This window comes from Biomphalaria glabrata, chromosome 3 (assembly GCF_947242115.1).
Source record: "Biomphalaria glabrata chromosome 3, xgBioGlab47.1, whole genome shotgun sequence".
Taxonomy (NCBI): Eukaryota; Metazoa; Mollusca; class Gastropoda; family Planorbidae; genus Biomphalaria; species Biomphalaria glabrata.
In genome coordinates, this window is record NC_074713.1 from 24,641,625 (window position 1) to 24,785,803 (window position 144,179).

A 144,179-nucleotide genomic window follows, 5' to 3' on the forward strand; every position below is an offset into this window, starting at 1 on the left:
TTGGTTTCGTCTTGAGACGGAGCAGAATCTGAAGTGACTGATCAAGCCAATTCTGGAGCGGCAGAGTTTGCCACAGTTCGTGCATGTATATGTATCTGTTATATAGCTATCTGATAGAGCAGCTTTCTTTTTCTTTCTCTTGACCAAGGCAGCTTCGTTTCTTTTGCTCTCAGCGAGGTTAGTCACCAGCACGTACAGTCTGTCTCCATGCTATACGGTCTTGGGCTAAATGTTGAATCGCATACAAATTAGAAATAAAAATATTCCAATACATTTTTTGTCAATTCCTATAATGTGTGTACTGTACACTATCATAATGGATGGACATAATGTATACGTTGGTCAAAAGTCGCAATTCTGGAAATTCCCGAAACCAGCGGCGAAGTTGAAAGAGCAACGCGTTAATAACGCAATTAACGACCCGATCCGATCATTTTCGAACCGATCGAGTCAGTTCGAATCCTGTCAGGTCAGATCTGAGCTGACCCTACCAGATCCAATCCGATTTTATTCGAACATAAAATATGACATGTTTTTTTTAAAGAATATTTTATTATATATTTAAGACGTTTACGCCGAAAGACAAGTTTATTACACAAGACTTGGGTTTATTAAATCTTTCCTGTTAACAAAAATGGTTTTCATGGCTGATTCATCAAACTTTTTCCACGCTGCACTGACGTTTAGAATGAAAAGATTTCTTTTTTTTTAAAGTCTTTTTCAAAGTAACAACTTCTAAATAACATTGCTTAGAACACACAATTGAATGTTGCCGGAAGTGTGGGTTGCCCGGAAGTGTGGGTTGCTCAAGTGGTCAGAGTCTTTTGTTTGTTTTTTATCACGGACAACAGAAAGTCATTGTATTCTCTACTCAGATTGGCGTTTTTCTGTTTGTTGATTTATTTTATTATTTGCAAGTTATGGTTTAGTGTTTTATTTGATGTATTATTGCTTTGTTTACTTTTAAATGTTCGCTCTTGAACTTGCCGAAAGAAGTGAAATCCTTTTTAAATGTCAATATTTTCACGTGATAACATCTCAGCTCTGGGTTAGTTCTCCTTGTTCAGTCTGTGTGCCAAGTCGGACAGCGACTGACTTTTCAACAGTTTCAGAATCCCCTCTCTACTGCGCACTTGTAATACAGCTTTAAACTTGGTCCGACTTTTGAACAAACTCCAGTACTTCTATAGTGCAAGTTTTTTTTGTCCGCCATTTCCATGACCTCCATTAGCCAACACCTTGACATGTTCAGCTATTTTTAAAGCTACGTCATTAATGGGAGTTAAAAAAAGAGTTTCTTCCTGACGACACCAGTCGCAGAACAACAAAGGGGAGCAATTACCAGAGGATCTTTTGATGAAAGTTTTTATATATCAACAGACAATATAAAGTATAAGTAAGATGAATTACTTGAGTTTATAAAGCACAGAAATCCCGTAGAAGGTTTAAGTCTTGGATATGCTAGGCCGGCCTTAGGCCACTACAGCCTACGAGGCCGCAGCCGGCCCCGCACTTTCGTAGGCTCCGCGGCTAATGATGGGTTTCTTCAGACTATTGTTACAGCAAATGAATTGGCTAAAAACAAAGAAGTTGTGATCTTTCCAGCCAAACGTCAAAGGAAAAGGCAGTAGGATAAATCTGTGGAAAACTTTGCACCTGGAAATGCTGAAGATGACTACAGGATAAATTGCTCAAACAGAATTGTGGTCACTGCAATTCAATCCTTGCAGCCGAGATTTGAACAGCTGAAATCAAACCACTATCTTTTTGGGTTTCGTGTCAGCTTCAAAAGCCTTCAGCTTGATGACATACGAACGTTTACAGCAAGCCTCGAGCAAGCATTGACGTCATCAACGGACCAGTCACCAGATATGTGTGGGCTAGAATTAGCAGTTGAAATGGAATCTTTAAAGTATATTCTACCAAATACCACCAAAACCCCGGTAGAAATTTTAGCTTATCTGTCCACTATTGAAAGACGCACTGCTTTCCCAAATTACTTTGTTGCACTCAGATTATTTTTAAACAATACCCGTAACTGTGGAATCTAGTGAAAGAAGCTTCACACGCCTCAAACTAATCAGGAATTACTGGAACAATAGGGCAACTCTTGTTATGAGAGTGATTTATGTGGGGAAACAGAATTTTGATGATATACTGTATGACTTCGCTTCACGCAAGGCTAGTAAAATAAAGCTAATTTGATCGTGATTTTGTACTTAGTAAAGAATGAATAGAACGCTAAGACCAATTTATTTTCTAATACAAAATCTTAATCCCTACCCAGACTGGGACCAGCGTAATCCATTTCGCATAGGGTCCAGCAATGGTTAACCCTAACCCTGTAGATCTATTAAAGGTTTTCATCAACGCTATATTATTCAAGGTTTTCATCTAAGCTATCTTATTACCTAAAAAAACAACTCTCTACTGTCATTCTCCACCAACTTGAAGTATGGAACCTTCAAAATAATACATTAGAAAATCGGAGCGCGAAAGGCATCTTCATCTCTCCCAACGAACAGGGGTGGACCTCTGAGTCCACCCAGCTCTAATGGGTACCTGACACTAGTTGGGGGAAAAGTAAAGGCGGTTGGTCGTTGTGCTGGCCACGTGACACCCTCGTTAACCGTAGGCCACAGAATCAGATGACCTTTACATCATCTGCCCTATTGACCACAAGGTCTGAGAGGTGAACTTTACTACTCCAGCTGACGGGACACGGCCCCCCCCTTGTGGAACGGTTTGCCGGACTTACTGGACTAGGTTGTCAGGTCTCTCTTCCAATCCTCACCCCGGATGCGATTTAAAAAAACAAACTGACACAAGGTAACACAACGGAGGCCAGGCTCACTACCATTAGTTCGTCTGCTTCCACTAGCAGACGTTTCCACCGAGGCGCCACTTTGAGCTGGACTCCTTTAAGTCTATGGAACCAGTGTAGTTAAGAATTAAAAAAAAAATCTTTCCCATGTTGACCTTGTTGGCTGCACGTCCGTAGTTTGTTTATGGGGGCCAGTGCAACACAAACAGACAGACTGTAAAGTCAGATTTAAATATAGACTTTTTAAAAGTCTCTACACATTTTTGGCGGGCTCTTTAAGAGAGCAACGTGACCTACTTTAGAGTGAACGTCTGCGCCAAGGTTTCATCCAATGTTTTTGTCTTATCCATCTGGACAAGATACCCTTAACACATGTAAATAGGTTGTTCTCCAAGGCTATAAATACTACTGATAAACAATGAAACAATGTAGCCATTTTATTTATTTTGATCCATGTTTATTAATGCAAGCACCCGTTTAACAATATATCTCTTTCAAATTGACGTAATCGTCTTCTTTTTTGAAGTAACGTCTGTATTTTATAAGATAAGATGTGATCAAATTAAACATAAATAGCTAGCCAGGAAAACCAGTGACTTGGCAGAATTTAAGTCATTGGTTAATATGCATGACTAAATCACTGGCGGATCCTGAACTTCGGAGTGGGGGGGGGGGCGATTTTTTTCAAAACCCTAACCCTAACCCCCAGTAAACCCTAACCCTAAGCATAAACGCGCTTACAGTAGGCCCCTATATATATAACTCTCAAAGTTATGCATATATTAGAATGTTTAAAAAAGCAGTGTTTCTCAACCTTCGGCGAAAAAAGCAGACAAAAACAGCAACGTTAAGGCCTTTCTCTTGACAGCTAGGGGGTCTGGGGGAGCGCTGTAAGCTCCTTCGCCCCGACGCCAAAATCGATTTTTTGCTTTCTTCACTGCAGAACCGCATTCTCCTGACATCCACAGCTCATTATTTATCCTATTCAATAAAAAGGATCTTTTGAATAATGTTTTACTTGAAAATATTCTAATATGACTTTATAGGCCCTTACTACCGAATACAACCGATTTGTTCCTTGAAAAAATAAGATACCTCACATATTATTTCGATTAAGGCTTTGAGGATCGCAGTCGAAAAAAAAAATTGAAAAAATAAAACAGCCATGTTGAGGCCTTTCCCTAGATAGCTAGGGGGCCTGGGGGTCTGAGGCCTTTCTCTTGACAGCTAAGGGATCTGGGGGAGCGCTGTAAGCTCCCCCATTGAGGATCGGGGCGAAGCCCAGACGCCAAAATCGTTTTCTTGCATTCTTCACTGCAGAAACTCATTTTCCTGACATCTACAGCTCAGTATTCATCCTATTAAGATGATACAAGATGAAACACAAAATATCCTGCTTTAAAACAGCTAGCTTGTCAACACTTTATACTGGACACCGGAGACACCAAAAACATAGTTCTGGAGAGTTCTTTTTGATCCCGCCTTCAATTTATTCTTTTCACTACCGTCTTCCTCGTGCACACACTATTTATTTATGATCTTCCGAAACTTACTCATTAGTTTTCATAATGAGTTACGCACATACATATAAACCATTTTTAAAACATAAAAAGCCGTTCTTGCTATTCCATTTGATATGTAAAATTATATAATACAAATTACTCCGTTATTTTTTCCACGTTTCGAAGGAATTTCTTCATTTTACTATTTCACTACCCTGTTATGATTAAGCTTCAATAGCTTTGTTGTTTGTTTTAAGAATATGTATTTGGTATAGAATTAAAGGAAAATGCATGATCTTTTTAAATAACGCAAAGTCAAGTTTCTAAAATTAATTATTAATTTAAGTTATCGAGGTCAAATCAACGATGGTATCGTCGATTAGAAGAGAAATATTTTAAAAGAGAAGAGCATTATGTTTCTCATGCAAATATTCCAACGCAAACTAGCTTATAAGGGTTAATTTGAGGAATTAACCCTGAATGCGTTTATGTGTGATGCTCAATGCGCCAATGGTAAGTTTACTTTCTCCAGCAAGAATTCACAGTCAGAAACTAGAATGAAAGGCCTCAAGGTGGTTAATACTATGCAACCTTAAATGATGCTGTGTCTATTCTAGTTCGAAACCTTAATTAGCACTGTTTTTAAATATACAATCTGGTTTGGATTATTCAAAATCTTTTGACAAACTCTTGTAAAAAAAAAAAAGAACAAAGAGAAAATCAAGTTTAAAAAATTTTATTATTTTCTAAAGGAGAAACCCGGTGTCAAACCAGAGTTGGTCACCTTTGTTTGTTTGTTTGTTTCATAGTACATAGACAGTCATTAGAATGAAGTCCAAGAGAAATAGAAACAAATCCAAGACATAACGGGGGGATGGGAAACGGCCGACATCAAAGTGTTTGAAGGATACAATAAACTCAAATATAGATGATCGTTGCAAAGAAATCAGAGATTGGGGGGGGGGGGGGGGGGGAGACAGAGAGAGAGAGAGAGAGAGAGAGCTAGCCATGATTTGTGCATTGTAGCTTCACATGATGATAGACGCGGGGCATAATGTTCTATGTAACAAAGGAGAGCCAAACAAAATGTCATAGATGATAATAAAGGGGGGGGGGGTAACAATAGAAGACATAGTGCATTCTTATATACACGTAGAATAAAGTGTGTTGTATTTTTTTTTTAATTTATGTACACTATACATACAATTGACAGGTTCAAATACTAGTGATGGGCGTGGATGACGTTGGGGGGTGGGGGGGGGGGGTTCAGTGTCAGCAAGGTGGGGAGGAGGCCAGGGAGTGTGACGACACTAAACCAGAACTGGAATTCGTGGTCATTCTCTTTGGCGAACGCCACGCGCCTTGATCACGCCATCGGATTTGCAGACGTGATGCTGAGGCGATGGGGACGTGCACAGGAAACGATGACGCCATTGGAAGTGCGTACAGCAAGAAGTGATGGCCTGATTAAACAACAGAACCAACATGAAGCAAACCTCAACAGAGTCGAGTAACAGAATGGCATGCAACACACACACACACACGTTCAATACATGTGTCACAAACACAATAAAAGGTAAAGTTCCTTAGTCAACAACACCAAACCCACATTTCAAAAAGAAACAATTCTTAATAGACCATCATGTTTCCAGCGGTACACACTATGTCAACAACAAAAAATGTATAATTTAACTTTTGTTTCGATCGGTGGATGCCTAGTCGAGCCTTGCACTTCATGTAACGAACTTTAAAAATACAGTGAAATAAAACCACTAAAAATCCATCAATACATTACAAGAAAATTTAAAACAAATAATCAATCAATCATAGAAAACAAATGACCCAATTGCTTCCCTTCCCTTGCTAATTCATGTCTCACAAACTTGCTGGCTAGGCTCTGGACTGACGACACAAGTTGTTGGGTTGTTTCTCTTTTCAAAAGCATTAAGTGAATTCTTCCCATAATTCATTCAGATCGCAGCCCAATGGACCTCAGTCACCAATCGTAAACAAACAACATTTCACCACGTGATCTCTTCTATACAAATTACGTAATCCATAAAGGCTGTCACGTGATACGTTTTTAAAATTGTTTTATCAATATTATCACGTGGCTAAATGTTGTTTGTTTACGATTGATGAATGAGGTCCATTAGTTATTGTGTGTGTGTAATTATTTCCTTTTCTACCTACAAAGAAATGCCAAGTGCCCGCAATTTCAAGAAACTAAATAAAGGTGGCAGAAAAATTCACCGATCCATGCACTGAACAAATATATTTATTTATTTATTTTAAGGTTAAAGTATTTTCTTGATTAACATCGGATCAACCTACTGATGGATGAACTAGAAGTCTTCAGTTAGTGAAAAGAATATGTTTAAAGTTCATGAATAAGAATGAAGATCTAAAAAGGAAAAAAAAAAACAACTCTCAAACTCCAAATAAATTCAGAACTAGAGGTTTCTATATGTAAAAACATTTCACTGTCTCATTATCTCAAACTATAAAGCTGTGTCTACAATAGCTGTCCTATTTAGTGTAGCTTGAATCTAGCAGACATACTGTAAAATCTAGTGGAAGAAGTGGTCTTTCTTGCTGACTGTTTCTTATTTTTACAAACTGGAACTGTCTACCAGAGGGGAATCTCAATAACATACTCCTTCCTCCTCCACAATGACTCCAAAAATCGTTGACAAAAAGACTTGTTAAGACTAAAAGTCCTAAGGCATTGTGCTGTCCACATAATCAACCAAATGATCAAAAAACAAAATTGATATGCAAAGTTCAGTTCACCAAACTAATAAACTCTAAGATGTGTTAAATAATCTTAAGAATTGAATTCTAGGCACCTACTTACAAAATTAATTGACATGAAGAGAGCTTTGAATTTAAGAAAAGATAGTTTAATTTAAAAAAAAAAGATATTAGTTTAGTCCAAACGCTATCACCCAAAACAAAATGAGTACAGTACTTCACAAAGGTTTCAAGTGAGTGTGTATCTATTACTGAAGCTGTGTTTTAGTCGAATCTCTATTGCACAAAGAATGCTGTGATCAAATGAAAAGTTGAGCTAGCCAAGAAAAACAAACAGTAGCTTTAAGAAGAAAAAAAAATAAAATTGACAGGCTACTTCTGGAGAAAGTGAACTGACAGGCTACTTGTGGGGAAAATAAATGGACAGGCTACTTTTGGGGAAAGTAAGATGTAGGCTACTTCTGGGGAAAATAAACGGACAAGCTACTTCTGTGAAACTAAGGCTATACAAACTGGATCAGCACAAAGACTTAGTGTCCAAGTTTGAGAGGAGGAAGACCCTAGACTTTGTCATTACATTTAGAGCATGTCCTAATGACCAGCACAAGCCCTCCAAGAAAGTCTATATTTGAATTGGTGTAAAAGTAAATGTTAACATATCAAGTGGCATTCCTCAAGTCTTCAACACTGCACTCTACTCACCAAAGCTAATACATAAAATGATGCTTTTTTTTTAATACCATTATTCAAAGTTTTGAAATGTTGGAACTGAAGAATTTATTTGTTTTTAAACATCATTTTTCTGTGACTGTTTCTTCCTAAACTAAGCAGTGAATCGTATTGATGTGCTCGTGAATAGAACAGCATTGATGGAAGTTGAACATTTTGTAATGTTGTATTATTAAAAGAAAAAGTTCTTTTCCTATCTCTACTAAGTAAAATAGTTCACCACCTGCCTCACCCCCCTAAGTAAAATAGTTCACCACCTGTCCCCCCCCCCCCTTGCTTTCAAAAGTGTTCCCATTGATTGAAGAGCTCCACGTTCGAGCAACAGAACCAAAAACATTCTACTCAAGAAGAAGATAAAAAAAAAGGTACAGCTATAAGTATGACAACAGAGCATGCCTTTTGTTTTGCCCTGTCCTCAACAAGAGATAGATGTAGGTCTTTGAAACCAATAGATAATCTTGTCATCATTCCTTCAATAAACTTTGAATAGAGTTATTCTGTCTCTAGCACATTTCTACCTTGGCAAATAAAATATATATGTATAGTGCCAATAACAAACACAAAATTGACATAGCCACACCCCACTGTTTGTTTTTCAAGAAATGGATCCTCCAAACTTGTTTCACTTATGACAAAAGACTTAAGATTGACTGAATCAGTTTGCTTAATGCTAGTGGTTGTAAGGGTGTTGTTCAGGTTTAAATCTAGGCTCAAATAAACACAATCACAGCATGGATATTAGAGTTGAACTCAACAATCAAATGGTTACAAAGTTCATGAGTTTTTTTTACAATCTTAAACAACTCTACAAGAGAAGGAGATCTGACACTGCAGTCACTAAGATGTAACTAGAGTTAAGTACAATATCTTCACAATCAGCCTGACTTACTTAGCCATCATGTAATGTGATTTTTACAAACAGACTGAATAGAAACTAGGACACTGATTCACTACAAAATGGACACATTTCAAACCTGTCTCCCACACAGCCAACAGAGCTATGCATTCACATTCACCAAGAAAGAGAATCACTTGTTAGAAATAAAACTTTAAAAGTATTCATTCACGTTGGCAGCTTGAAATCTCATTTGGTCCTTCAGTTTCACTTGGGTTCCCACACACTTCAAAAGACAGGTGTCATCCTAAGTCAAGCACTATTCACTGAAACAGGAGGCTGCAGCACCATATAAAGAACAAATCATGACATAATAGCTCTGCAGTAAGAATAATAGTCATTTAATGTCAGAGCATTGTTAACAAGCATACTGTCAACAAAGAAACAAAACCACAAAGTTTAGCTTATATTTTTCCTACTATGCTTTGAACAATTGGTCATCAGCTATATACATACTGTACACAAAAAAAAAAAGAAAAAAAAGAAAAAAACCACAATGAACATGCTTGCTGTTTGGTTTATATTTTTTGTTTTGATTTACAAGTGGCAAAAGAAACAAAAATGACATTGTAAAACATCTCTTTAGATGACGATAGTTTCAAATACAACAAATATAAAAAGAAAAAATGTTTCTCACTTCAGAAGTATGGCACAAGAACACTAGTCCACACACTAGTCTAGAAACATAGAATGTACATCAACTAGAAATCAAAGACTAGCCACTAACTTTGTGCAGCCTTTCAACTGCACTGCATCAAGCCTTCTCTCTTTCCACATGGCTCACCAAGTTGTTTCCTATCACTACAAAACATTTGGTCACACAGTTTACAACTGAGAACCATTCTGTGTGTTATGAAGTGGTGCCTTTTGGAGACATTTGGCACACTCTGGAAGTTGTTATGTGGTCAACCTATATACAGTTAACATGTCTAGCACACACACAATCACATAAGATGTCTACAGCTAAGTGATATGAAATTACAAGAAGACATGGCATTAACAGTAGCTGCCTTGGTTTGGGACAAAAACAGATCCAATAATGAGCCCAACTTTCAAGTGGACAACACAAACAATCTGAGTGACTCCCATGCAAACCATGTAGGCCAATGAGAGCTGAGTGTGCTACCAACACATTAGTGTTACAGAGCCGTAGAGAGACATTCACTTAGGAGACCCATTAGTTCACTAAAAGTATACACACTCTCTCCAGATCCATCCCAATACACAGGCCAATAAGTCAATGACAAAGAATCTATTTTTATGTTAGAATTAGAAGGGAACAAAATCATCACAGAATTAAAAGAGGATTGTAGGTATCTTCCTATTGAATGCATTACAACATAAAGATAGTGCATTCCTGGGTCATCAAGACCAACTGCAAGAGAGAGATGCTATCATATTAAAACAAAATGAATTCCCCCTAGGTTAATAATTTTACAATGCACATTTTCATCATTGACCTGACTCATTCGAAACACAATGCCCTGCGGTAAACATTTTTAGGCACATATGAACCAAATACTACAACAAAACTGGTGGCTGTAAACACTTAAACTTGCTTTGACAAAAAAATGTGATGCATTATTTTGTATTTACATATTTTTTTTAATAAACATAAAATTATACAAAAGATTTCCTGGTCTCTATTAATGGATCTGAGCATAAAAACAAAATTAAGTTCTTCCATACCATACAATTGAAGAAAAAAAACACTTTTAGATACAAAACTAACAAAAAATGTACAAAAAAATTGACACACACACACACACACAAAAATACCTCTGTCAATTGTAATTATTTGTGTCTATAATATGTCAAACATTGTGTTAAACAATCTTGATTTAAAAAAATAATAAAATGAATAATAGAGTTTTGAAAATAGTTAAATTATGATCTTAGAAATTTTAGCTCAGACATTCGTTCCCTGGTTGTCCAAAGACTTTTACAGCAAATTCACATAAATATGTCAATGTCAACAAAATAGGACAACACAATGTAGTGTTTTAAATATCACAAGACATGATGACAAGACAAAACTATGTACAAAAGTCATCACCATTTCAGACATGAGATTCTAAACTAGGGACAAAGCAATGAACTGTGGACATTCCACAGGGAGACCATAACAGAGAACAGGTTTGGCAAGCAGAGTTTTTTGGTAAATTTAGTTTTTTAGTAAAAGAAAAATGATTTAAATTTTTTTATATGATTTGCAAGTAACATAGCCAATGTCCAATCAAATGACCTAACCATATCTGCAAGTAACAAAGCCACTGTCCAATCAAATGACCTAACCAGATCTTCAAGTAACAAAGCCAATGTCCAATCCAATGATCTGACCAGATTTGTAAATACAACAAATTCAAAGCACATTTCAGTCAGCCAACAAGTTAGAAATGTGGACCCCTAACAACAACTACTTTTGGAACCAGAAGAAATAAGAGCCACTGTGTGGGGGCTTCATCCAAGAAAACCCTCTACTAGACTTTCATTGCAATCTGAAATATTGGCTTAGTCAAAGAGATCCAAATCATCCAGGTTCTGTGTGCACAACAAAAGTACCTGGGACTTTTTCCAACTGGATGACGCATTATTAGACACACAAAGTAACAGACATGCATACCACAATGTCAACATTAATTGGTCGAATTTTGTGAGCAACAGTTGACCCCCTTCATTGAGATAAATTAAACCAATAAACTAATACAGTTGACCCCTTTCATTGCGATAAATTAAACCAATAAACTAACAACTTTTTAAAGCAGGATCTTGGGACAAGACAGTGAGAAAGAAAGAATGTAATGTGGACATTAGCACGTACAGAAGTCTTAGCTTTGGGCCAAATTGACTGTTAAACTGAGAGAGAAAGAATGTAATGTGGACATTAGCACTACAGAAGTCTTAACAAAAAAACAAATCTAGCTTTTATGTCTCTACCATTTGAGTACCTTATGTACAAGAAAGACTGAAACCAAGCCAAACATCTGAGAGGCACTCACTCTAAACACAGAACAACATTTGAGCTGATTATTAGAACCAGTTTCAACTGGAGTAAAACAGAAATGCACAGACACACCAAAACAATGTTGTTAAAAAAAAATCTGTGCAGGTGTTCTAAAAAACAAACAGTTCATAATTGTATTTCCATGGTAAAATCTATAAAACAATCTTTCAACATTTTCCTTTAAGACTTAAAAAAAAAAAATATATTTAAAAATGAAATAATCACAGCTAAACTATGTATAAAACCAATAACTTTTATAGGCTTTAATAATTGCCTCTGGTAAACAAGGACTATAACTCTGTATTTAGAAAAAGAAATAGCTATTAAAAACTATGATTTCGCTCTCCAACACTAACTAAAGCATGGTTTCAAAACTCTATGGTATAAGGTCCATGAATACTTTTAAAAATATAGAGACCTCTTGGGGAAACACTTGAATTATAGTCAACTAATTATCTACAGTTAGTCCTCACTTAACGACTGGTTTGTTTAATGATGACTCAAAGTTACGACAAACTTTCACAAAAAATCATTAATTCCATTTCATTCAGATATACTACCCCAAATTTCAAAGATATGACAGATGGTGAAGTGATATTTTAAAATTGTGCACATTGGCAGCACAGTGTATGCTAAGCTGAGCTGAGACAATTCAGCAAGGTGATAGCTCTCTCTTCTCTCTTCACTGCACATACCCACAAGAACTTTGTCAGTTTTATTTTACAATCCAAATGTATCCCATCAACATGGCTGACAAAAGGAAGAGTACAACTCCTACAGGATCTTCCCCACTGAAGCCCTAAAAAACTATCAACCTAAGCACAAAGATCATACAGAATTGCAAAGTCTTAGCCATTGCTAGTAGCATGGGGATTTCTCATTTCTCTATTTCAACCATTACTTGAAGAGAAAGTGAAGGAGATGGTGAAGTGTATACAGTACTATACTGAAAGAAAAAAAGTTACTACATACTCTACTATTAAAAAAATGTCACACTTAAGGATAAAACATGCTTAACGACGGAGTGACTGGACCTTAGCCTCATCATCAAGGGGGGACTCACTGTACTTCAGAAACGTCAGCACGGCTGTAACATTTCATTTTCAACTGAATTAGAAGCTCTTTTAATTATTTCAAAGAGTGATTTCCCTTATGTACAAACTGCAACAAAGATGAATTAGGAAGAAGCTTGTGACATTGGGGGGGGGGGGGGGGGGGGGGGGGGAATGAGAGAAGCAGAACCTATACGTAAAACAGTTTTGAAAACCAAATAAAGTTGACATACAATTTCAATCAAGTGAAGTAACACTCATATAACAAATAGTATACAAGGATCAATTCAAAGTTAGAATTGTTATCCAACAATCTGAAACATTCACCCAACTATCAGTCAATTTTCATTGTGTCCTCATTCCCCCTCCAAAAACAAAATATTCACCCCAGGCCAATGGTCCTACAAAATGACAAAAACAAGGCTATGATGAACTTGGTCAGAAAGTTAAGAGGGAAAGTCTTTGAGTAAATCCCATGATTTGGGATGGTGGTAGAGACTTTTATTATGCATACAAGTAAAAGAGGTTACAAAAACATTATCTACAGTCAAGACAAGCCAGTGCACAACAAAACAGCAACAAACTGAAATGCAATTTGTGAAATGTCTCCATTTTGAGAAACGAAAGGGGTTTTAAATATACAATCACATTTCAATTGTAAAGTTTTATTTTAAATAAATATTTTTGTAACAAAGAAGCTTAAGAAAGATTTCAATTTTTTTTGTTTTTACTCTTTGTTATAGAAGTATAAAATGTTACCCCAGGATAAATATTGCAATATAAATTGTATATATGAAACTAATTTGTTTAGAAACATAAAAAACTAATTCCAAACTAATTTGTTTAGAAACATAAAAAACTAATTCCATTGCACAGCCACCAACCAAATTTTGATGGATAATGAATCTGATATAAATCCATGTTGAATAAGAACAACACTACATGAACTAAAGAAAGAAACCACTAGCCATGTTTACACTCAATAAAACACAAAGAAAAAAACAGTCACTAAGGACTAGGTTCAGATAATACAACAACAATAATATGTCAACTCTATGACAAGACTCCTGGCCAATCCTAATGTTGACATACCCATTTTGCAGTATACATGCACAACTACTCCTGCAGCTTCAGCGTGCTAAGGGGAGTCAACTAAATGGATTCATGAACTATCTTAAGAAAGCTGAAGTCAAGTCTGTGAACCAGTATGTGACCAGTCTGCTGCCCATTTACACAACAAAGAACTTATGACATCTTTTTGTGGTTACAATGCGTTAAAACTAGAGATATTCCACACGTTAGCAAAACATTTCCAACTAAAAATAAAAGTGGAATCCAGTGTTAATGTGCTCAAAGGTTCCAGTCCAAAGATGCCCTTCTGTCTGCTGCTACAAGAATGAGATGAAACAAGACATTCAGAAGTGATAGTCTGCACCCTGACAAGAGCTTAGCTCAACACAATTGAATCTCACATTGTAAGACTCAGCCTAGCAAGTTGGACCTAGCCAACACTTTGAAGGCTAGAGGTGTGTGGGATTTTTGAAACATAAATACGTCCAGCTACAGTTTTTGCACAGAAGTTAAATATGAAGACAAACAGTTGAAGACATTGAGCAAGAGAAAACAAATGAAAATCTTCTTTGACCTTTCACTTGAATAACCCCTAAGTAGTTTACAGATGTTGGTGAAAGCTGGCCATCTTGATAGATGTAACTAAAAATGTATCAATAGCAATGAAACAGATACAAGTATTTCCACTCAGTACATGTTTAGCTAAAATAAAAATGCATATGCGTTAATAAAGAGGGTTCATTTCATCCAAAACACATTGAACTGACATTTCAATCTTAGGGTCAACAAAAACCACTTGGATACAAAAAGCAACCTCCAGATCTGTGTGATGAAGAATCTTCTTTTTAAATCCCTGTCTTTCTGAGCTAAGCCTGTTACATCACTGGCAGCAACATTGCTAGCATGCATTTTCAATTTCTCTGCATCAGCGGTTATAGTGTAGGGGACATCACCATGGATGGCGACTATCTTTTGGATTTTTTCAATAAGCTTGTTTTGAAGTAAGCTAGCTATGTTTAAGTGGTACCAAAAGAAGGATTTGCTGCTGCTATTTCTGCGGCTTTTTTCTCTATCTGAGCCTGCTCCGCTATCTTGTGGCTCTTCATGTGAGCACTGCGACTTTTGACCTTAGCAAACACCCTGTTGGAGAGAAACACAAGGAAATAGTTAGAAACAGAGACTCTGCCAACTGTTCCTAACAAATAGATATGAGCCAATATCTTTAACATGAAACATTAGCTTCTGAACCTGGTGTCCTGGGTTCGAATCTCTGTGAAGACTCAGATTTTGAGCTTCTAGATTTTTAGGGCGCCCCTAAGTCCACCCAATTCTAATGGGTACCTGACTCGTTAACCGTTGGCCACAGAAACAGATGATCTTAACATCATCTGCCCCATAGATCGCAGATCTGATAGGGGAACTAATCGTTGCAATGAAAATGTTTCTAAACGACATATTGTAAAACGATTTTGCAAGAGAAAAACAAAATTGCAGGTCAATGCTACCGCACCAGGTAACACTGTATCCATCTGGTTAATGACTTACCTGCCACAGAGCCTGCAAGGAAATATTTCCTCCCCAAATTTGTCATAAACAGGGGAACGACTAGGTGTGCTTGGACGAGGCTTGCGGGGTGCACTAGGACTGGACTGTGCTTTGTCTAGATGTTTACGCATGTGTCTCTTGAGACTCTGCTTGGAGGAGCATGCCTGTTGAAGTCAATACAGCCTTTAATAAATTCTGACAATCTAAGAAATTGACAGAATTACCTTACATAAAATATATTTGTACAAGACGAAAAAAAAAGATGTTTATGATGGACAAACTTTAGGTGGCCCCAGTGGGACATTGATATTATATTACATACTAACTCATACAAAGAAGTGACCTCCAATAACAAAGCGTTGACATGTGCCTTTTTTTTTAACCTGTGAATAACCTCAGTTGTGAAAAGTCTGAACTGGGTTTCAATTTCCTCTCTCACCTGACCCACTTAAGTAGAAATCTCTGTGACTACCTGACCTATTGCTTTCGTCAAAATTCAGATAGCAAACTAATAGTTTTAATCAGAATACGTCTTAATAGCCAGGATACCAGACACTTTTTTTTTTGGGGTGGGGGGGAGCTAGTCTAACAAAATGAAACCTATTAGGGTAATATTTAGCTATAATTGAATATGATACTGATGGGAATATTCATGTTTCAACTGTAGGATAAGGAAATAATAATTGTTTTAAGTGACTTAAAGCCATTTGAGAACAATACCAATGATAGTGAAGAAAATAATACTATTATATAATATTATCCTTCAGAGACGCTGGAGATGGATAGGTCACACCCTTCACAAGCCTGCATCTAACATAACAAGGCAAGCCCTAACCTGGAACCCCCAAGGAAAGAGGAAGAGGGGAAAGCCCAGGAATACATGGCGCCACGATTTGGAAGCAGATGCCAAGCAGATGGGCAAGACATGGGGACAGTTGGAGAGACTCGCCCAGAACTGAGATGCCTGGAGAGAGCTGGTTGGTGGCCTATGTCCCAGAAGGGACCACAGGCAGAGGTGAGATAAGGTCTAATATTGATAATTTTAAGTCTAATCAAATTGAAGAGTAGAATGCAAGTATATCTGATGTGATTTTTGATTATTATAGAACTCTGTAATTGTTCTGAAGACTTCAACCTGATGCTAATCCCTATGACTAGTTTTCTCTATACTAAAAGGAAGATTTCTATGATTTTTATTTGCTTATTCTGTTTAATTAAATCTGTAAAAAGACTGATGCAAGCTTTACCCCTTCTATTAGAGATGTAGATAGTACCTGACAACTGCTTAAAAGGCAAAAGAGTTAACTACAGTAGTCACAGGATGAACTAAAACTTTTCAAAACAATACTCACCACATTACAGCCTTCAGCTGTACAGTGAAACTGGGGAGGTGGGAGTGGGTTGGGGGAGTCAACCAGGTGAGCAGGGGACGAGCTGGCTGTGTTAGTAGCCGTACTTTGTATACTCTGTAGAATACACATGCTGAATTAACATGGCGCACATTCTCTTCAACACTCGCACATTATCTTCAACACTCGCCTACTTTGTCAAAACAAGTATTTGGAAACAAGAAAAAAATTACCTGAAACTATAACCAAAAGCTTAAATTCCTTAGAATTATAAAAGCTTGAAGCAATTAAACTTAATTTTGAAGCAATAAAACTTCATTAAATACAAAACAGTGTAAAAGCTTAATGCCTCATGAACTAATTTTCAAGGAGCAACTTTTTAAAAAAATATTGATTCAGGAGCATGCCATGCAATTAGAAAACTATTTTTATTACATCACAATGCTATCGCTAACCAGATAAAAAAGTATATTTATGTTAAAACCAATTTTTTTTTCCTATTTATTTCTTTCCTTTTTTTTCTCTCTCCCTTATTGTAAGATGTTTTAACTAGGCTATATAAAATATTTACATCTGGAGCTATGCTGACGTCATCGTTGTCAGACAAGAAGCTGGTGTTATCAGAGTCAAAAGCCTCCATGTTCTCCTCACTTATTGTCTCTCTGGAGGCTGCAACCATGTTCTGATTCTGAGCTATAGCCTCGGCCACAACAGCTTTCTCCACAGATGCCTGTGCTGCAGCCCTCTCTGCCTGCTTGCGGGTATTGTACTCCCCCTGTTTGTTGCGTGAGTGCCGCAGGCGTTTATAATCATCTGGACAGACTTTCTTCCACACATAGTAAAACTGAATACACTGTTTGACATTCTTTGTTCCAACCTTAAAATAGTGGAGCCAAAAATTTTTTTTTTATTTTCTAACGAATAAAATAAAATTGAAAATTGATTTACATTTTTTTTCTAAGAAATGGTTAAAAAAAACTGTCATGTAAAAAAAAATGCAACATAGAAGTTTATTTAATTTTTGCATATTACTCAATGATGTTTATTATTATTACTCATATGATATGTTGATAGAAATGTGAGCATCTGATGAATGTTGTTTATAAAAAGAGCAAAATGAGCATTTTATGATTTATACTACTACAACAGGCCTTACATCTTTAGCTACTTTAAAAAAATCTTTATCATGAACCATAATGGACTTGTAGAACTTTTCCATCTCATTGGAATTCCATGAGTCAGATTCTGTAATGTCAAACAAATAGACAGTCAGGATACTATTGGGATTAAATGCAAATAGAGGCTACAAAAATCTATCATACTAGCATTACCTTGGTATTTATAATCTATCATTGGGTGGTCTATAGGTAACTCAGGCGGGTCAGCCATCAACATTAACATAGCATCCTGCAAAAACAGCAATGCAAGGTAAAAATTAAACATGTTCAACTCATTGAAAATATTTCTCTTACTTTAAGACATTGATATACTAGGATTACAAAAAAACACCAGAAACCAATAAAAGAACATTGCATTTTTCATTTATAATCTAAATGTCTAATTGTACATTTAATGGATACACTACAAGAATAAAAGCTTTTGGCAACCAAGGTGAGGTCCTGGGCTCATAAGGTGGAAAAAAAAGAGATTTTACTTAGATTTGATCCCAGCCCTGTTAGGTATCTGGAATCAGGAAGAGAACTTATGGCAATGGTACTTAGCCACAAAACACTTGTGAACCATTAACTGGGGCTTTAAAGAAATTTTACAAGGAAGCATTAAGACATTACTGCCACACAGTTTGATAATAATACTACTGGATATAGTCATAAAGCCACAGTCAAGTACTAAGGATCTTTTCTGGCCTTACTTTTTCATTTCAATCAAAATAACAAACTGATATAACTGAAACAATGAAGTCTTGTCTGGAACAATAAATTCTTGTCTTGAAGGCTAAAACAATCAATAGTAGTCTGGAAAACTCATTTTTTAAATTCAGAAACTAAATATATCAATGAAAGTTTCCAAGACTATTACCAACTCTATCAATGTATGCGTTAAAGATGAGCTTTCATCTCTTATAATTTATTTACGCTAGGCATCTAATGACTGAACAGTTTTCCTGGTAGCCCCACCAAAGGCTTCCTTCAAAGTCTCCAGTAAAAAGATATTTTCAACACATGAGGGGCTAATGGGATAAGTTCAATTCAGGATCCATTTTGAAGAAAAAAACAACTTACACTAATATTTCCATGAGCCAGATGTAACAAGTGAAGAGCATACTCCACATTACAACCATTGCCCTTAACAGCAGCACTGCAGGAAAAATCTTGGTAGCATTGCACTGAAATCAAGACACTTTCTTTTGAAAACATAGTCTACTACATATTGAAGTTAATCAGAGATCAATTCCAAAACTAAGAAAACAACTATATAATATATAATTCTGCTCCTTACACTGGGCATCTGTATTCTCTCCTTCAGAAGAAGGTTCCCAGAGAAGGTTCTTTTTGTCATCCACTGGGGTAAAAAAATAAGCTTTGCTTTTGTCTGAAAAATGAAAGGAACTGTTATAACAGTGGAAAAATAAAGAAAATAAAAATAAATAAATAAGAAGTTTTTATGAAACTACTTAGCAGCTCTGTGCCATGCCAAATAAATAAAGCAAATAATTGCAGGCATCAATTTCAATTGGGGAATAATAAGGTCACATTATTAAAACTTCTAGTTACAGATTATAACTTGATAATTGCACTCATTTTAACTCACCCCTTAGCACTGGAAGTACAGCTTGAAAATCTGCGCCCACATTAATATGGCTGGAAACACACATTGTATTAAGATATATTTGATTTTGTGTGCGGTTAGATTATAAATAGATTATAAAACCTGAATTACAAATTTGAACTCTATTATAACCAAGTAATATTTCTTTTTCTATTGGTATATAAATATTAAAATAAAATAGAAAAAATATTATTTAAAAATATCATACGCTTCAGTGTCAGTTTCTGGTACAGGCTCAACTTCCAATGTCTGCTCTGCAAATAATTCCAAACCAATGTCTGCTTTGCCACTGCCCAAGCTGCCTACAAAAAGAGAAAATAAAACAGCTAATTTCTCAAACTAATCAATACGAGTGTTGCATGTAAATGAAAAAGCATTAAAATTGTATGCATTATAAAATTACAAAAATTGCACACTGAAGTAAATATGGTTAAACGCACAAACTTAATAGTTCAATACCCAGGTCAATTTGTTTTAAGTAAAACATATCTATATATATATATATATATATCAGCTGTAACCTATTTTTTGTTTCATTTTATAACTGAACTACAGGCTGCCCATTGAAGCCTGCTCAAGTGTTGAAACTGCCTAACAGAAGTTTCTCTCAAAACATATTCATTATTTTTATTGCAAGCAGAGAGCTAAATATTGTCAAATAATTACTTTTTTTGTAGTTACATACTAACATACCCATAGTAAGTTGTACAAGTCTCCAGATAATCTACTGCTGCGGCTCCTAAAAGAATCTGGCATAAGAGATATCTACACATGATAAAGCTATCAGTTACACCAATGTGATTGCTCTATCTAGCCATCTAAAAATAGCAATCTCTATGATGTCAGCTGTCCCATATTGGAAATCTCCAATATTTCACTAGCTTAAGCAAGGTACTACCTGGAGTTAATATTGGACTTCCCTGTTGGTTTACAAACTAGGTCTTTTTACTCTTCTACAGATATGGTCCCAAGAAACTTTTTAGAAAGCTATATTTAGTCACTATAGGCTGAAGTTTTATACACAAATAGGTGATATGGTTCACTGCACACATGATGTCAAAATGACTCAAAACTTAATTATAAACCTTTTAATCAATAAATTTCCTTTTAACCCCAAAGTGCATTAAATAGCTATTTTTGATTCTTCAAAATTTTCTCAGAACTTTCTATTTCACAAAAAAATCCTCTGTCAGAACATGCCAAATGTGATATATATATGTTTTAAATAGGAGAGAACAAAAAATGAACTCAGATCTCTACCATCTATTAAGTCAGTAATATAAGTATATCTAGTCAATTTAATTTAATAAAGCTATACAAAAATTGATTTGAATAAATTCAAAAACAAGTTCAATATATAAAAAATTTTTAAATATAAAAACAAAGCTTGTATTACGTGAAACTGCATCATTTATTTTAATCAACCACGTAATTCATTTTTAATAGATCTAGACCAGTGATTTCCAAAATGGTCTAAATGGACCAAGAGGTCTATGTAAGTGAAAAAATGAACTAACTGGGCACCTATGAGATGTCAATAGGAGTCTACGATATTGGATATTATTTAAGCAGGTTGAGATTTTATATATTTCATTTCCCATTAATAGTCATTTATGAAATGAACTCTGCGCTCATATGATTTGAACATGGGGCTTGTTGAGAATAGAAGATATAGAGGAGTTTCTGCGGTGCAACTCCAAATCTGCTGACAGGCATCTTTTGTTGCCTTGGCCATTATAAGAAGTCTTTGCCCTCTTGGAGGGATGCAGGGGGAATGTAGAGAAGGGTTTCTGTGTTGCTTTGCTTTTTCAAAATCTATTTTTAACAAGTTGCTCGGGTCTGAATTTGAGCATGAGGTCTTAAGTCTCCATGATGGAAGGCAGACGATATTCAAGTACTTATAAAAATAGAGTCTACCCAGAGTCTCAGTGTGGATTCAGGAGTGGTAGATCCACTATAGACATGATATCTTCTCTACGACTACTGCAGGAGAAATTCAGAGAGAGAGACAGACCCCTTTACATCATTTTTGTTGATCTGACTAAAGCTTTTGACATGGTCAACAGAAGTGGGCTTTTCAAACTCCTGAGGAAAATAGGTTGCCCTCCCTAACTACTGAAGTTCATTGAGTGGTTCCACGAGGAAACTAAATGTACTGTCAAATTCAATGGAGCCCAATCAGCACCTTTTGAGGTTTGCAGTGGTGTCAAGCAGGGATGTGTGCTCGCACCTACTCTGTTTGGCATATTCTTCTCCTGTCTACTGCATTACGCGTACAACGACATAAACGAAGGTGTGTTTCTCCATACAAGATCCTCTGGAAAACTATTTAAAAAAATGTATCAAGGCTGTGGGCAAAAACCAAGGTTAGGAAGCTACTCATCAGGGAACTCCTGTATGCTCATGATGCAGCAATTGTGGCTGATTCTGATATTCAGCTACAGTCCCTGGTTGACAAACTATCTGCTGCTTGCCAGAAGTTCGGCTTAAACATCAGTCAAAGCAAGACTAAGATACTTGTCCAAAACACAAACACTGCACATCAAGTAAGCATTAATGGCCAACCACTAGAAATTGTTGATCACTTTTGTCACCTTGGCTCCATCATATCCAACAACACTCTATTGGATAAAGACATAAACAACAGGATAGCCAAGGCAATGGCCACCATGTCACGGTTGCAGAAAAGAGTCTGAGACAACATATTGCTGACTAGCAGTACTAAAGCCCTAGTCTACCAGACCTGTGTGTTGAGCACCTTGCTGTAAGGAAGTGAAACATGGTCAACCTACTCATAGCAGGAAAAAAAGCTGAATGTCTTCCACCTCCGATGCCTAAGGCGGATCTTTAAAATAAGGTGGCAAGAAAAGATAACCAATGAGGAAAAGCTACAAAGAGCAGGGTGCCAGGACATCCGCTCTGTTATCAGCAGCAGACGCCTTGGCTGGCTTGGCCACGTTCGTAGAATGCCAGTAGGTCGACTTCCACAGGACATCCTGTATGGCAATCTAATAGAAGGCAGGAGAGCCGCTGGTCGTCCACTTTTACGTTATATGGATGTATGCAAACGTGACATGAAGCTCTTCAAAATCGACATTGGCAACTGGGAAGAGGTGACACTGGACAGATCCACATGGAGAGAGAGCATAAAGGAAGGGTCACGGATTGCAGATGTCATACACAACAGAAGCAGAAAGAAGGGTGAAAATGCAACGGCGCCTGGTGATTATATATGCCCAACTTGCGATTGCAGCTGTGTATCAAAGATTGGCCTCTTTAGTCACACAAGAAGTTGCAAAGGGAAAAGATCGTCCCTCGAGACGTAAAATGCCACAGATAAAAATAGAAAGTTCTGTAACCTAAAAAAGTTAATAGCTAAAAATTGTTAGAGAATGACAAGGCTTATTATCTCAACTTATTTTAGTACTATTTAAACATAAATGAATTAATTATGACAAAGGGATTAACAAGTAGGTTAATTTTTTTATTGATTCATCTGTTGTCCTCGACAATTAATAATTGTGCCGTATCAACTTGATCCAAGAATGGGAAGAGAGAGAAATAATGTGTAAAAGATTCCACCCATAATGACAGGCAGAGTGAGTTAATTAGTAGAAATTTAAAATTTGCAAAAAAATACCTCATTGTGGCAATAACAGAACTAAATAATTTGAATTATCATGTTGCAATGTCAGAATTGTCTTCTATTTAACTGAGATGCCAAACTAGTGATTTTAATTATATTTCTATAAGTTCCTGTTTGTTTTTGTTTTTTTATTTATTAATTTGTTCTTAGTTAAATTGCGAATTATTAAATAAATTTCTTGTTATTATTTCTTTTAAACTCATTATTACTAGTAAACGTGTATTGTACTTCAGTTATCATTTTTGTTATTTTTATAGTTATTTCTGTAAGTAAGCTATTCAATTAGCTTCTTTTTTTTATTCCTTTTATTTTAAGATAGGACTGTAAATTGGCAATATAAAATAAATTGATAGTGCACTTACTTTAAAAATTATTTTATACTATTTTGGTTCATAGCTAAAGTGCCAATTGGTAATCATTTTAATATGAATTACATTTTAAAAACTTAAAGTATATACAATTTCAATCTTAACTATTTAGTAATTTTTTATTAAGGCCAAATTTTATCGCATGTGTGTTATAAATAAGAGATTTTTGATAGGCTTATGGTTGGTATAATATTTATAACCATTATTTGTTTTTTAAATTTTAGCATATGATAGCATTATAAATTATGGTTACTTTTAAGTTTAAATCGCTACTTTATATTATTACTTGTTTGTAGGGGTTTTATAAATTTATACATATCATCTTTGTCAATATCAATGTTGGAGGATTGGAAATTTCTTGTAATGACTTTATTTTATTACCTATAATCTGTAATGACATTTATAAAAGAAATGTTATCATTTCATCAATAATTGATATGTAATATAAAAGTTTATTCCATAATTCTTCATTTGTGTAGACTAAAAAAAAAAATAACTACAACATAACCTCACTATCACCTAATTCATGGGACACTGTGGCAGCAGTGAGAACTACTACTAATGAGCACTTAACAGCACTATGTCCCCACTAGATTCATCACTTTAATATTTGCTTCTTTTGATTCTATTATCAAGACTAATGTAAATTTACCTTCTTCAAAAGAAGACTCTAATGCCTCCTATATTATTAAAAAATAACTAAAAACAACATCTCTTGTAAAGCTCAACACAAACAGCAAGAAAACAGTTCTCCAGCACAAACAGAAGGAAAAGAAAAAGCTGACACACTGACCAAATATGGAAGACTGACAAAGAGAAAATTCTATTCTATAAAAGGAAGAAATGAAGAAAATAATAGAGAGTAGAATAAACCAAAAATGGACAAGTTATCCCCCAAATTTCAAGAAGGAAGATGCCTATTATAATCTATCCTGACACGACCAAGGTATAATTTTTAGCCTAAGAACCAGACAACTAAATGAAACAACACATGTTCCAGAAGCTGAAAATTGAAACTAGTGAATTTCGCCCTTGTCATGTCACGAGAGAATGCCGACCAGGTTTTTTAAAGCTGCATTCTCCACCGAGAGGTTTGAACAAGACAATGACCCCAAAATATCTCTATAATAAAAAAAAAAAATCTGGGGAGCTGCCTGACCTGGAAACTACAGCCCAGTTCATCTCAGACAATGAACTAGCCATCTGAAACTTCCAACATAATAATAAGAGTGCAGAAAAGAACTGACATTTTACATTAATATATTATTCCTAATTACTGTATCACAATACCTCATTCTAAAATACAGCAAAGATAATTGATCTGGTTTTTCTTTTATAATAGAACCCTGTTTACTCACCCCTGCGAATGAGCTGCACTTTGCCTGAAACTGGAGCAGATCTTGGGGTCTGAGGTTGAGCTGATTGTAGTGTACAAAATAATCCAGAGCCACTTCGAAATGGGCTTAACATTGGTGGTGGAGTATAAGGAGGAGGGGTGTGACCTTTGCCCCTCTCTGTGGAGATATGAGTCTCCTTGTGAATGACTCGGGGAGATCGAAGTCTGCTGTGGAACATACCAAACTGAGGAGGTATATACAAAGGTGCTGGCCTGTGCTTGCGCTTGATTTTGAAAGGACTAGGCAAGGAACCAGGATTTCGAAACACCCCAGCTCCATCAGAGCATGAAAACATGTTTTCTTGACCATGTGGTTTCCCACCCTTGATAAAGGTTTCATCCATGAGTTTATTTGACCTGTACAGAGATTCCTCTGTCAGACTGCGAGGACGCATGGGAGCCTGGTCAACGCTCTTTGACCGTACATATTTGTAGTGTATATCCCCTGACTTGCTGCGCATGCGGACTCTACCAGAATTTAGACTATCTGCCTCAAGTGGGCTAGACATGACTGTCTGCACATTTGACATAGACACATGGGGCTTGTTGAGAATAGAAGAAATAGAGGAGTTTCTGCGGTGTAACTCCAAATCTGCTGACAGGCGTCTTTTGTTGCCTTGGCCATTGTAAGAAGTCTTTGCCGTCTTGGAGGAATAAAGTGAAGTGTCCTTTGTCAAAAAGTCACTGGAGAAAGAGTGGTTATTCACATGATCGGTGGTGACGGTGGATGATAGCATAACATCCTGCTTAATTGAGTCTTTAAATGTTTTGGAAAAGGGGGAGTAACCACCTTCAAATGAGTTATATGAAGGGGGGCGCTCAAGAGTGTTATCCATGCCAGAATTGCCAAAGATACTACGGGAGCCGATGTCTGAGTTATCCGAAGAGGACAGCAACATATTTTCTGCTAAGCTGTTGTTGATGTTTTTGAGAATCTGGGCAACAGCAGCATCTGTGTTGCGAGACATGGCAGAGGAGGTAGTAGATGTTGCAGGAGTAAGCGTTGGGGGAGAGGGTGACGGTATCACACTGAGGAAGGAACTAGGATCCTGCTGAACACTCTCACTGCTGCCTTGAGTTAAACTGTCCCTGAGCTGGCTGTAGTCGGACTGAAACATACAACAAAACAGATTCAAAGGATGTAATATTATAGATATAATGACATTCTCCTAATCTACATATTGCACTAAATCACATTTATTCTTCAAAACAAGCTGTGAAACAAACATGTGAACTTCTAAGTAAAATGATAAACGAGGAATATTGAAGAGAAGCATTCCTTATTACACATATGAATATTATTGGAGAAACAATAGCAATCACATGAAAATATAGAGGTCAGAAAATAAGGTCACATGAAAAGAAATACTGAAATTAATAAATAAAACAACTTTCAACCAAATGTTGAACCAGGAAACACATCCAGCATCAACTGACTGATAACTAGTATGACAATGTTTAGAGGAAGTGGCGTTGCTGAAGTTTTTGTACTAGAGCTTTGAAATTGTTGTAAAAGAAAGAATATTAATGTTGGCTTAAGGAAAGCACTGGCTAAAAAGTTATATAGAGATCTAACATAGTTGGTTCAATGATTCCAATTCTTTCTGATCTGACTTTTTCTTGTTCCTAAACATTTTAGTTCATCATCATGAGATAAAGGTAAAAGTACAACAATGGTGTCAATGACAATATTCATGTTAAATAATGCACACAACATTGTGAAGTGATGTCAATTGTTTTTAGTTTTCAAGCCAAAATGAATGGAACAAAAAAAATAATTTTAGTTGTTATATTTATTATTCATAGAAAAAGAAAAATTCAGGGGGCTGACAAAGTTTATTTCATATTACAAATTAAAGTTAATTCTATATAACAACAAAACATAAAAATTACTTTTTTTTTAAACAAAGCTTATACTAAGCGTAGTTGTATCAATTTGTTTGGATCAGTCATGTAATTAAATTTGTTATAATAGATCGAGACTAACAATAATAAATCTGTGCCATCAGAAATATTTTTACCAATTGTTTTGTTTATCTCCATTTCATGCTTTTAGATTTCTCAATATGCTGTGATCCTATCACTTATCTACACCAGTTGGGAAAGGAATGGGTGGAGAAAGAAGGAGGTCTACGGATAAATGTTACCGTAATCGTTTTTTAAATTTTATGAATTTAAAAAAAATAAAAATATTTAAAAAAAAAAAAAAAAAGCTTATACAAAGTGTAATTGTATCAATTAGTTTGGATCAGTCATGTATTAAATGTGTAATAGATCTAGACCAACAACAATAAATCTGTGCATTTAGAAATATTTTTACCAATTGTTTTTGTTTAGTGCAATTTCATGCTTTTAGCTTTCTTAATATGCTATGATCCTATCACTTATCTGAATCAGTTTGGAAAATTTGAGGGGAGGGGTGGGGAGAAGAAAAAAAGAGATATATCTGTGTGGATTTTACCCCAATTGGTTTTTAAAAGCAATAACCAAAAAAAAAAGTGGGGAAATGATCTGAATTTGAACTTGGCCTCCTCAGGCCAATGTGCTAACCATTCTGCTAGTGAGGTACTTATGACCAGAGGAGATTATATAATTATATATTGTTTGTTACAATTTAGAGCGGCAACCCATAAAGGTGACTAATTCAGTTTTTACCAACACTTCAGTCAATTACAATTTCTTTCCCTTGTTCAAGATACCAAACAAAATAATTAATTACCTAAAGTTAACTAATTTTTTTTTATACATTCTTGTGGTGTCAGGCAAAAGAAATAATTGTGCTAAATTTCAGCTTGATTCAAGTTTTTCGAAGAAAGAACGTGTACAAACTATTTTAACACACAAACAGACAGAGTGAGTTGATATTAGCTTTGTAAAAAAAAGGGAAATGACCTGAATTCGAACTCAATGCTCAAAGCCTCCTCAAGCTGACTTACTAGCCTGGTGAAGTGCTTATGAAAATAGGTTTATAGTTATCTATTGTTTCTTTCCCTTGTTCAAAGTAATAAGTTATCAATAGTTAATTGACTCAATGGTTACTTGTTTTGTTTTGTTAGGTAAAAGAGATAATTGTGCAAAATTTCAGCTTGATCTGAGATTGGGTATTGAAGAAAAAACGTGTACAAACTTTTTACCAGACAAATAGAGTGAGTTGATATAAGCTTTGTAAAATAAAAAGACAAATAATTAAATTTTTATGGGGGGAATCAGTTTAAATTGATTAGTATAGCTGAAAAGAATTTTAGTTTATTAAAAGTTTCCAAAATTATTGCCTCAGTGTTTTCTAATATTTTATAAGAGATCATATTGTTTGAAGAAAATATATTATACTGTGCATTGATTTAGCTTTTTTGAAGCTTCCATTATAAAAAAAAATATCCATTTCTATTTAACTTTCTAAAATATGCATATTACCTGTGAGCTTAGTGGTACTTGAATATTAAGGAAGTTTGGTATAACTGTCTGATCTAAACTGGTAGACCCTAGAGAGCCAGAAGTCAATGACTGAACCATGCTGGGGTGGTTGAGTGCAGCCACCAATGATTCATGCTGCTGCTTTTCTACACTAGCCATCAGGCCATTCTGAATCCTCTTGATTTGTTCCTGTTCTGATTCCAGAGCACTGCCCTGCAAAACTGAGCCTGCATCACTACCCAGCACCACAGACTCTGGGATGGATAGAGTCGGCACCCCATTCATGTCATCTGAGTCAGGGGGCTGGAGCAGGATTTGTGGAATTTGGCTGATGTGCAGGCCAGTGATGATCCCTGATGTTTGGTTATTCATGGCTAGCCCACCAATGGGAGACTGAACCTGAAGACCCATCAGCTCCTGTGTTTGCTGCAACTGCTGCTGCTGTTTCTGAAGCTGAACAAGCAGGTGTTGATGGTTGATTCCTGCGGCGCAGACCACAGATGGGTCTAAGGTAGCCAGTATCTGTTGCACAGAGGTGTTCAAAGCAATCTGGGATGGCAGGTTCGTCCTTGAATCCTGGGGTTCCTGCCCAGGACTGCTGAGCTGCACTAAGGTCTGCTGGTTCATGGGGGGAGAGCTGATGGTCATGCTGACCGGTGTGGTTGTAATCTGGCTGCTGCCCAGCTGCTGCAGGAGCCCTTGTTGAGACAGTGAGGTTGGGGTCATAAGCATGTGACCCTGTAGTTGTTGCTCCTGCAGCTGCTGCTCTCTGATCTGTGCCTGCAAGAGCTGGTTCTGCTGCTCTTGCAGCTGATACTGGAGCTGCTGTGTGTTAAGAGGTGGAAGCCCTAAGAGTTGGTGCTCCTGTCTGATCTGTTCCAATTGCTCCGCACTTATCTGTGGTAACTCAGCCTGCTGTTGCTGCTGTCTCTGAAGCTCTTCCACCTGAAAAATATTTGAAAATGCAGGTAATAAAAGAGACTTAAAAACATAAAAAATATTACTCATAAACGTCGAGGAAAATAATTGGAAAAAAAGTGTGCATACTTGCTGAAAACTTTGCACTAGTTTCTGTATTCTCTCCCCTTGATGTGGTGAAGCTGTTCGTGATGGCATAGATTCCATTGCCAAAGATCCAGTTGAATCAGCAACAAGTTGTCCAGAAAGAAACTGAGGTCAAGAGAATATTAATTATAAAACTCATTTGATAGCATTCTAGCATAGTAAAATCTACAATATTTATTTTCTTAAATGTCTTTCATGGTATCACAATAAACAATAAAATTGATATTACAAAGATCTTGAAAACATTTAAAAGATGAACAGTGCCCAGTTGCAGGCACCAAAAAATCTTTTTTTTTTAATTAACCATGATTTTGAGAAAAGAGATTTGTATAAATATTACTGTGATTGTTTCAATCGCATTTTCACTGTCTCTTTGTAAGTCAGCCTTAATTCCCCTAAACTATATATGTGACATGAGATGAGGTGGCTGAATGGTAAAGCGATTGTCTTCTGAACCAGAGGGTTCAGGGTTTAAGTCCTGGGATTTTTAATTTTGGGATCTTTAGGGCGCCTCTGAGTCCACCAAGCTCTAATGGGTACCTAACATTAGTTGAGGACAAGTACAGGCAATAGGTCATTGTGCTTGCCACATGACACCCTCATTAACCATGGGCCACAGAAACACATGCCCTATAGACACAGATGCATATACATGCACAAACTGTGGCAGACTCTGAATTGGCTTGATCAGTCACGCCAGATTCTGCCCCATCTCAAGACGTAACCAAAGCCAGTGACTCATCAGGGCGCATCCATTGTCTTACGAGACAGAAGGAGCCATACATATATATATATATATATATATATATGATTATATGATATGATTTTTTAAAAATCCAACATTGATAGAAATGATCAAAATTGTAATGACTTAAAGGAAAGTTAAAAATTCCTATTTTTAAGAACTAAATCTAGCCTCTATTTCAATGGAATAGATAAAATATAATGAGAGAGAAACAAGTTGGAAAGTCATTGGTGATTGAATAAATTGTCTCTAGTTATCATAATATCACTGATCAGAAATAAAAAGACAAAGAATGGTATTAGGCCTGGCATCAAAAATTTACAAAGTGAAGAAAAGCCAGCAGGATTATGCAGATGAAATAAAAAAAAAAACGATGGAGTGACTTGTCAGACATACTATTAAAACCCTCCAGGCTGAAGGCAGAGACATACCCTAGAAATTTGTTTCGATGAATAAAAACAAATTCATCTCAGAAATCTAAACCTGTGCCCAAAGCTTAGAAACTGACAATACAGCTATGTATGTAATACTAATACCTGGGTTGGTTTATAAAGGGTCTTAAGCCAATAAGTAGATAAAAAATGTGCCAGCTGGCAACTAAGAGCTTGTGAATAGAGTAACCCAAAAAAATCAATATCACTGTCAGGGTAAAACAATAATTTAAAAGCTAATCAGCATCACTCAGCTTTTAAAAAGACATAGGGTTTTTAAAGCTCTAGTGAAACCAAAATTACTTGTTAGCATTAGACACTTATATTTATCAAAGTCAGAACTTGTTACAAATTTTATTATTACTTTTCTGCTAATGCAAATCATGATAGCAAAAGAATGAGAAACAGACATGTGTATATATCCAAATACTGTTTAGTTCTGCATTTATTGTCCTGCCCACCCCAACCCACTATTTCCATGTCACTAAAAAAAAAAAAGAACAGTTTTTAAACATTGAATGACATTTTTAGATCAAAAGATGAGCATAACAAGTGAATGAATATAAATCTATATAAAACTAAAATATAAACAAAATAGGACACAAATAACTTTTCTTTTGAAAGAACGTCTGTAATTTTTAAGATAATTTTATAAATTTTATGAACTGCCCCCCCCCAGCCACAAACCTGCATATTTTGTTGGGAATGCTCTTGAAGTTGTTGTTGCTGCTGCTGTGCCTTGATTTGCTCCTCCAAAAAGCGCATTGGCTGCTGGTAATGCTGTGGTGCTTTCTGTTGGCGTCGTTGCTGTTGCTCCTCTGACATCCTTCTTTTTAGAATGTGAGAAGACAGCTGCTCTTGCAAATGTTTATGTTTTTGTTGAGGAAGAGCTGATTCAAGGATGCCCCCTTCTGTCTTTACAAGGATGCCCCCTTCTGTCTTGACAAGGATGCCCCCTTCTGTCTTGATTGTAAACTGAAAAATATTTTTAAAGATTTTTTTAAAATCATCAATCCAGGAAATTAAAAGAAATAGAGATGCACACTTTTTTATAATTGATGATTTGACAAGAACTACTGTGCTATCTATATCTAACCCAATCAAATTTTTCCAATTAAGTTTAATGTTTTTAAAAGGATAAAACTGAGGTTTGAAACTAACTAGACAATGCTAGAGCATTGATGGTATGTGTGAAGGTTAATATTAGAATTAATATAAATTCTTTAATTCACAAAAATAACATATAATAAAATTAGATATTTCTTTTTACTTCTAACTTTAATAAAATGTTTAGTGTAGAAAAAAAACTAGTCTACACAATATCCTTATTAAGCTTTATGCTTTACTGCATAACTTGACCAAGTTTGTGATAGACTTGTTGATCTCAAAAGTCTTAACAATTATTATTTTAGATGTAATGAATGGAAAGCATATAATAAACCAAAAGTGTTTTTGACTAAGAATTCTTGATCATGGCACACAAAACTTATTATAAGCTCTAAAAGAACATTAAGCAAGAAGTCCGCTAAATTAAATTTTGCATTGCTGAAAATACTCTTTTTTTTTTTCATATCTAGAGTAGTCATTATTTATGTACAGTGAAAAGCAATATAATTATTTTAACCTATATAAATGCTAAGAACCAAAACCTAGTTTGTGTGTGTGCGTACAAGGAAAGTATTTGTACTCAATTAACTCTAGACACCATTGGATCATTGAGAACAAATAATTCATAAAAATTTTACATGAAAGGTTATGTAGCATGCATTTCTAGACATTAAAAATATTGAAAGTTCCTATAAAATGAAGTTTATTAGCACTAATCTTTAGATTCCAATCCTGATACATGAAAACATTTAAATGCCATATATTTAACCATTTGGATTAAAAAATATGTGTGATAAATACATTTAAATTATACTTACATTTTGCATAAGTTGATCCGAAGGAGATCCAACATTCATCACATCTATTGCATTCATTTGGTCATTGTTAGCCTGTCCTGGGGTCAGCGGTGTGGGAGAGAAGGTGATGGACGTAGGTGTTGTGGGAGATGTTCGAGCAATGGCTGGTTGTGGGGATGGTGTTGAAGTGTGGGGTGGTCTTCTGAGAGGAGGACCCATATCTGAAGTGGAGCCAGAGGACTTCCTCATAGGAGATTTCTTACCCTCTTTTTCCTAATAAACAAAAATGTCAGATTAAAATAAATGTTTAAGAGTTAGCTATAAATTATGCCTTTAAAGATCTACAAAAATTCATACAATACAAAACATACTTTGCCCTTTTTTAGAAATCCACCATGACATCTCATGTGACCATTTAATGCTGCAGCATTTTTGAAATATCTGTCGCAAGTGGTACAATATGCTTGGGTCTTGGGTTGGTCATCCCTGTACAGACAAGACATTGCATCAAAAATATACAGTAAATTGAAATTGATTGATCCTTCATTTTTGTAACTATGATTACATTTCAACTAAATTTAGTATTGAATTCACAAAGTCAATATTTAATTCATATCATTCTTACCCTTTGATCGATGTTGTAGTGTCTGGAGATGTGCTGTACCACAATGCTCGGCTGGCTGGACTGGTCAAGGGACTAATGGGCTGGGCAATAGCTGGGGATACTGGGCTGCGAGTGGGTAATTCACTGGCTAAAACAAGCCCACTGGGAGATTGGTCGTTGCGTGCAGTAGGCGAATGTTCAGTGGAATTGGGAGTGCCCACAAAGTTGTATACCTGAGATAAGACAAGGACATGTGAGTAATGCATACATGTGTACAGATAGGTCTAGAGCAAGTGATTTACCAGACGTGTTGAGTCAAAATTCTTCAAGTCTGGGACAGACAAAAAGTGAGTGAGTCAAAGTTTGGCATGAACCATGTTAGGTAAGATCCAATGATACAATGGATGGTTATGCACTGGGCTATAATAGGTAGCTTAGAATGGTAGCCTTCATAATTTGGAGGCCCAGTCTCATGTGCTTCAAGACTCTGAAGACTTTTCAGGATTTGTACAAACAATCATGGATGCAAGCAACAGAGCCCCGTTTTGCCTGCAAGGGGGGGTCGGCAATCCCAAAAAACCTGCAAGCATGATGACTTTTATACTTCTCAACATAAATAAAACATTTACCGCTATATATATATATATAAATATATATGTCTTTAAATACAAACTATAAATTCTAAGCTTTTACTTAAATTACTATAATCTACAAGTATGTTTAAACATTTCATTTTTTTAAATATATAATATGCACATAGATAGGCCTACCTACTACTACTATATTAGTATAAATCAAACTTTGTAACACCTATGTTAAAAGTTAACTCTATTTCAAATAAAATATCTAATAGATCTAAATATTTATTGGCTGACAGAGTAGTCAGTAGATCTTACCAAATATAGAACTAGTTTACTGGATCTTCTAACTAATAGTAGCTTAGAGTACTTAGTCTTAGACTGATTTTTATACTAGATATCTACATCGAGTCAAGATGTCATTTTAATTCAATGATAATAGTAACAAAGTAGATCCATCAACTTACATCTATCTATATCTAGGTCTAATAAAGAAACTAGTAAGTATTAAGTTAATTAAGTATTAGAGATCTAGACATACAATATTCTCTGAGTCTAAGTCTAGACTTTAACTTGTCTAGGAATAGAGTGTCACTAGACTTCACTAGAGCTACTATTTAACTAGATATTAGATTTTCTCTAGATTTAGGTATACTACGGTATAGACTAGACCTAAATCCAAATTATATACACTCTAGATTTAGTTCCAGATCTTGAAGTTAGATCTATATACACTAATCTAGTAATGCTAGATCATAGAAGTGAGCTCTGCCCCTAGCTAGAATCATCTACTAGATTACTAGATCTAGATCTAAGATCTAAACTAGAGTCTTGCCTTTTTTAAAATAACTTTTTTTTTATTAGATCTAGATGTAGATTTAATTAGATCTAGAATCTAGACTTTACTAGTAGAATATTATATCTGATAATAGATTATAAAATAATACTAATAGATACGATCTACTTTTGATCTATGCTGCTTCTGCCCAGGGACTAGACCTAGTGTCCTAGTCAGGCTAGTGGTAGATTGTAACTGTAAGATTCTATATAGATCTAGATCTAACTAATAAAAAAATTACTAATTATTCCAATTATCTAGATCTAGCCTGACTAGGTCTAGTCCCTGGGCCTGGATATAATTAAATCTAGATTCTAGGACTAGATCTAATAATAAAAAACTTATTTTAAAAAAGGCAAGACTAGAATAGACTAGATCTATATTATTATATTATAAGTTTTATAACTATCGTTACTATCTATCATTTACTATCATTATTCATACGGCGATGATCCGGTACGGTAATTTCGCATTTTCGGGTAAATACGTTCAACTTCTAAAATCATTTTAAAATGTAGAAATAGATCTAGAATAGATCTCTAGACTAGATCTAGCCTTTAGGTCTGGTTTCAATTTTTATGCCGGCAGAACAAACTTATTAGAATTAGATCTAGATCTAGATAAATAGATCTACTTGCTAGATCTAACTTAGGCGTCTCAGGCCGGGGCCATACGGATTTGTTTCTAACTTTTGTTTACGTTTTTGATAAAAAGCGAAAGTTCGGAAACAGCGCATGCGCTGTAACTTAAGAATTGTAACTTCCTGTCTTTCTTTGAATTCGACTTATTAAGTTTTAGTTTGAAAGTACAAAACGTGAATGTGAAAAAAAAAAAAAAAGTCCAATACTGAGTCGGCAATCAGTCGGACTGGCGTTTGCCGGCAAGCTTTTTTTTTAACTTCGATTTTGCCGGCATGCCGGCTATAGCCGGCGATCTTGCATCCATGCAAACAATAAAACCATTTCTTTTTACTTCTATCTTATAAATTGTTGCTAGAACATGATGAAGGTTTGTAGGCTGCTTGATGGATGGTGTCAGCCCTCCTTAGTGAGCCAACAAGTTTGCCTATGTGACTCTGTACCAATTGCATCATAAACACAGTGCTTTAGTGTTAGTCAATTTATGTGAAGGCATGAATTTATTTACATCATAAGACTAAATCTGAATCAAAAATGGTAAAATTCTATACTAAATGAAAGCAAAAGAAGGACTTATCAAGATAAAAGTGAAATTTCCTTCAAAATAATCATCTCAGTAACAACCAATGCTGAGGTTTTTTTTAGCTTATACTGATTAAAAGTAAAAACAGTATTATAAAGTCACCTAAGTATAAATTACCCAGCAAGTTTCTTTAGTCCCACCATTTTAACTGGAACATTTTTTGTAATGATGACTGAAGAATGATGTACAGATAACTTCAATATTTACTTACTCCAGCCTTTTCCCATGCCATTGGAGATTCATGTGGATTGGAAATAAGGCCTGCTGAGGAGGCCAGGGATTCCTTTTCAGCTGCAGCTTTCTTCTTTTGAGCCTCCAGCTGCTGCTGATGAATCTGCTGCACCTGTTGGATAACAGTCAGCATGTCTGCAGGCTGTTGCTGTTTCTGCTGTTGTAGCTGGAGTTGAAACTGCAACTGTTGAGAAACTGTCTCAGCTGCTTGCTCTTTACTTTTCTAATAAGAAAAAATATAATAATGAAATAATCATTCAGAACAAATAACAGCTGAAGAAGCCTGTAAAAGAGTAAAGAAAATGTCCTTGTGACTAATTTGTCAATACCCAGAAAGGGAAAGCTTAGTAATGTGAAAAGATCCAATAACCTAACAAAAACTAGATTCAGATTCATGCAATAATTTCCAAACCTTTTCAAGACATGAATGGTAATAAGGATTAATATTAAATTAAGTGACACTGTGCCCCTTTTTTTTTAGATCACAATGAATGTTATAGGCATACACAAACACACTAAGAAATGGAGAGGGGACATTCATTGTTGTCTTCAAAATACTATGTGATTCAACTATCTAGATATTTCTTAATTTTAGCCTTTTGTCTTCTACAAACATACTCTACCTCTTCCTTTTGCTTTTTTTGTTGTTGCAGAAGAAGTTTTTGCTGCTGATGTATTTGCTGTACAAGTAACTCCTGTTGCTGTTGGCTGTTCTTCAGTTGTTGGGCATCAAAGTGAAACACATTGCCTCCAGCCTTGGTGAAAGAAAAAGCAGTTTAAAGTTCCTCTTTTCTATACAAGAAGGTTGTTAAAAATCACCCAAGCTATCAATTACTATCTTTGTAGACTTTGTGTTATTTATTATGGTTATTACACTTATGAAAGTTTTAAATTCTATTAGAAATATTATAGGAAATCCTTTATTCCAGCAATCTTCTTAATGTACCTAGAATGGCCTTTTTAAAAATTATTATTAAGAAGAAAGTTAATTAACATTAACAGGAAAAATAGAAACTCTTTAAACGGGTGCCTCACAAAGGTAATGTAACGCTTACCCCAACAGCACCTGGACTTGGGGTTGGAGTTGCTGAGCCAGGGCTATATACAGGGGAGTTAATCTGCTTGCCACGTCCCTCTGCATGTTTCTTGCTACCATTGCGAGGGACAGGTGGGGAGATTCCTGCAGCAGCCATGCTTGCCTGGACATGACCTTGAATGGTCTGAGGATCCAGATGATGGTGCTGCTCCAAGTGTCGCCGTAATGAGCGTGCATCGCAGTAACCTTTGTCACAGCTAGGTAGTTGACATTCATAGGGTTTCTTATCTAAGTGAGTCATGAGATGACCATTTCTGCAATGCAATGTTAGGAACATTATAAACTTTAAGTATTATGGTAAAGAGATTATAAATATAAATTTGGAAAAGTTTCTTCTCAATTAAAATTTCAAGCATGGATTAAAAAATGTGATAAATATGTTTTCCTTACAAATGGTCTTGACGCTTGAATCCTTTGGAGCAAACATTGCACACATATTTGCGCTCGTCCGAGTGAGTCAGTTTGTGTTTAGCCAGAGCACCAATGTTACTGAAAGTTTTGCCACAAGCTGGGCACTGTGAAGGCCCAAACTTAGACAGGGCAGATGGATCGGCAGTAATTAGGTTACTGCTAGAACCTTTCTTGTCTGGTGACTTGACAGCATCGTCTAAATCACTTTGATGCTGCAATAAGCCTGAGTGGAAGAAATTTTTTAAATTAAAAGTTAATGCAATAAATTATGAATTTTTTTTATTTAGTAGGAATTTTTATTATCTTAAATTATTGAAATTAAAGTCTCAAAAACATCACAATGTGAAATATAGGTTAGTAAACTATCGTTTCGTTTCCAAGATGAACTATTAAAATAAAATACCTGTATCTAAGACAGAAGATGTTGAGTCTGCCATTAGACTTGCTTCATGGAACGGCTGAGGTGACAATGACAAGCTGTCTGTGACACCCCCATCAAAAAGGTCAAATGATGTCCCACTAGTTCCATCTCCTAGCCGCAGACCTTGACTCCCTGAGCCCAGACTGGAAAGTAAGCCATCATCAAACTGGGGAAGGCCACTCGAGGAAGTGGAGTCAAAGGCAGAGTCCCCTAGAAGTTCAGGATCATTGAAATTAAGACTGTTGACAGCACTGAGCATCTTGTCTCCCCCACTCACAACGGAGTGAAAATGTAGAGATTGCATGCTCGACTGAGATGTGATGACAGGGCTATTCTGTCCTTGAATGTGCAAACTGTCTGAAGATACCAGGATGTTTAATGGGGATTTGCTGTCTCTCTTAGACATTAAGTCAGAAGAGTTTATGTAGCTGTTATCAGACATTTTATAAATGCCACCATCAGATAACCCATTCAGAGGGAAATTTACTATTAAATCTTCAGAATTTCCTAAAGTGATGTTGGACTGGTAGCCATTAAAAGCTGATAAAGACAGCGGAAGGTCAATCAAATTCAAACCACCAGGGTGATTATCTGAAGAACCAATATAGTTAGAGAGAAGCACCGAGCCATTAAGTCCAACAGCAAGAGCAGATGTCTGAGTGCTGTTTCCAGCAACCTGCCTTCCTTCCATTGCTTGCTGCAATCTGTATGCTGTTTGTTTCCATCAAGTAAATAATCTGTCATGACAATTATTATGCTTTTGTGAGGCTGCCTTCCTTCTGTGGCTACATGATTGCATTTGCAACCTAAAGGAAAAAAAAAAAAGGCATTATTTGTAAAGCTAGCATCAATCTATGACAAGTTTGATATAACTTAGCTGAGATTTAGAAGAAAATAAATCTATTATAAGATTCTATAAATTTTAAATGATTGCTTTGGTATAGTATTGCTTTTCTTCCATGCCTGTAGAGCATGCTCAGTGTGCTCTGGTCCAATCTCTATTCTGGAAATGTGACCGGGGTTTCTGGGACATTTCCATTCAATATAAAATCTACATCAAGATTCAAATTCAAGCCCCTACAGTTAGATAGTCAAACAGTTTAGGCCTTGCAGCCATACATCTCATGATGGACTAAGTTATTGCAGGATGGATTGGATTTGGGATTTTTGGCACATTGGTGCAATTTAGACCATGTCATGAGGTTCTGGGTTCAATTTCTGATGAAGATGAGGATTTTGATACAATTATATAACTAGCTGAATTCAACAATGCCAACCACTCGCAGTAACCTTTATCACATGAGATGTCATGAGATGACCATTTCTGCAATGCAATGTTAGGAACATTATAAAGTATTATGGTAATATGTTAAAGGTATATAAAAATCTTCTGAAGCAAGAAAATAGTAAGTAAAAACTATCCAGAGTGGTTAACATATTGTTTTTCTATACAAAGGAGAGCTTTTTACAAGGAATCATGATTTGGTCTAAATTCAGATATGTATATATATAATGGTAATTATGACATTTTAGTAACATTACAATTAATGATTATGCAAAAACTAGGCATTTCAGTCCTTGCAGTCATTCTATGAAGTGTTCCAACTGAGTTGGCAGTTCTAACAAAGTCTCATATTCTAAAGTAGTTACGCAAGTAGAAACTGATGGGTTTATGTTTTTACATTCAATCAGCACAAGACACAAAAGTTCACCTAAAAAAATAGGAACAGTTTCAAACAAATTTAAGCCTTTCCTTTTAAAATGTGATATGATCAGAAACATTTTTTGGATCCATTATTTATAATATCAGCTTGAGACCAGCCTGTATCAAATGTACAACAATTAAATTAATGGCGACTTTCTTTTCATGCACATTAAAGAATTAGCACCTTGTAAATATGTGTCCATCATTTCACATTCTGAATGCTAGAATTTCATTCTAAAGCATATTAATCAACCACGTTTATTTTTTAGTCCTTAGCATTTTAATCTACAGATCTTCTATTTAGGATATAGTGCGAAACTGCTATATCAATCTTAGAAAAAGAGCACACATTTTTACTTATGTGTCAAAAGATTTACAGTTCAAAGTTTACTTCAATGACAAGCTGAAGAAGCTGATGGAGACTAGTTATATATAAGTTATAAGTTATATTTTCAACTTGAATTTGTTATAAGTTATATTTTTAACTTGAATTTGTTTAAAAAAATGACAAACACAGAAAAAAAAGGAACCTTGTAAAAGTATAATTTGTATTGATGCCTGTAGTAGAAGAGAGGACTTCCAAATAATAACAAGACCAGTAAATTGTTAAGTCAATGTTAGCCTGTAATTGTAAACAAGAGTGACTCAAAAGCATTAGGATACACTGGCCAAACTTGGCAATATCATTTTCCTACCCCCATAACAAACTCCAACTCAGAACTGGACAAACAACATTAGCTTATATAGAGAGGATAAACCCCACACACCTTTCTACTCCCACAAAACTTACTCCATCTCAGAGAGACTCACATTACCTCAAAACCCAGCATAACCAACACTCTTTAAGGCAATGTGAAATATATATGAGCATAAGACTGCAAAAGAGCCTACAGCTTAGAAACAAAAAGATGACTAGATGAAGAATCTATTTTAAGAAATAAATAGAGATCATGACCCTAAAACTTTGTTGATAGATTCTAATCTAGGTGTACAGTGACAAGAGATATTTAACTAGAATATCCAAGATTCTTATCTCATCTAGATTCTAGATCTACATTAGATCTCTATAAAATTCTAGATACCTAGATCTATATTTAGATTTAGATAACTGGGTGATCTAGATTACTCTAGATATTATTACATATAAGTAATTGATCATTTAGGGACACATTATTTGTTCAATGTAGACATCTCCTCATTTTTTACTTCAGATGTGTAAATTTATACTACTATACAAGTCTCCATTTTTCTACACATCAGACATATTTTGTCTCAATATATTTTTCTTTAAGTTGAAGTTGACATGCATGGAAATTTCCATTATTCTACCTCTTCGGGAGAAGGGCAGGAGTCATGACTTGATGCTATTTTAAAGCCTGATGGTAAATGAAACACATGAGACTGGTATTGTAGACTTGTAAATAGACATGAAAACATGTTGTTTCTTTGCCTACATTTTAAATTGAACTGAAGTAAAAATAAAGAGCGTGTCCAATCATTTTCTGCATCTCACATTATTGATCATTACTGGACACCATTCAAGATATTTTAATATATGCAATTTTAATGCAATATTTTTATAATGTTTTAGACTGAAATGTTTAAAAAGCTTGATTGTAATATAGATCTAGATACGTAAATGTAAAGATGCTAATGATGATTTAAAAAAAAAATTAACATACTACAGCTAAGTAATTTAAAAAAATCAAATGATGTAATATAACATGTTATAATTTACTCTACAGAGGGGAGGGGGTGGGTAGGAGACCACCAAATATTATATATACCTATACAATATATTTGAATGTATACCTGGTAGCCAGGTACAAGGTTAGCATTCATAGGTACAACTGGTCTGACCAATACCAATACTGCTAAAGCCTTGTAGTGTGTAAGTAGTATCAACCATAGGGAGAATCTTCTGGTCTAACCAAAAGCCTTGAATAATGTGTAATCAATGATAGTGACATAAATGGGACAACTTACTGAGGGAAGGGGTGATTTGGACCAGTAAAAAAATGCTGTTCGTCTCCCACAGCATGGAAACGGAACCTCCCTCCCAAATCCAAATCACTTTCAAACAAGTACAATGTTGAGTCACAAAAAAAAAAAAACTGCAGTAAGAGGAATAATGTAGACTTAAGAGAGAGAGGGAGGGGATGTCTGACCAACTGCATTGCTGTGACATCAGTGACAAACAAAGAATGGAGTTAAGGCGCATTTTATGAAACAGTGATAAGAAATAGTTATATATTGTTATAATAAAAAAAGAAAACTGTCAGTGACTGTCTAGGACTCTAAGTAGTCTAAACTAAGTGTCTTAGTTTATAGTTAATATCTAATAGTAGTAGACTCGATCTAGTCCTAGTTTTCTACACTAGTCTATAGATTATAGAATAGAAAGTCGAAGTCTTGTTATAGAAAATCTAAATTCTTGATCTATTCTAGACCAGGCTATATTAATAGAAGTCTAGATCTAGATTAGATCCAGACTACCTAGGCTTAGATCTCGATCTAGTGTCCAAAACTCTACTACCGACCCAACTAACTTTACTAAACAGTTTCTACTTTCTTAGTTTCAATATTTTCATTTTTTCCACTAAAACTTTTTCAACAACCCATTGCTTGATGTTTTATTATTGCAAAATGCATTGCATTGTCATAATTTTACATAAAGCAAGTTAAAGGCATGTTGAGCTATTTCATTTTTTTTGTAAAATGTTGAGGAGCAAAAAGCAAAACCTTACTTTAGACGATTAATATTTAGTCGGCATTGTTTGTAGTCATGAGTTAATAAATAGGCCACTGGGTTCGGCCATTAATTGCCAACACGGAAATTAGCCTCTGTGATTCTACAACTTCCGATAATAAGTCCATTACTTTTTACGAAATTTTATTGTCAAATTAGTATAATGATGATATATGATTAGCTTATGGTATAAAATAAATATATCCTCATTGACTCTAATAAATGTTTTTAAAAACAAAATTGTATAGTATTTACTTGTTAATACAATTTTGAAGTTTTTATTAGTAAACAAGAAGTAGTCCATGACATCATTTCAACTTTGCGCATGACGGAAAACAAGCGCTAGATCTAGACTCTTGATCTAAATCTATTCTAAGCCTAATTCAATGGGAAAAAAAAGATCCACATAGTCATAGCATTTGTATTATTTAATTTTACAAACAGACCAAAATGGAACAAAAAATCTAGTGGAGAGGTTTTTCATTTTACATTCACACTTTCTTTTTTTTTTTTGTTATCTCTTTAATCTCAGCAAAATGTATATAATCATTTAGAGATCGCGCATAGATTTATTATTTATATTGATTGAGGGATATTGTAGATGTATTGCCCACTTCTGAAATTTATCAGTAGATATGGATTATAGTGGGATGAGGTGGTAAAATTAAGATGTAACTTATTTACTGACAGAGCCATAGTGTAGTATATTGTACTATCGCCCGGTATCACATCTTCCCTTCCCGTAAAAGATTCTGGAGCGCATCGTGTTAGTGTCAATTCTTTCTAATCTTAAAAATACAGACGTTACTTCAGAAAAGATGATTACGTCCTGCGCGTGTTCCTAGGTCAATATAGTCATGCAGTTTAACCAATGGCTTAATTCTGCCAAGTCATTGGTTTTACTGGCTGGTTCAGACAACCCATTCCATGCTCTAATTGCACTAGGGAAGAAGAAGCATTTGTACACATTTGTCCTAGCACATGGAACAAGGAATGTGCCTTTATTGTTGTGTCTTTCTGAGTATTTTATTACGTTTTGTATTTGAAGATTATGATTCACAATTCAGACATAGGCCACATATCACACCTAACCATGCTGATCTTGTCCACAGCCTTTGATACGATAGACTGCTATATATAGAGCCCGGTCAGATTTTCTGCCACTTAAATTTAGGTTTAGCAGGAATCGTCCTAAAGTGGCTTAGATCCTACCTGACTGAACGCACCCAAAGTGTCGTGGCTAACGGGACTGAGTCAAAAAGCTTACCCTTGAAGTACTGAGTGCCCCAATGATCAGTTCTAGGCCCAGTATTGTTCACTTTGTATACATACCCACTCGGAGGTGTCATACAACCAACTGGCATCTTGTATCACTTCTTTGCCGATGACTCACAGTTATTTCACGAGCTGCCAGATTCCTTTTGTTCACGTAGCTCACAATCTTGGAGTTTTCTTCGACCCAACACTATCGTTCGACCTACACATACGTCAGCTCTGCCAAGGTCTTTATCTGCAGCTGTGCAAATTAGGCCAGATCCGACCATATTTGACGACGGAGTCAACAAAATGCTAGCTGTAGCATTCATATTCTGCCGCTTGACTACTGCAACACAGTGCTAGCAGGTTTACCTGATGACAAAATCGCCAAACTGCAACGGAAAACAAGACAAGATTCTGCTACTGCGCTCTTACACACACTCCATCGGCTTCCTGGGAAAGCGAGAATCGAATACAAGGTGGCCACGCTATGTCATCAGTGCATCTACAACAAAGAAATACCCTTGTACCTTAGTGAAGTGAACAAAGTCAAAGAACAGTGCGCTCCATGGACTCAACGCTTCTAGCGATGCCACGTTTCTCCCTCAAAAGTTACGGTTTGCGGGCTTTTTTTGGTACACGGACCAAAGGTTTGGAACTGAATCCCCATAGATCTCAGACAGACAGCATGGCATGCTTCTCTACATTCAAGAAGAACATTAAGACATATCTGTTCAAAAGCTTTGTATTAGATTAGTTTGTCATTTTTAGCTCTCGTGTTTATGTTTGTGTTTACGTTTATTATTATGTTAAAAAAGAAAGAGTACCCATTCTCTGGCACTGCCAGGGTCGAGTTTCGTTAAAGAGAAACAAAAATCATCGTAGTCCCTTTATCAGTGTCCACTGAGGAATTTTCTGGGAATGTGGCAGATCTGCATCAGTACCGCCCTCTGACAGGTAACGAGAATCTTTCTAGGAATGTAAATGGCCTTGAAGACATCTGTGACGTCAGTTGTCATTATCCCCTCGGTTGATATAACAATGGGGTATATTGTTATTTTAGATAACTACCATAAACGCTTAATCTTCAAGCCTAGGTTACCATATTTTCTTTGTTTTTTCATTTAAGTTTTTCTTATATCATGAGACAGTGGTACGGCGATGCCAATAATGGTAGCGGTTTTTCTTTAAAATGAAAATCAGGGCTACTAAAATCTACTGTTGTGTCAGTCAAACTAGGCCTACCCCAGTATAATAAGAGATCAGTAGACTCGAGAACCCCCTGTGGCGAGTATTTGTAATAGGGAGGAGTATTCCTATTGATCAAATTATGTGACAAAGCTAGGTGTTGGTGTATTATTATTATGTTAGAAATGAACGAGTAGTCATTCTCTGGCGCTGCCAGGGTCGAGTTTCGCTAAAGAGAAACAAAATTCATTGTAGTCCCTTTAACCAGTGGCGTAGCTACCAATGTGCGGGTGGTGCGGGCCGCACAGGGCACAAAGTGGAGAGGGGCACCAAAATTCCCCCAGTGTGTATTAATTTCCTATTTCCCTGAGCGTTTCAGTAAAAACGACTAATTGCATGGACACGAACAAACATAAACGACTGTATTTTAAACATGAACTAACGATTTATAAACTAGTCATGGCCCTATTTTGTTTCATCTCCTTGACTATTTCTTCAATACAATGTAAGCTATAGAACAGTTTGAATCTAATTTACTAGATTTATTTCGGACACACGTTACATGTTGTTACTACACTGATCAATGCTCTGTAATATAAAGAAGAAGAAGAAGATAGGCCAACCTTTTTTTACTTCATTGTTTAGTCCATTGGTTTAATCTAGATATTAAGTTTACAAATATATTTCTAAACTCTAGCTCTAAACAATTGTCTTAGTTTATTCATTTCTTTATGATTCTTAATAGTTTACTTTTGGAAATAATTCTATTGTAATGTCAATTTTTTAAAATAAGCTAACCTTTGTTTTATTACGAGTTTTTTTAAAACTAACTAGTTAATTGTAATACTGTAACGTAAACAAAATGATGAACAGTGCTCAAGACTAGTCTGGATGGCGCCTCAAAACCCTTTTAAGCTCAGACGGAGAAATCATCATCTCTGGTTCTGTCCGGTCTGTGTAGTCTATAAGGGCCCCATACCCAGATTTATCGGGGTCCCTCATTACCGACCCATCGGTATAGCAGAAAATGGCATCGGATGGGTAGGACTTTAGTGTAGCTGATGCCAAGTTTTGGAGTATGGCAGGTGTTAATCGCCTCTTGGTGGCTCCCTCTTGTCCTATAAGGGACATGTTTATTTGTGGGGCCGTAAATCTCCTCCACGGAGGGCAAGTATTAATTTTTCTAATAGGAATTCTATCAGTGGAGAGCCCAGCTGATTTTGTCAAATTGGCCGCAATGTGGAGGAACGATCGCATTTGTATGATGCGGTTCCTCTCTCTCCACTGTTGCACTAAGATTGTGGTGGGTAGCCTAGAGTCGCCTCTTTTGTAGCGCTCGTAGGCCGTAAGTACCGCCCTCTCCCTCCTTAAATGTAAAGGGGCCACGTTTGTTAAGATTTCATCATCTTCATTTAAATCCAAAGATGGATTCAATGAGTGGTGGAGGTTATCCCCGAAAGTAGAAAAACATGAGACCAGCAGAGCTCACATTCAGTCATCGCTTGCTTGGAGGGAACTTGAAGTTTGCCTGAGAGTAGGGAACAGTATTGACAACAAGGCCCAAGATTTGATTATACAATAGATGAAAACCTGGAGAGTTAGTAAAATTACTATCAACGTACGATCCACTCTTGATTCTCCACAAATACAAAATGGAATTTATTACAAAATTGGGGGATCACGCTAAAAAAACAAATCATGCAGCAAGTAAAACAAGCCAAATATTTCTCTATTATTTTTTACAGTACACCTGACATCTTAAAGCTGGATCAAACTTCCCAAATTTTACGGTACGTTGTCATGGATAGGCTAATGACGGGGTGCAGGTTCGTGAGTCTTTTATTGACTTCATCGACACAAAGGACATGTATGCTGCTGGAATCGCTGAGATGATTCTAGAGAAACTGCGTTCGGATGGCTTAGACATAATGGACTGCAGGGGTCAAGGCTATGATAATGCTGCGGTCATGAAAGGTCAAAACTACGGTGTCCAAAAACGTATTCTAGAAGTCACTATTCATTGCCTGCTCAAACTCTGGAGACATTAACTAGCAGAGATGAAAATTCATCGACTAGATCTTAAGCAGGTGGATTATTGGTTGCTGTTCAGTCTTTTAATTTTCTCACCTATCTTGGATTTTGGGCTCCTGTATTAACTGAAATTAATGATGCGCAATTCTACCTTCAAAAACAAGGATTGTCTATTCGAGACTGCTCACTCAAACTAATAACATTAGAGACATTTTTAAGTAGTAATCGAGAGGACATCGCTGAAGCCAGCATTACCTTTGCCGAAAGCGTGTGCTCAGATCTGAGAATCAGTACAGAACCTCAAAACGTATTGGCCTGAAGAAAAAGATGCCTGGTGAGAAAATTGACTATTCTGTACTTACACACAAAGAAGAGCTACGAAGGGAAATTTATTCTACCTTGGACAGGATTGTTCAAGAAATAATCACCCGATTTGAGCAACTTCATAATGTATCAGATAGATATGAATTTTTGTCGCCTTCCCGGCTATTAAATCCTCAGGTCGAAATCAATCTCGATAGTACTCCTAGCGACATTGATAAAAACGAATTTCTGCGGGAGCGAAAGCGGCTTCAACGGTTTGTCACAGTTTCATCAGAAGCCTCCGAATTTCCAAAACAAAGACCTGTTGAGCTCTTGAATTTTATAAAAAAATAGCTAGATGATTCAGTCCCGAATATCGTCATCATGATTCGCATATTTTTTTACTATTGCGGTAAGCGTCGCTACATGCGAGAGAAGTTTTTCCAAACTTAAACTGATCAAGAATTACATGCGATCAACGATGAAAAATTTACGACTCACTAATTTGGCCATTTTGTCCATTGAACAAGAGCTGGTGGAAAAAAATGGATTTCGATAAAATTATTGATACTTTTGCCAGCAAGAAAGCGCGTAAAATTCATTTGTAGTATGTTTATGTAAAAGTGATTTTTTTTTAATTAACAATATTTGATTAATGAATACATATTATTTTGAACAGGTTTTGCAATGTTATTAATTAGTTTTTTTTTTTTTTTTTTGGGGGGGGGGGGGCATCAAGATGAGGTACCGCACCAGGCATCATATACTCTAGCTACGCCACTGCCTTTAACAGTTTCCACTGAGGAATTTTCTGGTGATGTGGCAGGTCTGCAGCAGTACCGCCCCCTGACAAGCAACGAAGATGTTCCTAGGAATGTTAAGGGCCTTGAAAGTGTCTGTGAGGTCAGTTGTTATTATCCCCTCGGTTGATATAACAATGGGGTATATTGTTATTTTGGACAATTTCCATAGACTCTTAATCTCCAAGCCTAGGTTCCCATATTTTCTTTGTTTTTCTAACTCAGTTTTTCTTAAATTATGAGACAGTGGTATGGCAACCTAGGTAGGCTGATTCTGATAGGGCTGGACATCCTGTCATAATGTGTTCAATCGACTCGCCCACATTTCCACATTTTCGGCATTTGTCGACAACATTGAGTTTCAGGATATGCTTCTCGTAATTTTTTGTCCTGATTACTCTGTCCTGTATTGCTGTAACAAAGCCTTCTGTTTCAGGGTAGAGATGACCTGCTTTGAGCCATGTTAAGGAAGCAGCCTTGTCGATGTTGTCCCCATGTAATGAAGCCGGAAATTTTCCGTGGAGTGTTTTTTCTTCCCATTGGCGAATCTCATGCCCTACGTCGTCCAAACCGACATTGACGTCAGCATTGTGTAGGTTCAGAGGGGTTGCATCGGAGTCGTATTTCCGTAGGAAGGAAACTAATTTGTTGCTGGAGGCGAGCAGTTTTGATCGTATTTTTTTTTACACAATTTGAAGATGTTCTGCAATCCACGACCCCCATCCTTCCTGGGCAGGTATAACCTTAAGGTGGAGGACTTGGGGTGTAGGCATCGAAACTTAAATTGGTTAGTAATTTTCTAGTGAGTCTGTCAATGTCATGTAGGTCGGTGTCAGTCCATTTGATCACACACATTATTATTATTATTATTATTATCTATGTAGTAATGAGACAGTTGTAAAATGAACAAGAAAAACATAATACGTGGGGGGGGGGGGGGAATTTTGGTAGAGAAATCACACAATTTATATAGGCCTACAAATTTATGTTAATAATATTACTAATTGATTATATTTTAACTAATATTTAAATTATATCGCTTCCCCCTCTAGTATTTTGTCATAACTGTTTTCTAATTGGAGAGTGGTTCTCAAATGTGAACTGTGAGGCTCACCCGTTTATCTCTGACAAAGCTTTTTCTAAGTATCATTACTGAAAAAAAAATGCTTTCGTGTGAATGGCGATGTAAACATTATACACATTCTCTGAGCAAGAACTATTAGGCCTACATTTGGAAAACTGTGTCAAACTAAGCTTGCCTTAATTCCTTCACATTAGTTAGTGAATTTACCCCACTAGAATGCGACAAGTCATTTTTAGCTGATTGGCAATTAGAAGAAGTTGTTGCTTGAAACTTTTAATGTGATATTGTCAACAATTTAAGATGGTTTCCTCGAATTTGAACATTTAATTTTTCCTGAGACAGAAAACAAAAAAAATGCTGAAATACCATGACCAAATTTTCAAATATTTCATATTAAAATGTTTTTCTAAAACGATACTTTTTAATTTTTTTATATATGTTGTATTCCCCAATTCTCTCTATCTACGTATAGTAAAGCCCAGCAGAGTATTCATATTGAATGAAATCAAGGGACTCTTGAAATTGTGTATGTATAAAACGCGGTAATGAAAAGTAGGCTATTTACAATTACAAGCATTACTGTTACATTGATGACTGTTTCAATATTTAAGACAGTTTTATAAAAGAGAATGTCTCGCTTTGTGATGTCGTGTCGAAAAACAACCTTCTTCTCTTAGTAGTTAGATTTGATTTTTTATTGAAAATTCTAACAATTTCAGATAAGATAAAGAATCAACAAAAACATCTGGACCTTTTGTCTTCCCCTTTAGATCACATGCTTGCTAATTCATTAGCAACAGAATAGTGTTTATAAATGCATGCATGCTCTGTCAAAGATTGTTTTTTTTTTATTCCTCTTATAAATAATACAAATTGTGCTGTAGCATTGGCGTCGATGCTTTTGTTCACAGTTATCTAACGGAACCTATCGCTAGGCTACTAATCTTTGTGGCAAACTATAATGTTTTCCTTTGATTGTCCAATTCAAATCTAGGTGTTGAAGTTTTTGGAGATAAACTCAAAATCATTTTTCTTATCTGGACATAAAACTTCACAAACTTGATTCATACATTGTTAACAAATTCTCCATAAGAAAGTTTTCTTTTTACTTCTGGGCAATATTGTACGCTACAAAATTATAAGTTCCTTATGTGGCGGCTTTCTGAGAACTATCTTTTTGAAAAAAAGATTTCGTTGGTCAAATAATTCTTTTCTGCTCTTTGTTTCCTTTCTTCATAGTTATAGGATAAATAAATGAGAGACACAACAATGGACCTTTAATATTTATGAAAAAAAAAAACTTCTATGTACACTATTGTTTAAAAAAAAAACCTACATTCTGAATGAACTCTGCGTTTAATATTCGACATTTTAGAATTGCACATTAAATAAATAGACAAGAGACATCAAATCAACAGTCACTTGTTTGAGGAATATTCAACGTTCACCCACATTTTGTTTACTTCGCTTGTGCGAATTTCAAGCCTTGAATCATTAAAATTAAATTAGTAAATACTAATTTTCAACTTTAATTCTTTTATTATACAGGAAATTTTATTTTCATGGATGTCATGGATGTGTGTACGCGTTTTCTAAACTTGAAGAAAGGGTCTTTCAGTTTATGAAGCTGTTGTCTCCATGTCATATTGATCTCACAGATAATGTCTGATTGAACCGCGTTTGAGTTTGGTGAAAATAAGAACTGTCCGAAACCAAAACTCAATTTTCTGGTTGATGAACTTTGACGCTGTAGAACAATGGTAGCAGAATGCTTTGCATTAGAATGTTCAATAGAGCAATGACTGAACATGTCTGAGTTCAATCGGTCAATACAGCAATGTTGAAGAAGTTCATTTGTTCCTTTCTGAAGAAAAGTTGCCCTTTGAGTGGACGGAGGATGAAACTTGGTGTTGTCAATGTTGTTGCTCTCTGAGTTGCTTTCAAATTGCAGGACTAAAAATGTTTCAGAAACACTGGTAAAGAAATCTGCATGGTCTGTAAACACTTTAGTGTCCTTCACTTTCTGTAATGCTATGTCATCCATAGTGATGACCTTGGGAATGTCAAATTGATTTGATGTTGATATATCATCCAGAGTGATGACCTTTGGAATGTCAATTTGATTTGATGCTGGTAATGAAACATCTATCTCAGGAATGGGTGTTGATGATGTTTCTTCTTCTTCCTCAGGAATAGTTGCTAAGCTTGTAAAATTATCAACTTCTGCTTTGATGTCTTCATTATCTGTTTCATGGTAATGTTCAAACATATGAACATGAAATACTCTGGTAACCTTGTTGACATTGATTTCATAAAGCAGGTTGGAAATCTTTCTGGTGATGGTAAATGGACCTTGCCATTTGTGGAATAGCTTGTTACTCCAATTTGGCAACAGTAAATTGACTTGATCTCCTTGAGCAAAATATCTTGATTTCATGTGTTCATGTAATATTCTTTGACTTCCAATGTTCATGGTTGTAATGGCTTCTTGAGTTGACTCACATTCTTTCAAATGAGGAATACTTGTATGAGTGTTAGAGTCAAGTTGCATAGTTTTTCTTTTGTCTGGTATAGCCAAAGTTGATTGAGTATAAGTTTCTTTAGTTTCTGCTTCTGGTTCTTGAGACTTGTCTTGATTGTAGCAAGAATTTTCAATGAATACCATATTATTGGTAGATAATGATGCAGATGCAGTCTTGTTCAAGTCTTGATGTATGAAGTCATCATCAGTGGTTAGGGATGGGAAAGTACTTGGTAGGGATGGGCTTGTATTGTCAGGTAGGGATGGACATGTAGTGGGTAGGGATGGACATGTAGTAGGCAGTGATGTCCCTGTAGATTTACTTGAGTCATGATGCATAGATTCATTGTTGTCAATTCTGGCTTTGTAGTCTTCTTTGTTCTTTGTTTTAGTTATGTTGCTTTTCTTTTGAGTTTGTTTCTTCTCACAATAACCATGTTGACAATGTGAACAATTATTAATGTATTTCTTGACATCTTTGGTCAAGCTAGGCCAATAATATTCTTTGGCAATTCTCTTCTTAGTACTTGTTATATTCATATGTTTGGTGTCATAAAATTCATGCTTTGCTTTGATTATTTGATTTCTGTACTTCTCTGGTACATATATTTGTTCAATTACATTGCACTTGTGAAAAGAAGTCTTCTTGAGAAATCCATCTTCGAGATATGCTGTACGCTCTCTTAATTGAGCTTTCTGGTATATTCTTGTTAATGTTGCATCATTCTTTTGTTCAGCTTTGAATTCGGTATTTTTCAATTTTAATAATTCTCGTTTTAGTTCTTCTTGCCGTCTTTTGTCATCTTCTCTGTCTATCTCAGCTAATTTATTATCAAACCATCTTTCTCGTTAATGTGAAGGAATATTGAGTTTTTCTGCTAAAGCTATGGCTTCACCTATTATGTCTGTTGTTAAAGTCATGTTACAATGTTCTTTTGTTTGATATTCTCTTTGTTTTTCTGCTTCTTTATCTTCTTGACGTTCTGCCACAGGTCTGGCTTAGGAATTTGCTTCTCTTTTGCTAATTCCATCAATTCAAGGAGTCGTTGTGTTCTAGAACCGGAAGCCATATTTAATTTTTTTGTTAGTTTCTTGTATTGGAGCAAAATGTACAATATCTGGATTTTAGCTTTATCTCAGATATAATAATAATATAGTGACAAAGTTCTTGAAGCCTCAATTTGCTAATAATACTTGACAGTAAAATTGTATTTCACTGGAGTCGTAAGCTTCGATATATAGATCTATTGAGCCGAGTACTTTTTTTACTGGTTTAACAGTTGGTTAAATCTGGTCTTCTGTTTACTTTGTGCCAGACAAATGATTAATTACTGGTCTTCTTTATAATGACTATAATGCCAGTTATTTGCTTTACTGGTCTTTTATATAATGCCAGTTATTATGTATATTGGTCTTATTCCTTTTGCCAATTACATATAATAATAGATTTCGTGAGTTAGACGTAACTCTAACGAAAATCTTTATAAAAGAATTATCGATAACCAACTGACCTGTTAAACACTGAAATTCTGTCCTCCGTTAAATAAGAATGAAGTTCCTTTGAAGAGTTTAGAAATTGGTCCTAGATCTTGAATAAAATTCGTTAGAAGTTGTCCATAAACTTGTATTAGTCGGAGTGCCAGATGTCACAACGTGTGTTGTGGTGCCGGGGATTTCACTTGAATTAAAATAGTTTAATAAATGACGATCTAGTATTCACAATAAAAGATTCTTTGTCAAAACACAACTCTGGAACTTTATTTAAATATAAAACGTAAGTACAGCTTATGTACAAGTTACAGATCAACAAGCACAAAAAATATTACAAAGGCTTTAAATCAGAGCTCTTAGAATACGCGACTGTCTACTAGGAAGTTCTTTCATCGACTGGCGTTCTTTCTACTCTCCTCAATTCTCTGGCGCTAAAATGTCTTTATTTATTTTCAAATCAACCAATAGATTTGCAACATCGTAATTACGTCTCGGGTAAAACCTGAGGCGCTGTCAAGGATCTAGATTTGTGGGGTAATTCCTGAGGCTCAGTCAAGGGTTTATATTTCTATTTACACATAAGCTTTTAAATGTGAAATATACAAATAAATCTATAATGGCATCTGTGACATCTACTATCCCATACAAAAACAAAGGAGATGGTCATTACGGAGCTTCTGATTGCGCCCTGCTAACTTACAATGAACATGATCTCCAGGACGCGGTAAACGAATTTGCATACGCTGCCGCCTCTTTCGGTCTATCTAAAAACCTCGGGAAAACAGAAGTTCCAGAAGTCACCCGATAAAACATACTCAGCCCAAAGGATCACTGTAAACGGACAGCCTCTTAACGTGGTAGACCACTTCACATATTTATTTAGTTTAGTGTCAAATGGTGCCTCACTTTCAAGGGAAGTTGATAACCGTCTGGCCAGGGCCAGTAGCGCTTTTGGACGCCTTCAGCCGAGAGTTTGGCGGAACAAATCGCTCCGCCTGCCTACAAAAATCAATGTCTACCAGGCGGTGGTTCTCTCAACCCTTCTATATGGCTTTGAGACCTGGACACTATACAGAAAACAACTAAGACTTCTTGAGCGCTTCCACCAAAGATGCTTGCGCTTCATCGTGGACATACGGTGGCAAGACCGCACTACAAACAGCGATGTCCTTACGAACGCCGGTATTGACAGTATAGAGGGACTTCTTATGGTCCGACAGTTACGCTGGGTAGGGCACGTATCTCGTATGGGAGACGAACGTATGCCAAAGGCAGTCTTGACAGCTAAAAGGTGGTCGACGTAACAGAGGCGCCCCACGGAAACGCTTCAAAGACCAGCTTAGGCGTCAACTTTCCGTGGCTGACATAGAAGAGAGCACCTGGTTGCATGCGGCTGGAGGTCACTCACGAAGGCCGCGGGATACACATTTGAGACCAAAAGAAAATCCGTTGCCGAGGACAAACGCAGACGGCAAAAAGGAAATCTAAATCGACCACCTGCAGACCATGGTTATGCTTGCCCTGGATGTGGCAAAATATGTAGGTCACCGCTGGGGCTGCGCAGCCACGGGACATACTGTATTCCTCACTAATCTTCGGACTCGAAGAGAATCCTATGTGTCTAGTCTAGGCACTGGCGGATCCAGAACTTTGGAGTGGGGGGGGGGGCGATTTTTTTCAAAACCCTAACCCTAACGCCCAGTAAACCCTAACCCTGTGCATAAACGTGCGTACAGCATATATATATATATATATATATATATATATATATATATATATATTTGATATATGAGTATAAAATAAGACTGTTTCTCAATCTTCGGCGAAAAAAAACAGAAAAAAAACAGTCTTTCTCTTGCAAGCTTGGGGGTCTGGAGAGCGCTGTAAGCATCTTCAGTGGGGTTCGGGGCGAAGCCCCTACCCCAAAAGCGTTTTCTTGCTTTTTTCTCTGCAGAAACGCATTCTTCTGACATCTACAGCTCATTATTTATCAATGGGGTTCGGGGCGAAGCCCCGACGCCAAAAGCGTTTTCTTGCATTTTCACGGCTGAAACGCATTCTCCTGACATCTACAGCTCATTACTTATTAGTGGTGTTCGGGGCGAAGCCCCGACGCCAAAAGCGTTTTCTTGCATTTTTCACGGCTGAAACGCATTCTCCTGACATCTACAGCTCATTACTTATTAGTGGTGTTTGGGGCGAAGCCCCGACGCCAAAAAAGTTTTCTTGCATTTCTCACTGCAGAAACGCATTCTCCTGACATCTACAGCTCATTATTTATTAGTGCTTCGCCCCGTATTCAAAAGTGTTTTCTTGCATTCTTCACTGCAGAAACGCATTCTCCTGACATCTACAGCTTATTATTCATCATTGAGGTTCGGGGCGAAGCCTCGACGCTAAAAGCGTTTTCTGGCATTCTTTACTGCAGTAACGCATTCTCCTGACCTACAGCTCATTATTCATTCTGTATAAAGGACCTTTTGAATAATTTGAAAAATATTCTAATATGAATTTATAGTCCCTTAATACATTGCAAATAAAACCGAGTTTTAGTCCTAAATTTATAGTCCTAAATTTATTTGGATGGCTGCCTGGTCGTGCGGTTTGCTCGCTGGACTGTCGTTCGGATTTATCGACGGTCGAGGGTTCAAACCCTGCCCGCTCCCATCCCCCGTCGTCCTGCGGGAGGTTTGGACTAGGAAGTAAACTATCTTCAACTCTGAAGGAACATCCGAATTATGTAAAACATTTTACAAACATTTTTTAACTAGAAAAATACGAGATAGAGTAAAGGTTTCAAAAAGTCGACTAGGAAAAGATTATCTGGCTTTTGAACTCATCTCAACCGTGACTTATATTGAAAAATTTCGTTTGAAAAAGTCTTTCTTAAAATAGTTATGATAAATTCATGTCAAATTACATAAACTCTGTCCGGAAAGGGGAAGGGCGATAAAATGAAAACGATTAATTCTCGCTCCTTTTTATAATTTCTGCTATTGATTGCATTTTGCATTTAAGAATAGGGGTTTGGCGACTCGATATAAGAATTTACTTTATAGCATATATAAATTATATTAGTGATAGTTTTTTTTTAATTTTGTAATTTCTTACTATAACACAAAAAAGAAAAAGAATTGATTTGTCCGATGGGGGAAGGTGATTGCATGTATCGCACTTCCACCTGTTTATATTATATAGATATTTGACTAATTTTGTTCACATACTATGATTTCTCCATAAAAGTAGGACCGCCCCCCCCCCCACTCAAAGGGTTTAGATGGGAAGGGCAGTGGAGGTATTCGCTCTTCCCCTTCCAATCGGCCAACAGGTGAACGAAATTATATAAAGACCGGTTAAAATACCAATAACAAGTTTTAATCATATAGATATTTAATTGATTCTGTTAGCAAGCTGTGATTTCTACAAATAAATAGGACCGCCCCCCCCCACGGGCGGATTGATACCATCGCCCCCTCCCGACCTACCAAATCGGCCAAAATACTAGAAGGGGGGGGCGAAATAATCTAAAAATAGGTTGAAATATAAATAATTAGTATATATTATTAAAATAAGTAATAAATTCGCAAACAAATTGTGTGAATTCTATACTATAATTCGTCCGGCCCCCCCCGCGGGGGGGTTGGGGGGGGGGTCGGCCGAGTGGGGGGGGGGCGATCGCCCCTACCGCCCCCCCTCCCTGGATCCTCCAGTGAGTCTAGGCTTTATCTAGATTAAGATCTTTAGGCATAGAACTAGTCTAGATCTAAGACAACATTAACAAGGCTATCATCACTTCATTCTTTCGTATACAGTAGGCCTACTGTCACATGGGCGTAGCCAGGGGGGGGGGTTCTTGGGGTTCAAACCCCCCCGAAATGAAATCCCCCCAGGGGGGGGGGGAGTCGGAATTTAGTGACTGATTTTTTGCTTTGATTTTGATTATTTTAGGTGAGATTTTAATACTAAACCATCACTTGCCCTAGCACAACCAAAGGGCTTTTGAGTTTAAAACCCCCTACCAGGGGGGGGTTCGAGTTTAAAAACCCCTACCAGGGGGGTTCGAGTTTAAAACCCCCTACCAGGGGGGTTCGAGTTTAAAAACCCCTACCAGGGGGGTTCGAGTTTAAAAACCCCTACCAGGGGGGTTCGAGTTTAAAACCCCTACCAGAGCGGTTCGAGTTTAAGTTCTAGGGGTTTTGAGTTTAAAAACCCCTACTAGGGGTTTTGAGTTTAAAACCCCCTACCAGGGGTTTTGAGTTTAAAACCCCCTACCTGGGGTTTTTGCAGTTAACTCCCCCTCTTTTATAAAACAAAACAAAAAAATGCAAACGAAAATCCCCTAATTCCAAGAGCACAGTTAAGGAAGATTTTGATTTTAAAACCCCGTCTAAAATTTACGATAAACCCCCTCTTTAATATAAAAAAAAAGCTAATTACGCACTCAAAATGTTATGAGCGTAGCTAAATGGGTTTTGACTCAGTTTTGAGTTTAAACCCCACTTCAGTGGGGTTTGAAGGTAAAAAATACCTCTTTAATAATAATAAAAAAAGCAAATTATACACTAAAAATGTTATGAGTGTAGTCTATGGGGTTTTGAGTTTAAACTCCCCTCCAGTGGAGTTTGAAGCTAAAAAGTACCTCTTCAATATAAATAAAAGAAAATTACTCACTCTAAAATCTATGAGCGTAGTCAAAGGGGTTTTGAGTTTAAACCCCCCGCCATCTTCAGTGTAAGAAAAAAAGCAAATTACGCACTAAAATGCTATGAGCTTTGCCGAAAGGGGTTTTGAGTTTAAACCCCCATTCAGAGGGTTTTGGTGCTAAAAATACATCTTCAATGTAAAAAAAAGCATATTACACACTATAATTATTTGAGCGTAGCCAAGCCAATCGGGGGTTTTGAGTTTCTTCTACAGATGGCTTTTTTTTTAAAGTTTAAAACCCCTCCAGATGGTTTGAAGTCTAAGATTCCACTACAGAGCATTTTGAGGTGGAAAACCCCCAACAGAAGATTTTGACGATAAAACTTTTCTTTTCGATATAAAATCTAAAGCAAACTACAGTCACTTAATTCCAAGAGCGTATTCAAGAGAGGTTACACATTTTTACCAGTGGCAGGGCTCCATTAATAAACTGCAGTGAATAGTCATCTGCCGAAATTGAAAAACACTAAATGTGGCTCAACAAAGATGGCTAAGACAGATTTTAGGAGTCAGTTATAGAGATCGGATCTAAATCAAGGAAATCCTATGCCGAACTGGGAGTCGACCCCTTAGTAAGATTGTGAGAGAACGACGCATGAGGTTTGCGGGATATGTTCTCCGACAAAATGAATTACGCATAAGAAAAGTTGCAATGATATCCTAGTACAACTTGACGCCACTCATTCATGGAGGTCATCGTGGTAGGTGGGAAGAGGCTTCAGACATTACCAGTGACAGATTTTTATGGAAACTGCTTGACGTCAAATGCTCCGAACGGCGTGGAGGGTCTAAGTCAGTAAGAATAGCACATTAGGTTTTTGAAATAAAACTTTTTAATAGCATTAAAATGGACTGTAGATATCTCAGAATATGCATTTTGTTGGCTTCCAATACCAGAAATAGTGCTTGGCGGCGGGGCTTCGCCCTGCGCTGGGGAGCTCCTGGCGCTCCCCCAGACCCCCTTGCTAGTAATGGCGGGGAGTCCACAATTTTATGGAAACAGCTTGATGGCAAATGCGCCGAACGACGAGGGAGGGTCTAAGTCAGTAAGAATAGCACATTAGGTTTTTGAAATAGAACTTTTTAATAGCAGGAAAATGCACTGTAGATACCTCAGAATATGCATTTTGTTGGTTTTCAATATCAGAAATAGTGATTGGCGGCGGGGCTTCGCCCCGCTCTGGGGAAGCTCCTAGCGCTCCCCCAGACCCCTTTGCTAGTAATGTCGGGGAATCTACAATTTTTTCACTAACTCATGGAAGAACCTATTCTAGGGCACAATAAACGTCTTCCGAAAGAATGAAGGGTCAGAATGTAATACATATAATTTTTTTTTTCGCGGGGGGGGGGGGGGGGGGGGGGGGGGCGGGAGAAAAAAATATTCACCCCCCAAACCCCCCCCCCCCCCCCCCCCCGAAAAAAAATCCTGGCTACGCCCATGCCCCCTATTATACATATGTATATATATATATATAGAATTAAAGGCAAATCCACAAGAGAAAGGGATAAATATAGAGATGTAGATCTATTTATTTTCTTAAATAAAAAAAAACATCTAGATCTTTATCTATAGTGACTAGTCTATCTACTAATAAAGATGCGAAATAAAGCTTTAGATCTTGATTTAATTATTTCTTAACTTTTTTCTTTTGAAAAGTCTGGCATCTCCGATTGAATATAAAAATAAAGAAAAAAAAACTGTCATGGCGGATGCATCAATTCGGAAGATGAAAACGATGTCCAACAATAACGTTATGTATCCACCCTCCCGCCCAGGTATTTTGATTAAAATTTTAATTGCTGAAATAATCGACAACTTCATAGTTATGTGTCTTTAGTAGATCTAGATTTTAAGTCTAGGTAGATTAAAGTCAGAAAAATTAAGTAACACTGACAGTGACTGAGTTGACTGAGTAGACTAGTCACAGTGTGCCTCAGACTCAGACTGTGTGTGTCTGAGCCTTAGCTTAGCCTTTTAGGGTGAATGAGGCCCTCACTCAACTCACTGAGGCTGAGGTGTCACTCAGACTCACTGTGACTCACAAGTGACTGTACTAGATCTACCTATAATCATAATGGCTATAGATCTAATTATAAGTTATACAACTTTAAGTTATTATATTAGTTAGAGGAGGCTCTTATAGTTTGAACACCCCATCGGATTCTCCTTTCTAAACGGGTCGCTTTTTTTTGTTTGTAATTCATTTGTTTTTATGTTTGGAGCTAAAATCGACCATTCGGGACTGAGCATGTCCAATTTTAGATAAGTTTTGGTAATTTTGTTCCGTTTTTCCAAAGCAGATGGCAGTTATTTAGATTCTCGGTAACCATGTATGTTAAGGTGTTGTTTTAACCTCCCCCGGCAATTCATACCCATATAAGGGATGAAGGCTATATCATGAGCCTGTTTGATCGTAGGCTGATGGGCATATCAAAATAAGCTTCCAAACATCTCTAGAAAGACATTCCAATCACATTTATACCGTTAGCTGTTAAATAAAATTTAAAAAGGGGGTGTCCAAACAAATAATAATGAATTCAGCTCATTCTCCTTTTTGAACACAGCAAAATCGTATTAAGAAATATTATTGGGATTAATAAATCTATGAATTTTTCAATGAATAAACATGACCTAGATAGAGATATCTAGAATATATAACTTATGAATGAAAGAAAAAGTGTGGGCTGCTAATTTGAAGCCAGAGACCATACCCACTGCATGTGATCACGCAAGATAAGCTGGCGGTAAGGAGAGGTATACACTCAGCGAGTAGTGTCACAAACTATCCAACAGGCAGTGGAGGGAAGGGGGAGAGAGTCATGAAAAGAATTATAAGCATCTATGGGAGGGAGGGGATGTTAAGGTGTCACAAAACGAACATCCAAATTATGAAAACAAGAAGAGGGTCCTTGGATGGGAGTTAAAAGAAAGACAGAGAGAAAATACAAGTAGCCTAGTAGAAAATATCATGTTTATTAAATTAAAATAATTAATTTATAGCTCTATAATCTATATAAATTTATTTCTGTCTGTTTCTACACATAGATTATATAGGTATTTAAATAAATAAACTATACACGATATATATATATATATATATATATATATATATATATATATATATATATATATATATATATATATATATATATATATATATAAAGAGAGAAATAGAGAGAGTATTTGAGGAAATAGACTATAAATACATATTGCAAAATTGAATCTACTTCTTTTACTACAATCTAAATAATTTTTAAGTAACACCGATATAATTTATTAGCAATTACATAGTGGTGTTCAACACCGGTGCTCACTGTTCAACTAAAGGAGAAAGCCCAAAAACTGCGTTCAAAATAGGAGCATGAAGTGACCTAATTTATTTTAAAATAAAATCTTGACTATGGGTGGTAACACAAAGGAACACAGCTATTTTTATAGTCCTTTAGTTGCAGAATAAGAATCTGCTTTCAGTTTTTTTGTAAGTTAAACCTTCACCAAATAAAAAAATAAAATAAAAAATTGACCTAGTTCCCGAAAGTCGGTGTTCAGTTATAAGAATCTACCATATATACTAAGTCTAAGTCCAGACTAAGTCGTATATAATATAACTTAAGTAAATGTACTTTTTACTACTAGAGTAGTTTATTTAATCCGGACATTACATGAATAAATCAATTCGAACACTCGCTGTTTTTGTGGTCATTAAAATTTAAATCTTTATTTTTTTTATATTTAATAATAATATGAAACTAGCATGCTGTATATGTGCTTGTCATTTTCCAATGATTCTGATCCAATTTCCTTCCATTTAGTTGTCATGACAGTCATGTAAGAAAAAAGAATCTCAATTCAAATGTCTAAGTCAGGTTGCAAGTTTTTTTCCCCCATAGATGTTACCAGGATGACTTTACCTCTTCCTAGGGTTAAGACTAGATCTAGATCTAGATCTTTTTTTTTTTGGTTGGCTGAGTCTAGATGCTAATGAGACCGTCAATATTTATTCTGTTTTTGGAGCTGATTTATTTGATTCATAAACATAAGTTGTTTGATTCCATACAAAAAAAATTTATTAGGTTGTTTGTATGTATTAAATTCCGATTTTCTTACCTAACTTTTATTTCACACAGCCAGTTTTGGACATCAGTGTTAATGATATATTATTATATTATATTTGTTTGTTTGTTGTGTTTTTTTCTATAGAGAATAAATGGGCAAATGTTAGGCGTGAGCTTGATACATTGAATGAAGTTAAATGCCTAGACCCTAGATCTAGACCTACTAGCCCTAGATAGATTTAGATTCATATAGAGAGAATATAGAGGATTCAGCTATTTAGGCAAGATAGGCCATCCTTGCCTGTACTATACTACAAAAGATCATCTGTATTAGAAATTTATTAAATGAATAAACAAAAAACACAAACATTCAACACACATACATCTAATCATGCAAACATAAAATGTCTAAAAGTCAGTGTAGAAGTCACTATCCAAGTGACCTAATTTTGGTAGATATAGTTCATATTTTTATTTTTTGTGTTCATATTTATGCATAATTTGAAAACACAATTATGATGATTTCATGTGAGGGGATCTTAAAATTTAGTTAATATTAATATAGAATTAAAATCTGAGTTTATTGATGCCAAAATATAGAGACTGTTCGAAATAAATTAAATAGTGTCCGGAATCAAATAATGTGTGTCAAATTTGTCTGAATTAAATGAAAACGTATGGCCTCTTTGACTGTAAATATAATAACAAATATAGGTTAGGGGTACAAATATAAGTAGTCGTACTTATTCTCCTTAAACTAAAGAAGATTTTGATTTAACTTCATTTTCTTTTCTATGTCAAACCATTATCAAATAATGCGCTGTCAAAGTCAAACTTTGAAATTTTGGCCTATAGGTATCCGAATAGCATAAACTACTATAGTACTACACTGTCTGAACTGTGTCAAGAGTCAGAGTACATTACCTGAGTCTGAGATTGAGAAAACTGAGAATGAGTGAGTCAAATTCAAACTCTATGTTGTTATAAACTGTGTACTGTTACCTGTAAATTTTGTGTTGTGAGAGTTGTATTGCTTCAAAAACATTGAAAATTAAAATGATTATTGAGTCATGGATGTCATGAATGACATGAGTCATGATAATGTCATCTCAGTATTGTCACTGTCACTAGTGTCAGTTGTTCTTCTGTTCATTCAGTCAAGTTCAGTTGTTGAATCTTGGCTTGTGAGTTGTGTTGTGAAATAAAATGTCATGTTTGAACTGGAAATAGATTCAAGTTCAACTTTATCTAGAATCTAGTCTAGAGCTAGAATAATGAGTAAGGCTAACAATTCTTTAACTTTTAACTCAATAACAATCATACAATCCTAACTTTCTCTAGGTCTCTAAAGGTCTGGCTTGTCTTAGTCTACTAGATTAACTAGATCTAGTGTCTTAATAATGTATTTTTACTCTTAAAACTATTATTTTGTTTAGAATAGTGTAGAATCTAGATCTATATATAATATTGTAATAACTTAAGGGAGGCAACGATGTTTATTTACAGGGCATCACAGGTACACAAAACATCTTTTAGCATAGTCTCTTCATATTGGCTCTAGACTTGGGCGGAAATCATTATTCTCCTAATGTCAACATACTTTTCTGTCTAGTTTCTGGTAGTGCGCACCTTCTGCACCATCTTGAATGGCCGTGCGCATGTAGGGGTTATAACATTGCCCCCTTCTTAGCGCTTTCATCCTGAAAAGAAACATTACCATGGACAGTTCAGGTGGAGGTCGATTGGTGGGAGCCACAGATGGCTGGGAGCCTGTGGCCCATGAAGCTGCGTCCGTCGCTTTCTCTTCTTCTAGTTGGCCGGTCTGCTTTTGAAATGATATCGTGGTCGCTGCTTCGACCTCATGATGACTGTAGCTGATGCCAGCCAGCTGACACAGGGGAAGTTAGTGGAGGTTAGGGTATGTGGCGACCACTGTAGTTGCCAGGGCCGTTGTTCTAAGACGCCAAGTCAGCGGACCTTTGCCATGGACGTCTTGTGACACAGTTGTAGGCCCACATTTAGCCATGTTTTCAGACACATATTCTTTCTCATCTTCGTCTGTTAAGTATGTCCATGAAGCACTCTTGTAATAATCCATAAGCGAATGTTCATCCACCACTGCATCAGGTTCTGTTGGAATTGATTCACCATCATTCAAGTCACTGTCACTGATGTAGGCAGAAATACAAATGTCTGTTAAGTTCAGACCTTGTTGCTGGGTTTCTTTGCATGGGCACTGTCCCCGCTGAGCGCTGCATTTACAATTTTTGTCAATGGCCTAAATGCAGTTGTCAAGCATCGAGTTCTCTCTTATGCAGCAGGCAAAGTCAAATTAATTGTTTCTGTCTCGGCCATTGTTGAGGCCCGTATACACAATTTCACCCGATGACATCCAAGGCAATGAATCAGAAACTGTCTTCAGGCTTTCATGGTTTGAGTTCTTGTCAAAGGTACCGATAGATAAACCACGCTTCCTACAAACTATTCTAATGTACTATATCAGTAGCACGCATATTGAGACCCGCCAGTCCGGGTAACATATGGCTAGTAAATATATATATATATATATATACACATTTTAGATATTATTTTTTCTAGCTATAGATATATGTATTTTAATCTGGAAAAAATTTATGTATTTTGTAAATTTTTTTCAAGAGTTTATCTACATATAGAGATATCTAGATTATATATGAACAGCCTTGAATGTAGCCTACTGGTGTATTTAAACCAAAATATATATGTTATATATATATATATAAATAACATAACAGGTCAAAGCATTATATTATACTAATTCACTACAAATAGAAAAATACCTCCATAAGTATCCCATGTATAATTGCAACATTATGTGACATTGTTGATTATGTATAATCTATATTTATAATTCTCTTCTTCCCTCAACAGTTTAAACGAGAAGAAGAAGTAAAGGAAAGATCACTCTCTTATTTCTGCGAATAGTCCATGAGACAACAAGAAGGGGGGGGGGGGAGAACACATTGTCACAAAATAGCAGGACCGGACCGTTGTAACCAAGAAATATCACTAAATATCTACCTCACATTTAAAAAGGAGGGGGGGGGAGTAATCTACTCTGTAGTAATTATCGAGGCGACAGAGCACGTTGAAGGGGTTGGACACCATGAAAAGATCACTCTTTTATTTTGCAACTCGAACGGAGGGAGTTATCCTAGGTAATTTAAGAGGCGAAAAAAAAGAGGGGCAGGGAGAGGGGGAAGTAGTATTCATCCGTCACTAAATAGCAGAACTGGACCCTAACCATTGTAGAGCCCTATGCGAAACGGATTTCGCTGGGCCAAGTTTGGGTAGGGATACGGATAATAAGTGAAAATTAAGTGTTTGTAATAGAAAATAAATTCGGCTTTGCATTTTATTCATTCTTTACTACGTACAGAATTAGTTAACGAGCCTTGCGTGTAGCGAAGTCATACAGTCTATCATAAAAATTCTATTTCCTACATAGCTCACGCTCAATATCAAATTGTGGGTATTGCATAATGCCGTGTTTTTTTTATCGCTCGTAGGATTGACGTTTTCCATATTGAATGACACCCCAAAATGACAATTTTCGTCTACAGGAGATTTGTATGGGCTTTCAAAAGATTTTAATAATTTCTGGATATTCCCAGGACTTTTTCGTATATTTTGCAATTTCAGGAGATTTCCTGGACCTCCTGTTAAATCGACACGAGGCTGCGGGAAGTCTGTTATAAGCTATAAAATGGTTTAATTTAATAATTTATAGGCCTAAAATTAGCGCGGGTCCTGTAAAAGTGCGGGACCCACTGCTGTCGCATAGGTTACAGTGGCCTATGGTAATGGCCCTGCAAAATAGCGGCGTATGCTATGCCGCCAGTTGACTAGTTTTAAATATTGCATTTTTTACACATTTCATATTACTACACACACACACACATATATATATATATATATATATTGTCTCTCCTACTATCCAGGCTCTCTTCAAACTGCACCACACGACACAACGAACTTAAAGAACCTCACAACTCAGGGCTCCAAAGTAACAGTAACCGTTTAGTTTCAAATACATTACAAACACTGTACAGTTGGCAACAACATTACACTTACTGTCCAAAAATCTAGCCTTGCTCCACCTGACTTCACACACTGTGCTGTTTCTAACTTCGCCTGGTGCTGGTCACATTGCGAGGTATCGTGAAGTGAGTGATTCTGACACACTCGCTCTTATATAGTGTCTCTACTGGCCTGGAACCTTCTTTACCACTCCACTTGATCACTTTTGCAGTGACTTGCGTGCGTAATATTTACAACCCAGGTCCTTGCCGAACTGGCCTGTACTGTCACTGGTCACGGTTGACCGCTCATCCTGCGCTGGACTGTGGCGATTTGGGTATGCTAAAGAGTAGCATAATATATATGAATATTAATTAATCCTACTTTAAAATAATTATTGACATGGCAAACTGGTCATGTGGGAAATTGGGCTAATGACCCGTAGGTCTGCACTTATAAATTTATAAGCTAGTGGGGTCACTGCTAAAAAAACTACTTGTAATTGCAGTTTTGCACTGGAAAAATATTTAAATAGTCTCTGATAAAAATTTTGGATGCATTTTCAAATCTTGTGTGTTATGAGGACGTGTTATGAGCAACATGCAAACATACAACCAAATAAAGCCTTTTTTTTTTTTTTTTTTGCTATTAATAACCAATAATTGTTAAATAACTAGGGTCACTCAAAGGATATTATCATCTTTTTTGAAGTAACATCAGTATTTTTAAAGATAAGAGCAAAAAAGATATACTTTATAAATACCCTAAAGATATGCCTTTAGATCTAGATTTAGAAAATGATGCATTAAATATTCCTGAACATTAATTTTGTTAAACTCGTGAATGAATAGGTCCTACATGACATAAGTCTGATAAAGATAAATATTTTTTAGTTCTTTTGCCAAATTTAAATTGATTTCTTTTCATACTTTGAAAAATTATCACTGTTGAACTAAGGTTTTCCCAGCAATCTACATCAATTGTCAGATTGCAAGGAAAATCGTTATATCCATTTTCTAGAACCGTGTCCACCCTTGAATAGGGGTAATAAAATTCTGTACCTGTATATATTTATATGGTGACATTGATAACAATAACTTTGTATCTAATATATATTGCAGGTGTATCAGATAAAAATATGGGTATGTAGTAATCAAGCTATGGCTAAGTTTGAGTTTATGGAATGTAAATGTTAAACAAAATTCTTAGTAGATTTGTACTTCTAGATTTTTTTTTGGCTATATTAAGCACTGCAGAAATAACAATGCCACTTTAAATATATCTTTTCTTCCACCAGGGCATATTTTTAGGAAAGTTTTTTTTTCTCTTTTCATGTTTTTGCTGCCAGTCTTGTAACAACTGAAAATTATTACCTCAGAGATATTTATAATAAATATTCAAATTTTCTATGCAGACAGTATATAACCAGTTTGTGTATTAATCAGTAGCTTTTTAAATTCATTGTCTGAAGCCATTTTTTTAGTTACGTGGAAGAACAAGACCTTTAAAGAAAAAAATATGCCCTGCCCTTATATAAATGTGACATTTAAATGTGAAAGCAAATGAATACAAATGTGATGTCAAAGCTGTTTCATTCTTAAAAGACTACAAATTTCATTTTATTTGGTGTCATATTGTTTCTATGTAATAAATTTAAAAACATCTTGATGAGCATCTTTTATCTGCTCCAGCTTGTAATACCACTTAGTTTTGTGTATACAGATTAGAACTTCTAGAGTGTCAGGTAAATTATTATACAAGCGTTTTAGAATATGTTTCAATGTCGGAGAGTAGTGCAAGTTCCAAAACACTGTGTTCATGTCTTAAAAAAGTATACAAGAATATGTTAACAAACTTGCATGTTAATACCTATTTAGCTTTTAGAGTTTTAACTACATAAGTCAAAGTCGTAGTAGTTTGCCTCAATGGAATGGTAGAGAGAAAATGTACGTTTAAGCAAAATGTTGATTGACTTTCCTTTTCTACTGACCTGAGATGTAAGAAATTCATTTTTCAGTCCATACATCATGGCAACACAACTCTTATTCAATGCTTTTGACCAAACTAGCTCACCATGCTATTTGTTTTTTTTTTTGCACTCTGGAGGCAGGCTACTTTTTCATGTGCCATCCTGTATATATGTTCTCATTATGCTACAAAAGAGTTCTGTGTTATATATACTCTTAAAATAAATTCTCAAGCATGTCCTTTTCCCTTGACTATCTGTTGTTAATTTGTTAAGCATAGTCTTGGTTACATTTCACATATATTGTTTTATTTTGTTTTACAAAAAAAAAAACACAACAAAAAAAATATTATTAACATGATTCCAATTACACATCAAGAGTACATTTTCTTTGCTTAAAAACAACAAAAAAAAAAGGGGGGGGGGCATTGTGGCTGAGTGATAAAGTACTTGGCTTCCAAATTGAGGAGTCTGAAGTTGGAATCCTGGTGAAGACTGGGATGTTGATCTTCAAGATTTTTTGGATATCCCTGAATCCACCTCCAATGGGTACTTAACGTACATTAGGGAAGTAAAGGTGATTGGTCATTGTGCTAGCCATATGACACCCTTGTTAACCATTGGCCTTAGAAACATTATATAATCCCATAGCTTGCAATGTCTGCAAACAAAAAGTACCTTTACCTTTAAAAAAACAAACAAAATATTTAAGACTTTGTATGATGTTAATGATTCATTTTAAAGTCTATATTGTCCTATTAGAACCTTGCAGTCCACACAGATGAATTGGGAAGAGCTTATCAAATTTTTCAGAACATTTTAAGAGCCAGCTTCAATGGTCTTACATTTTGTAGAAAGGAACCTGTAATATTTTCATTATGATTTTGTTTTTTAGATAAAGAAAATAGTAACATGTCAATTGAGTTAACATGTAGTAAAAAAAAATGAAATAATATTATATTGTATTCAAAGAAGGCTGTTATTACTAAGAGACTGAGTGTAAATCAGTTAAGTTAAATTTATTCATACTGTCCGTTTCAATTCAGCTTTTGTTTGAAGTTTCGTACAAAGTTATTCTGGATTAGACACCATTAAATTAAACCTTTTCCAGTGTTCTCTCCTATAGATATAGTTTGCAGACTTAAAATTTCTATCTAAAAAACAAAATAATGTAGATGTTCAATGCAGGTTTTGACTTTTTGTTTGAATTTTACTGTCTAGTTCATTTTGATTCTCTTACAAAAATTTAATGCTTGTTACAAATGATTTTCATGGGATGCATGTCCTTTTTTTATGAGTTTTCTCAACAACAGATAAGACAAAGCCTAATGTAAAATTACAAAACTTTTTCTCTTAATACTTGATTTTATAATTGCTTTTACCACACAAAAAAAAAAGGAATTTGGACAGTGCTTCAAGACAAACATGAATCAATCTCTTTTTTTCTAGACACAAGTCCATTATAAATAATTTAGGATTCATTAATAATTTTAGTTATTAGTTTAATTAATAAGTAAAAAGCTCTGTGGGTAACTAAATCCATTAAAAATTTATAAATTTTTGTATTGTAGGTTTTTCAATGAAAAAAAAAGTTTTGTCCATATTTTATTTGGCACACAGAATCATTAGTGAAATAAAGTTGGTCAGATCAAACATTTTTCACACATTTTTATCTTAAAAAACAAGAATGTAAAAAATAAGAATCATTCTATGAGTATTAATACTAACTTAAAGATATGTTGTACCATGTATAGAAGTAACAAAAATTGGACTAGACGTTAGACGAATACAAAAAAAAAGTTTTAGCATCACAACATTTATAATTACAAATAAGACATTTTAAAGCTGGTCCAAAACCATTAAAAATTAAATATCCTGAAACAAACATAGCAATTTCTTAGATTTTAAACATGGAACTGATACAAAGAATCATTAGATGAAAATAGGATACTTAAAACCAAATTAATTGTGAGTGGTCATGTAAAAACCTAAAAAGGATCATTCATGTTTTTTGTTTTCCTTGTAATCTATAACTAGCAGTATTATTAACCTGTTTTCAAAAGTTAAGGAGACTGGGCTGTATATTTGCTCTGTTCATCTATCAGCATGTACAGTGGCTTATTGTATTAATAAACTGCTAAAGCCTTGTCAGCTGAAACCAATAGGAAATTCAACACTATTTTTAACAGGTTTAGGCCTGTGATTAAGAGAAAATTGATCAAACTCCTAAAGACCTATTTTTTTCTTTAAATAGTCTCTGCCAAAGGCCTACCATTGAAAGGAGAACCTGTGCAGATAGTCATAGCCACAGAAAACCATACATTTGACCTAGATGAACCAGCTTTGGAGAAGATATTGCTGCGCAAAGATGTGCAAGACAAAATGGTGGCCATTGTCTCTGTGGCTGGGGCTTTTAGGAAGGGGAAGTCATTCCTGTTGGATTTTTTCCTTAGATATTTAAGTGCTGGGGTAAGTCTAACATTTTTTTTTAAATATCATATTTTCATTGGGGGGTGAATTAAAAAAAAACAACAAAAAACAACATAGTGCAATAAATGAGCAAATTTATGTCATCGTCATATTATTGTAATATTGAAGTTATAAAATGGGTTTTAAAATATTTGATTAAAAATAATAATAAAAAGTAAATACAAGCTGATTCCTTGAAGAACAGAGGTTATTTTTGTTAAGAAGTCATTATTTTTGTAGAGATTGAATAGCTTATGTATTCATACATTTATTACATTAATTCAAAAATAATTTTTATTCTAATTACTCTTGCATACTGCTGTAATAGCGCTACTGTTTCTTTGTAATGTGTCTCAGCCAAACATTAAGAACAGTGTATATAATAATAATAAACTGAGATGAATCTCTGTAACTCTAAAATTACATAGGAAGTAGGAAGTGATTTAAACAGAAACACAATATTTTAGATATTTGTGTGGGGTGTAAAGGCTGTTATTATATTATATTTTCTTTCTCTTTACTCAGCAACACATGACTGTAAGTGTATATAAAGCATACCTTATTTTATTACATTTGGTAACATACATTAGCATAGTTTTGTGAACATATCTTCAATTAGTAGGGTACATGGTATGAAAACAGCTCTGAATTTATATACTAATTCCACTTATTATTTTATTGTGGAAACTACTTTGTTTCTCGTTCAACCTTAAGGCTTAGTGCAATTCATTGCTGAATATTTTATTGTGGCACAGTAAGAAGAAGAAGAGCTCATTTGGTTGGATGTTAGATATAAAAATGACTGACTTAAATCATAATGTTCCAAAGAAAACAGCAATTTTTATTACTTTTATTTGTGAATACTGAACAATTCATGGCCATTGTATGCCACACTTTAAATTTGGTTCAAGTTTTAGTCTGAGCTGTGATAAAAGAAGGTATGCTTTATTTTGTTTGTTTGATTCAGTTAGAAATTTGTTCCAATGTTTCTAAACATTTTCTACCTTTAACCCCTATAAGTTCAGTTGATACATTTGTTTTTTGGTAGGTCTGGCAATATTTATAATCACAATATTTTTTTAACAAAATAATTTAAAACATGATTGACAGGCTCTGTTCCTGTTCTGAGTGTGACTTTTTGACACGTTTGCAAGTAGAGTTGTTTTCTTTTCTTATTGCATATTTGGTCACATCTCCAATCTTCTTTGCTCTATTGTTTGCCCACCTGTTCTCCAATTGGTCGTAGAGCAATGAATTTTTTCTTTGTGGCTGCTTTTGTTGCCTTCTATCCAGTACTGTTCTACATTTTTTCTGAAGATGATACAAGCAGTGATAATTAAAAAATAATTTAATTTTTTTTTATTTGTAAATTGATGCTAAGAACAGAATAAGTTTTTAAAAAAATGTCTCAAAAGCTGAAGTATTAAAAAAATAATAATATTACTATCAGTCATGTCCTTTCAGTCAGCTGTCTTTTGTTCTTTTCTAACAAATCAAAACTATTGTTTTCAATGGAAATATTTCATGAATGATTGTAGCACATTTACACTGTGGCTGGACTAAACATATTTTCTTTTTTTTTTCCAAAACAACTATACTTTTTAAAAAAATCTTGAATATAGATGCGACCGATATATAAAGGTAAAAATATCAACCCTGTAAAGCAAAACCATTTAAACATACTTTTAGTTCCTTGATTATAGCTTGTTCAAAGTTTCTTAACATGCTAATTTTTTTTTTTTTTATAGTTTTATAACTTTTTCAAAATTCTTAACCCTTTTTATTAAAAACAAAAAACACCTACTATGTCCTTTATTGCCCTTGGACCCCACCCCCTTTTCTTTTCCAACCACCACCAAACTTCAAAAACATGCTGATAGGCAAAGCAAACTTGTCCTTCATGTTACAAGATAATAACAGTAGTTTTTTTTTTTTTCTGCTGTCTATGGCAAGTCAAATACTCTTTGGATAAAGAAATCCAAACAAACCTTGTTATATTGAAATTCATGGAACCTTCTCCATTTATTCAGAAGATCCAATAACTGATAGAACCACTAAAGTCTCATTGATTACCACATTTTAATGCTAAGCTGGACTTCTTCAGCAAAAATTCTCAAATAGCAAGAAGTTCCTTGTGACCATTTAATATAACAAGGTACACCTGTATTCTGTATTAGAATTCATTTATACATTTCAAAACCTTTTAATTTCTAGTGTTTTTAAATTGCTACTGACATCTCTTGTCTTTAGTAACATATTTTATCTCTTTTGTTTTTTAAATTATGTTTTTGCAGTTAAACCTATGCTTAATGCTCATGACTCTGCATTCATGTCTCCATAGGGGGATACTATTTTCACAAAGGCTTGATAGCAAACATTTAGATAGGAAAATAAGCATCCTGTGAAAAATGGGTACTTGCAAATACAAAAGTTATCCTAAAAAGAAATTTAAAAAATATTCTGATGTAAAGAAATAAAAACTTGTGTCCTATTCTAAAATTCCTTGACATTATTTGTTTTGTTTTTTTCATTTACCTAATTACATTTTCTTTAATGAGTTACCTTTCTTCCAGGGAGAAGAAGATTGGCTTGGAGATGACAATGCACCACTGGAAGGATTTTCTTGGCGTGGGGGCTCAGACAGGGATACTACCGGCATCCTTATGTGGAGTGAGCCTTTCTTTATGACAAATAAAAATGGAGAAGAGGTAGGTTCTGAACATTAGGAAGGGTGGAGCATACAGATCTCCCACATTTGGAGTAGGCACCTTTGGGCTGTAGTGACAGTAGAGTGTTGGAGCATACAGATCTCCCACATTTGGATTAGGCACCTTTGGGCTGTAGTGACAGTAGAGTGTTGGAGCATACAGATCTCCCACATTTGGAGTAGGCACCTTTGGGCTGTAGTAACAGTAGAGTGTTGGAGCATACAGATCTCCCACATTTGGAGTGGGCACCATATGGGCTGTAGTGACAGTCACTAGCGGATCCAGAACTTCGGAGTGGGGGGGGGGAGGATTTTTTTCCAAACCCTAACCATAACGCCCAGTAAACCCTAACCCTAAGCATAAACGTGCTTACAGTATATATATATTTTAATAGTTTTATTTGTGGACCTACTTACATAAATTAAAGTGATGCATGAAGTTTATCCAAAGCCATCTTCTGAATATCTGGCTGCATAGATGAAACACCAAGTCGGAACACTGAATCTAAATGTTCATCCGTGAGGCCATTACGTCACATGGTTTTCACCCGTTTCATCATTGAGAAAGTTTGTTTACACAAATAAGTGCTTGAAAACATTGTTATCATCCTTAGCGCTTGTTTTCGAAGATTTGGAAAAGCTTCTGCAGGTAACATGGAGTAGAAGTCAATGGTCTGCATCACTTGAAATTTGTCAAACAGGGATGTCTGGCTTTGTAAGTCAATCAGTTCCAGTTGCAGATCTGCCGGGGCACTTGACACATCGGCAGCAAACGGATTTTCAAAAAGGCAGTTTTCTTTTTTTAAATTATGAAAATCTACAAATCTTTCACTGAAATTATCCATTAAGAGCCTCAGAAGTTGGATCATTCTTTCTTTTGTGAGAGACATATTTAGCTGCTTATAATTTTGTAGAGTGGTACAGGTTGGAAAGTTGACAAGATGCATCTTTTCTGCCTGTTGCAATTTTGTTTAGAAAGCGCTATATGTCTGCAAACTCATGTGAAATCAATTTGTCTTTCCCTTGTAGTTTGGTTTTGAACTCATTTAGCTGTGATGTGATGTCGCATAAAATAGCCAAATCCCAGAACCATGAGGGGTCGTTCAGTTGTGACACTTGTTTTGATTTTTCCGTCATAAATATTTCTATTTCGTGTCTCAAATCAAAAAATCATTTTAATACCTTTCCTCGGCTTAACCAGCGCACTGTGAAATAGATCGTCTTCATATTCTGACTCTATTTCTGTCAGAAAATCTTTGAAAGTTCTATGAATCAACGCTTTTGTGATTGGGTGAAATGTACAGTGTTAAACACAATCATCATCACATGGTCCAGATTCAAAACCTTTCCACAGAGACTTTGTTGGTGAATGATGCAGTAAAGGGGTTCAGTTCCATTTGACTCAACAACTTTTAAATAACTCTTGCTGTCAGCTCGCTGTGACATCCCATCATATTTCTAGCGCCATCAGTAGTCACTCCAACTAATTTATTCCAAGGAAGAGCAAGGTCCTCTATAATGGTTGAAAATTCTTTGAACAGGTCTTCTCCAGTTGTTGTCCCATGCATGCTCCGCATAGCTGCTAACTCCTCTGTTTTATCAAAATGGCTGTATGTATTGCAAATAAATACATGGAGTTGCGCGGTATCAGTTATGTCAGTGGACTCGTCAGCAGCAATAGAAAACATTTCGAATTCTGCTGCTCTGTCTTTTAATTGTGAATGGAGATTTTTATCCATATCTTAAAAGGCGGACTCGCCTTGTAATTGTCATGTGAGAAATGTTGACAGCTTCTACTGCATTCTTCTTTTCAGGACACAATTCTTCTATCACCGCTAACAACCACATTTTTACACATTCACAATCGGAAAAAGGCTTCATTGCTCTACTTAAGATGTGAGCAACTCTGTAGCTGGCCCTTATCATCGACTCATTTTCTTGTCTCTTTTTGTTCTATATTCCTGTCAATCCCCCCAATCTCTAGTCGTAACTTGGCAATTTTGTCTTCGCGGCTCAAACTAAGAATGCCACCATATGTGTTTATGTGTTTGGCTTCATAATGCCTTTTAATGTTATGCTCTTTAAAAACAGCCACACTTTCTTTACAAATAAACATGTTGGCTTACAATCATATTCCACAAAAAAAGTAAAGATCTGTCCACTTTTCCTGAAAGTTTTCGCTTCTTATGCTCTCCCATTTCATTAAATCACAAACGTTAAACACTACGGTACCAATCGCTTTTATATCAAAAGAACAAAACCCAAAATGATGCATCAGTGATGCTCTGTGTTGCACACAAGATGTCAATGACACGGCTAGCTCAAGACAGAAGCCGAATTTTCCAAAAAATTAAAAATAGCTGTCAAGTCTTGTCTCTTTTAAAAAAAAAAAAAAAAAAAAAAAAAAAAAATTTGTGTTCTTAGAATAAAAAAAAATATTAACTATACATATTAGAATACCAAACATAAAGATGGTATTTTTTTTTTTTTACATTTTGTTCCAATGTTTTGGCAGGCCAGATAGAAGCGCGTCGGCCCGCGGGCCGTAGTTTGGGCATCGCTGTTTTAGAAGATTGATTCAAAATGTGGGAGATCTTAATTCCCCACTCTGTATATAAAGGTTTCAAGAGTTCAGTCCCAGGAGTGTCTTTAATGTAAAGCTAGATCTAGTTTGAGTCTAAGCTTTTATCTCTTGATTTTAATATGAGTGTACTGGTCTGGTGGTAGCGTTTGCCCTTTGGGACCATCACCATAGAATGTCGACTATGTCCTTCATAGCTGCATACTCTATCGAGAGGCCCAATCAATACACTGGCCCTAAAACCAATCTATAGAACAAAAACTATATTGAGAGCTGTCAGATCTGGAAACCACTGCACAGTTCATGGCAGATACAGGACTACTTGTCTGAAACTTCCAATATATAAAGGAGAAAAAGAAGAAGTCTGTTGGTAGGAGAGACATGAAGATCTAGACCCCATTGAGCTGCTGGGCATTATGTTTTTCTTTTATTTTTCCATTATTGTTCATTTGTATAAATCATCACCAAGTGATGCCAAAAAATAGTTGCATCCATACTGTATACTTATTCTATAATAAATCTTGAATGATTAGTGATAATGAAGAATTATATCTAGGTGTAAACAAATCAAGTAAATATCTAAATAAGGCAGAAGCTTGAAATTACTATGTAAACATAGGATGAAGAACTCTTTTATAAAGAAAAAATAAAGAAATTATTAATAGTTTAAAATTTAGATTAAAAATTTTAGTGATACAAAAGTGTCTAATCTAATAGTCATCCCATGCTTTTATGGGTTGCAGACTGTCTTTGGGACAGATACTTTACAGCCATTGAGTTAAGTTACCTGTTTATGTCGAGCTCTCTTTGCTGCCCTGAACTCTTTCCTTTGTCCACCAGGCTAAATGTGACCAACATGTGATGTTGGTGTGTATGACACCAACCCATTGCACTATATATTACTGCCAGTGTTTTTTTTTAATATTTTTTATCCAAATTTAATAAAATAAAAGATTAGTTTTTCACATTTAAAAATTATTTTTTTTATATTGGATGTTGTGTAATGATAACAATAATATGCAAAATTTTATTTGAAAACATTTTCTAGGTGGTGATACTATTAATGGACACTCAGGGAGCATTTGATAGTGAATCTACAGTTAAAGACTGTGCTACTATTTTTGCCCTTAGTACTATGATCAGCTCTGTTCAGGTAGTTAAAAAAAAACTTTTTCAGAGTAAAAAAAACAACATGTTTAATTATTAAAATAAAACCTTTTATTTTTGTAATAGAAATGCCAAACTGATTATATTTTCTTATTCAAATTATGTCACTATTTTACTTTTGTTGTCTGCAGGTTTTTAATTTAACCCAGAACATTCAAGAAGATGATTTGCAGCATCTGCAGGTACTTGTGAGGTTCAACTCTTAACTTAGTTTTATTTAGACAAGGTGAACCTTTCGAATTTTTCATAAATACTCTTTTTTTTTTCTTTGTTTCAGCTATTCACTGAGTATGGTCGACTAGCACTAGAGGCCAATGATAATGTATCTAAACCCTTTCAGGTAATTCACTTGTACATGTTCTTTTTGTTTGGTAACCATCAAACTTCTCAGGAGTGCACTGACACAGTGGCAGTACATGAAGTGCTGTACTTAGCATCAAATTAGTCTTAGGAAATAATGTTTATGGCACATGGGCCCTATGTAGGCCATTCAATTTCTGTTCAATTTATTGGTAAAATAAAACTTAACCCTTGAGTCTGTAGTAAAATCAGAATTGGTTTCAAGCTACATTTTAAACAGATTCTGTGTAGTGAATGAGCTAAAATATAGCTCTTTCTTTTATTACAAGTAATAGAAAATATTTGGATATCAAACCAAGACTTAGACTCGAAACATTGAAATTTTTAAAAATTTTGTGATGAAATTCAGGCAGTGAGGCTGTAGTTGCACCAATTGTGGCATGAAGTGAAGTGTCTGGAAGAGTAGAGAAGTTATTAATTATTGATTCAAAAATCTATTGTACAACACTATAATATATAGTGATGTTATGAATAAAAGAAAATACTTAATTTGTGAATACAAAATGTTGATGAATTATTGATGATTATTACAAGTAACACAGCATCGAAAATAATCTACTTTCAGTGGTTTTACCTTTGACCTATTTTGAAACATATTGATCATATTTTTTTTTAGACTCTTCAGTTCCTTGTAAGAGACTGGAGTTTCCCATATGAAGCCCCCTATGGCGCTGCTGGTGGTAGACAGATTTTGGAGAAAAGACTGAAGGTAACCTGTCTTTGGATCTTAGACAGAAATATCTTGTTGGTTAGAGATGATAGATAATTGCTCGTTAACACTACCAGACCTTTGTACCCTATTTGTTCAATAATTTCCAAAATGGCACTATGCAGGTATACCAATTTTTTAGTACTTGCCTATTTCATGAAAAAAAAAAATGAGTCAGACTCTAAAAATAGCCAAACAATCATAATTATACAAATGTTATTGAAAATGTTTCAATAAACATAACCAGGCTAGGTCTAGTCTTGTAATAAGCCTTAAGTCAATATTTTGGTTTTGACTCTTAGGAGTCAGAATTTATCAAGAAGAATGTTTTTAACTTAATTCAATGAGACTGAGAAATCGATTGATTAGAAAAAAAAAAAGTCAATAAAACCGAAGCAAATCCCTCAGAAGCTCAGACATAAGGTCTGTTTGTTTTAAGGGCTGATGGGGTTAATCTGTAACTATTCGCGCCTTTTGGCGAAGTTATTTTCATGTCAACATTTTTTCCCAGATTTCAGATAAACAACATCCTGAACTCCAACAGATTCGTAAACATATTAGTTCCTGTTTCGACAAAATATCTTGTTTCCTTCTACCACACCCTGGACTCAAAGTTGCTACAAATCCTTATTTTGATGGACGCTTGAAAGGTTAGTTGCACTATAATGGTTTGTGATGGGAACTAAACTAACTTTTAAAAGTTAAACTTAAACTAGTTTTCAACTAAAATAAAGTAGTTAAACTAAAAGTTTATCATGGATTTCAAAATATAGTTAAACTAAACTAAAGAAAATTAATTAAACTATACAAACTTTTCATAACTTTTTTTTTTGGGGGGGGGGGGGGGGGGGTTGAACTAGACCTATATAGATATAATCATCTGGCTGTATGCCTACAGTTCAATCTTATTCTTTTAACATTGTAGAAATATTTATCCATAATAAAAAATCATTAATGCACAATAAAATAAAAAAAAAAGATGTCTAAATAAATATGTGTGCTTGTATTTTTGCCTTGAATTAAAACCTATAGAAAAGAATGGTACTCTTTCTTTGAAATTATATTAACTTATTATATAATGGAAAATCTTACGTATAAAGTTTAAAATCTCATTAAATAACATATTTAGAATTTCAAATTTAGATCTAGTAACCAAAGAAATAGAAACTAAATCGTTGGAGTTTTAAGAAACATTTGACCTATATAACTATTTTAAAGTGTGAAATACATGCTTGACTAACCATGCTGATGTGCTATTTTCTTGTCTAACCACTAAAAATACAACTAACACTAAAGCATAATGGTTAAACGCGCAAGGAAAAAAAAAAAAACAGGGTGGTCTTGTCATTATGGACTGCACACTCAGGACACTATATAGGCCTTCGCGTGTATGTCTATCTGGCCAGGTTGTTAAAATCAGTCGGACACACTGTCTATTTACGTTCTGGGCAGGGAGGGTGTGTAACTATTTTATTTTATATCTACGAACATGCTTGACTAGCCATGCCAGTGTGTTATTTTCTTGTCTGACCACTCCACATTAAGCAAACACTATTGCGTAAGGCGTAATGAAAAAAATGCAGGGTAGTCTTGTAGTATCATCGACTACACACGTACAGTACACTAGGCCTACATGTGTATGTCTAGCTGACCAGGTAGTTAAAATCAGATGGACACAGTCTATTTACTTTATGGTCAGAGAGTGTGTGGATTAAGATTTTTTTTTTCTAGAGTTGGTTATCCTAATGCTTTTATATCTATATAGGCCTAGCTGTCGAATTAGACTTAGATCTCAATAATAAGTCTTAAGACTATAAAAAGGGTGTACTTGATGTTCCTGCAGTTAAAAAAATATTGTTTGCTGCAAATGAATTGATTAAAACCACTAAATATTGACCTAACTCACTAATCAGATTCTCACTATAAACAGAAAGTATACACCACCACGTGGCTCACAAAACAATTCGGAACAACCCCATTCATAATATTGCATAGAAGCTTTTGGCAAAACATGTTTAAGGTTTTATAATACTGCTACTTTCAGTTGCAAATATTTACTCCCATAACTTCTACCAGCATCTTACTTTATCCTCTTCAAATGCAGACTGACTAAATAGTTGTTAACTGCATCATTTTTTAATAATCAAAGTTATTGATATCACATGACCAGAAAACAGGGATGTGCGTTTCAACCATCTATGGTTTCAACCCTGACCACATGTTGAAAAGTTGTACAAATTTAAATTAAACTTTTAAGTTGGTAACTAAACAAAAATAATTAAACTACGATTTTAACTAAACTTATTTTTTCTAGTAAAGTTAAACAATGGCCTTAATTAATTTTTTTTAGTTAAACTAAAAGTTTCTAACTTTTTAGTTCACTTTTGCCCATCACTAAATAAGTATCAATTTTAAGCTAAAAAACACTTGTAGATCTATTAAGGATTTTTATATAAAGTTTTAAAAGATATACATACTTCAGCTGTTTGGGGGACATATTTAAAAATAATTTAAAATGATAATAGAAGACTCCCTTTTTTTTAATCTTCAAAACCGTCTCTTAGAGGTGAGATGAACCTTGTACAAAATATACAAATCTGTTTATTGGCCTATTAAATGTTTCCATATTGAGACAGCGAGGCGATTCCCCCTCCCCCCCCCCCCCTCCCCCCTTTTCCCTTCCCAAAAAAAAAAAAAAAGGTTTTTTGTCAAGCTTTTCTTCAAAACCACTCAGGGTTACAACTCTTTCCTGTGCACTAGTTACCCTCATTCTGCCAACTAAGACAAGATGAGTTCACTATTCTCCTCACCCACAGCATTAAGTTAAGCACGACAATGTCCCAGGATATCTCTCGTTCACAGAGCTCAGAAAACAAATGTTATGTGAGGAAAAACATGAAAATTGTAGAAAATGTAGGCACTATCTATATAGAATTATGACACATTGTGAAGTCTAATTAAACATGTACAGACTCTAAAGATGAATGCGATTTTAGTAACAGTTAATGTTAACAAAGCCAGTGACTCATCTCATCCGAGACAGCTATATAAATGTTAACATCCTTATAAGAAATGTCTGACCTATGCTTAAAACTCAAAATTGTACACATGGTAACAAACACTCTTCCACTCTTGAGTAGAGATTGAGCCAGAGTTCCTAGGACAACTCCAGATCCTCACTCCTTTGTTGCTAGCCAAGGAGAATATTGTTGTGAAGGAGATCAATGGACAGAAGGTCAGATGTAAAGAAATGTTGGAATACTTCAAGGTAAAACACCACAAGATGTCAATCGTAACTAATAGGACATAGCTTACACGTTTGTTTTTTATTTATTGTTTTTCTAATGTTCAAATTAATTTTCTCAAGAATCATTTTATTTGAATTTGCTAGCTCTTGTTAATGAATCAAGCTTGCAGTTTTCTTTGTTTATAAAGCAAGTCTAGTTTTGACATCTTTTGAAATGTTTATTGCTTATATGTTGCATTCATGTTTCAGGCCTATATGAAAATTTATCAAGGGGAAGAATTACCAGAACCTAAGTCAATGTTGCAAGTAAGTCACTCTATTAATTTCTAGTAAAAGTACCTAAGCACAAGTCATTTTCTAGACATTGCATCCTCACATACCAACCAAAAATATCTGCTAAGCAAGGAATTTTTAAAATAGAAAACATTAAACTTGGTAATAAGACTCCTGAATTATTGTCTACATTTTGACAGAATTATTCACTTTGCCCACTTGTAGAGCACTACTGCTATGATTAAACTTACAATAACTTTTTTGCTTGTTATCAGAAAATGTTGCATTTGGTATAGAATTAAATGGAAATGCATTCCCTTTGTATGTAACACACACTATTTTTTATAAATTCAAAAACTTATTTTAAATTTTGCATTGGGAAAATTAAAAATAAAAAACTTTATTGACTATAGACATGTCACCTAGGTCTAGATTTAGAAAGCTATATCTAGGGACTAGTTCATGATCCACATGTCACCTAGGTCTAGATTTAGAAAGCTATATCTAGGGACTAGTTCATGATCCACATGTCACCTAGGTCTAGATTTAGAAAGCTATGTCTAGGGAATAGTTCATGATCCACATGTCACCTAGGTCTAGATTTAGAAAGCTATATCTAGGGACTAGTTCATGATCCACATGTCACCTAGGTCTAGATTTAGAAAGCTATATCTAGGGACTAGTTCATGTCACCTAGGTCTAGATTTAGAAAGCTATATCTAGGGACTAGTTCATGATCCACATGTCACCTAGGTCTAGATTTAGAAAGCTATATCTAGGGAATATTTCATGATCCACATGTCACCTAGGTCTAGATTTAGAAAGCTATATCTAGGGACTAGTTCATGATCCACATGTCACCTAGGTCTAGATTTAGAAAGCTATATCTAGGGAATAGTTCATGATCCACATGTCACCTAGGTCTAGATTTAGAAAGCTATATCTAGGGACTAGTTCATGATCCACATGTCACCTAGGTCTAGATTTAGAAAGCTATATCTAGGGAATAGTTCATGATCCACATGTCACCTAGGTCTAGATTTAGAAAGCTATATCTAGGGAATAGTTCATGATCCACATGTCACCTAGGTCTAGATTTAGAAAGCTATATCTAGGAACTATTTCATGATCCACATGTCACCTAGGTCTAGATTTAGAAAGCTATATCTAGGGAATAGTTCATGATCCACATGTCACCTAGGTCTAGATTTAGAAAGCTATATCTAGGGAATAGTTCATGATCCACATGTCACCTAGGTCTAGATTTAGAAAGCTATATCTAGGGAATAGTTCATGATCCACATGTCACCTAGGTCTAGATTTAGAAAGCTATATCTAGGAACTAGTTCATGATCCACATGTCACCTAGGTCTAGATTTAGAAAGCTATATCTAGGAACTAGTTCATGATCCACATGTCACCTAGGTCTAGATTTAGAAAGCTATATCTAGGGACTAGTTCATGATCCACATGTCATCTAGGTCTAGATTTAGAAAGCTATATCTAGGAACTAGATCTAGTTCATGATCCACATGTCATCTAGGTCTAGATTTAGAAAGCTATATCTAGGAACTAGTTCATGTCACCTAGGTCTAGATTTAGAAAGCTATATCTAGGGAATATTTCATGATCCACATGTCACCTAGGTCTAGATTTAGAAAGCTATATCTAGAGAATATTTCATGATCCAGTGTCACCTAGGTCTAGATTTAGAAAGCTATATCTAGGGACTAGTTCATGATCCACATGTCACCTAGGTCTAGATTTAGAAAGCTATATCTAGGGACTAGTTCATGATCCACATGTCATCTAGGTCTAGATTTAGAAAGCTATATCTAGGAACTAGTTCATGATCCACATGTCACCTAGGTCTAGATTTAGAAAGCTATATCTAGGGACTAGTTCATGATCCACATGTCACCTAGGTCTAGATTTAGAAAGCTATATCTAGGGACTAGTTCATGATCCACATGTCACCTAGGTCTAGATTTAGAAAGCTATATCTAGGGACTAGTTCATGATCCACATGTCACCTAGGTCTAGATTTAGAAAGCTATATCTAGGGAATAGTTCATGATCCACATGTCACCTAGGTCTAGATTTAGAAAGCTATATCTAGGGACTAGTTCATGATCCACATGTCACCTAGGTCTAGATTTAGAAAGCTATATCTAGGAACTATTTCATGATCCACATGTCACCTAGGTCTAGATTTAGAAAGCTATATCTAGGAACTAGTTCATGTCACCTAGGTCTAGATTTAGAAAGCTATATCTAGGGAATATTTCATGTTCCACATGTCACCTAGGTCTAGATTTAGAAAGCTATATCTAGGAACTAGTTCATGTCACCTAGGTCTAGATTTAGAAAGCTATATCTAGGGAATATTTCATGATCCACATGTCACCTAGGTCTAGATTTAGAAAGCTATATCTAGGGAATATTTCATGATCCACATGTCACCTAGGTCTAGATTTAGAAAGCTATATCTAGGGAATAGTTCATGATCCACATGTCAGCTAGGTCTAGATTTAGAAAGCTATATCTAGGGAATAGTTCATAATCCACATGTCATCAAATGTATTTTTTAATTATACTAATCTTTCATTTCATACAAATTAGAAAAAATCATGCAAATGAAAATAGAGAAACTTTAAGCACCACAGTGTTAAACACACATACTTTAAAAATATGTTGAAAGGGAAAGAATCCAAACATTTACAATTTGAAACTATTGCTGATAATTTGAAGCAAGTTTAAAGATTTTAGGAGAAAAGAAAATCAAACATAGTTTTAAAACATCATTTTGATCTGACAAAAAGTCCATTTCAAAATGATGATGAGAGTTCGTTCTGGAGAGAATGACATGAATTAGTTTATAACCATGTTTCCATCAACTGACTTAACTAGAAAAAATATCATTTTTTTTATTTCCTTATCAAAGCTTACAAAAATGTTCAGACTTTCTGCAATGATATAGTAAGGTCTCTGAATTGTTTTCTTATTGTATATCAATCAATTTATGCAGCGATAACAAACCAAACTAGTTTTATAATATTGAACCTTTGAAAAACATTTTTATCACAAATAATTTATTAGTTCTTAATTGTAACTTGAGATTCTGTCTTTAAACTCTTTACCTAGTTTTTGTAGTGAGGTCAGATATCATGTGCTGCTCTTGTATTCACCAGGCAACAGCAGAAGCCAACAATCTAGCAGCAGTGGCCAATGTCAAATCTTTCTACATGAAACAGATGGAGGATGTAAGTGTGTATCATAGAATGTCAATCAAATTGCATGAGCAAACATCAAAGCTTCATACTTCATTAATCCAGTGTTGGTTTTCATTTTAAATACATTAAAAGTATATCTTAAAAGTTCCCCTTTCAGACATTTTGATCTATAGGGCAGATGATGTAAAGGCCATCTGCTTCTGTGGCCACAATTAACGAGGGTGTCATGTAGCCGGCACTAACGACCAACCGCCTTTACTTTTCCCCAACTAGTGTCAGGTACCCATTAGAGCTGGGTGTCCAAAGATCCCGAAATTAAAAATCCCAGTCTTCACCTGGATTTGAACCAGGGACCTCTTGTCTAGATCTAGACTAGAGTCTTAGTATAGAATAGATCAAGGATGAAGGTATACCTACAAAAGTTTGGAGTAGACCTACGTTTGTAGCGGATCCATGGCATCAGTAACACTCTTGAGCCTAGATCTAGAGTAGATTATATTCATTATATAGACATAGATCCAAATCTAGTTTAGATATCATGTCTATTGTCGTATTGATCTAGATTTAGATTATAGATCTAATCATGACATCTAGATCTAATATATATATATATATATGACAAAATAGTGGATCGCGTAAGTGTTACGCATTCTGGTGCCAAAATACGCATTTTGACCATCAGCGTTACGCATTTGGACTTTTTTTGGTAGGCAGGTTTGATATATAAACAAAACATTATTATTATATTTGCTCATTTTTTTATTAATGCTTTTCTCATTTGAATATTTTTTATAGCTTTGTGGTGGAGACAAACCATACCTCAGTCCTGAAGCTCTCCGAACTCAGCATAATAGGCTTGCTGAGCAGAGCATTGACATGTTTCATGCCACTCGCAAAATGGGTGGTCCAGAGTTCAGTCTGGCTTATGAAGAGAAACTTAAGGAAGACCTGACAGAAGCCTTTGAGAACTTTTCCAGACACAACGACTCCAAAAACTTTTTTAGTGCCACTAGGACTCCCTCCGTTTTGTTTACAGTTATTGTGGTGACCTACATCCTCTCTGGTTTTATGGGCATGTGTGGATTGGAGATGCTTGCCAATCTCATCAACTTGGTAATGATCATCTTCCTGGTTCTGTTGGTGGCCTGGTTATACACTCGATACAGTGGCGAACATCGCAGTCTTTCTATTGCTATAGACCAGCTGGCAGACTTGCTTTGGGAGAATGTAAGTGCATTTTTCTAGACCTTGTTTTATTAGTCTTCTGTATAGTTTGTCCATTGTAGTTGATGATGACCACTTCCGACATCCAGGGGGCTGAAGGCTTGGCTCTGCATTTCTGTCTGTGCCTCCTTTCAGACCTTATCATCCATGAGATAGACATGTTTCATGGCAAAGGTGTCATTTGGCTAGTACAATGGCCATCTTTATTTTCCCTAACTAATGACAGTTACCCTGTAGAATTGGAAGAAATGTCCTAAAAATCATAAAGTGCAAAATCCCATTCTTCACTGGGATATCAACTTGTAACACTCCCCCTCACCTATGGCAACCAGGTGCTTTACTGGTCAGCAACCACACCCCCCCATGCTTGACCATGCCAATTCAGTTTAGTTGGGTACCATTAGTTTGAAAACTTGGAAAGAATTGTTTGTGGCCATTCTAGCTACTAATCAATAGGGTTACTGTATAATATTTTTTACTGTTTTAATTTTCAAATGCTCCTATTTCTTCAAACCTTGCGATCTACAGGGCAGATAATGTAAAGGTCATCTGTTTCTTTGGGATAGGATTAATGAAGGTGTCATGTGGTCAGCAAAACAACCAACTGCCTTTTCCCCCCAACTAATGTCAAGTACCCATTAGAGCTGGGTGGACTCAGAAGTGTCTTAAAGATCCTGAAATAAAAAATCTGTCTTAGCCAGAATTTGAACCAGGAACTCCTCAGTTTGAAAGCCAAGTGCTTTACCATTCAGCTATTGCGCCACCTTTTATTTCTTCAGTGTTTTTTTTCTCTTCTTTTTCAGTTCTCTCTTTTATGTCATGTAGTTATTTCACTTCAATGTAATGAATTTGTCTCTTCTTTTTTTCAGATTCTAAGTCAAGCATACACTAAAGTGACTGAGCGGGGTATACAAGAGGTTCTTCGGCAGCAAGGCTTGCCCAGCACAAAACCTGCATCTGGCAAGGACAAGAAGAGGGTTTAAAGTGCAATGGATAACCTCATTTCTCTTCTTTGTTTTTTTTTAGGCTTTTTTTTTTTGGTGATAGAGTCTGTAATAATGAGTGTAACAAATTACAAGGATTTTGTCAGAAATCATTTTACAAAAGATTAGGCGTCGTTCTTGATATGATATTGACACATTTTATCCTGACTTGATATTATTCAAAGTATGAAGCCCTGCACAGTTATTCTGTAATGAATGTTGGTCCATGATCATCTTTCTTCCCCAAGATATAGTTTTGATTTAGCTAATAACACAGAGAGTACATAGAGGCAAAGACAAATTAACAGTTGAGTTTGTTATCTACTGACAATGTTATTTTGTAGACCAGAACAATTCATTTCAAGTCTATACAAATGTTATTTTTTTTAATGGAGCCTATTTAAAAGGGAGTTGTAACAGTAACACATTGAACAGACCTCAATAAATGTTCAGGACTGTTGGCATGTGCTACTGTTTCTCTGTTTCTTAAATCATGTTCTAATGCATTGGTTACAGTATGGTAGTTAGAGAGTGGTTCCTGTGTGGCTCCTAGTTTTTGTTGTCCATTTGGTCTATATGCAGAGTTCAGATTTTTGTTTCTATGAATGCATTTTTTTTAAAGAAAAAGAATTTTTACACTGGGAAATAACAAGATTGCCATATTGAATTATAAAAGCATTTTGATGTCTAATACTATTTATTCTTGAACATTGTCTTCACTCTATATGTTAGTAATGTCCGAATGTAAAGAGTCTGAAATGAACTTGTACAGATATGTCCTTTATTTTGTTTTCATGTATCAGTGCCTTATTAACTGTTTCTGATGGACTCCCTACATTTTCATTTCTCTGCTGGACTAGAGATTTGTTATTGTCCTTCTCTTTAGAATAGTGTGTGAGAGAGAGCTGAAAATCCCAGACGAGTAATACATTTACCTTAGCTTGAAAACCATTTAGTTATTTATTGAAGTGAAAACTATATTTGTAAGTCGTTTTTAGAAATATGATTAATAATATTGCCGCAGCAGATATCTGATTATTTAGAGAATAATAATTTATACTCTGCCTAGTTTATATAGATATTCATTTATGTATGTGATACTGAAGTCTAGAAACTTTGATATCACCTGTAAAGCTTTATTTTTTCTTCCGCTGAAAAGTTTATTTCTTCAAAGAACTTTCTGGATGAAAACATTTTCACATTTTTTTTTCTACGGAAAACTACCTTGATACATTTTTAGACAATCGAACATTATAGATTAGTCAGAAACTGAAATATGGCTCCTTTAACATTATTTTGTAAATAAAATAGATGGGTTTACTGACTTGCATAACATTTTGTAAGTCTCCATATCATTAAGTAAATTTTTTGTTGGGGGGAGGAGAGGCATAATGTATGTGTGTACTTATATTTGAATGTTAAAAACTCTTGATATTTGTGGATGTTGGCATTTTGGGTATTGTTTATGTGTGTGTCTCTCAGCCATCTATTTCTCATGGTCTCAGCAAAGAACATTTGTGAAGGCAGAATTCTTGACCTAGTAACCAAAGTAGAGCTGCACTTAACAGAAGTGTGTTTCTGCACCTCTTCCACTGCTTTCAATATCTTTTGTGTGTGCAGAATATCCTCACTTCCTCTTCCCAGTTTGACCCATGTACAAAGATGGGGGTAAAGAGTTTGTGATGAAACAGGATTTAGTGCTGCAGAATTAGAGTAGAGTGAAAGTAGCAAAACTTCTACCCATACCAAAGTACGACTTGGCCATCCCCCACTCACACTATAAGCAAGAGGACAGATTTGTCCTTTTACAATGTCGAAAAATACATATTTTGATTACTCTATATGCAAAATTTTTAATTTCCAGTGATACTTGTACATTGTGTCTAATTGTCTCTAGGCCTACTTCTGTCTATTTGTGTCTAATATCTCCTTGTATTATCACTACTGTATGTTTTGCGGAGAATGGGGTAGAATGCAAACTTGGAAACAATTTGAAAGCGTTATCTTTTTTTGTTGATTGGAGGTAATAACTCTTCTGTACATAGTGCTTAGTGAGTGATGCCCCTTGATTCCACTACTTGCTGTACATAATGGACATTCCTAAATTATTTCCCTTTCGTAGTATGCCATGAAATGGTGAAAAAAAAAAATCAAATTCGGTTAATGTTGATGCGTGACAGTTTTTTTTTTTTTTAAATAAATATTGTGTCAGAATATACATTTGGACTTGTTGCAATTAAATAACATTTTTATTTTTTTGTTGTTTATTAGTTACAGTTAGTCTTACCTTGTGTACCATCTTACCTCCTAATTAATGTTTCTGCAAGTAGAAGTTTGATGACATTGTAAACAATGATGTCACAATAAACCATTCCACAATAACTTTCTAGCCTGATAAAAAAATATACCAGTATGATGCTAATTTTTCTTTTTTTTTTTTACCTAGTTGTAGCTGAATCAACAGTTTTCTTTCGTGACAACTTAAACAATTTGTATTTTCATCACAACAGTTATTCTTAGTTGTAGTATTCTAGAGACACTGACTATTTAACCAATGTCCTGAGAGCTTGTTTATTCAGTGTAGTTTTTTCTCACTAGCATTATGCAGCCAGGGGAAAATTGTTTTAGAGATCCTTCTGTAAAGTGAATCTAATGTCATTTCTAAATAATACCAGTTAGAACTGAAGAGTGGAGGTTTTAGAAACATAAGTGTGACAACTAATTTGTGCTTGTGTGTGACTAATTGAAAGCATTATTAGTTTGTTTACTCTTAAGTTTACTCAACATTTCACTGCAGAAACTTAGAATCACTTCATTTGTGCATAATTGTAAAATAGTTCGAAAACATAACAAACGCTGGGACAACTGCCCCCTTTTATTTTTAAGAGACAGTTGTTCATTTCAGCCTACTTAAGCATGTTAACTGCATAATAAAGACAAATGGTCTTAAAATACTTAACTTAAAAACTTGTAAAATAGTTTTAAAAATGTTTGTTCCTATTTTTTTTTTTAAATGGATCATTTAAATATTTGCAGCGCTTAGATCTCCCCACTGCCTGGTTGTGACCAAGTAGGATTAAATTGACAATTGATATCTCCTGAAATGTCTATTCAAAGTAATGTCCAAATTGTTTTGTGCTATATAAGAGCAATACATATACTATAGAAAATAATACATGTATAAACAGCTGTTTAGTATAACACATCAAACAAAACATTAACGGCTGACCATAGTGCCAGGAACTAATGAATGGCCAGATTTTCAGATACAAAAGAACAATCAATAGTATGTGGTTACAATTGTGTAGTTCATTGGTAAATGTTTACAACTGTGTAGAATAGATGTTTTGAGACAGTGAAACAAAATGCACAATTAAACTGACACTATATAGCAGTCTAGAACAAAGGCTGAGTCTTGTTACATTGTGAAATGCTTGTTTGCCTATCATTAGCCCTTGCAAGGATGCTTTATTTGGAGCTTGCCAACTTATTTTAACAAAAAACAACATATAGGTAGATAGTTTGCTGTCATCCAAATATTAAAAGAGGATGTTCTTGATGCATTGAGTGTTCTGCTGTGTTGGAGTATGCTCCACATGAATACCAAGTGTTTTCTTGGGTTATCTCTCCTTTCTGACATACCTTTCAGTCTTCAACCTGTAGTCTTATAAGCTACAACTCAGTGTGTAAATTGTTTAATGGTCGAGTCTTGTAGAATGTTTTAAATTTGAATAAGTGTTTATATGTTTTCTACATTGTGATATTGGTGTGAACAGTACTCATCGAGTTTTACTTGGCCTATGTAGGTACATTTAGGTAGCAGAACAACTGAATTTTGTTCTTTCTGTCACACATACCAATACAATGGTATCTGTAGATGACTATGATGAGATCTGTTGTAAGGCACACTAGGCTTAAAGCCTGTACATATAGTCAAACATATCACCTGTAAAGCTCAAGTTAGTTTGTCTGGTGTGAGCACACATGTTTCTACTGCACACCATGTTGGGATGAAATGACTTTACCTTTTAATGCGCTAAGAAATGAAATGAGGCTTTTTATTCAAACATTTGATGTCGATTGTTTGACTCCAAATATATTAGTAAATTTACATTACTTACACCTCCATCCAAATAAAACCATTGTAGGCCAAAAGTCTTAGCCAAAATTGAGTAAACAATACAGAGGTTGGTCTTCAGGACAGTAAGAATTTGTAGTCAATTTATTTTCTTCTGATTTCTTTGGGTCCATTGGTTTGTATGTGTGTAAATATATTTATGTAGATATCAACACTGAGTTGTCTTAATGAGAATGTTACCTACTAGAAGTAACTAGACGTATTGCATTGAATCTAGCACTGCACTACAAGTTGCTTGAAAGAAATGCTACATTTTAACAGTGAACATTTATTGGCTTTCAAATAGTTTTTGTTTATCTCTGGCATTCAGAAATAATTAAAATACAACTAAAGTACAGAATTTTTTTTATTATTATAAGATGTTAGTATATTATGCAAAATGGCTGTGACAGGCTTGTTATCAGATGTCATTAATGTCCTCCAATCTCCTAATTAGATTATGGTTGATATTGTAAATGTGTATTTCATTTGTTTTTAACTGATTGATTTTTTTATATTTTTTAGAATTGCCAGACATGCATTTGCGACTAAATGCATTTTTGGGTTTAATTAAATTCTTTTTTTTTATTTTTTTGGTTTTGGTTTCTTTTCCAATTGACAAATGTTTATTTTTTTGAGTATTTACTTTCCATTGTTAATGTAAATGTGACATTGTTTCTACAGGGTTGTTTCTTGGTTGTACAGCTAGTATCCAAATAGACTGTAGGCAGCTGTGTAGACCTCAACACTTGGAATGAAAGTAATATTGTCTCTTTAGGAGTGGACTATAAAAACAAGTTTTGAAGATTGACCAGTAGATAGTATTGGCAGTCTCATCTAATCATCGTTTATGTCAGCACCAAAAGTGCTCTCTCCTTGCCTCTGTTCAGTGTGGTTGAGCCAGCTTACACCATTCAACATTTTCCTGATGCTCTCCCTTGGTATATTTTAGTTTTGCCAAAGTAGTTTTTTTGTTTTGAATAAAGCCCAAGACAAGAACATTAGCTACATCCATCCTTTATTTCTTGACTAACAAATGGTTTCTCTATATTCAGTAACTGTTTTGATTGAAGTCAATTAATGACTCTTCCTCTGAATGAAATATAATGGACGTGAAAGAAGGATCTAATATCTTGTTAAAACTAAAATTAAAAAGAGACTATGAATAACTTAAACACTACTTTTAAAACTTTGATTCCTATTGAAATGATTCAGAGGCCTGTATAGTGTTCACTCATTCTATCTTCAAAATTAGACTTGTTTGTTTATTTGTTCTTATAAAGTATTTCAGCTGTCAGAATTGCATCTCATACAAGGAAATATACATCTATAGTATTATAGTATAATCTAAAACTTAATGACAACTATCCACATTAATCACTCAAAATTTCTTACTGACTGTTTGCTGGTCATGGTGGTTCAGCTAAAGACAAGATTTGTCCACTAGACAGCTTCAAATTGCTTTCATAATCTGTGTGCAATACTGAGACAAATATTAACCAAACCAATGAGATGTATGTGACCTATATGTGTGCTGTTGGTGAAGACCTGATTCTGTTGTCCATAATGTTTAACTAGTAGATGTAAAGATAAGTTTTGAAAAGTTAGCTTTTTTTTTTTCCTGAAATTTTTAATAAAGCTTTGTCCAAAAACCTGTTCTTTTTTTTTTTTGTTTTACTGCTAGTTTGAAAACGTCATGAAAATGTAGACCTCAAGAGTGTATCGTGTAACAACAAATTAAGCAGCTGTCTTCTTGCTGGATTTGGTTTACACCAAGATATAATAAACCAAGGAAATCAGGTTTTTTAAAATGTACTTTAATTGAAAGGATCTTGGTAAAATTGCTTGTGAAATAATTTTTGGATTTTAAAAAGGATTTACTCAAGTAATTTAGTCAAAATATTTTATTGAAAAATATTCATTTGGTTTGTGTGTGTGTGTAATGACAGGCCATGGTGATGGTCCATGCCTTAATGTATGTTTGTTTGTTCTACATGTATCAATCAGAGTTCAAGATAATCTACTTCCTACTCCCACAGGACAACGGGGATGGCAGCAGGCAGGGTTTGAACCCAGGACCATCGACTAGTCTGAACGGCAGTCCAGCGCACATACAGTAGACCAGGCAGCCACCCACTTGTCGATAATTACTCCACAGCCCAAACCTGCCCCCAGGGACGTCACGGAGTGAAAGCCTAATGCTTCCTTCAGTTTGAACAGGCTACAAACAAAAGAGCTCAGACAATGGGATTCGGAAGTGCTGAAAAGTTTCTAGTCCAATTATAAAATATCTTATAGAAAAACAACAACCAAGAAACACCTAGCTTAGCAACACTTACTTTATTTTTACATCGGATTCACCACACACACACAAAAAAAAACCCAGCTATTTTTTTTTTCGACATGTCAGAAAATCTTTCACTAAATTCTTGTCCTGAGAACAAAAAAAAAAAAAGAAATAGAAACCCCCCCCCCCCCCCAAAAAAAAAAAACTTTAAAAGAAACAAAGCTTATATTAAATGTAATTGTATTAATTAGTTTGGATCGGTTATGTAATTACCTGGTTATATGTATGATTGACCTAGACATTTAAATCTGTGCGATTAAAATTATTTTTACCATTGTTTTTGTTTAGCTTTCTCAATGGCTATAATTCTATCACGTGTCTGGAACAGTTGTTAAAGGGGAAGGGAAGAAGGGCATACATGCATAAAAAAAATGTTCACTCAGGGCTCAAAGAGTCAGGGCCGGTCCTAATAATTGCGTGGCCCTATGCGAAACTGATTGCGCGGGACTGGGTGGGAATAAGGATAATAAGTGAAAATTAAGAATTTGTATTAGAAAAAATTCGACTTCGAATTTTATTCATTCTTTAATAAGTACAAAATTGCAATCAAATTAACTTTATTTTACGAACCTTGTAACCTATGGCATATTTATATGCCAGTGACTATAAAAGTAGATAAAGTATTGGAACTTCCGATTAAGGTGAAAATTTGCACGATTATAACGATTATTAATAATTTATTACATAAAGGTGACAATGCCTTTATTCTTTTATCGCGCGTAGGATTGGCGTTTTCCGCAATGAATGACACACACAAAGGACGATTTTGTCTATTTTCCAAGAGATTTTTATGAGTTTTCAGATTTTAATAAATTCAGGAGATTTACAGGAATTTTTCGTATATATTTTGCAATTTAATAATTACACCTAGAATTAGCGCGGGGCCTATGAAAGCGCGGGTCCCACTGTGACCGCATAGGTTGCAGTGCCCTAAGACCGGCCCTGCAAAGAGTCCTCAAGGGGGACTAATTCAACTTATACCGCCACATCTTTCAAGTAGGATTTCTTTCCCTTGTTCAAGATACCAAACAAAATAATTACCTTCTTTTTTTCAATTCATTCTTTTGTTGTCAGGTAAAAGGAATAATTGTGCAAAAGTTCAGCTCAATCCGAGATAGGGGTGTGGGGGGAAATAACGTGTACAAACTTTTGACCAGACAGGCAGACAGTGAGTTGATATAAGCTTTGTACAAATAGGAAGATGTGTCTAACTTTGTAAATGTATAGGCAGCAAACGCAGCCATAGGCGGACTGGGGTTAAAATTGGCCCTGGCATTACCATACATGATAAACATTGCTTGCCTTATTTGGAATTTGAGAGTTTAGGCTTAAGTCTGCATTTTTGTGGATATGAGCTAGTAACCTGTTTCTAGGTCGTCTAAACTGGCCTGATGGAGCTGTGAATGTTCTTTTGTAAAAGTTGGCATCAGATTCAACAAGTTTTCGAAATCATTTGTGCCCAACTGTCGAGTAATTTTACTGCATCTCTTTTACTGCGTCTCTTTTACTGCGTCTCTTTTCCTGCGTCTCTTTTACTTCATCTCTTTTACAGAATCTCTTTTACTGCATCTCTTTTACAGAATCTCTTTTACTGCATCTCTTTTACTGCATCTCTTTTACAGAATCTCTTTTACTGCGTCTCTTTTACTGTGTCTCTTTTACAGAATCTCTTTTACTGCATCTCTTTTACAGAATCTCTTTTACTGCATCTCTTTTACTGCATCTCTTTTACAGAATCTCTTTTACTGCGTCTCTTTTACTGCATCTCTCTTACTGCGTCTCTTTTACTGCGTCTCTTTTACTGTGTCTCTTTTACAGAATCTCTTTTACTGCATCTCTTTTACAGAATCTCTTTTTACTGCGTCTCTTTTACTGCATCTCTCTTACTGTGTCTCTTTTACTGCGTCTCTCTAACTGCGGCTCTTTTACTGTGTCTCTTTTACTGCATCTCTTTTACTGCGTCTCTTTTACAGTAGCTCTTTTACAGAATCTCTTTTACTGCGTCTCTCTTACTGCATCTCTTTTACTGCATCTCTTTTACTGCATCTCTTTTACAGAAACTCTTTTACTGCGTCTCTTTTACTGCATCTCTCTTACTGTGTCTCTTTTACTGCGTCTCTTTTACTGTATCTCTTTTACAGAATCTCTTTTACAGAATCTCTTTTACAGAATATCTTTTACTGTGTCTCTTTTACTGCGTCTCTCTTACTGCGTCTCTTTTACTGTGTCTCTTTTACTGCATCTTTTTTACTGCATCTCTTTTACAGAATCTCTTTTACTACGTCTATTTTACTGCGTCTCTCTTACTGCGTCTCTTTTACTGCATCTCTTGCTTTTTTTTTTCTTGATCTCTTCCGTTAATGTCTATTAGGTCACGTGACGAGCTGCTTCAATAATAATTTGATATGTGAATGTCTTTGTAGTAGAGAAATCCTAGGATCTTGCAACGAACCGACCAACCCAATTATATAATGCACCTTTGACAGTCAGTTTTGGGAACAGTGGATCTACAGACGGCTGTACATGGTACTACCTCATAGCATCAAGAAATACTTATTAATTTTCAAAACTGAAGGTCCCGTTTTACATTCACTCGAGTCTGTTCTTCAAACCTCGACTTCAGTAGGACTATACAAAATATAGTTCTTATGTTGTTTGTTACCCTCTCAATGTGTATAGAGTATTGAAAATCACAGAAGCGAATCCATTCTTTTTGGAATATGTGGCTAAGAGTAAAGTCTGTACAAATCTTTTATAAAAGAAAAGGCGAGAGAGGGAAATCATGTTTATGGGGCTTACTGACATTTAAATTGGCCCATTGCGCAGTCCCACTGTCCCATTTAGGTACCGGCCCACCGGGCATTTGCCCGAATGCCCATATAGCCAGTCTGCCCCTGGATGTAGCATGTGGTTTTCGAATCTTGCTTTAAAAATGGAGTATTTATATGCGCAAATAAAATCTTTGAATATGTATATTAAAAAAAAAAGATTTGTGCTCTATCGTAAAGAGAGCGCAATCCAGGAAATGTCGAAATTTGAAAGAATGCTTTTCGTTTATACATCTAATTCGACAAATTGGCAGACTACACAAATGACCAATTTCTCCTTTCCGCAAGCGGATTACATAGAAAAAAAAACTGCCCCGGGTGAGGATCGAACTCACGACCTTCAGATTGCTCGCAGCTATGTTGTGATTATGAGACTGACGCGCTACCTACTGCGCTACCGAGGCAGATAACTATAGTGTGATGTAAAAGAAAATTGGAGCTATTTACTTACAATGGCCTACTCCATTTTCGAAATAATAAGAAAATACGAGCCATTATTAAGCCTATACATTACTATACAGTTTCTATGTAATCTATGAATAAAGGGCTTACAATCAATTATAATGTAGATTTTTGGTATTTGAACAAGGAAAATCCGCTTTTATGTTTGTGCTGTCTGTCTGTCATTCATTCACATTCCTATTTAAAAAAAAAAAAAAAAAAAAGTATCATTGGAAATATAAGTTCAAGTTCACCATCTTATCTTATCTTATCTTATCTTATAGATTACAGAGGTTGCTTCAAAACTTAATCTCTGCTTATTCGTTTGTTTCCCTGGCTGAATTAGCAACCCATTCCATTCTCGAATGACACCAGGGGAGGACTGGGTGTCAAAATCGGCTATATACACTCTGGCCCATGAATTGTATATCATATGATGGGCCTCCAATTATTGGATTATCTGTAATTAAAATCACTGTTTTAATAATGCATCGATAACTGCACGCATGCTCTACATCGTTATATGAGATATAGGCCTATAGGCCTTATGTTGCTTTTTCATCTTTAAGTGTGCTGGCCCTAAAAGGATAAAGCCTACTAATAGCACTGTCTACAAATGCAGGCTATTACATTATTTCGGAAAATCTATTCAATTTAATTAGTATTAATATAAGACTATTTAGGACCTACAATGTAGAATCTGTAACGATTATTTGAACAGACGCTCAGAGAACCATTTGTATAAAAGAATTATTATAAAACCTTTAACAATTTAATAATAGTGGCGATTCACGAGGCCCTTTAGGTGACCCTACCGCCCATTTGGGTACCGGCCCATCGGGCGTTTGCCCGAATGCCCATATAGCCAGTCCGCCCCTGAATGGCACTATACATTGTCTTCAGCGTGTTTAACATACATTGATATCTCTCTATATAGGCCTATGTATACAAGCAGACAACGGGGCAATTGGTTAGTTCTTGTCTACAGAAGGCGATGTGCTAGTGGAAATCCCAATGCCATGCTCGGCAATGGGTAGCAACGAGTAATTGTATTCATTTTCAAACGAAATTAAAATTTAGTAACTTATATAAGGGAAACAATGCACATTCAGATCCATATATCTCAATACTGTAAGATATATAAGTCCCCATTTCTTTATCAAACAAAATTAATTAATTACCGTTAATTAATTAATTAATAGTCCGTTTTTTTAATTGATTCATGTTTTGCTAGAGACAATGAATAATTATGCAAATTTGCAACTTGATCCGAGAATGTGGACAGAACGTGTACCAGCTAGACAGACGGACGGAGTGGATATAAGCTTTGTGTAATACAAGAGACTATGTTCTCGATACATTAAAAGTAGCTGTTGTAGGCAATTGAAAGTTATGTATAAATAGAAATAAATGATGTAATAAAAAAAATTACAATAACAAAACAAAAAAAAGGTGCCCCGGGTGAGGATCGAACTCACGACCTTCAGATCGCTCTGAGCTTTAAGTGATTATGAGACTGACGCGCTACCTACTGCGCTACCGAGGCACGTACGAGGGCATAAGACTGTCAGTACGGTTTGTTGCGCGGGTCTAGGTCTCCTTGCTATTCGATCCTCTTGTTTTTTCGTCGTCAATCCTTAGGGAACGCGAATGGTTCCGCTAGGACCAGTGATGGGCAAACTTTTTGAGGAGCGGGCCAAAAACTTAAAGGAAAAACTTTGGCGGGCCATTATTTTTTTTTTAAATTGAGAAAATACAGAAATGAAGTATCAGATTGAATGATAGATTTGATGATAGTTGGTTTTTATAGTTTGGTTCAGCTTCAAACGTATTTATCATTACAAGTTAACAGAATAGTTTATCCTTCAATCTATTTCTGACATCGCTTTCTCTAAGCTTCTCATAAATATAGAATGATAGAAACCTTGCACATAACTTTTAGAATGAGATAGTATTACATTTAGAGAGGTTTCATCGATCACTTGTAAGTAATACCAATTGCAGTGACATTAACGTTGTTGTTTTTTCCATCTGTAGAACTGGAACAGTTCAAATTTTTTTAGGCTAACTCATTTCATTTTTATTTATTGATTCCCATGTTTCCTTTATTTTAGACAAATTTACAGCTGTAAAATCAATTCTATTATCTGGAATTATATTTGGAAGTGAAATGTTCTGATATATTATATACCTTATAATCGGCCACAGTTTCATTACAAATAAGAAACAGGTTTTTCTTTAACTCTATCTCTCCGAAATTATATTCTGCGCTCAGGAGTTATTCATTTTTCCCATTTGTACTAGCCTGTTAGGGTTAAACGTCAATAACGTTTTCTTTGAATCAGAAAGTATAATGATAGAGATAAATGCATGCACTTTTTATATAACACAAATTAATGTTTATAAACCCAAAAATTAAGTTAAGATGGGGTCAAATCAACGGTGTTATCGTCAATCAGGAGAGAAAGAAATACAATTAAGAAACAAGTATTTCCAAATGCAATTAAGAAACACAACCTTAGAATCAACTCCTCTCAGACTTTGCGATCTATAGGGCAGATGACTTAAAGGTCATCTTTTTCTGCATTCCATGCAATATGGTTAACCAGGGTGTCATGTTGCTAGCCTACCGCCTTTACTTTTCTAACTAATGTCTGGTGTCAATTAGAATAAGCTGGAGCCCTAAAATATACACCATAATTTAGTTTAGGCTCCTCGTGAAACTAATTGAATAACAACTCTGATTGAATCATAGATATTAAAAGGATCACTATTACTCTAATGGTGTATCTGATATTTCATACATTTGGTTTCTTACATTGTCAATGAACATTGTTATTTTTAACTAGGCCTTTGTGCAAGTTAAAAACAGACATGGGTAAACTAGCGGATCCAGAACTTTTGAGGAGAAGGAGGGGCGATATTTTGTTCTATTTACTCTTCATTTTTTGTATTTTTATCATTCTATATATATATAATTATATATAAAGAATTAATAAATAAATACATATATACATTTATAAACATATATTAAAGCATTATATATATATATATATATATATATTATCGTTAAAACAAAACAAAAACAAACAAAAAAACGCTCAAGAAAAAAAGTGCCCCGGGTGAGGATCGAACTCACGACCTTCAGATAGCTCTGCGTTAAGTGATTATGAGACTGACGCGCTACCTACTGCGCTACCGAGGCTACCAGTGACACTAAAGTCCTACACAAGACCGAGAAGCAAAGTTAGCACACGCATTGACAAAGTAACATTCAAGAAAGGATATACTCTTGTAGTGTTGGCTAGTTCGTGATAAATCTATTCTGCTTTAAGCCCCGCCTCCATGTTCACTTCTCCCCAATCTCTATGAGGCCTATACTATTCGTTCATCTTGCTGGTCTGAAAAACAAACTCAAGTTTCTTGAGGAAGACCAAACTTTCAATTGGGAGTATACGTTTTGAAATCATTTTGTATTCAAGGCAGACACATTGATGGGTTGTGGCAACGATTAAGGCATTCTCTTAAATGGCAGTGTAAATGTTTCAATTAAAAGGTCAACATACCCTATATTTTCTTAGATTGGTATAGTGATTAACATAGATCTAGGCCACTTGTCTAATAACCTTTATTTTCAAACTTATAAATCTAGTCTACTTATCTACATACCATGGGCATTGCCTGGTTGAGGGGGGGGGGGGGGGTAAATTTTTATTTATTTTTCTTTAAGGGGTTTTTAAAATGTTTTTTTTTCCTTTAAGGGGGTTTGGAGTTTAAAACCCTCGTCTTCTATAAAACAACAACAGCAACAAAATAAACAAAAATAAACAAAACGACCAAATTCCATGAGCGTAGCTAAAGGAGGGGAGGCGAGTTAAGTTTAAAATAAAATAAAAATAAAATCCCTCTTCAATATAAGACTAAAGCAAACAAAAAGTCACCTTATTCTATGATCGTAGCCAATAAGAGTTTTTTGAGGTAAACCCCCCCCCCCTTTTTCGTCGGTTTTTGAGGTTAAAAACCGCTTCTTCAATATAAAACTAAAGCAAACTACAGTCACCAAATTATATGATTGTAGCCCAGTGGAGGGGGTTGTTTAAAACCCCTCCATAGGGCTTTAAATTTAAATCCCCTCCAGAGGATTTTGAGCTTAAAACTCTATCTACAGAGTTCTTTAATAATAAAATAAAGCAATTCACTACAGTCACCAAATTATGAGTGTAGCTAACCAAGGGAGTTTTGAGTTTAAAATTTCCCTGCAGATTGTTTTGAGTTTAAAAATACCCTGCAGATTGTTTTGAGTTTAAAAATACCCTGCATATTGTTTTGAGTTTAAAACCCCCAACAGATGGTTTTGAAGGTAAAATTCCCCTTTTCAATAAAAAAAAAAGCTAAAATAAACTACAGTCACCAAATTTCACAAACCCCAAATGGGGTTTGTGGTTACTCCCCCTCCCACTCCAATAAAAAACTAAAGCGAACCTCTACTTGCCAATTTTTACCAGTCACTGGCTTACAGCGCTCCTCCAGACCCCCTATTTGGAAAGGGCGGGGTAACCGGGGTTACTGTCTTTCCACTTACTCCTGAAAGAACCTATTCTAGGGTACAAAAAAAGTCTGAAAGAATTAAGGGTCAGAATGTAACAAAGATTACTTCCGTATACACTTACACACATGGCCTATATATATTGTTATATATTATTATGATTCCCCCCCTTCCCAAACCTTCACCTACTGCGGCTGCTTCTCTCTGTCATCTTATAATAATAATAATTTTATTTATAAAGCGCTGTTAACAAACAAAATGTAGGCTCCAGGCGCTGTAATAACATTACAAGCACTGGTCAATATTATGATCAAGATTAGTAAGCCTATTACTGGGTTATAGTGCACTTAAGCTTTTCGCATCAGATTCGCTTCTTAATGTGATACTACTGCTAACTTAATAAATAAATCTGCACCCTTAAACTATTTTTTGAATGGATTATGTGTTTTAGGGGCAACTATAGCAGTTGGACGACATAATTGCAGTTTACAAGATTACTATTCGTTTTAAATTATGTCTAGCTTATAATGCATAATAAATAGATTTTTTTCTCTTAAAAAATAGTAAACATTTGTTCGTGTGTTAATATAGTACTTAATATAACAGAACTTACATACTTTAACAATACAAATATAAAAACAAAACTTTTTGACAAAAAATCTACAACCGTTTGCCTAAATGCGTTAAAAATATCGAATACGGTCGTCTCCCCTAATAAAGAGCCTCAAGTGATTGAGTGTTTAATCTATATTATAAAGTAGAATGTGAGGTGTATGTATATATGTGACTTATAGAAATCAAAACCGCTTGACCAATCTTGATAAAACTTGGCTGGAATGTTTCTTGAGTACCAACTTAGACCGTAGTGTATGTATTGTAGCCCTAAAACAAACTTAAGACCCTAAAAAAAAAATAAAGTTGTCCAACTCTACTACTTACTTAGACTTAGGTCCTCCCGCGCCGTTCGGCGCATTGGGCGGCAAGCTGTCTCCAAAAAAATCTGTCACTGGCAATGTCTGAAGCCTCCTCCCACCTTGTGTCCACTGTTCTGAGGTCCTCCATGAAGGTGTGTCGCCAAGTAATACGAGGACGTCCCTGTTTGCGCTTTCCTCGTTTTGGCTTCCATGTTATCGCAACTCTTGGTGTGCTTAATTCATTTTGACGTAGAACATGTGCCAAACCTCATGCGATGCTCAGTCACAACCTCACTAAGTGTTCGACTCCCAGTTCGGCATAGGATTTCCTTGTTTGAGATCCGGTCTGTGTAACTGACTCCCAAAATCCGTCTCAGCCATCTCTGTTGAGACACATTTAGTCTTTTCTCAATTTTGACAGATGACTTCCACGTCTCACATGCATATGTAGCAGTTGGAATGACGATAGTGTTGAGAAGGTGTATTTTTGTCTCGAGTCCAATGGCTTGGCTAGTCCAAATAGGCTTTGGAAAATGCTCCCTGCCTTTCCTATTCGGCACGCTACATCATGGTAATCATCTCCATCATTTGTTATGATGCTGGCAAGGTACGTGAACTTGTCCAGCTCTTCAAGCTTTGACTCGCCAAGTCTGACGGGGACACCCTTTGCCTTATATCCCACTCGCATAATTTTAGTCTTATCCAAGTTTATGCGGAGGCCAATTTTGGGTGCCTCTCTGTCTAGGCTCTCCGTCATTTCTTGAATGCATTTATTTGTAGCCCCGAGTAGTGCAACATCATCAGCAAGGTCCAAGACCGTCAATCGGAGTTGTTCATGCCATGGAATACCAAAGGCAGTCTGGTTCATTGCTCTCCTCATTATGTAGTCGATGGCTAGGAGGAAAAGGAAGGGAGATAAGATGCACCCCTGTCTCACACCTGTCTCGATTGTAAAAAACTATGTTGTTCCCTCTTCTGTTTTAATGCAGCAACTAGACTGACTGTAAAGGTGTCGTAGGATCTGGACGAATTTTTCTGGGATACCGTATTCTCTAACTATTTTCCATAGTGATTCTCGGTGGACACTATCAAACGCTTTTTTGAAGTCCACGAAACTGATCGTTAGCCGTTGTTGGTACTCAAGACTTTGTTCTATGATATTTCGTAGAACGAAAATCTGCTCTGTACATGATCTGCCTCTTCGGAAACCTGCTTGTTCTTCTCTGAGCCAACTCTATTACAGCTATAGTATTTTATGGATCAAGGCCATGTCTACATGATGAGACAAAACGGAAAGGTCACGCATGCGCAGAGATGCTAGATCTAAATTAGCTCTCATTTAAGAAAACATAATTTTGTAATTTTACACATGAACATACAAATTAGTGTCTATTCATTTCATTATTTTATGAAAATTAGCCTTCAAATATGAGGTTACAATTTTTTTTTTACATAAAATCGTTCACTCTAAATGCGAGAATAGCTTTAGCCGCATTTACACACTTTTCCAGAACTCGCGCGTAGTGATACGAATGAAATTAACCTCAGAGGTCATAATATAACGCATTATAAAGGCATATTATTAAACAAATAAACTACTTACATAACACAATTTACTTTCCATTGTGTTTTTTAAAGTATTTTACCATACAACTACCGATTAGGTTTAATTACTTTTAATTGACTTTTTTCTTTCAGATTTACTTTTGCGAATTAGGCCTGATAACATAGCTACACATATACATTAGACGTGTTCACAACACGTCATTCATCAAGGCGCGGTATCTAGGTCAATTTTACAGCCTACAGTGTCTAAAGAAACACAGCCTCAAAGTGACAACAAAGTGTAGAGTCTTTTACTATAATTGGCTCAAAGTTTTTATTTATTGACTAGACTGCTGTGGCATTCAAATTGTTTAGATTCTAGATCTACATAAAATTAAACTAACAATGTTATATAAACAATTACATTTACGCGTTCGATTTTATTATAAAATATATTTTATCGATTTTTGTCACCCCTTCGTGTGTCGTGCACACCACTATGCAAAAACACTCTGATTGGACATGAGGTTCTATATGGGGGATATTATATATATATATATATATATATATATATATATAATATATATATATATATATATACTAATATACAATAATTAATAAGTTTCTTGGCCCGCTGAATTCACACCTACGATAGTATGTCTACATTTTTTATAATAATATCTAGACTCTAGATCTAAATATATGTAGACCTACAAGCAAATGTTTTTATTTTAAAAAAAATGGATTTAGGTCGATTACATTAATACTATTTTTTAATTTACGCATTCGCTTTCTTATACCATTATTATTTCGTTTGTTTCCAAAAAAATCTCAGTGACTTTATCGACAGTGATATGTGAAATTAAGACCCGCGGGTCGCGGGTAAATTATGTCTAAAAATTAATAATTTTAAAAGTGGTGTATTTTTTATGATAAAACTGCTTACATAAGTGATTTAAAAAATTAGATTTTTCCTTTTCAGAAAAGAAACGGGACAGACGGACAGACATTCACACAAAACTAATAGCGTCTTTTCCCCTTTCGGGGGCCGCTAAAAAAAAAACAACAACAAGGAAAAAAACAAAAAAAAAAAAACGTGCAATTGGACCTTAAAAATGTCCATTAATAAACCTGATTCTTCGTTAGAGCTTTATCATAATTTCGTCAATATGGGGATTCTATGATAAATTTTCATTTGATTATGGCGTCGGTAGCTTTGCTTAAATTCAAGGAAGACTGTCTTATCCAGTAGGCATAGAAAGCCTCAAATATACCTTGAAGTTCATATTCAAAAAACAATTTTCCCTTAGGGCGTTTATCTCGGGTTTACTCCCATAACGCCCAAAGGGGGTACTTGAAATCGTTTCAGCTTCCGTTAGTCCCTATCATTAGATCGCCAAGAACGCAGTCATCTGATCCAGTGTCCAGTACAAATACATTATTTAGTTCTCCACTGTCCACTTCTAACTGTATATCACGATTCCATCTGCAATGACCGGGGGTATTGTTGGGCAAGGACAAAAGGGGAAGTACCCATCTTTCTCACCTTTGTGGATAACAGCAGACGTCGCTTCGCTTCTACGTCACCGCATTCAAGAAAGACAACTGTCACATGACAACTTACTGACTAGAGAATACTGTCCCTTTGACAACTGTATTTGCATTCTTTAGTTCGATATTTTTTTAATTACAATCCGGCCAGGCGCCAGTGAACTCTATTAATGCCATAAATATTGGCGTGGTTTTGACATTAATTGGAAAGTTTAAAATATGCAGACTAGAATGTGTTGTGCTTAGAAGAAAAAAAAAAAAAAAAAAAGCAAAACATAATACTTTTTTAAAAAGCTTATATAAAAAAAGAACTCCACACTTAAAACTATAGGCCTATATCTCAATAATATGCACACCGTCCGCCTTTATTGATATAAAAAAATTAATCAACAACAATTAATTGACTAATTGAGAAATTGATTATTTATTTCTATTGATTCATGTTTTGATGGGTACAATCATTTTTAGAAGTTTCAATTACATCAAAGAATGGATGAGGTAGAAATAATGTGTGCAATCATCTAAAGGGACAAAACCCTTCATATCTGTAAATACCGAAGGGTATCAAACAAAATAACTACCAGTAATTAATATACTAATTGGTTAATTTTTACAAGGCTTATATGAACTCAAACTGTCTGTCTGTCTGGAAAAATGTCTGTACATACTCAATCTCGGATCAAGTTGATTGATAAACTTATTCGTTTTTTTTATTGATTATTATAATGCCAAATTTTATACTTGATCTGAGAATGGGAAGTGGGAGAAAAACGTGCACAAGAAGTAATAAGGGAAATAACTCTACATATAAAGACACATCTCTCAATAAGTAGCATTTATTTCCCTTTTATGATACTAAACAAACTAATTAATAACCAATAATTGATGAACTAAATTTTTTTTTTTTTATTGATTCATGTTTTTTTTTTTTCTTGGGTACAACAAATAATTGTGTACAATTCAACTTTATCCGAGAAATAACTTGTACAAGAGTTGTACCAGACAGACGGGGTGAGTATGCTTTGTAAAAATTAGTTAATATCTTTTGATAACAAAAAAATGTAACGAAACTCAGAATGAACCGACCACAAGTAATCAATCTTGTCTTTTTCTTTATTTAAAAATAATAGGAAACAAGAATATCGTTGCCTATTTAGAACCTCCTTTATCAGCCTAGAAAAACAAAACGCTGTGTGTGTGTGTTTGTGTGTGTGCGCGCTGTTAGTCTCATTTAGATATCAAATACTAAAAGAGGTATGAAAAATCCGATTTTTACCATCAACAGCACCGTCTGGAAAGAAGTAGGAGTATGGCCAGAGGTGTGCTGAGGAGGGGGGCATCATGGCCCACGCGCCACATTCAGAGGGAATCCTCAAGCAGAGAGACGCCAAAAGGTCTCGAAGGCAAGCACGATTTTCAATTAGTTTACTTTTGAAATCGACTTCTGGAAAATATATTTTTAATTGATACACGTTTTCACGTGATTACTTCTGAGTTTCTTGATCTGACTTAAAAATGACCCCCAGGATAACAGACAATGCTATATTGAAATCTCCAACAGACTTTCACTCGCGTTATTTCTGGTGTACTCATCGTGCTGGAAACAATGCGTTGTGCTTATCACCATGTGTCACTGAGCATCTTTAAAATATAATAAGGTTTTTATTGGAAACAACTATTATTATTAACAATTATAATTCTACTTTATTATTTAGTAAACACTGTAATAGTGCAAATGTTCTAACAGTGTTCAATAAAATAATTAAATTGACTATTAAAAGACATTATTTAGATTTATTTTAATTGCCAATAAATTACAGATGTGACTTCAAACGAGAAGATAATTACGTCCTATATCATTTGCAATTTAGAATGATGTAAGTTCTCCATTCTCGTGTGTTATGCAAATTTTTAGGCCCTGCGTCTCGTCGCAAACAATGATGCACGCTACACGAGTATGATCTTTCAATCTAGCCCATTACAAACGTAGCTAGCCTGCTGCCTCGACTATATCTCAAAATTCATTTTCACGATAAGAGATAAAAAAATATTCCTAATATGTATTCGTAGGAGGCGCGGTGGCTGAGCGGTAAAGCGGATGGCTTTCGAACCGGGGGTCATGGGTTCGATTTCTGGTGAAGACAAGGATTTTTAATTTCGGGATCTTAAGGCACCCCTCGGTCCACCCAGCTCTAATGGGTACCTTAGGAAAAGTAACGGCGGTTGGTCGTTGTGCTGGCCACATGACACCCTCGTTAAACGTAGGCCACAGAAACATATAAGCTTTACATTATCTGCCCTATAGACCATAAGGTCCGAAATGAGAACTTTACTTTTTTTTTTTTCAATATGTAAAACTTACTTATTGTTTGATTTTCAACTATGGATCGCAGAAGTGGAATACATTTAGTTTGAAATTGTAGGGATAGGTATTAGTAGGTAGGAATAGTTCTTGGTCTTTCCTAAACATTTAAACAATGATTTGATAGAAGAGAATCAAACTGAATAATAAGTTGAAGTACAGATAATCGTTATTATATATTTGTAGACCTACCATCTTGGAGGTACACATTTTTACAAAGCTTATATCAACTCTGTCTGGTAAAAAGTGTGCACATGTTTTCTTCTCCTACAACCATTCTCAGATCAAGCTGAAACTTCACATATTCATTCATTGGCATAGACAAGACATGAATCAATTAGAAAAATTTTAATCATTTAGACGATTAATTACTGGTAATTCATTATTTTGTTTAATAGCAACAAGGGAAACTAATACTTCAGTATTCACAAATATGCCTAACTTTGTTGAGTTTAGTCCCCTTAAACGCTATTTCTCCCCCACGCATCCTCCGATGAAGTTGGTACTTGAAACAATTATTTATTGTATCTAAAAAAAGGCATGAATCAATAAACACAAATGCACATTTAGTCAATTAATTACTGGTAATTATTTTTTGTTTGATATCGAATAAGGAAAATAATAATTTTAAATAGGAGTTCTTCCCCTTAATATAAGCTTTTTTTTAAAAATATATTTTGCTTGTGAACGTTCATGTGAGGAAATTGTGTGTAACCAAAAACTTTAAAACAATATACAGTTAGAATTCGTTAGCACTAGATCTGCCACCGATTCAATATTGAATCTAATAAACAAATAGACTTAAATAAAACCGGTTACAGGTGAGTCAGATAGTGAACAGAGCAGTAGTGTTCCTTTGTAGAATGAATAACAAAGGAGTAAATTATAGGTAGCAGGGCCGGTCCTAGAAATTGCGGGGCCCTATGCGAAACTGATTGCGCGGGGCCTAGTCTGTTTGGGAATAAGGATATTAAGTGAAAATTAAGATTTTGTATAAGAAAAAAATTCGACTTTACTAAGTTAAAAATTGCGATCTGTACTTTACGAACCTTGTATCCAATGGCATATTTATATGCTAGTGACTATAAAAGTAAATAAAGTATTGGAACTTCCGATTAAGGTATAAATTCGCCCGATTATTACATGAAAGCTGACAATGCCTTTTTTCCTTTTATCACGCTTAGGATTGGCGTTTTCCGCAATTAATGACACCCACAAATGGCAATTTTGTATATTTTTCTGGAGATTTTAAAGAGTTTTCTGGAGATTTTAATAAATTCATGAGATTTCCAGGAGTTTTTCGTATATATATTGTACTTTAATAATTACACCCTGAATTAGCGCGGGGCCAATGAAAGCGCGGGGCCCACTAGGTTGCAGTGGCCTAAGAACGGCCCTGATAAGTAGTGACTATTCGGAATATATGTACCTTGAATATAGTTTTAGTCAAATAATAAATTATACTGTTTTTTTTTGTTTTTTTTTATTTTTTTATTATAATGTTATTAATAAATTCTTAATATTAGCCTAAATTACTATGTATTGTTTCTGGAAAGGGCGACAGTTATGCTCGCTAAGCCTCTACCTAAGACAGCCATTTTTTTTATTTCTGAAAGTTTACCATTGTGAAATTAAAAGTAGCCTTATTATATGCACATGATTACAGACCATTTTAAAACCATTATCTGAAAAAGACAGGTCAATTTAGGCGGCAATATTCATATACAGAAACAAACTCTAGACAGAAATCAAATTTCGTCGCTCTACTTATTCATACACTATTGAGCTATGCATCTTAAATAACGTATGAAACATAATAATGCATGCATAAAATTCTCATTTCGCAAGCGATACTTCTTGTGATGTTTCATCGAGTGCCTTATATTTAATACTGGTGTATGAAAGAGAGAGAGAGGGGGGAGCAATGAATTTATTGAATATCCAGATCTTATTGTTGCCATTGTGTTTGATCAAGATAGAAGTATTTGGAAGCTCTCTGCCTTGGACTATGTGTCAAGATAGTCTATTGGAAAGTTTGGAATGTGTCGTTGGGGCATCACATATGATTCTGTCCCGACGTTTTATCGACATCTTCTTGATTCTCTTGTTTCCCTTTCCAAAAGTATACCATGCATTTTTTACAAAGCTTATAAACGTTTGTACATGTTATTCCTTCTATTTTCATAAGCACATCGCTGGTACAGTGGTTAGCGTATTGACTGAGCTAAGCCCTCGAATTCGAATTGAAGTTTTTTAGAAAATGTATTTAAAAAGCGATTACGGTAACATTAATACAGACCCCCCCCCTTTTATTCTTTCTTCCTCCCCCTTTTCCAACTGGTCCAGACAAGTGATAGGATCATAGCGTACTGAAACAAGTGATAGGATCATAGCGTACCGAGAAAGCTAAAAGCATGAAATTGCCCTAAACAAAAACAATTGGTACAAATATTTCTTGTCACACAGATTTTATTATTGATAGTCGAGATCTATTCAACATGTAATAACATGACTGATCCAAAGGAATTAATACAACTACACTTAATATAAGCTTTTTTTTTTTAATGTATTTTTTTCCTTTCAAATCGTTTGTATCTTGTCACGGAACCACAAATCCTTTTGGTCTGTGTTGAAGTTTAAAAATAAACTGTTGGTAATAAGTATTTTGTTCTAAAAAAATAACAACTCTTCTTCTAAATTATATCCACACATTTGTGTGTGTGTGTGCCAAAGTCGTCTGCTTGATCACGTGATAGTTGTTAACATTTCTATTTGATTTCTTTTCTCAGTCTAAAACAATAGCCCCCCCCCCCCCCCCCCAATATGACGATGTCGTCAAGACGTACATGCCCTAGAGATATGAAAACTTCAAAAGTTTTTAAAAATATTCCCCCTCCCCCACCCCTTTTGTTCACTCTAAGTGTTTCTCATTTTAGTTTCCTACGTTCATGTTTTTTAAAAGTTGTTATCCTGTACCATCTCGTCTGCTCGCGCCATTATCCTTATCGTCCAAACTGGGGACTGGTGGTTCTGAATTACCATGGTATAAACTTGGATTCACTGGGATCCATTTTCCTAAATGCCCCAAAGACCAAGCCTCTAACACTGGGGCGAGACTGCACGGCCAGCCAAGCATGACTCATGGACAGGGAGATAGATGTCTAGTCTATAGAGTTGAAACCGAAAGTCTAAGAGTCTGCATAGGGCTAAGTAACATTTAGAGCCGGACTAAACTTTGTTAATCTCTAATTATTGTTTTTTAATATTTTTTTTTGTTAGATATGCACAAACGATTAGAGGGGAACATATTTCATAAACAATTAAACGAAAACTGTATAAACTATACGCATGACCGAACATGAGATGGAGAGTTTAATTAGAGTGAAAATACATTAACTCATTGCATCCAAAGTAAAAATGTAACGACCTTCAAAGATAAGAAATGTTAGAATTGAGTAAGTTTGACCCCATGCAGTAGCGGAGCAAGGCGCTGGCGACGTGTGCGACCTACCGAGGCATCGAAGGTTTAAATGACGTGCATCTAATAGTATAGAATGAACTGAATCTACTACTTCACAATCTATTCAAAAATAACTGACCACAATAATGTCTAAAACTGTTACCGATAAATGGTAGAGTAAAAGAAGAAATTGTAACGCTTTACATTGTTAAATCTCATAGAAACTGTAGTAAAGTTTAACAAATGTCATCTTAAAAATGTGTCATACATCAACTGGAACAATGAAATTAGAATAAAACATGTGTACGCGCATGTGTCTACAGCAGAGAACACTCAGCAACCTAAAGATCATCAAGTTTTATGTTAACATTCATTGTTGTGAAAACATGGAACTTAGGGTTTTGTCTTATGTGTTTTTGGCAATGTAATCTTCTACTGAATGTAATCTTCTACTGAATGTAATCTTCTACTGAATGTAATCTTCTACTGAATGTAATCTTCTACTGAATGTAATCTTCTACTGAATGTAATCTTCTACTGAATGTAATCTTCTACTGAATGTAATCTTCTACTGAAAAAAAAAAGCTTAGGTGTAAGTAGCTACAATAATAATTCAACACATTCTGGTGTAAACATCAAATACTTGAACCCCGAAACACATCCTGTGTGTGTAAACATCAAATACTTGAACCCCGAAACATTTAAGTTGTACGCCAAACTTTTGGCCACTTCGCTCCCATATAGCTATTAAGAAAGCGAATTGTGGAGTCCATTCATTCTTACATTCAAAGATAAAGCATTTTTCGATTTTTCAGGCATGTGGTGGGAAAAGTTGGTAAGTTATATGTTCTCTCCCCCCCCCCCCAATCCAACTCGCTTTTCCTCCGAGGGTCCAATACTTAAGCTGTTTCAAAAGAAGCAATGTTCTACTGCCAGCAATTATATGCAATAAAAAGAGTTATATTTTAATTCCTTGCGGCGTCAGCAGACGACATAGAGCGAAAGGAGATTTTAAAAAAATGTTTTAATGGATATTAAAGCTTTTTTTTTTTTTTTTTTTGACTGTTGTTGCTTCATTTTAAAAAGAGTAATTTTAGCTTGCAAGGTTATTAAACACAATCTGGTGTCGGGGGTGAGGGAATGGGGGGGGGGAACGGAGGGTGGGGGGAAGGGTGAAAGATTTTCAGCACGTGCTTCATGTTATATTTGACTGATTGATTGAATGACATGCAGTAGCAGGCGTAAATGTGTCGGACACATTGGAGGATGGGGGATAGTGGGAGTTATGTTATAACAAAAATTATATCAATTCACTCTGTCTGTCTGTCTGTCCGTCTGTTAGGTTATGTCTCCCACTTCCCATTCTTAGATCAATTTGTTGAAACTTCCCACAATTATTCATTGCTCCTAACAACACATGAATCAATTTAAAAAAAAAAAATTAATTATGTTTTATATAGAGACATTAAGGGATAACCAAGGGAAGATAAACCTTGTGTACAGAATTAGGTTGTCGCCTAAAACATTTGAAACTAACAAAAGATAACTATAAAACATTCTATTTTCATAAGCTCAGTGGCTGGTATTATAGTTGGAATCTACGAAGGCTTAAACGTTCGAATTCAAATCGATATTTTTTTTTAAATTGCTATTAAGTAAACGTATTGTGGAGTCCATTAATTCTTACATTCAGACAAAGTATTTTTCTGTTTTCCTGGCGCGTGTGGTGAAGAAGCCAACACGGACACCCCTTCCCAAATACCCCCACCTCCACAACCCCCTCCCCAACTGGTCCAAACAAATGATTGCACCATAGCACATTGAGTAAGCTCAAATCATGAAATTGCGCTAAACAAAAACAATCGGTAAAGATATTTCCAATCGTACAGACATGATATTGTTATTTTAGATCAGTGGTTCCCAAACTTTTTTGTCTCGTAGACCCCTTGCCATGGTTTCTGCTTTTCGGTAGACCCCCTGCTTAACTTATATTGCTTTTTTTTTTTGCAATTTATTTTAAAACTAATTTCTAATTTTAGTGATTTGAAGAGTGAAAATGCAATTTAAAAATACATATAAAGTATTAAATAATAACTCATTTTTATTGATAAAATTCATATTTAACCAATTAAATATGTATTGCTGGAATCATCAAACACATTGGAAATGTTTTTTTACCCAGGCTTATTATCTGTTCCTATGGATGTCATGTTTCATACATTCTATGAAGAAGACATTCAAACAATTAATATTAATTAATTAATTTGTTTTAAGTATCATTGTAAAAGTTTTCGCAAAGAGTTTCTCGTGTATCTTTCACGTGTCCGCCGAACTGTTTTCACTAAAGGAGAAGGGGCGAAGGCGAGTAACTGGCGCCTTAGCCAGTAGGCTTCAAACAGGAAGAGCTCATTAGCCACATAGCAGAAGGAAAACTGAATTTAAAAATCTGCTGCCTTGCAACTATTCCCAAACATGGGAAAGCTGTCGTGGGTCAACCCTGAGGAAAAATAAGGAGCTGGCGACCCCTAGGCAGTTTACAGCACACAGCGCTACACCCCATCAGAGCCTGTGACGCCACTGATCCCAAACTGATCACAAACTGTATATATTTCCTTTGCAAAGAATCACATAAGAAGCTTTTAATTTGATAACTCATGCCACCGATGTGCCCTTGAACTGTATTTTTGCTTAAAGAAATTCTTTTAATAATATCAGATGTAGGTGTGTGTAAAACAGTTTTCACAACTACAACGGCTGGTAAAATCAATGTTTTACCTATGTTTCCGTATTTTCCGCTATAAGTAAAGAGATACTGTAAGACGCTCACAAACCAACATCTTCTATATATATATATGATGTTGAAGTGAGATTGTGTGGGTCTATTCTTAACTTTATCTTTGAGTGCTAGAAAATTTTAAAATCTTTATCTATTTTGTCAGGGTGACATTGTCTCAGATGATCCTCTAGCAATTGGTTTCGTATCATTATTTTAAAAAAGTCACTTAGGCAACCGCTTGTTTGACAAGGAAGGAATGAATCCCAGTTTTAAATAATCAACGCTGGACAGTGTACATTTCTTTTTGTTAAACATTTGTTACATGTAGACAAAATTAAAATTTTTAAATAAGTATTGAGACAATTCTTTGGTTTGATTAGCAGGATATATATTTAAATGATTTACCAAGATAAAAATCATATATTACTGTATAAAATAATTACATTAAATGAATGTAAAAATTAAAATGATCTGCTTTAAATGAAATCTATTATCGTATTATCTCATAGACCCCCAATTTATTTTTTCACTTTCGTAGACCCCCTGGAAGTCTTCGTAGACCCCTGGGGGTCTATATAGACCACTTTGGGAATCACTGTTTTAGATCTACTAACAGTTAATTAAATAAATAATTGATACAATTACACTAAATATCTGCTTTATAAAAAGATAGAGAATAGAATTGAATTGTTTTTATTATTTATATCTTACGACCCTGAGAAAGCTTCATTTAATAACATACCGAGAAAATGTTACCAATAGCGGAATATTTTCCCTGATAGGCAAGTACATCCTATAGGAAGTGGCAACTGAACGTGGATTGACATTTGTAAGACAACTCATTAGACAAAGCGAAACACATTTTCCAAAGTCAGCTTTAACATGAAAGCCGAAAAGAGGAAATAAAAAACATGGCCGTCCACGTCTAATATGGTGTGGCACCGTTTTAGAAGTCCTGAATTTCGTGGGCATCAGCTGAGAAGTGGCCTTTTTTTTTATTATTATTAAATGCTGCTGGTAAAGTCATTGGCAAAAACATAAAAAAAAAAAAAAAAAAAAACATTTGGGCAGCTGTTTGAGACAAACATTTATTAAAAAAAAAGCTAAAAAGATTCTAGGAATAAAAAAATCACCCATTCAATAAGGGTGTTGTGATTTTACCATCACAAAAGAGATACAAGACATCGATAACAAAGACAAACAGAACGAAAAACTCTTACTGCTTCATGCATAATCTAATCGTAGAAATCATCTGATATCAACTTTTCACGTGTAAATTATGAGTGAGTCTGGTGTGAATGTATGTTTTGATTTTCTATAATTATACTGTTTTCTTTGGTGTAATGCTCAAATTGTAAGACGAATTTCCTTATGGATAATAACGATTATTATTATTATTATGTTAGAAATGAACGAGTAGTCATTCTCTGGCGCTGCCAGGGTCGAGTTTCGCTAAAGAGAAACAAAATTCATCGTAGTCCCTTTAACAGTTTCCACTGAGGAATTTTCTGGTGATGTGGCAGGTCTGCAGCAGTACCGCCCCCTGACAGGCAACGAAGATGTTCTTGGGAATATTGAGGGCCTTGAAGGTGTCTGTGAGGTCAGTTGTTATTATCCCCTCGGTTGATATAACAATGGGGTATATTGTTATTTTGGACAATTTCCATATTATTATTATTATTATTATTATTATTAAAAACTACAACAATCAAACAAGCAAATTTAAAAAAAAAGCTTATCTAAAGGGAAAGAACTCCGCCCTTAAAACTATATAAATCAATAATGTACAAGTTTTTTCCCTTATTCGATATCAAACAAATTAATTAATTACCAATAATTTATTGACTAATTGAGTATTTTTTGTTTATTGATTCATGTTTTGTTAGGTACAATAAATAATTAATTAAAGTATCAATTTCATCGGATGATGCGTGAGTGAGAAATAGCGTTAACAATTATTTAAGGGGACAAACCCAACAAATTTAGCCATATCTATGAACACTGAAAGATTAGCTTCCTATGTTGGTATCAAACAAAATAATTAATTACCTGTAATTAATTTTCTAATTGGTTACTTTTTCTTATAGATTGATGTCTTGTCTATGCCAATGAATACATTTGTGAAGTTTCAACTTCATCTGAGAGTGAGTGTGGGAGAAATAACGAGTACACACTTTTTACCAGACAGACAGACTAATAGACAGACAGACAGAGTGAGTTGATATAAGCTTTGTAAATGTGGTCATTACATTACGCAACATCGTGTCATTATTAGTTCAACGTTGACAAATAAACACAATTCATTAACTAATTTGGAAGATCTTTTAAACTGTCGTACATATACCGTATCCGCATCAAATTTCGTATCAGGTTCCTTTTACCTCCTAGGTGCTCACTAAAAATGTTTTTGGCAGATTCGCAACCTGGCGTCCGCTATTCTCTAAAAACCGCAAGATTATCAAACCTTGTATTTTATTTTGGGTATTTTTCACAAAAGGCCGCAGTTTATAGAAAGCATAATAATAAGAGTGCAAATATAGAGATTGAATTGAGAAGCCGAAGAAGAGTCTTATGTCGGGGGCACATAATGGAGCGGATGTTTCCAAATCAAGTCAAAAGTCTATGTCGGAGAAATTACGATGCCCAGGTCAAAAGAAAACAAAATGGGAGTTCTGAGGGTGGAAAGGGAGAGAAAGACAGACAAACAGAAAAGAAAATAGAGAGTGGGTCGTACAACTTCATTGCAAAAATGTGTCACGGGCTAAAAAAGTGTGTTAGGTTGATCGTTAAAATGTGGCCCGTTTATTACAATCCAAAAACAGAAAAGTGGGGGGGGGGTGTTTCCGGCCATAATTTCGTTCACATATGAAGCCTAGGAATAAATCAACGAGCGTAACTGTTGTGTACTGCTAGTTAGAAAATATATAAATAAGGCCCGAACTTGGCTGTTACTATTTGATTTAGCCACCGCTAAGTACACCAACTAGAACAGCTATATGATCTAGCAAGTACTTCATCTAACTGCTAGATCTAAACCTACACGATCTAGCTTATACTCTACGTAGCAACTGTAAAGGGCTAATGCTTTGAATCTGACAGTGCTAAAAGAAACACCGCTATGACCGTCGACTAATCACACGGTGTCGTTCAGTGTTTTGGTGCTGACGTTGGCTGACCAGCGGGAGGCGCTGACCGGTAGGGAAAAGGAGGCAACCACAGAATAACGGGGTTATCATCCAGAACTCTCACAACTATCTCCCATCCCCCCCCCTTACAAAGCGGTCAAGCTGCCAATTAATGAAGTCCCAACGGGATCCTTTAACAAGATGTTTATCTGGTCAAACGTTAATAAATGCTACAAGAGAAGAGGTTGTGGGCTTAAGAAGAAAAGAGAGAAATTTGTTTTTCAAAGAAAAAGGGTGTCAACGGGCACTTCTAAAATAGGGGGTAAAAAGCTTGACCAGTATTTAGTGGAATTTTGTAAGCAGACGACAATGTTAGGACACTCTCGTCGATCACCCCCATACTGCATCTATAATAGGTTTCGGCAGTGACTCCCCTTGGTGTTTCCAAGTTAAATGCAGCTCGGACCTGGTGAGAAAGTATAATACACCAAATGGGAAGCAAAGTGAAAGGAATAAGGGAGATAATATCTTATTCTTATGGGACTTGAAAGTTGATATGTCTGGCCATGAGACGAGTCTCCCGTGGCTTCTTTCAACTTCCTGTGCCTGAACCAAAAGGGGGTTAAAAACCCGGTAACATTACACGTAGAGTTGATCGCCCCTGTCTGCTCTGTCCCATACCGAAAACCTTTGATTCTTTTCACCTACCCGTGGTCTAATTGGTGTAGTCACCTCTTTTCCAAATGGAGCTCCTCCTGGTGTGTCAATGGTCATCTAATGCTGACCTTATGAGAATCACTTCGGTGTTTTTGTTCGTTCCCACCTAGAACTATCCTGTTACGTTTGACGGTGCCGCACTTTTTTTCCCCTCTCCTGCTCGTGTTGCACCAATCGGAACTCGTCTAACAAAAACGCGTTCTGAGATCAGATCATGGTGCTGATTGGTTAAAGTAACCTCTCCACCGAAAAAATTAACTCCCGCCAATTGTTTTTTTCGTGCGGTGAAGGAAGTACATCAAAACGGTCCAACAATGTCACCGCGCCACGTCACACTTCCCTTCCCAAATCCCTGGGCTGCTTTCTCCATCCAGTTCTCTCTTCCAGCCCATCCGCTCTTCGCTATTAGCCCCGTTGCGCGTTCATTGTCGTGTAATTAATGGGGGTGTAATTGAGCCGAAGTGACCACTTCAAGAGCTTCACGAGGTGGAAGAGGAGGGGGAGGGAGTGAGGGGAGGGGGAGGAGATCTTCCTTCGTGCTCCTCCGGATGTTAGCTTTGAAGGTGACGAGATAGGGCAGAGAGTCACTAGCCTAGAGATAAACGTTTTGATTTTAGATCGTTATGTCAATGAAGAAAAAAAAAAAAAGAAGCCATGGCGAATAGTTGATTTGGGAAAACATCGAGATGAAATCTTGCTCAACATTGACGTCATGACAACATCTCAATCGTTTCAATATTGACGTCATGACATCTCAATCGTTTCAACATTGACGTCATGACAACATTTCAATCGTTTCAACATTGACCTCATGACAACATTTCAATCGTTTTCAACATTGACGTCATGACAACATCTCAATCATTTCAACATAAATATCATGACAACACTCATTTCAGCAATGACGTCATCTCAATCGTTTCAACATTGACGTCATGATAACATCTCAATCGTTTCAACATTGATGTCATCTCAATTGGCTCAACATTGACGTCATGACAACATCTCAATCGTTTCAACATTGACGTCTTGACAACATCTCAATCGTTTCAGCATAACAGTTGATCGTTCTTCTTTGAAAACAAAAGGTCGTATTTGTATGTTCGTGTGATGTTTAGACTTCATGCTAGGCTAAGGCTTTGTAGTCGTGCCTTCAAAGATGTAGGAATTGTGTAGATAGATAGATAGATAGATAGATAGATAGATAGATAGATAGATAGATAGAAAGATAGATAGATAGATAGATAGATAGATAGATAGATAGATAGATACCAATAGATTTATTCGTCGCATGTTTATTTATTTTAGATGAAATTTGTTGATAACTAGTGAAGTCCCAACTCTTTATAATCATATAAAGTCGAAATACTCTCTCTTCTCTCTCTCTCTCTGTCTCTCTCTCTATCTTCTCTCTCTCTCTCTCTCTCTTCTCTCTCTCTCTTCTCTCTCTCTCTTCTCTCTCTCTCTCTCTCTCTCTGTCTGTCTGTCTCTCTCTCTCTCTGTCTCTCTCTCTCTTCTCTCTCTCTCTCTCTGTCTGTCTCTCTCTCTCTCTGTCTCTCTCTTCTCTCTCTCTCTTCTCTCTCTCTCTCTGTCTCTCTGTCTCTCTGCTCTGTGTCTCTCTCTGCTTCAGTTTTTGCCAGTTGATTTACGAAAAAAAAATTTCCGAAATTCGGATTCGGAAGCCAATCGTTTGAGCAGTCAGCCACCACGCCACCTTAGTGTCCCGCCCTTGCAGCTCAAGGAGTTTGGAATAACGCTTTGAGAGGGAGCATTCAGACCTTGGGGGAGGCATTCCCGATAAGAAGCCTTGAACGGATGTAGAGAAATCGGATTCAATTAAAATGATTCCATTCTGACTTATTTCTTGTTGACTAAGAGACTAACATCATGTTGATAGGCAATGATAGGGTTACCAGAGACATAAGCACACCCAGAGGAGGACAAAATGGAGGACAAAGCCTTACAAAGGAGGACACACAAAAAAAAGAATACTAGGGTTGCACTGTATTTCATGCAACATTTCAGCCAACCAAAGGCTGTAGAACTCTACTATATTATTTAGTATCTTGATTCTCAGACACATTTTCCCAGTAGTACAAACATACTCGTGTAGATGTGTGTACATAGTCCCATTGAAAACATGTACAGGTGGAAGCTATATCCATATATAGCCACTTTATGCATAAGGCTGCAAGGACATAACCACCTTGTTGCACTGAATGGTGTTAACAAAAAGAACACAAGTTACCTGTCAATTTACCTGTCAAACTACTGCATTGGTTGACACCCTTCTTAGATTGACAAAAAAGTAAATTATGGAAAATTGTCCCAGATCCCTAAAATAGCACAGTGGAAAAAAAATACCAATTAAGACTGAAAATACTAAATTTTAGTTCCTAGCCTACAACAACTAAATATCAAGAGGAACATTACAAAATTGTGTTTTTACCATTTTTCTCAAGCTGACCAAGTTTTGACTTGACCACCTTCTTGATCTTAAATAACATAGTAGACCAATCTTAGGTAACAAGATCTTTAGTAAGAATGTGGTACCGTCTCTATCGGCACTCTATGCCATCCCATTCCCTAATCCCGCGCTCATATCTATAATCATTTTAATGCACATTATTTTTAATGTAAAATATTTTGTCCCCGGGGGACAGGAGGAGGGGGGTTAAAAAGAGGGCCGGGTAGTATTATTTACAAGGGGAAAAAAATTCAGCTTAACTATTTCCCCACCAGAATTAAGTCTCGAGACTCGTCTCGCCAGAAACATTTTGGCTGCTGATTCCTAGGCAGACAACGTTTGAAGCCCCGGGGAATGAATAAAGTGCTTGTAGGCTTGGGGAGGACAGGGAGGAGGGGGAGGTCAAAGGTCTCCAAGGGAAAATGATCAACGTATATTGTGTGACGTAATGTGACATTAATACTTTTTTTTTATCTTCTGTCTCAGCAAAGACCCACTCAGAGTTGTCAATAGCATATATATATATATATATATATATATATATATATGTATATATATATATATATATATATATATATATATATATATATATTGTAATAACTTAAGTGAGGCAATAACTGAAGGAAGGCAACTCAACGAGACATAGATGTTTATTTACACGAGGACATCACAAACACTTAGTAACGTCTGCCTTGAGTACAACATCTCCATATTGGCTCTCTCCTTGGGCGGAAATCGTTAGTCCTAATGTCAACATCCGACTTGTTTAGTCACAGATAGTGCGCACCTTCTTTCTGCACTATCTTGGATGGCGGTGCGCATGGCAAAGTCATAACATTGCCCCCGTCTTAGCACTTTTCGTCCCGAAAAGAAACAGTGCAGCTGAGGTTTGACAGTTCAGGTTGAGGTCGATCAGTGGGAGCCACAGGCGGCAGGGAGCGTGTTCCCCACGAAGCCATCCGCATTGTTTTCCTCCAGTGCCGCTTTCTCTTTCTCCAGTTGACCAGGCTGTTGTTGCGACGATGATGTGGCCGTTTGACACACAAAGAGATATTATCGAGCACTGTTTTCTTCAGCACAGCCGTTGATTGGACACGCTGTCTCAGCAGACCTTCCCGACAGACGCCTCTCAAGGGAGCTGCAGGTTCACATGCAGCCACGTTGCAAACAAAGTCCAATGCACCGCAGTCATCCTCAGACAACAGTCTCACGTCCAGAATACAGGTCTCTTCAGTTTCAAGTGGAAAATGTCTTCCTCTTGACGGCTCAGATTTAGAGTAATCCGATTGACATTCGTCTATGCCAATGTCGATGATGATGGTAGAAGTACATATGCCCTGTTGGTGGTTTTCTTGGCATCTAAATTCTATGTGTGATGCGCCGCACGTACAATTCATGGTAAACTTCTGGATGCAGTTGTCGAGCTTCGAATTTCCTTCGTAGGCACCGGCAGATAGGCAGAGGTCTTTAAAGTCCACAGCAACAGGCTTGAACGCAGACCCAACGTTGTCTTGATCTGTCCGGCTCATTGAGGTACTGGTAACAGGTACAACAGGAACAAACGCTTCAGGCACATAACAGACTTCAGTTAAAGTACTGGTAACAGGTACAACAGGAACAAACGCTTCAGGCACGTAACAGTCTTTAGTTTCTTCATTTGTCTCTTTCCGTTCGACTCGGTACATCCCGTTGAGATCATCACAGCAATCGCCATCACGTTTCTCGTCTTGAAAGTCATAACCACAAGACTTGCCAACAACACAGACGCAGACGGCGCTCAAATCCCCAGCGTCTCCGTCACCACTGTTTGTGCAACCACAGTCTTGACCACGCAACTTCTTGACCAACGAGTCTACAGGCAACTGCTCCTTTACCAACGAGTCTACTCCTTCTTTCATTCGAGACACCATTTTATCTACCTTGTTCCCCATACTGTTAATTTGTTCACACATTGCTTCATTTATCTTGCCAATAAGCTCATAAATCTCCGGTTCAATTTCAAATAAGTAGGTATCTGGATCTTCGTCTTCATCTATCAAGGCTTGCCGGAGACGAGCTGTAAGCACCTCCTTGGTACCACCAATTATCTCATATCGGTTACGAAGTTCCTTCCTAAGCTCTCTAACTGAGAGTTGGTCTAATCGTTTCAAAGCTGCCATTGTAAATCCTACCTCCTTTCGTTGAGTTGCCTATAATTCCACTTCTGACACCAATTGTAATAACTTAAGTGAGGCAATAACTGAAGGGAGGCAACTCAACGAGACATAGATGTTTATTTACACGAGGACATCACAAACACTTAGTAACGTCTGCCTTGAGTACAACATCTCCATATTGGCTCTCTCCTTGGGCGGAAATCATTAGTCCTAATGTCAACATCCGACTTGTCTGGTCACAGATAGTGCGCACCTTCTTTCTGCACTATCTTGGATGGCGGTGCGCATGGCAAAGTCATAACAATATATATATATATATATATATATATATATATATATATATATATATATATATATATATATATATATATATATATATATATGCATCGGATAGTCGCTCTGGCTCCGGCTTCTGTCGAATATTTGTCATTTTTTCACTATTCGGCGATATTCGGCTCAGGTCGAATAGCATTGCCGAATAGTAAACCGGATAGTAAAAACTACAGCGTAGTACCTATATTTCTATTAATATTGCTAGGCGCCTCCGCTCAAAGTCTTTTCCAGATACACCAAACGGAGGTAACACTTAAATATCGAAACAAAGTTCATATGGTACAATGCTGAAAAACGTATTTTTCTGAAATAGAACTCAACTCAAGCTTCATTTTTGTGGCCTTTTTAGCACTACACAATCAAATTCTCCTCTCTTCCGTTTGTTGCGCATTTGTTTGTCATTTAGTTGGCAACATTGAAGTTCAATTTAAAATCCTTGACATTGCTTAACCCTTTCAGACCTTGCGCTATGTAGGACAGATGATGTCAACTCATATGTTTCTATGATCAAAGGTAAACCAGGTTGTTATGTGGCCAGCACCACGACAAACCGCATTAACTTTGCAACTAAAATAATGGATTGAGCATTTCCAGGAACTTCTAAACAGACCAACTCCTGCAAACCCACCAGCTGCAAGAGATAGATTCTCTATCTCTTCTTGACAAATTACGTCATACACTAAGGCTATCGCGTTTTTTTTTCATTGTTTTATCAATCTTATCACGTGGCTAAATGTTGTTTGCTTACGATTGGTGAGTGAGGTCCATTAAAATAGTTGAAAGGACAGAAACAGATGGCACGACATTTTTTTTTTGGTGAACAAGCTAGAGGGGCTACAGACAAGACGACATTTAGCCACACGAAGAATAAACCTTGTTGTTAATGATTTTAAATTAGACGAAGGCTTTGTGACCCGAACACCCTTTTGTTTTAATTGTGTTTCAACAGGGTTTTAGTCATCTGTGTTATTCTGTTTGCTTCATTGCAACATGATTAGGAAATTAGATTTTCATAATCATTGACATTAGTAAGTCTTTAAGTTTTTGAGCAATGAATCAAGAAATCAGCTGCACTGACTTTGCTACAACGCCGTAAAAAGAGGGCCAAAAGTGTGTTTGTGTTTGTGTGTGTGGTGGGGGAGTTCGGACCTACCGAAAGTTAAGACGTCATGGAAATGGGAACACAAGCTCCAGTGATATAGCGAAACATCGAAACACCAAGGCGTAGCCGATGGGTAAGATTTAGTAAACCAATAAATGGGTAAGATAAGAGAAAAAGTGAGATAACCCTGATCCAGAAGTTGTCTCTCCCTGCAGTCAAGAGAATCAATGAAGTTTTACATCAAGACAGACGGTCTGTTGCATCTGATCCCCGTCATAAACCGGTTTGGGAGAGGGAGGGAGGTATAGGCCTGGCCTACATCAAGTGGAATGGGCTAACAAACAGGGTTGGGGGAGAAGGTGGGTCACGTTTAAGCTCCCGAGGGGAAATTTTTGAAGCAATTAATACATCAACGGGTACTTTTGACCACCCCCCCTTCTGTTATTTTCAATAGTCCGCCCTGTTCGCCCCAGCCACACAAAGACATTTCCTTCAGAACAGACTCCGCCAACACTTTAATAGATATAATCTCTTATCATCTTAGTGGGCGAACCAATGTCTATCTCCCACTTTCGCGACTCACCCCCCTCCCCTTGTAACATACATCTACTGACCCCCCCCCCCCCCCCCCACCGGGTCCACCATCACTCAATTGTTCGTGTTCCTACCGGACGCCTAGCACTGATTAGAAAGTAGTATTGGAACACATCAAAGAGATACCTCACCAAAACGAAAACGGAAGTGTAGTTTCGAACATAACAGTCCCCGCCCTATCGCCTCACTTTGGACTTTGATGATTTTGTCTTTCCATTTGATTCTGTCGTGGTGGTCTATTTTTTTTTTGTTAAACGGTGCCAGCGGGGGAGATAATTCGGACAATTGGAGAAAAAGTTATCACCGCAGCTTTATTGCCAAATGCTGTAGTCCAATTGACTCTCTTGAATGGGATCGCATGGGATCATTAATTGAGCTCGTGTTTGTTTTTAATCAGCTCTTAATTTGGCGCGATTCTCGGCTGTTCTATGAACAGAAATGAAGGCAAGTCCATAGACACGCCTAGAGAGTAATTAGAACTGAGAGTTTTAACATAGAATGACCCAGCCATTCGAACTACAGAGTTTACAAATTGGAAGGGAAATGTAGTCTATAGAGATTTTAAAACTATTTAAGTGATCGCCCCTACTCTCGTTCAAACCTAAAATTTTACTTCATTAAAACACGAAAAAAACATTTTTTTAAAATATTTTTTCAAATAATAACATTTCGATCATTAATTATTAAACTTGAAATATAATAAAATAATGAAGAAAATAATTTTCAAAAAAAAAAAAATGGTTAAATTCGGATATCGAACCCGTGACACCGTCAGTTGCTAGAAAATATGCATTTTCTGATTCGGTCAGCGAGGAAAGTAATTTGTGCCATTATTTATTGGTATGTTCATTATATGGACATCTAGATCTAACACTGGACCTGAAGTTCTGATTCATAACTCTTAAGAACTATTCTAGATCAAGAGTATAGATGTAGACCTAACTATTCTAGATCAAGAGTATAGATGTAGGCCTAACTATTCTAGATCTAGAGTATAGATGTAGGCCTAACTATTCTAGATCTAGAGTGTAGATGTAGGCCTAACTATTCTAGATCAAGAGTATAGATGTAGGCCTAATCTGTAGTAGATTGACATACAAATATATGCAACGCTTATAAACTTCAATAAAATTTTAAGCAACTTTAAATTTACTCAGTTATCGCATTTACGGTAATACGGCTGATTACGCCATGTTGGCTCTAGATACAGTGTCCAGCCAAATTTACATATTTTTTTTTTTACTTTGAAAAAGTATAACAGTCAAACTAGAGTTTTCCCCGTGTGGCCAACGAGCTAGTAATTCTTTTCTCAGCGATATACATCAGTTGTTAAATTTCTAGGAAAATCGCGAGGGCCGTTTTTAAAATAAGCTGTCCACCCAGCAAGGTTACTTAGACTTAGATCCTCCTGCGCATTGGGCGGCAAGCTGTCTCCACAAAGATCTGTCACTGGCAATGTCTGAAGCCTCTGGCGTCCATTTTTCTGAGGTCTTCTATGAAAGTATGGCGCCAAGTTAAACGATGACTTCACTGTTTGCGCATTCCTCGTATAGGTCTCCATGTCATCGCAACTCTTGAAATTCAAAATCCCAGTCTTCATCGAGATTCGATTCTGATAACAAAACTTGACATTGTTAATAAATTCTCCAATTTCGGATGAGCATTACTAGATAATTGAAAAAGCTTACATTTTTTTTCTTTTAAATATAGACTTGAAGTTTTATCAATATAGTACTTTTGGTACATCCTCCCGGGCTCTACGCATCTCCAGCGGAAACGTTCGTTGGAGAAGATGAAGAGGTCACTAGGGAAGCAAGCCCCCCGTTGGTATGCAAAGTCCATGGAAGAGAACACGTGTCGTCACAATCCAAAGCGCTGTTCCTCAAGAGCTAGTGTGTGGAATACGCCCATACGAGGTGGTAAAGAGAAAGAAAATGATAGGTGCTCCGCCTTCGGTCTCGCTTCTAGTTCGAATCCTCTTAAGATCTGAGTCTCCGAGAACAGAGGTGTAACGACTTCTGGTTCAAACAGGTCGGAGGAGGGGAGCTTACCCGGCGCCTTCACGGAGGTCACGGCTTATTTTGAGTTTTGGGAGTGTTTTTTTGACATGTGATTGTTACATTTCCTGTAATTCCTATAGGCTTATATGTAAACTTTTATTTGTTTATGTTATATATTTTTCCTAACAAATTGAAATCACTTTTTTTTCCCGACAAAAACAATTTAGCTCAGATTTTGGACAAACATAAATTCTCATACGGTTGAGAAACTTGAAAAAACGAAGGTCTGTAGGATAGTGATTAGCGTATATATGAACAGCACTGGCATATGTATATAAATGTAACCGTCGAGTCTATCTTCCATTTAACATGGCCGTTAAAATTCCCTTCAATTGTGTCATTGCCATTCAAAACCGTTTAAAACGATGAACTGTAATTGTCCCGTCGGACAAAAACAAGAAAGAAAAAAAAAAACACAGAGATTTAATGTCTAAACTTTGAATTAAACTAGCCCCAAATTTAGGCCCCTGCACCCAATTGCCGCGGTTATCTTTCTTGTGTGTTCCCGCCGTTTATACGCCCGATTATGTCCCTGCTATTAAGTTATTAAACCGGCGTATTTTCGGGACTGCTTCAAAAAAATGCAAGAAAGAGCAACGATTATCCCCCCGTCTTTTTCATGAGTTATCTTCTCTTTCCATTTGAAGCCATTGTCCCGAATGACGCGGTTAAATGGCAACCGGTCGCGTTTCATTGCAACTTCAAACAAACAAGCGCTTCACACAGGAGGGCAAGGTAGATTTTATAATACGGCCATAAAACAATGCTCCTTTCTGGAGCCCCCACATGGCGAAACAGTGTTCTCTAAGCTCTGATTGACCCATCATCTTTTAAGGACCAACCGCAGGCTTGTTTTTGCTGTTTAAGAGAGGCGTTCGTAGGGGTGGAACAACGGGGGGAGTAGGGCGTAGGTAGAAACGAGGCTAAATACTGCGCGAACACACACGCACGCACACAGACACAGACAGAAAGATACACAGAGTGTTATGAAGTTGATAACAGAATAGAACATTTTGAAAGATGTCCATTAAACAAGATTGAAATTGGATCCCAATAGACGACTCCTGAGAGACGTCATAAATGCGCGGGCAACTTGTAAGGGTTTAGCAAGGGAGACGAATGTGAACTGTGGGGCGCCACGGCGTCATTAACGTTTAGCTACAAGCTAGCATCGTTTATCTGGTACTAATTTCCTTAAGCCACAAGAAGCGCCCCTCCCCCTTCCCCTTGGAAAAAAAAATCATGGAGTTTGTAAGTTTGATGTTTGCATATGTCGGGTGTATGTGTGCGTGTTAGACATGACTTGAATTGTACAATTACATTTTCAGGGATTTCTTTCTACTTTTTTTTTATATTATAGTCAAGCTGTGTGTGTGTGTGTGTACACACAGGGACATAAGTGATATGGTAACTCTATATAAATGAAACTAAAACCTCCAGGTGGGTATTTGGAGAGGAAGATGGCACTAACAAACACAGTGTGTGTTGAATTGGTTGTTGTTGGTCCTTTCTTGTTAGAAGAACAAAGTTAGGCTAAGACTCGATAAGACAGGGAATTAAAAGCGTGATATAGGTGTTGATGTAGGTGTCACTTGCTGACGACTGTGCCCTAAATGCCTGCTCCAAAACTGATCTGCAGATCCTTGTCTGTGACTTTTCAAGAACAGGTTGAGACATCGGTCTCACTATAAATACAAAAAAGAAGGAAGTCTTATACTTGCCAGCACATCGATAATAAAATCGACTCGCGAAAAACCAAAAGGTCATTGCATCTTATGGAAGACTTATCTAACGTGTGTGTAAAAGACGAGGTTTTATCGCAAGTAATAGTTCTCTCGGGCTATCCTGCCCCCCATGTTGTTCCATGCCTCAGAAACGTGGACAGTATACAGAAGACATGAAAAAAAAAACAAAAAAAAACAAGTAACAACGAAAAAATGACAATTTCCTCTTGGTCTGCCTCAGAAAAATAATGAATTTTTAAATGGCAATAAAAAATACAATGATGTCCTCCGAATAGCCATATTTGCAGAATGGAAAACTTTCGCAACCTTAGAAGACTTCTTTATGGTCAGTGAGAGAAAGGAAAGCGATTACATTGTGTACAAGGAATGCTTCAGGGACACCCTCAAAGCGTCTCTGAAAGCCTTCACTACCTGTCAGCTGAGAGACGGAAGCAGATGATAAAGCATCATGGCGTCGCGCTCAGAAAACTGGCGCAAAAATTGCGGAGGACATGAGAATAGCGCTGGCAGAAGAAAAATCAAGTCAACTGGCAAGCTCCTGTTGGAATAGCCTGTCCAATGTGCAGCCGAACATTGCTGGATCACATAGGTGTCATCTTTTGTAAGTCTTCTTCACTAAAATTCCATTCTAAGATTACTCTCTTAGAGCACAGTCTAGTTATCTGGCATCTGTCTTCTGTAGGATTTGCCTGTCTCTGTACAGGGCAAGACCCTGCATGCACCAGTTTTATCGTTTACAAGACTAAGCCGTATCTTCGAAATCGTGTCTGAGCACCCTGCAGTCTTTGACGATGTGTTCTACTGACTCGACTTCCGCGATGTAGTGTCGGCACCTGGAATCGTGGTTCTCTTGAATCTTAGCAGACTCGGTTTCTATCGGAAAATGTCCCTTTTGAAAACGTGCCAAAGTTGCATGATCCTTTCTGTCTAGTTGCCACCACTCGTTTTTTTCTGTTTGTGCATTTGAAAAACTTCCTGACTTCCTATCCCGAGCTTCAAAGGTCTCAGCTATCGCACCATTAGGACTTGATCCATTCACTAGTCCCTGCTTTTGCACTCTTGTAGGTTTGCGACTCATCCGTGGGACAAAAAGCTTTCCTAGCTTCGCCAAACTGTACCAACGACCAACTGCCTTTACTTTTCCCCAACTAATGTCAGGTGCTCATTGGAGCTGAGTGGACTCAGGGGCGCCCAAAAATCCCGAAACCGAAATTAAAAATCCTAGTCTTCAGCAGGATTCGAACCCGGGATCCCCGGTTCGGGACTAGCGCTTTACCGCTCAGCCACCGCGCCTCTTCCTACTATGTTAGTTACTATAATCCCTAGTAAGTTAGTTCCTATAATTCCTACTAGGTTAGTTCCATTGCCGTTGTCCTGCCGTTAACCACGTCAGTTCCGGTCTCTGTTTGCACCATAGAAGAGCAAAGTTCAAAGTGATCCATCGTCTGTGGCTGGAAGCTGTGCCAGGGCATTCATACAGCATAGTCGGTACATTACGCTTGACATCATCTTAAGCAGGATAGTCACTGGTGACGACACATCCATCATCACGAGCTGGAGAGTAAAGGCAGACTTTGGAAAGAAAACATTTAAATTTGCCCTGCAAGAAAAAGTGCAAAATACAACCATCAGGAGGAAACTTGGTTCTTACAAACGATTCTTTTGTTATTGTTGCAAGACAATTCCCATTCACGTACAGCTGTACACACACTGTTGGAAGTCTTCACATTTTGAAGTACTGGCTCAATCTCTGTATAGTCCTGACCTCCCCCTCCACATCTCACTTCCACTTTTTTTGGTAAACTCAAAGACAAAGAGGCCGTAGATTGACCTCGGATGAAGCCGTGAAAGAAGAGGAGTGTTTCTGGTTCGCAGCTCAACCGAAAACTTTCTATTATAATAATAATAATAATAATAATAATAATCTTTATTATCCGTAAGGAAATTTGTCTTACAATTTGTGCATTACACCAAACAAAAAAACATTATAACTATAAGAAACCAAAGTGTACATTCACACCAGACTCACTCATAATTTACATGTGACAAAGTTTATACCAGATTATTCTTATTTAATGATTTGATTGCCAGGGGAACAAAAGAGTGTTTGTGTCTGTTTGTCTTTGCTATCGGTGTCTTGTATCTCTTTTGTGATGGTAAAATCACAAAATCCTGACACAAAGAAATAGAGACCGAGAGAGAGAATGATGTAGAGAGAGAGAGAGATAGAGAGGGAAGAGCGAGAGTGAGAGAGAGAGAGAAAGAAAGAAAGAAAGAAAGAGAGATAGGGAGAGTCAGAAAGAGAGACAGATAGAGAATGGTGGATAGAGAGAGAGAGAGAGAGAGAAAGAAAAAAGAGAGAAAGAGAGACAGACAGAGTCAGGAACAGAGAGAGAGAATGATGTAGAGAGAGAGAGAGAGAGAGAGAAAGAAAGAAAAAGAGAGAGAGATAGAGGCAGAAAGAGAGGCAGAAAGAGACAGAAACAGAGAGAGAGAATGATGGAGAGAGAGGGAGAGAGAGAAAGAAAAAAGAGAAAGAGAGATAGAAAGAGACAGGAACAGAGAGAGAGAGAGAATGATGGAGAGAGAGAGAGAAAGAGCGAGAGAGAGAGAAAAAAGAAAGAAACAAAAAAAAGAAAGAGTCAGAAAAGAGAGACAGAAACAGAGAGAGAAAGAATGGTGTAGAGAGAGAGAGAAAGAAAGAAAGAAAACGAGAGAAATAGAGACAGGCAGACAGGAACAGAGATAGAGAGAGAGAGAATGATGTAGAGATACAGAAAGAGAGAGAGACAGAAAGAAGTAAGAAGACTCCGGACGACGCCAACAAAAACACAGCGTGCGACAAGGAAAAACATGCATTTAGTCGTCACCTGTGTGGTCAGTTGTCTGGTCATCTTTGCGGCTTCAGATGGTCAAAAGGGGCCAGGGAGTGTGTCATTGTCCTTCCTTTGATTGTTTCAAGATAACAGTTTACCTGGAAGACCAGCATTGTCTGTCCATGAAACCAGCAGGAGGAGGGGGGTATCGCTGGAATGTATTAGTGGAAAGCGAGGCGCTACCAAGGTCATCTAATCAGATGACCATTCAGTGAAAATTAAACACCCTTCGCCCGCATCCCAGAACCTGAGACATCTCGGGGAGCCCTCCTGGCGCGCAGCTGTCAAGTCAAATCAATCCACGTTGCTCGCTGCCCTGTCCTCAAGTCGTCTGTTTCCTTGTACCAGGTGCGACGACGAAGGAGAGGAAAGGGTGGGGGAGAAGTGGGGCCAGTAAGTGATCTCTCCCTTTCGGCGTCGCCGGGCGCATGGTGAGGCGACAACGACGGCCGACGCGCCGGTCATTCGATCAGACCTGATGCTGTGATGAACGATCCACGACCTTGTAGGACAATCCACATAGGCACTATCTATCTATCTATCTATCTATCTATCTATCTATCTATCTATCTATCTATCTATCTATCTATCTATCTATCTATCTATCTATCTATCTATCTATCTATCTATCTATCTATCTATCTATCTATTACAAAGAAGATTGCATCTCTCTTCTTTTCTATTTTCTCAGGCTTTGCAAAGTTTGCCTGTTTTCTAAAAAAAAAAAAAAACAACAGATAGACACACATAGGAAAACCTTGCTAGCCCGACGCCAAAATACACAGGACGTTTGGGCCACAAGGCCTTCATCTGCTACAAACAAACGAAAAAGACCATTATTGTATATTTCAATACCGTTGTTCATCCCTGCAAGCAGTAAATCTTTCTATTGTTTTGTTTTCTCATTGAACTTTAAATATTTTGTTTTCATGTTTCATTTTTTCTAAATACTTAGACTAAATTGTTCTATTATCTCCCTTGTCTCATTCTCGTTTGATCTTCAATATCTTCAGTAGATGTCTCCGTGTGTCTTGTTAATAGTTATTTTCTTTCTCAAATTATTTCCTAATGGCTCATGATAGGATCTGGCTCACTCAAATGTATCACTTCAGATGATGTCTTCCGGCAAGTCTAGATACACAGAAACATCAAGAGAAACGAGCCCACGGTGTAGAGTTTAGATCTTAATGACCTAGTGGCAAATTGTCGAGAGATATATAAAGTCATTTGCAGTTTTATAATTATCATTGCTTTGTATATTGGGAACTATTGGCGACATTTGCTTGGACTATAGTTTAGTATTAGATCTTTAGAGCCTTGCACTGATGAGAAACAAGAAAACATAAAACATAAAACAATACTTAAAAAAAAACAAAAAAAAAACTGAAATGAAGTGTAGTTATATCAATAAGTTTGGAGCAGTCATATGTCATGAACTTTGGAATAGATCTAGAAGAACAATAATAAATCTGTGCCATTAGATATATCTTTCACAAATGTTTTTGTTTAGCGCATTTTCATGCTTTTAGCTTTCTCAATGCGCTATGATCTTGTCACTGGTCTGGACCAGTTGGGACAGGAGTAGGGGGGAGGGGGGGGCAACATTACCGTGATTGGTTTTTAAATGCATTGGAAAAAAAAAAGTTATACGACTGGAAATTCGAGAAGTCAGGGCAACCCCCCCCCCCCCCCCCTTGACGTAAGTTAGTTAAAGTTAGTTCAGTGTTTTATGAATAATTGCTTATTTACTTTTGAGTTTTCTAACAAATCTAATAAAATACTCTAATCTAATAAAATACTATGAAAGATTAAGGCACATTCCTCGTTCCATATGCTAGGACAAATTCGGGCTAATGCCCTTCTTCCGTAGTGCTATTAGAGCATGGAATGGGTTGCCTGAGCCAGCTAGAGAAACCAATGACTAGGTAGAATGTAAGTTATTGGTTAACATGCATGACTAAATGCACGACGCGTAGGATGTAATCATCTTTTTTGAAGTAACGTCTGTAATTTTTATAAGATACAGTACCCATTAGATCTGGGTGGACTCTTTTAAGATCCCTAAATTGGAAGCCAAGCGCTTTGCTTCTAAGCCGCCATCGACGATTTCTTTGATTTCAGCCATAGCCGCTTTTAGCCTCTTTTCGATCTTTATTGCCTATCATGTCTTGCAAGTGTATGTCTTACAAGTGTCTGTCTTGCAAGTGTCTGTCTTGTAAGTGTCTGTCTTGCAAGTGTCTGTCGCCGTCGGGACAACGATTGCATTGGTCTCCTGCTTAATTGATTTGTTGGCTCTGGTAGGTGTTGACTTTTTTTTTTTCCAAACCAATATTATTAGTATAATTTTCATGTATATGTATAGTGGGATTAGTAATAAGCATAGTGAGTAGCAAAAGTAGTCTGTCTATTATAAGTAGCACTATTTGTAATGTACAAATGTCCTCCCATACTTTTTTCCCCTAGACAGCGTTAGAAGCTAGTGGGCTGACGCAGCACCACGGTATGATCAGAAATGTCTTTGTTGTGCCGCACAGATCTAGACCAGATAACTTCTCACTAAATGAGAGGAACTCTTTTGTCGGTTAAGGCGATCACTCATTAGACCTGCTGTCAAACCAACCAATCAGATGGCGCGACGCATCAGTAAGGTCGCCCGTTGCCGTAAACTTATTATTATTATTATTTTTAATCATGATTTAAAATAAAAAAGGTTTCAATTCACACTGAGGATGGAGTACGCTCACGTGGCTTTATTGTCCAAGTAAGAATGAATCAAAGACAAGTCGAAACTATTCACCAACCCACGTGGGCATATTCAAGCTTTTAATAAATGCTCGTCTGCTAATTCTGTTATTGTTCTATATTCTATCTTTTTTGTTTTTTGAAACAGAATCAGATAACAATATAAAATATTTACAAAATAGATTCAAATGTATTCTAAAAGAAACTCCCCCCTCTCCCTAACCCTCATCTACATTGTAATACATGTCTCAACTAGTTCGCAATTTTCAGAACATCTTTAACGTATTTAACCATGGTCTTCAAAGTTCTAAATAATCTCTAATCTCAAAAGTCGTCTGCCGCCAGCTGAAACGTCACTCACGTGACCTAGTCCGCAGACGTAACTTTATTACGACATATTGTTAGGAAATGTAAAGATGGAATCTAGATTTTGTACAATGGGCTTTTGGTGCCTCAAAAAAAAAAAAACAACAAAAAACAATACGCCTTCGTCCATCTGTGAAGAGAGAAAATTTAATGGCACAATTCAGTTGATGCAAATGAGACGCGCACGGAAATGTCTGGGAATGTTTTAGTGTGTGGGCTTTCAAATTTAAGGGGATATGTGGGGAAGGTTATTGAAGTGTGTGTGCGTTTGTTTGTGTGTGTGTGTGTGTGTAGGCGTATCGTACGATATAATCAGGAAGGTCAAGGTGAGTGTTATGGAGTGTATGTGTGTGTGTGTTTCCTAGGAGATATGGAAAGGGAGTATTTATTTTTAGTTGGGGTGAGAGAGGGTGAGGGGAGAGAGAGCGAGAGAGAGAGCATTATTTTAATGATAGTATTGTAGAATGATAGGGGGTGCGGTGGCGGTGTGGCAAAGCGTTTGGCTTCCGAACCGGGGTCCAGGGTTCGAACCAAGGTGAAGACATGGATTTTTAGTTTCGGGATCTTTGGGCGTCAGCTCTAATGGGTACCTAACATTAGTTGGGGAAAGTAAAGGCGGTTGGTAGTTGTGCTGGAAACATGACACCATCGTTAACAGGATCAGATGACCTTTACATCATCTGCCTATAGGTCTGAAAAGGGAACTTGACTGTTGTTTTGTTTTGTAGAATGAAGCAAGACAAGAGGCCCTGTGGTCAGCTGTACAGACGTGTTTTGATAGTCAGCTAGATTTGCTTATAGTAAAAGTTTGGATCATTTCATCTCAACTTGAAGTTGTCAATATTGAAAAAAAAGTTACATTTTGTTTTTGTTTACAAAGAAGCTCTTTCGAGCTCTTTAACTTTAAAATATACTACGCTTACAGAGGTTTAGTTGTCTACCAGTAGTTTGGTGCTACAAGACAACGAGCGTTAACAGCATAGAGGTCATCTAGAACTAGAGATGAAGCATCAGGAGACATCTGCAAATGGAAGAATGTGTCTACAAACCAGGAAAACCTTTCAATATGTTTGTGTTCAAGCTTATTGTTTCAGGGTCGGCCGTAGTCATGTAAATATCAATCCTGTGATGCAGGAGAGTAGATAACTATAACTGTTTGGTGTATCCGATGTACAGAAAATAGAAAGTGTTGATGTCATTTAGAAAGTATATGATACATTTTGTGTACTTTTTACAATACCTTTATTCATCCTTCATGAAAGGTGGGCGGAAGATGATCTCAAAAATGTCTCTAACAATTTTCCTAGAAATGTAACAGTTAATGACTTGATGTATATCGCTGAGAAAGATTTACTAGCTAGTTGGCCACATTGGAAAAGCTCTAGTTTGAACGTTATAATTTTTCAAAGTAAAACAAAATAAAAATAAATTTAAATTTGGCTAGAGACTAGATCTAGGTCTAGATCCCACATCGGTTTTGAAAGGACTATCGATTTCTTGAAAGGACTTATCACGTTCGGGAATTTCCGAATGTAAGGCCTTTTTTTAAATTCAAGAATTAATAAATAAATGTTAATGAAAATGTTGCGCATTGTCTTCTAAGTCTAAATCTAAATGCTTATCATTGGAATATTAAAAAGTGTACTAGGTCTACTCTATTCTACACATTCACTTAACCAGAGTCTTTCATTTGGTAGAAAGGGAAAGTGGGCGGGGTAAAAATGAAAATGTTTTACCTCATTCATTAATTTTTAAGAGTAAAACAAGCGCTCAACAAGTTGCATAAAGGAGGTATTGTCCTGTTCAAAAAGTATTTTTAATGTTTTTCTTGTTAGCACTTTCAAATCAAATTTCTCAGCGCTTTCGTGTTTAGAATCAAATTTCAAAGCTATTTCGTTTAGTCAAATAAATTTTGATTATTTAGATGACAACACTGATCTTTCAGTAGAGCGTTCTTGATATTGCTCAGTGTTAATTAAGATCTAGGTTCACAGCATTAAGCAAACAACTACCATTAGCGTCATGGCGTAAAACAATACCTTATTCTCTTGAACGAGTGCACCTTTGTGCACCAAACAATACTTTATTCTCTTGAACGAGTGCACCTTTGTGCACCAAACAATACCTTATTCTCTTGAACGAGTGCACCTTTGTGCACCAAACAATACCTTATTCTCTTGAACGAGTGCACCTTTGTGCACCAAACAATACTTTATTCTCTTGAACGAGTGCACCTTTGTGCACCAAACAATACCTTATTCTCTTGAACGAGTGCACCTTTGTGCACCAAACAATACTTTATTCTCTTGAACGAGTGCACCTTTGTGCACCAAACAATACCTTATTCTCTTGAACGAGTGCACCTTTGTGCACCAAACAATACTTTATTCTCTTGAACGAGTGCACCTTTGTGCACCAAACAATACCTTATTCTCTTGAACGAGTGCACCTTTGTGCACCAAACAATACTTTATTATCTTGAACGAGTGCACTTTCGCGCACAATATCAACATTTAGAATAGCAAATTTACCGCGTAAATCACCAATTGAAATAATTAAATATTAATAATCTTAATAATGACAATGTCTTCAATTCCGAGGATTAAGGATTAGTGCAATGTTTTACATGAGTACGTAAGCCCAGTTGTGACATGCATACAAATACGTTGTCCGTCGGCGGTCTACAAAAGTTGATCACAGAATCACGGGCTGAAATAACCCTTTTCTTCTGAATATTTATATTATAGCAAAGTTTACACTTCAGTAAGTTTCTAAAATAGTTTCGTATCTTCTACTCAAGTTTTTTTTTTTTAAATTGTACTTTTGACTTTTATTTCCCATTGCTTCTCAGATCATGACGTCATTAGTGCTACTCTTTCAGTAAAGTTCCCCTTTCAGACCATGCGTTCTATAGGTCTGGTGATGTTGTAAGGTCCTCTGTTTCTCTTACTTTCAGAAAAAAAGTAAAATATAGTGAAGAATGAAGTTTGCATTTCCTTAACTTGTCAAATTGGGCAGGTCGGGACAACCGATATAGGGGAAACATAAACAATAGACCGCCGTGTTTTTTTTATTCAGTTTATCTCTATTAAGCAAGATCACCTAACATTCAAGTAGAATTCTATGACAACAATTAAGAGTTTATATTATGTTATCTATGTTAAACTCATCGGCGTCCCCGTGGGCCATTTGTACTCATTCATAGCACAGACTTGTTTGTCCTTATCATTATGTTAGGAACGAACAAGTATTCATTCTCTGGCACTGTCAGGCTCGAGTTTCGTCAAAGAGAAACAAAATTCATTGTAGTCCATTTATCAGTCTCCACTGTGGAATGTTTCGGTAATGTGGCAGGTCTGTAGCAGTAACGAAGAAATGAAATACTTTTCGTTCTCTAGCACTGCTCTGTCGAGCTTTGTTAAAGGCAAAAAAAAAAATCATTTTTATTTTTATTAATCTTATTATTATTTATGTTTATTGTTATAAATTATTGTTAGTATTATAAAACGCTAATACTGACAATGTTTCAAGAGTTTCAGTGAGTTAGATTGGATGTACCGTAAACAGATGTTTATTTATTCCCCTTGTAAAGACGGCCTACCGCCCCCACCCTCCCAACCAACGTGATTAGTTTATTAAGGAGCCGGATGACTCGGGGCTTCAATGGAAGATAATCGAAAACTTTCTGGTATGAAAATGATTTTTATTGTCGTCTTGGGAAAAAAGGCAGGTGGGGCTGGGGGGAAGAGAGGGAAGACAGAACGCCCCGTACTTTCTCTCCACCCTCACCCCATCAGTAGTTAAAGTACACCTATCGTATTCATGTGGTCAGATGGCCAGGGTGGTCTGTGAACAGGAGCGGGGGGAGGGTCAAGTATGTTCCGGTTAATCAACCAGGAGGTAATGGCATTTCGCCGGACGAGATCTACCTAGGGCGGACATGTGAGAGGACAAGTTTCGATGGGTGACCCGTCAACACGTCAAAGTGATGAGCCAGATGAGCCCCGGATCAGTGACCAGTCTAAACAGCGAGCCAAAGGGACCGGTGGCATTCTAATCTTAGCTGGCGGGGGCTGAGGCCTGCATCGAAAATAACACCCCTTGCTAATGTCTGGGAGATTGGAGTCGTAGAGAGAGCGGGGGGTGAGTGGGCTGGACGAAAGAGTATTTACAGGTTGACATGAGCAGGCTTAAGACAGAGCGGGGGGACGCGCGCGCTCGTGTGGGGTCAGATTGACCACGGCGGACCTCCCACTTAATCCCGCCATGCTCATGGTCAATTTTTATTTTAAATTATGTCCAGTCCACGGACAGTGGAGTAGATCGACCATTATTAAATCGATTATTTGTGAACAATTTTCCCGTCCCTTCCGTTCAGATATACATCGGACATTTTATAATGAACTATTATACAAGAGGTCCACATAATTGGAACCTGTCCTAGACTGAATTAGAATTTAGTGACCATCAGCTCTTAGCGCTTTAGTCCTAAATTGACCAGTGGTGCAACACGTTTTTCGTCACGTGAACTGCTTTGACCACTCTTGACATTCGCCATTCTATAAATTAGTCATCACCATATAACACTATTGCTTCTGTTACGTCATTATCATACCGTACTTTTACTATAGAAGAAATTCTTTATACGTGAGCCACTAAAACAGGGAATCATTCTATATAAGTGTCACTTATTAATTAACATGGCGACCATGCTATACATACATACATACATACAACATACATACATACATACATACATACATACCAACATACATACATATATTTTTTATTACATACATACATACATACACATACATACACATACATACAACATACATACATACATACATACACATACATACATACATACTAACATACATACATATATTTTTTATTACATACATACATACATACACATACATGTATACATACATACATACATACATACATACATATATACATACATACATACATACATACATACATACATACATACATACATACATACATACATACATACATACATACATACATACATATATACATACATACATACATACATACATACATACATACATACATACATACATACAGGGCCGCCGCTACCTATTGTTCAATGTGTGCATTGCACGCAGAAGGCCGACTTTAGGGGGCGGCCAAATCATCATTCCAAGGTTACTTTTAAACAAATAGTTAAATAAAAAATTACTGAAATATTTTATATTTATTCTAATTATTCTATTACCATTGAAAATAGAAACGATATTCGTGCATGAGAAACTAGCCCTTGAATTTTCGTGGGTTGTTTGTAATATTTGTTTTAAGTCGAATAGCCAGCACTGTTAGTGGATCTATTACAGGTAATTGAAAGGTCAATTTAAAAAAAAAAAAAATTTCACTGGGGGGGGGGGGGGGGGCGCTAGTTCCTCTCACGTGGAGCGGCGCCTTCGACACGGAGGTCACGCGTGGAGGGGGGAGGGTGCAACGTTCTGACAAAAAGGGGTGTTGTGGAGTGTGTGTTTCCTAGGCGATGGTAAGAAGAGGTTAAGTGATTGATTGGTGGTTATGCAGTGACGATGATGAAATTAGCGTACCAAGTGTTGTGAGCTAGGTTTTGTTTAAATCTCCAGTTTATTTCATTACTCTTAGATCTATATTTCATCTCAAGTTCAATCGTGAATAATAACAGTTATATTGAGTTTTTGTTCACAAATAATTTGTTCAAGTTATTTAAAATTTATTTATTAAAAAATATAAAACGCCTACATCGGTTCACTTGTACTAGCTGTCTTGGGCTACAAGCCAACAACCAACCAACAACAGGGTGGGGTGAGGGCGGTGAAAAAAAATGTTCAGACCCCATGCCGATGTGAGCGGAAACCTGCCGCATCTTCAATTCTACCTCCAGGAAGAACTTTTTACAACGCTAAGAATTATAGTGAACTTTCATGACGTTACTTTGGATTCTATACCCAGCAGTGTTCCATGAATATAGGCTTAAAATAAAACCTAAACATTGTGACTAAGTTTTTTTTTTTTTTTTTATTACATTCTAAAACAAAACAAAACAAAAAACTCACAGACCTCAATGTGTAAGCTTACATTGCTCCTCTGGGCTCCAGCCTTAAAAGGGGGCTCGAACGAAAATGTTATCTAGGAAGTCGCCACCCGGGAATGTGAGAAACACTGCCTTACTGTGTTTTATTTCATGTCATTGTTGACTTGTAATTTGGATTATTTACTTTGTTTTAAACTCAAGAAAAATATTCAGCACTGATTTGTACATTTATTAGATAGATTTGTAGACAACTCTGAATCTGTGTATATCAGATGATTGTGGATACAATGCACATCTCTCCAAAATACAATCGTGATGATTATTATGAAAGTTTACAGAACGTTGAAAAACGGCTTTTGTATTTCGAGATTTTTTGTGCGGATTGTGCTTTAACGTACAATAACATACAATAACGTACAATAACATACAAGTGAACATATCCACGTCCAGACCATGTGCCACTGTTGAGCAAAGTTATCGAGATATTGTATATAATTCATGATTATTTACGCTGTTCATTGTCATATAATCGTCTCAAGAGCATGCTCAGACTTTGGCCTTACCATTAATATAAACAAGATTGAAGTCTTATATTTACCTGTTCCTGGGAAGGCCTACTCGGATCCAAGCATCACTATAAAATGGACAGGTTATAAACGCAGTGGACATATCTTGGTAGCACACTCTCCAGAAACGGAAAAATCGATAGTGAAATCGACCTGCGCATCGCCAAGGCCAGTGCATCCTATGGCAGACTGTCTAAAAATGTCTGGAACAGACGTGGTATCACCACAAATACAAAGCTAGGGGTCTATAGAGCCGTCATCCTCCCTACATTGCTCTATGCCTCAGAAACATGCACAGTTCACAGAAAACATGCAAAGAAACTGAACCACTTCCACATGACATGTCTGAGAAAAATACTGAATGTCAAATGGCAAGACAAAATACCAGATACTGAAGTCCTTCGAAGAGCGTGTCTGCAAAGCATCCACACAATACTGATGCAGTCTCAGCTGCGATGGGCAGGTTACGTCTGCAGAATGGAAGACCACCGCATCCCTAAAAGACTCTTGTATGGCCAACTAAGCGAAGGAAAGCGCTCGCAAGGTGGTCAAAGAAAGCGCTTCAGGGATACCCTCAAAGCTTCTCTGAAGGCGTTCAGCATAGACCCAGGAACCTGGGAGACAGAGGCACATGACAGAGCATCATGGCGTCGCGCTGTGAAAACTGGCGCACAGGTTGCTGAGGAAAAAAGAACAATGCTGGCAGAAGAAAAACGCCAGAGAAGAAAAGCAAGGCAAACGACAATAGCTCCAGCTGGAATAACCTGCCCAGTGTGCGGCCGAACATTCCGGGCTCACAAAGGTCTCACCAGCCACATGAGGAGGCATAAAATCCGAGTGCAAAGCCCTCAGCCCCCTGGATGACAAAGTGGTCATCATCGAACCACGATGGACGAACTATATATAATTGTGGCAAATACAAAAGCATAAGCAAGTCAGAACGAGATCAGTTTTTAATGTTTATCACTAAGAACCAAGATGTTAGATTTCTGTAGGCACGTATATCCGAAATTGTTCCTAGTGCATGGCTCACAGTTGTACTTGAGGGATACAACAACGGTCCGAATATGAAAGGAAAAAATGGAATGGCCTACAAAAAATGAATTTAAATCAAAGGGCACTTTTAGAACAGTGTCTAGCTCAGTCTTAATGGAATTTTTTTTCCTCTGAAAAGGAAAAGGGGGGGGGGGCGGCATTTTTTATTTCGCACGCAGGCGGCCACAACCCTCGCGGCGGCCCTGCATACATACATACATACATATTAGATAGATAGATAGATAGATAGATAGATAGATAGATAGATAGATAGATAGATAGATAGATAGATACATACATACATACATACATACATACACACATACATACATACATACATACATACATACATACACAGACAGACAGAGAAACAGACAGACAGACAGACAGATAGATAGATAGATAGATAGACAGATAGACAGACAGACAGACAGATAGATAGATAGATAGATAGATAGATAGATAGATAGATAGATAGATAGATAGATAGATACTCTTCCCAGATAGAATGAACTTTATTTATTATCTTTTTACTGTATAACATTAATGTGCTGATTCGCCCTTTTAAGTGAAGCTACATTTTGACGGTGTAAGACAAGATGTATACACCAGATTACCAGTGTTTCCCAAACTGTGTTCCACCGAACCCTAGTGTTCCGAGAGGCCTGAAGATGTGTTCCACGAACAATAGAAATAATGAACAAGTAGGCCACAACGTGAATTAATCTCTGACAATAGAAATAATGAACAAGTAGGCCACAACGTGAATTAATCTCTGACAATAGAAATAATGAATAAGTAGGCCACAACGTGAATTAATCTCTGACAATAGAAATAATGAATAAGTAGGCCACAACGTGAATTAATCTCTGACAATAGAAATAATGAATAAGTAGGCCACAACGTGAATTAATCTCTGACAATAGAAATAATGAATAAGTAGGCCACAACGTGAATTAATCTCTAACAATAGAAATAATGAACTAGTAGGCCACAACGTGAATTAATCTCTAACAATAGAAATAATGAACAAGTAGGCCACAACGTGAATTAATCTCTAACAATAGAAATAATGAAGAAGTAGGCCACAACGTGAATTAATCTCTAACAATAGAAATAATGAACTAGTAGGCCACAACGTGAATTAATCTCTAACAATAGAAATAATGAACTAGTAGGCCACAACGTGAATTAATCTCTAACAATAGAAATAATGAACTAGTAGGCCACAACGTGAATTAATCTCTAACAATAGAAATAATGAACTAGTAGGCCACAACGTGAATTAATCTCTAACAATAGAAATAATGAACTAGTAGGCCACAACGTGAATTAATCTCTAACAAAAATACGCAAAGTGTTCCGCTACGTCCTCAGAAGGTGTGAAGTGTTACGTCAAGGAGAAAGTTTGGGAAACACTGTAAAATAGATATGAAACAATGTGTGGGACAATATATGGGACATGATGTTGAACCATGTGTAGGACAATATATGGGACATGATGTTGAACCATGTGTAGGACAATATATGGGACATGATGTTGAACCATGTGTAGGACAATATATGGGACATGATGTTGAACCATGTGTAAGACAATATATGGGACATGATGTTGAACCGTGTGTAGGACAATATATGGGACATGATGTTGAACCATGTGTAGGACAATATATGGGACATGATGTTGAACCATGTGTAGGACAATATATGGGACATGATGTTGAACCATGTGTAGGACAATATATGGGACATGATGTTGAACCATGTATAGGACAATATATGGTACATGATGTTGAACCATGTGGGGGACAATATATGGGACATGATGTTGAACTATGTATAGGACAATATATAGGACATGATGTTGAACCACGTGTAGGACAATATATATGGTACATGATGTTGAACCATGTGTAGGACAATATATAGGACATGACAATCCGCACGACGGAATCAAACGATATTTGAGAGCAGCATGCTGCGGTCTGTCGTTTTATTGCAAAACAAAATGTTTGTACTTTCACTATGCAGATTTGTTAATTTTAAGTGGACAGATTTATGTAATACAGAATTCTTGAACTTGTAACAATTGTAAAACATTCAAATTCACGCTGCCACCATGTTAATTAAAATGTATGTTTACAGTCAGCAATTAGGAAACGACTACCATTAGCGTCATGGCGAAAGAACAATTCGTTATTATCTTGGACGAATACACCTTTGCGCTCCATATCAACTAGTTTATAATCGTGAATGGGGGCGCGGTGGCTGAGTGGTTAAGCGCTTGGCTTCCGAACCTGGGGTCCTGGGTTCGAACCTCGGTGAAGACAGATTTAGAATTCCGGGATTTTTAGGGTGCCCTTGAGTCCACCCAACTCTAATGAGTACCTGACTTTAGTTGGGGGAAGCAAAGGCGGTTGGTCGTTGTGCTGGCCACATAACACCCTGCTTGTTAACCGTTGGCCAAATAAACAGATGATCTTAACATCATCTGCCCTATAGAACACAAGATCTGAAAGGGAAACTTTACTTTTTTTTACTATACGATATCAAAAAATGTGTTTGCAGCGGCACTCAGTCGCTGAGCGTGTAGTGGCTGACA

At 36.2% G+C, this 144,179-nt stretch overlaps 2 protein-coding genes and 3 non-coding genes across 9 annotated transcripts; 1 reads left to right on the forward strand and 4 right to left on the reverse strand.

Annotated features, from left to right (window-relative positions):
• Positions 1-12,916: 12,916 nt before the first annotated feature.
• LOC106067018 (uncharacterized) lies at positions 12,917-42,444 on the reverse strand. The gene is made up of 23 exons (XM_013226121.2): positions 42,334-42,444; positions 37,864-38,687; positions 37,440-37,683; positions 37,009-37,303; positions 36,577-36,708; positions 35,934-36,176; positions 33,107-33,318; positions 32,853-32,967; positions 32,503-32,754; positions 31,265-31,552; positions 29,384-29,506; positions 28,337-29,281; positions 24,885-26,031; positions 19,721-19,814; positions 19,495-19,544; positions 19,183-19,275; positions 18,966-19,069; positions 18,057-18,132; positions 17,882-17,970; positions 17,297-17,602; positions 16,729-16,842; positions 15,377-15,540; positions 12,917-14,971 (listed from the first exon to the last, which is right to left on the reverse strand). The coding sequence occupies exons 2-23, from the start codon at positions 38,570-38,572 to the stop codon at positions 14,848-14,850; spliced, it is 5,919 nt and encodes a 1,972-aa protein (XP_013081575.2). The 5' UTR covers positions 38,573-38,687; positions 42,334-42,444; the 3' UTR covers positions 12,917-14,847.
• Positions 42,445-59,385: 16,941 nt separating this feature from the next.
• Positions 59,386-92,519, forward strand: LOC106067016 (atlastin-1-like). 5 transcript variants are annotated; one of them, XM_056024132.1, is made up of 16 exons: positions 59,397-59,490; positions 62,626-62,725; positions 66,951-66,971; positions 70,050-70,264; positions 70,790-70,801; positions 72,838-72,972; positions 76,601-76,705; positions 76,851-76,901; positions 76,997-77,059; positions 77,696-77,788; positions 78,300-78,438; positions 80,929-81,056; positions 81,285-81,341; positions 84,500-84,571; positions 85,337-85,768; positions 86,635-92,519. In XM_056024132.1, the coding sequence occupies exons 2-16, from the start codon at positions 62,722-62,724 to the stop codon at positions 86,746-86,748; spliced, it is 1,641 nt and encodes a 546-aa protein (XP_055880107.1). In that variant the 5' UTR covers positions 59,397-59,490; positions 62,626-62,721; the 3' UTR covers positions 86,749-92,519. The 5 variants fall into 5 exon arrangements, with proteins under 5 accessions (XP_055880106.1, XP_055880107.1, XP_055880108.1 ...); XM_056024133.1 differs by lacking the exon at positions 66,951-66,971; XM_056024129.1 differs by lacking the exon at positions 62,626-62,725 and having other exon boundaries at positions 59,398-59,490.
• A 3,831-nt stretch (positions 92,520-96,350) lies between these two features.
• Positions 96,351-96,444, reverse strand: Trnam-cau (transfer RNA methionine (anticodon CAU)). Its single transcript has 2 exons — positions 96,408-96,444; positions 96,351-96,386 (listed from the first exon to the last, which is right to left on the reverse strand). It is a non-coding gene; the product is annotated as a tRNA-Met (tRNA).
• A 1,490-nt stretch (positions 96,445-97,934) lies between these two features.
• Trnam-cau (transfer RNA methionine (anticodon CAU)) lies at positions 97,935-98,027 on the reverse strand. Its single transcript has 2 exons — positions 97,991-98,027; positions 97,935-97,970 (listed from the first exon to the last, which is right to left on the reverse strand). It is a non-coding gene; the product is annotated as a tRNA-Met (tRNA).
• Positions 98,028-99,595: 1,568 nt separating this feature from the next.
• Positions 99,596-99,686, reverse strand: Trnam-cau (transfer RNA methionine (anticodon CAU)). The gene is given in 2 exon segments: positions 99,596-99,631; positions 99,650-99,686. It is a non-coding gene; the product is annotated as a tRNA-Met (tRNA).
• Between the last annotated feature and the right edge of the window lie 44,493 nt (positions 99,687-144,179).

What these genes read in the sequence shown, in the direction of transcription:
- LOC106067016 (XM_056024129.1), top strand. Translation starts at nt 59,418, where the DNA reads ATGGCGGATGCATCAATTCGGAAGATGAAAACGATGTCCAACAATAAC. An exon ending in AACCTAAGTCAATGTTGCAA is followed by an intron (nt 81,342 to 84,499) that starts GTAAGTCACTCT and finishes TGTATTCACCAG; the next exon opens with GCAACAGCAGAAGCCAACAA. An exon ending in CAGACTTGCTTTGGGAGAAT is followed by an intron (nt 85,769 to 86,634) that starts GTAAGTGCATTT and finishes TCTTTTTTTCAG; the next exon opens with ATTCTAAGTCAAGCATACAC.
- LOC106067018 (XM_013226121.2), bottom strand. Translation starts at nt 38,572, where the DNA reads ATGGAAGGAAGGCAGGTTGCTGGAAACAGCACTCAGACATCTGCTCTT. An exon ending in ACTACAACATCGATCAAAGG is followed by an intron (nt 32,968 to 33,106) that starts GTAAGAATGATA and finishes TTGTCTGTACAG; the next exon opens with GGATGACCAACCCAAGACCC. An exon ending in AGAGAATACAGATGCCCAGT is followed by an intron (nt 19,070 to 19,182) that starts GTAAGGAGCAGA and finishes TCTTGATTTCAG; the next exon opens with TGCAATGCTACCAAGATTTT.